The sequence below is a fragment of the Mus caroli genome, unplaced genomic scaffold, assembly GCF_978045245.1.
Source record: "Mus caroli unplaced genomic scaffold, Mus_caroli_1 scaffold_14, whole genome shotgun sequence".
In the NCBI taxonomy this organism is placed as follows: domain Eukaryota; kingdom Metazoa; phylum Chordata; class Mammalia; order Rodentia; family Muridae; genus Mus; species Mus caroli.
The window spans coordinates 42,279,335-42,423,513 of NW_028227269.1; positions in this window are offsets into that span (position 1 = coordinate 42,279,335).

Here is a 144,179-nt window from a genome sequence, read left to right on the forward strand (position 1 = left end):
GAAACAAGAATAATGAGAATTTAGTCCTTAGGGTATATCAGGAGTTGCCACGTGAGAAGTCTCAGCAGCAGGCATTAGCACAAATGGACTCTTGAAGTACTCTACTCTGATCTATAAAGAGGAGATTATATTTTCAATGTAAGAAATTCCTTGATGAATTTTGACAAACATTCTTAACTCTGTTCCTCATACTACAAATATAGATCATTGCCTCCCCCAGAGCTCTTTAAGTCAGACTAGATCAACCATACTCCAACTCTATTCTAATTTATATCACCATGAATTCCTTTTACCCGAATTTCATACTAGTAGAATTAAGCAGTGCAAATTCATGTCTGGATACTAGTCTAAGGTTTTCAGATTTGCATATCCAAGCAACAAGTTGTCTCATACAGCTAATGCATGGTATTTTACAGGTCTGGGTCGAGAAATAGGGAATGTATTTTGTGATGAACCTGAAATAATAGACCAGGCCAAAATTATAGCATGTGGCTTCACAGGGACCTTAGTCATACCTATGCTAATGGCAATAAATAGCAAATAAAGATTTCCAGTGGAGGAAGCATGCCATTAGGCATAGATACCCAGGTTATCTCTAGCTGGTAATTACTTAGAGTTCATCCTTAGTTCTGTGTCTTTAAAAGTATCCTCTAGAATATCCTATTAGTCTCCTTTGCAGAACAGCCTGACTCATTGTAAGTCCTGTGCTCTGGCTGCCATCTGGAAAGAATGACAAACACTGATTGCCTTAAACATTGTCTTTGTTTATAAAAATGTTCCATTATCTTTATGGAAAACATAAATGCCATGAGTGGAGTCACAGCTAAAAGGGGTTATCCCACAGACCAGATGCATGTTCATGGCAGGAAAGATAGAAGCGTTTAAACCTTTCCAGCTCACTGTGGCAGGAGCTGCAGGTGCCCATCAGATCCCCAGTCGTAGTGATTCTGAGGACTGCTTAACAGACGATCTGAGTCTTTTCATGGAACTTGATCCTATGATGCAGTTGCACATTATAGCCTGGACTCTATTTCCTCATAGCTCCAAAATAAGAAACAAAAAACTAGCAGCTACTGGTTTATAAAGCTTTTAAAAAAGTTCAAAATCACTCACTTGCTTTATTCTCCTTTATTCAAAACTAACATTTTTCTCTCAAATACAAATAGTTCAGAAAAAAAATCAAAGTTTTGTGAACATGATTATTTTATTTCAGAAAAAAAGTCCCACTTCGTTAGAGGCACTGTATGCTTCATAAAATGCTTCGTGAGTTGAGCTTTATGTCAGGGAATTTTGGAATGTAGGTTGATAAGAGATGCCAGACATCATGGGGAGGAAAGAAAAATAGTTGCGCCATTGTAATTGAGAGAAAAATCACCATTCCCTGGTCCAAAATGAAAGGTAATTTTTTTTTCTGCCAGTCGTGGGAATCCGGGAGTTCAAGGAACAAAGAACACAATGAGCATGGGAGAAGCTGAGGGTTCCCAGAGGAGAATCTGACCAGATTCTCTGGCAGCAGCAAAAAGCTGGAACCATGAATGCTCGAAGCCTGGAAGCAAGCCACATGGCCCAGGCTTCTCTGGTCAGACGGGACAGGGCAGAAAGACTCACCAGCCAAGCTACCAGTGATCACAGGACAGATGGACATTCAGAAGACAGAATGTTTGGCTAAGTTCTCATTGGCTGGTTCTCAGTCTCCAGGTAAGGTATATGTGACTGATATATGTGGAACACAACCCTGTAAGGCTGTAATTTATGGCTCACTGTACAACGTCTTTGTCTTCATTACTATTGAAACACAGAACAGGATTCACATCGTTTAGTACAGCACTTTGTTGCCATCCTAATAGTCACCATAAGCCCAACGCTTTGAACAAAATAAATTTGAAAGGCAAAAGATCTTCCCAAAATGTTCCCTCAGACTGAAACGAGTATTGGGATCTATGCTCAAATTTTTTAGAAAATGGATTGTGACTAACCTGCATCTCCAGGATTGATTAGAGCCCTGTCTTCCAAGGACAGCCATAAAAAAAAAAAAAAATTTAAAACTTGATCCAAAGAGAAAAGCAGATGTGGGAATGGCCTTTAATGATTTCACTTTCTTTACATTTAAATTTATTCAAAATCTGTAAGCCAATAATGAAGAACACAAACAGCATTCACAGATGCCCACTACCATCCTGGGCTCTGTGGCAGCTAAGGAGGCACAACGGGTTTTGAGTCTAAGAAGGTCTTTTATGGTGGTGGACAGGAAGCACGGGTTGATAACCACTGATCATGCTTTTGTCTCACCAGCTTTCAGAACTTTAAAATCAGTGTAATCCTTTGATCACTAACAAATTGTGGGAGTCATCTCACCTTTTCTCTGCAGCATGCGTCACTTGTTTCCTGTATTTCTCCAAAAACGTGATACCATGTAACCCTACAGCTTGCTATTTGTTTTTTTACAGTCCTCTCCCTACTCCCCATTCAGTCTTTAATGGGTTCTTTTAATATAGAGAAACTACCAGCTTTCAATTCCCACAGAGATTTAGTTTTCACAATAGAAACCATAAAGCTCTTTTATAAGCTTTCTCACCCAAAAGAATAGCAGATCCACTATTTTCTTGAATGGAGGTAAAAAAGGAATTTTCCTCATCATAAAACTCTTATAAGATAAAGGCCTCTTGTCAGGTTATCCAGGAATAGAAAGTGTGTGGTTTACAGCATTGAAACGTGAATGCTTCCGGACTAAGCCAGAATGGTCTACGTTCTTTTTTCTTCCACTGTAAAGACAGTGCCTTAAAGAATTCTTCTGCATCTCACATGTCTGTTGTAGTAAAAAAAAAACCCTGGCCTCATGCCGAGAGTGTCTGACCACAGAAACAACTGTTCTTTATTAAAGTCTAGTGCTTTAGCCTATCTATCCATCTAACTGCCATTGATGGCACTTTGTATGGGAAACAATTGCACTGAGAAAAGTGGCATGATTTTAGTGTGTTTTAGTATAGGAGTATCTAAATAGTTTCATTAACTCTCTGCAACAGAGTGACATTTGTTAGTAATATCCATATGCTAATCCTACTAAAACAAGTAAGGGTTTATAACTTTACTTTGGCTCTAAGATAGTCTGTCTCCCTATCTGTTGCACATGCAATTTCCAAGCCAGAACCCCTCCTTCAAAAAGAAAGAGAGAGAGAGAGAGAGAGAGAGAGAGAGAGAGAGAGAGAGAGAGAGAGAGAGAGAGAGAGAGAAAAGAAAAAGAAAATCCAGCCTGAGAAACCTGAGACTTAGCACATGAAAGTAACTTAGTAGTATATGATCTGTTAGATTAGGTCACCCTTAAGGTTCTGTGGGAAATTTGTGGACACTCACAATACATCCAGAAGAGCCTGGAAACATCCTGGTGAATAAATCAGAGTGCCTCTAATACACTCCACTTGGTGAATAAATTATTTCATAAATGTGGCAAGTGTACCACAAGGAAATTAATATACTCTAAGAAGCAAGGTGAATCAGACAAGAGACTGGAAAAATATTATTCTTTAATGAATTTAACTTCTGGTAATTAGGATTGGCAGTAGAAATTACCATAAACACACCATCCAAATGATAATGTAACTAGAACATTGTTATAAATTCTTAATGCCTCTTTTAAGAATAGAAAATGACAACTCATCAAAGAACAATTTATCGGGGTTCACTGAGCACTGACCCAGCTCTTCATTGCTCTGATCCACAGGACCCATTCCAATTTTACCAGACAAAATGCTTAGAGGACTAAAAGAGAATTTTCATATAATATTATTCAAAATTGGTAGGGTTTAAATTTCCTTAGCTAAAGAAAATATCTTCTTTTTTTTTTCCAAAAAGAATTAGTAGGCAGAAATATACTGTAATACTAGTACTAATTGCAATAACGGCAGCGAGTGTTTTTGCACACTTGGAACTTTTTTATTTAAAAAGTATCTGTATTTATAAGTTTATTCAAAAGTCACAATATAACCTGACAATAGGTGATACTAGTACCTCTAGATTATATCTCATGAAGAAAGTGATACTGAGATCAAGACAACTATATGGATCAACAAGTGTGTGATGGAAAGACACAAATGGCAGGAGGCAGATCTCAGAATCCCAGTCACACTCTCCACCAATGGAAACTGGTAAAGTGGATACAACAGAGTTGGTTTGGTGGAAAGAAATGAAAGCGATAGACAACTCCCAAATGTTGTCTTCTGTGTGAATTTTCCTTTAGAACTTGTCATAAATAAACATCTAGAAAAGCACCTTTGCTCCGATTAACTGGATGGAGTTCTCTTCTTTCATCAATTAATATTTTTAAGTTCATATAACCTTCGTATGTTTAACTTTCTCAGGTTGTATCTAAAATGCATATGTGTCTAAATGAGACAATAAAAATCAATTTCTTGACATTTCTATTGTCAAGCAGAGGTAGAGTATCAAACAGAAATAGTCCTATGACAACAACAGATGTTCAAACAACCACATATAGCTGCAATAGATGTGCCATGATGGTGGCAGAATGTGATCACATGACATCCTCTACATAATCAAGAGATGCCTGACAATCACAGTGATCAGAAGCATGCACTCAAGAGGCAACAGCCATTGTTTTGGATTTCATGAGGTAGTTACTATAACTTAAGTTTCTTTCTAGGACAACTTTTGTTTTTTTTTTTTAGCCACAGTAAAGTCCTTTACACATGCACAGCCTTTTTCTCCTTCTGGGCACTTTTCTTTTCGTATTACTATGAAAAAAAAAGTATATTGTGCTCCCTATCCCAGTCTTCTGTCTTCAAGCAATGAAGTCAGCAAACATAGAAGAGCAAGGGAACGTAATCTAATCATCACCAAATTCAACTGCCCTGGAAGACGCTTAAATTTATGACACTAGCCGGGCGTGGTGGCGCACGCCTTTAATCCCAGCACTCGGAAGGCAGAGGCAGGAGGATTTCTGAGTTGGAGGCCAGCCTGGTCTACAAAGTGAGTTCCAGGACAGCCAGGGCTATACAGAGAAACCCTGTCTCAAAAAACAAAACAAACAAACAAAAACAAAAACAAAATTATGACACTAGCCCATGCTAAGATATTTTGTTATAAAAACATAGCATAATTTTTCATAAACAGAATTACAGAACTCATAATAGTACAAAGAAACTCCAACATATATTTTAAAATCCCTTTTATAATTTAACTGTCTATTCATTTCCTCTGTTACCAACACATATGGGAACAAGGTGACAAACTGCCCAGTGAGCCTGAGGTTGCAAGTGCATAATAGCATCCTCTCAGTAGAGTAATCATTTTGATCCTTATTGTTCATTTTGAAACTCTCATGCTCTCCTGTGTCCTGACAGAGGTGAAAATTATCATTCTTACATACGCGTCACACCACAAGGAGCTACTTTCATGACTCCCTCACTGTAGGGAGGACCTACCAGTCATTTCTTCCCCACAGAAGCAGCCCCAGAGTGGGAACATGATTCTAGGATAGGCCTAGATTAGTATTTAATCCAACAGAAACTTTACTAGCAGTTGTGAAAGAGTTACAAAATACTAACTATAACAATCGCCATTTGATTATGTAGAGAGAGGTTTTAATAGGGAAAAAATGGCTACCCCAGAAGAAAATCCTCTATTGCAGAAATGGTGTAGAAATAAAATAAATTAAATAGGATGAAGGCATTGAAGGGAGATTTCTATTCATGTTAAATCTGCAAGCACCTATGTCCTGTCAGTTAAATAGACAGAAAGATAAAAATATTTGAGCAGAAAATGAGGTTTCAAATACTAAAGATCAGTCTTTTATAAGAAGTTCAACTTATTAACAATCTTTGGGGGGAAAAAAACATAAATGAGGAACATGCATCAGTTCATAATGGCACTGTTTGGTTTGAAATTTTTAAAGCTTATTATTTAAATCTGCAGCTAGATAACTATTATCCCTGCTGTGATCAGAGATTATAAAATATGCAAGGATGAGATTGCCGTGCTTGGCTGATTGCTTTTTCTTACGTTTAATCTTACTTTTCTTCTGGAAAAACAGATGCATGTTCAGCCCCTTGATCAAATGTAACTAACATAATGTAAGGAGTTCATAGGAGAAAGTTTATAATTGATGACAATGACCTAGTAGCACTTTATCTAAAAGTTGATGAAATTGCTGCACAACTAGAAGGCGCAGAAGTTGTGAGGGTTTGCAGTCATTTGCAGAGGAACATAAAAGTAAAGCACCTATTTTCCCCAAGAGAAATGGAAATGTAATTTCCTAAGTAAAATCTATTCATGGTGGAATTTTTATTAGCTTTCTGTAATGGAAAGGCTATTAAATATATATATATTGTTTTGTTCTTCTCAATAGTTTCCATATCTTCATAAGTGAAGACAGGATCGGCAGTGCATTATGAAAAGCACCATTCATAAGTTGAAGGCCAGCTCCCAATGCAGTGGTTGGATAAGGCAAAATAATGTCCAAAATCTAAATGGAAAAAATGTGTTCCAATGAATGATAGCTCCATTACTTACTCCATAGATGCCATGGAGAAGAGCACAGAAAACTTGGGTTTCATGTTAGCTTTTAAGCCAATGTTCTTTAAAGCCATTTGTTTGAAAATTCAGTGACATCTTGTGGCTGATACAACTCATGACCACTGGGCTCTCTTGCTCATGGAGAGACCACCATTTTAACACACTCCAAGATCACATAAGTCTGGCATTTTTGGTGGACCTGAAAAATGAAAAATTCTTTATGCTATTAAGAAAACATACTTGTATATATTTACTGATTCAGGGCTGACAAAATGAGGACACAGTGACTATCTGCGCATAGGTGAGCACTGTCCTCTAATCTTTGTGATTATCAGTTGCCCTTTCCCATGAACCTAGGCAGAAAGTCTTCGGAATCTCTGCATTTCAGTCAGGATGAGAAAATACGTCAAACTTTGTATTTATTCTATGCTCTACAAAGTGGTACATAAAAATTTAGTCTTGATCCAATCCCATCCCAGGTGAAATAAAAAGCTGTAGCTACAGTATTTTCTTCTCTCTCTTTCTTTAAGAAGCAAATATAGCAACAATCTGAGACATTTCATGAGATTTAATTTACAGTAATGTTTAGGGTATTTTCTAGGAAGCTACTAAGAAACCTATAAACATATATGCATAATTTATATAAGCTGTCTAGTCCAACTTTAACATTCAACGAGTCATCTACAGAGTATGTCACCATTCATACTATGTTGTCTATGGGGGATGCTTTAAGAAATGTGAGGTTTCATTTAAAATGATGATTGCATAGTTTTGTACTTGGAATCGGGATTTTTTTGTTTTGTGTAGTTTTGCTCTGATTGTGATTATGTGTGTATGTGGTGTGTGTGTGTGTGTGTGTGTGTGTGTGTGTGTGTGTGTGTGTGTGTGTGAGTGTGTGTGCACTCACCCATGTAGGTTTGTTCAAAAGAGGTCATGTGGCTCTGCAGCTGGTGGCTTTAAGACACTATGTGGATGCTGGGTACTGATTTCAGAACTTCTTAAACATCAGCATTCTTGACCACTAATTATCTAGCCCCTTACTCTTGACTCTTAATTCTTAGTCAACAAAGTTGGTTTATGATACTAAATTTCAAGCACACTACTAAACACATAAGAATAAAAACTCCAAATATGACAGAATTTATAATCTTGTTCTTAGTCTGATGAATAATGAGATCAGGAATTAGAACTGTTCTTGGGCAAGGGATATGTAAGTTTTATGAAAGAGGGACAAAGGATGAGATAGAAAAGGAGAAAAATATTATCAGCAAAGAAAGCCTTCCCAAAACAGATGTCATTGGCACTGACTTAGAGTTGGTGGGTTCAGCAGCCAAAGATGGAGGACTGTAGGACGCTGGGGATAGAAGAGCCTCAGGAAAGGGCACAGAAGGTAGGTAAGGACAAGTGTGAAAAAAATCACAGTACATTATGGGGAAAGCAAGTCTTTCAATATAAATTTCACACTGTAGACATACTTAGATACTTTTTGAAAGATTTATAGAGGAAAATATAATATCAAATGGGAATTTTTAGGAATATTGCCTTCTTTAAAGGATAAGGCAGAGACTCCCTGAAACCTGCAAAAATCACAGAAAAGCTTCTAGAAAACAGAATTCCCTGCATTCTGTGAAGATGAAGTAAAACCTACCCAGTTTTATTCTATGTTGGGAAAGAAGAGCCATGTCCTTCTTGAGTATCTCACAAGGAAATTGATCTTTTTTTTTTTTTTTTTTTTTTTTTAGCATCATAGTGTTTTTGTGTTCTTCTGAGGAAACAAGCATTTTAAAAGAAAGGAAGAGAAATATAAAGCTAACAATGTTAAGAATTCTGTAAGTTTCCCAGTCATCCAACTGTCCTTGGCAAACTAATCTACTGAGGTAGGGTCTCCCCTAGAACTACAACCTCCAGGAGTTAAGTAGAGAAGCAAAGTTCACAGTAAGACAGCTATACACAGCATGGGGAGAACTTTTAAGCCCTACAGCAATCCTGCTAAGGCATGTGACAATGGCTTTTATTCTTTTAAGACATAGAAAAGAAGAAAAAAAAACCCTTATATTCCCGCTGTGTTCTACTCAGAATCATGCTGACTGATCTTGCTGAGAGAGTCTGAAGATGTGACCATACCTCCAAACAGAGCAATCTCAGAAGAATGAGCACAAGGCTGATTGAACCACTGAAAGGCTGTCAGAAAGACGATGTTGCTTTTATTTATTACCAGCTATGTACACCTAGCAGGAAGGCAGGAGGGAATAGCCTTATACAATTAAGTGTGTAGGGAAATGATGATAACCAAATCAGTTGCAATATCCAAGACAATGAGAAATTCTGTGGTCCTAAAGAATGGAATAGGAAAATTTAACTCAACTTTATAAACATCTAAGACAATATGTTGAATAAGGCTTACTGACCCATGGGTAATAGAATGCAGAGACCTGGGAAATTGTCAAATGCATCCCACACTTCTAGCAAAGAATGAAGCTAAGTAATGATACCATCACCAACTTTGGAAGTTGGAGGAACAAAGCAGCGAATGGAAAGTAAAAGAAAGGGGATTATGTTCAAAATAGACTGAATATTCTATAGGGTATCGAAAAACTGCCTATGGGCTGGACCCTCTAGGTATAAAAACAAGAGCTGAGCTGGAGACCTGAGATAGCTTTTAAAAGCCAAACAAATCTCAGAGGAGATTGAACAAAACAGAAGAAATGCCCAATGATCCTAAATTTTTAGATTCTACCTCTTCCTTTAAGAAGAGGAAAATATGTAATAAAAATATTAAAAATCAAAAAAAAAAGAAGCAGGGGATAAAAATGCAAATTGATCCATTCTTATCTCCTTGTACAAAGCTCAAGTTCAAATGTATCAAGGACCTCAACATTAAACCAGATACACTGAATCTAATAGGGAAAAAAAGTGGGGAAGAGCTTCGAATACTTGGGCACAGGAGAACACTTCCTAAACAGAACACCCATGGCTTGTGTTTTAAGAGCAACAATTGACAAATGGGACCTCATAAAATTGAAAAGCTTCTTTAAAGCAAAGGACACTCAATAGAACAAAACGGCAACCCACAGATTGAGAAAAGATATCTAACAACCCAGTATCCAATAGAGGGATAACATCCAAAATATTCAAAGAACTCAAGAAGGTAGACTCCAGAGAACCAAATAACCCTATTAAAATGTGGAGTACAGAGCTAAATAGAGAATTCTCTACCAAGGAATCTCAAATGTCTGAGAATTACCTAAAGAAATGTTCAACATCCTTAGTCATCAGGAAAATGCAAATCAAAACAACCTCACACCAGTCAGCATGGCTAAGATTAAAAACTCAGATGACAGCAGATGCTGGTGAGGATGTGGAGAAAGAGGAATATTCTTCCATTGCTGGCAGGACTACAAGCTGGTCAAACCACTTTGGAAAACAATCGAGAGGTTCCTGAAAAATTGGACCCAGCTATACCACTCCTGGGCATATACCCAAAAGACTCTCCAACATATAACAAGGACACATGCACCACTATGTTCATAGCAGCCTTATTTATAATAGCCAGAAGCTGAAAAGAACCCAGATGTCCCTCAAGAGAGGAATGGATACAGAAAATGTAGTACGTTTACACAATGGAAAACTACTCAGCTATTAAAAAAATAATGACTTCATGAAATTCACAGGCAAATGGATGGAACTAGAAAATTCTGAGTGATGTAAATCAGACACAAAATAGCACACATGATATGTACTCACTAATCAGTGGATATTAGCCCAAAAGCTCACAATGCGCATGATACAACTCACAGACCATACAGAGAGTAGACGGGAGGAAGACCAGGGTGTGGATGCTTCAGTCCTGCATTGAGGGGGAAACAGGACAATTCAGGGGGCAGGGGAGAAGACTGGAGAGGGAAAAAGGAGGGAGAGGAAATAAGGGTGGCAAGGGTGGCAGTATCATGGCAGTATCAGGAACTGAAGGAGATGTCAGAGAGGAACAGAGGGTCAGAAAATCAAACAAAAATATGTAGCGGGGGGGGGGTGAGTATAGCTACTGGAGGGTCCCAGACACTAGAGAAGCGTGAAGCTCCCAGGATCCAACAGGGATGACTTTAGCCAAAATGCTCAGAGAAGGGAGAGATAGAATCTGTTGAGATCACCTCCAGTAGATAGGAATGGCCCCTGGTGGAGGGATAGGTCCACCCACCGATATCATGGTTTTTTTTTTATTATTACGTATTTTCCACAATTACATTTCCAATGCTATCCCCCATACCCTCACCCCCCCCACTCCTTTAACCATCCATTCCAACTTTTTGGCCCTGGTGTTCCCCTGTACTGGGGCATATATAGTTTGCATGTCCAATGGGCCTCTCTTTCCAGTGATGGCCTACTAGGCCAAACCCAGAAATGTTTCGGTCCAGCAGAAGAACAAGGACAAAAAGTGGAACAGAAACTGAAGGAATGGCCAACCAGGGACTTCCCCACCTGGAGATCCATCATGTCTTCAGATATCAAACCTAACATTGTTGCCAACTATTGCAATGGTCAAAAAGCGCTTGCTGACAGGAATCTAGTATGGTGGTTTCTTGGGAAGTCCAGCCAGCAACCAACCAATGCAGATGTGGATGCTTGGAGCCAACCACCAGACTGAGCACAGGGAACTTGGTGAAAGGACTGGAGGAACAGAGGGAAGATCACAACCCGCATTGGAAGAACAACTTAGGCTGGCCTGACCACCCAGTTCTCCCACCAACCACAGAGAGTACCTGGAGGGATCCATGGCTCCAGCTCCATATTTAGCAAAGAATGGACTTGTCTGACAGCAATGGGGGGGGGTCCCTTGGTTCTGGAGAGGTTTGATGCCCCAGGATAAGGGGATGTTGGAGCGGTAGAGTGGGAGAGTGTGGGTAGGTAGGGGAGCTCTCTTATACATACAAAGAGGTGGGGGCAGGGCAGATGTAGGATTGGGGGTTGGTGGAGAGGTAACTGGATACTGGGATATTATTTGAGTTGTAAATGAATGGAATGGTTATTAATAAAATAAAATCAATAAAAATACAAATACACACATGTTAAAAAAGTAAATAAAATTCTACATACAAATCCCCCCCCCAAAAAAAGAAGCAGGGAATAGGCAATAAACCACCATATGCCATAGTTCCCCTTATATTTTTCTTTCTAATTTCCTTTTCTTGCCTTAAGAAATTCCTCTTTTAAAAAAAAAATAATGTTTTTTTAAAATACCCCTACCACAGTTCCCCTCCCTTCTCTTTTCCCAATCCATATCCTCCCCGCCACCTACATTCACTCCTCCTCTGTATTTCTCTTTAGAAAAGGTCAGGCCTCTCATGAACAACATGGCATAGCAAGTTGCAGTAAAACTAGGCACCTTCCCTCATATTAAGACTGGATCCAGTAGGAGGAAAGGTTCCCAAAATCAGAAAACAGAGTCAGAGACATCCCCTCCTCCCATTGTTGGGAGTCCTGCATGAAGACCAAGCTACACAATTATAATATATGTACATAGGTCCTAGGTCAGTCTTATGCATGTTCCCTGGTTGTCACTTCAGTTACTATGAGCCCCTATAAAGCCAGGTTAATTGACTTTTGTCGGTTTCTTTGTAGTGTTCTTGACCCCTATGGCTCCTACAATTCCTCCTTCCACTCTTCAAGTGGGATTCTCCAAGCTGCACCTATTTGGCTTTGGATCTCTGCATCTGTCTCCATCAGTTCCTGTGCGAATCCTGACAGCTGGACTGGGCATCAATCTACTAGGATAGGACAATGTCACAGGAATCATTTCATTAATTTTTTTGCCAGTCATGTTTGGTTCTATCCTGTGTCTCTGGGCTATCTAGTCTCTGGGCCTTGGCTCTGCAGGCAGTGTCAGAGGTTGTATCCCTCTCATGGCATAGGTCTCAAGCTGGACCAGTCAATGTAGGCCACTTTCACAATTTCTGTACCACCTTTACCACAGCACATTGTATAGCCAGAACAAATTGTACGTCAAAGATTCTGTGGCTGGGTTGGTATTCCAATGTCTCCACTGGAAGTCTCTCCTAGTTATAGAAAATGGCCTGTTTACCTCCATATCCACCATTGCTAGAAATCTTAGCTAGGGTCACCCCAATAGATTTCTGGGAGTTTCCATTGCACTAGGTTTCTAGCTCATCCAAGAGATGTCCCCCACCCCCATTTCCAGTTCTCTTTCCTTCCATGAGATCCCTACCTGATCCCTCCTGTCCCCTTTCCTACCACAATCATCCAGACCCCTCCTGGATATCCACCTGCAATATCTATTGTATTTCCTGCTCACAGTAAGACTCATGCATGTCCCTTGGTCCACCCTTGATACTTATTTTCTTTGGGTCTGTGGATTCTAGCATGGTTATCCTTTACTTTATGGCTAATATCCATGAATCTTTGTCTTCTGAATGCGGAGTTTATCATGCTGCTATACACATGACCAGTCATATATGCAGTTCTTTTCAGAACCTATTTGGAGTTTTTAGCAGAAGAATCCAGCTATTGGTAGGTATACACTTAACCAAGAAGGCAGCTTTGCCAAGGACATACAGGAGCAGGAAGGAAGGAAAGAGATACCCACCAGGTCAGCCAAATCGACTTTGATGACCAATGGGGCAAAAACATGGTGTCGCCTGATTGCCCCCAACACCCCCCAATTTCTCCTTTGAATGACCATTGGAGGTTTTTTGTTTTTTGTTTTTTGTTTTGTTTTGTTTTGTTTTTGTTTTGCTTTGTTCTGCTTCATAAAAAAATCTTGAGAAGCAGAAACAGTGACAGTCAGATTTATGCTTCCACTTCCACATCCTGTCTTTCATAGTAAAAAGCATCAAGCCCTCTCCCAATATTTGAATTACTAGGAAGTACTTGGATGGTAGATAATTACACTACATCCACAGGGTCCTTATCCTAAATCAGTCTTGCCTCTTCTTTTTTTTTTTTGATTTTTAATATTTTTATTACATATTTTCCTCAATTACATTTCCAATGCTATCCCAAAAGTCCCCCATAGCGCCCCCCACTTCCCTACCCACCCATTCCCATTCTTTTGGCCCTGGCATTCCCCTATATTGGGGCATATAAAGTTTGCAAGTCCAATGGGCCTCTCTTTCCATTGATGGCCGACTAGGCCATCTTTCGATACATATGCAGCTAGAGACAAGAGCTCCGGGGTTCTGGTTAGTACATCATGTTGTTCCAACAATAGGGTTGCAGATCCCTTTAGCTCCTTGGGTACTTTCTCTAGCTTCTCCATTGGGAGCCCTGTGATACATCCAATAGCTGACTGTGAACATCCACTCCTGTGTTTGCTAGGCTCCAACTTCAACATCCACACCAGCTTCTCCCTCTCAGCATATATATGGTTCATTGTTTTATGAGCACAGCCTCTCTCTGTGTCTCTCTGTCCCTCTGTCTCTGTCTTACTCGCCCTCTTTTGCTTCCTCCCTCCCTCTCCCCTTCCTACTTCTTAGACCCCTCGAACTATACAGCACCTGAAAGTAAATATATCTATAAACTTACATGTACCGATATAGTTTACAAATTTGTAAGGGTATGAGAAATGAAAGTCACAACTGGCTAAGTTCCCACAAGATATACCCTCAAAGGAACCCCACCAAAGGATGGGAGTGTAGAAGAGGAGAGTGGTTAAAAAAGAACAAGAGCTAGGGATGTGACTTCTAAAACAGCCCAAGGCCAAGAAATGCAGATGATATTTGGATGCTTTGTCCTAGGTCTGGCTGGGGATAGAGTTCAGTGGAAATCAACATGGTTACCTGCACAGCAATGGGCAGAGAATAGCACTAGCCAATAGACACCATGATGATTAATATCAGCTCCTAAAGACCTCTGAAAGTAAATCCTGAAGAAGATTGAAAAACAATGGGCCCAAAGAGGCAGAGGAGAGTGGTAGAAGCTATATACTACTTTGCAATGGTAAATACCACCCAGGACTCCAGAAGTTTGGCAACTAAGAACCCTGTAGATGTGGCAAAGTGAGGCTATTGGGAACCTTCAAGCCATGGAGCTTCAGCAGTAAAGGATGTGTGAATCCTGGGAAGGTTGAAGGAGCTAGAAGGAGTGAACATAGATGTAGCTTTCTAATTTGGCTACAAAGAGTCTCAGTATGGGCCTGGAAATCAAATCAAATCAAATAAATAAATAAATAAATAAATGCTGCAGCTTTTATACATTGACAAGCTGATAAAGGGCCGCTGAAGAGGAAATTTCTGAGAAACTCAAAGAGATAGTGAAGTGGGTCAGGGTGGAGCCTGTAATGACGACTAACAGGGCTTCAGTACTGCTTATGGGCTTTCCTTTTGTTTCTTTCAGTCTCTCAATATCTTCTGAATAGCTTCAGTTCACTTGTGCTACGAGACTATGCTAAATTCTTTTAAACACAATAGTTGGCTCTTCCCAGGCTGTCATTTTGTATAGCCTCTTCAGACACACAACCCACTATTTTTGCAATGTCAGGTAACCCAGGTTCCCAAATCAAAGGGTTTGGCAGACAGAAGGTACCTAGTTCCAGAGCATAGCACCTGCCTGCAGCCCTCCCTCCTGCTCTTCTTGCCAGATCTTTTATTTAAAGCTGTTTCACTTGCTATATATCTTATAAAGTGCTTTCAGAATAAAGCACTCTCTTGTTAATTCCCTCTTCACACAGTTCAGGATTTATCCCACCCACTCCCAATAAACAGGCATGATTTATGGCACACAGTCTACTTTTTCCCATTATAGGCATCAAATGCTGGCTCTGAAGGCTTTCCAAACCTTGTTAAAGCCAAACCCCTCTTCTGTTCCCAATTATTTCACAAAATACCTTAGAAAGAAGTAACCAAATTTTCTCTCTAAGAGTTCCAGTGTTCCCCTTTAAAATACACTAGTCACAAAACAGACTACAGCCAAGAAGTGGTGGCACATGCCTTTAATCCCAGCACTTGGGAGGCAGAGGCAGGTGAATTTCCGAGTTCAAGGCCAGCCTGGTCTACAGAGTGAGTTTCGGGACAGCCAGGGCTACACAGAGAAACCCTGACTCAGAAAATAAAACAGGGAATAAACTGTTTCCTTTGTTTGCTTGCTTGTGCCAGAATTTCGTGTAGTTCAGGTTGGCCTCCAGCCTGCTATAAAGCCTGAGAATACTCTTGATCTTCTGATTCTCCTCCCTTTTCTCCAGAGAGTTGGAGTGACAGACATGTGCTCTCACAATTAGTTTTGTGCTACATTTGGAACTGAACTCAGAGCTTTGTACATGCTAAGAAAGTACTTTACCAAATAAACTCTAACCACTGCCTTTCTTTTACCTTAATTTTTAATATGTATTCAAGTTCACATTGAGGGAGTTGAATTCAAGGTCATCACGCTTGACAGTAAGTTGTTTTACCTGTGGAACCATCTAACAAGTTCTAACTAATTTTGGATGACATCTTTTTACATGAGAGCTTGCTATCAGGACAGAACATAACTTGACAAAGAATTTCAGGAGTAAAAATCTAGATGTGGGCTCCAACACTGCATCCAATTCTATAAAACATGGTTTCTTAATCTAGGATAAAAAAATACACAGTCTCCAAATTTTTAGAGACTTACTTTTCTTGTCACAAGAGATTTTTAACTTTTTCATAAATATCATAACTATTTAATAACACTTCCTTGGTGAAAGAACTTCATTATTAAAAAGAATGAATTTATGAAATTCCTAGCCAAATGGATGGACCTGGAGGGCATCATCTTGAGTGAAGTAACACAATCACAAAAGAACTCACACAATATGTATTCACTGATAAGTGGATATTAGCCCAAAACTTAGGATACCCAAGATATAAGATACAATTTGCTAAACGCATGAAACTCAAGAAGAATGAAGACCAAAGTGTGGACACTGTGCCCCTTCTTAGAATTGGGAACAAAACACCCAGGGAAGGAGTTACAGAGACAAAGTTCGTAGCTGTGATGAAAGGATGGACCATTTAGAGACTGCCGTATCCAGGGATCCATCCCATAATCAGCTTCTAAACGCTGACACCATTGCATACACTAGCAAGATTTTGCTGAAAGGACCCAAATTTAGCTGTCTCTTGTGAGACGATGCCGGGGCCTAGCAAACACAGGAGTGGATGTTCACAGTCAGCTATTGGATGTATCACAGGGCTCCCAATGGAGAAGCTAGAGAAAGTACCCAAGGAGCTAAAGGGATCTGCAACCCTATTGTTGGAACAACAGGATGTACTAACCAGAACCCCGGAGCTCTTGTCTCTAGCTGCATATGTATCGAAAGATGGCCTAGTCGGCCATCAATGGAAAGAGAGGCCCATTGGACTTGCAAACTTTATATGCCCCAATATAGGGGAATGCCAGGGCCAAAAGAATGGGAATGGGTGGGTAGGGAAGTGGGGGCGCTATGGGGGACTTTTGGGATAGCATTGGAAATGTAATTGAGGAAAATATGTAATAAAAATATTAAAAATTAAAAAAAAAAGAAAACTAATTCTCAGGAAAAAAAAACTAAAACAACAGGCATAAGTGCACTACTAACTTCTTCTATTTTAAAGTTATCTTTAATTGCAGCCACAGCCATATTGTTTAATAGAAGGGGTGAATGGTGACAGTTCTGCTGTTTGGACAACTGAATGTGTTCTGATGTCTTAATTTGCATAAGAATTATACACTGCTTCTTGCATCTGTCCCACTGCAGTATCTTTCTTGGAGCACATAGGTGGGATGACATTAAGAGCCACAAAATGCACAGAAAGACAAATATCTTCTCAGTCTATTCCAGGCATACAGTGTTTCTTCCCATGGTGAACATCTTCTGAAGAGTCATTAAAACACTATTTTCACTGCATAACTAATAGCAGCATGGGGTTAAATCCAATGAATAAATGACTACATGGAGATCATTTTCTCAGTGAAATTGTTTTCTCATGTTTATCTACAGCTTGTGAATTGTCTGGCATTTGTCTGACCCACCATCATTTTTTTTTTAATTATGAAGAAGACAGCACATACACACACTTGTGCTAATTTGCACATCACACACAAGAAAGGGGGACATAAGATAGAAAGAGAAAGACGTGAAGCTCAAACCTGGACTTCTTGGAGGTAAAATAGATAATTGTCCTCATGCTTGTCAGATCCCATCCTCACTGGGACATTAACATTCATTCATTCACTCATTCATTCATTCAAGTAGCTAGACTATTACTTGCCTGACAAAATGCTAAGAACACTTAAGGCCAGCCCCTGTGGTCAAGGGCTTCCTGACATATAAAAAAGTAGCTATGATCAGCATTGCTGGGGAGTGTTATAAGGAAGATGTGTTCTGGGGTCGGGCAGAAGGAAGCATCTGGGGTGAATGTCCTTCAGTTGTCCTTCAGAAGCCTCTTTCTCAATCTCCCTGGAGTGCCTAGTGTCCCCAAGAAGCAGACATTGTGCAGCTTTAACCACTGTAAATTCTATTTCCATATTGGGCACAAACATGGGAAGGATTTACCCCCAGTTCCTCCTTAAGAAGAAATTGCAGGTCATAGAGAAGACCATGTCTCTTGTAGGGGAAATCACAGACACTACTCTTTACCCAGCAAAAATGGTACTCAACTGCTGCTCATGCTAGAATCCTAATCTATATGCCCTTAATTGATACACATTTTTATAAATAAGCTCAATACTAAACTCTACTCAAATTTCTAACTGTGCTGTTTCCCACTGACTCTTTCCTTTTCAAAAGATTGATGTCTGTTATTTTAAACCATGTGTATGCATGTGTTCTTGTATATGTGTTTGGGTATGTAAATTCAGATGCTTGTGCATGCCAGTTTGAGTTATGAATGGCTTTTAACCATCCAATCTAGGAGCTAGAAATCAGACTCTGGTCCTGTGTAAGAGCAGAACAGGCTCTTAATGGCTAAGCCATCTTTCTATCCCCTTCTCTGAATTCCAGAACCATTACCTAATTTAGAGGAGGTTGGGAAATATAGTGAGGAATAACAGTGTGGAAAAGTCTTTGTGGTGGGGGGAATTTTGTCTATAAAAACATAGAGGATGCAGAGGGTCAGATGTGCCTGGGGCATCAGGAGACACAGGAAAGCAATGGAACAAATAGCCAAAGGAGAGGGTAGAAATGCTAGTCAAGGAGATCTAGTCTTCATATGAGCATGACATATATTCCCTGAAGCATTTCCTCAGCAGTGAAATATGGAACTCAGAGAAGAAAGAAATGAAATTGGAGGTAAGGAGAGTATTTACCAGTTTATTATAGTTTTCTCAATGCTGCTAAACTAATAAACATCAGGACTAAGTCAGCTGTAAATGGATGATACTGGAAACATGTTATAGAGAGGAGTATATTTAATAGCTCTGTAACCAACTAAGTGTGGAATAAACGATATGTCAGACAATGTTAGTTGGGGAGGGGAATATGTGAACTGCCTTGCTTTTTGATTCAAGGTAAATCCTTATATACTTAGCATTTTATTGCTGTGATAAAATACTACAACCAAATGCAACTTGGAAACTAATGGATTCATTTCAGCTCTTATGTCCCAATCACAGATTATCAAGAAGGAGAATCAGGATAGTAACTCAGAAACCTGAGGCAGAAATTAAAACAGAGACCAGAAAGGAAAGTGGTTGACTGACTGGCTCCCCATGGCTTTCTCGGTTTGCTTTCTTATACCACCCAGGACTACCAGCCCAAGGGTGGCACAACACACAGTGAGCTAGATGCTTAACAACAATCATCAATTAAGAAAATGGTGTACAGTTTTACCTAGAGCTAACATGATGAGGGATTTTTCTCAACTAAGGTTCCCTCTTCTTGAATGACACCAGCTTGTGTCAAGTTGTCGAAAAAACTAACTAGCACATGCCTGAAGATATTTTATCCTTCTTTCCCAAACACAGCAGTCAAAGTACAAAGAATAACATGTGTGTCACCAGGTAATAAAGTAGGATAGACAAGATTATAGAAGGAGCTTTTATAAAGAAATTATAAACTCAGATTGGAATGTCTTATTCTTGGTAGGAAGATATTCAAATGATCAAGTATGATACGAGGTTAGATATACTAGCCTGTTGGCAATATAGGAGGAAAGTAGAGATAAAACACTATCAACATATTCTTCATAACTGAATATTTGAAAGAGTCTGCATCTCTGGGGAAATTATGCAAGAGTTTGAGGTAATAGACCAAGGCAGTACCCACATTTGAAAACTAGGAAAAGAGAGATATGAACAATAGAGACCACAAGCCCATCATGTCCTCAATCTCCTACCTTCACTGATTATCTGGAGCCATTTTGTATCTTACTGCTTCATTGGTCTCAATGATTTGATTCTAAGAGTCGATAATGTCACTTGTCTGTATCATTTGGTGGGACTCTGCACCTTTAGTGGATAGGTATCCTTGCTATTATCTGTCTTTGCTCGCCTGCCACTCTGTACCAATATATCTCCAAACATATAAAGACTACCTAAATAAGGAAAGGGGGGATAACATTTGAAATGTAAATAAAGAAAATATCTAATAAAAAATAAAAAATATTCTTCTTTTACATCTCATGGTTTCTAGAGTAGTGCTGTGGCCATGGTAGCTATTTTGTAAACGGTGTGCATTCCCTGGTTTTGTGTTCACGGGACTACATGCTACATATGTTTGTGAGTGCATTCTCTATGCTTCTGGAGACTGAAAACAGTCCCATCCTTTAGTATTAGTACCTTCATTTCTTTCACATGACCAGTGTCATCATGTCTAGTAGGAACACCTTCTCTTTGAGAAAGTGTTATGCCTTCTGTATCTTTTCTGGTCTATTCGTAATCATAAAACTTCTGGCCACAATCCCACCCTTGGAAGGTCATCGTTTTTGTAAACTGATGCCAGGTTTCATCTAGAAGCAATGTACTAATCCTGCAAGGGGCAGATACTTTAGAACCCATTTCAAAACAAATAGGATATGTTGTTTAAATGCTTCCATATCCTAACTATCTCTAGGCTCTTGAACTAAAATGTATCAAAATGTTAATATGTTAGGGGAAGTCATTTCCATCTTAAAACTCAACACAATAATTTTCCACATTTCTTTACCTGACTTTGGAGGTAAATTAGGAATAAAGTGCAGTTCACTTAAAGTGTACACTAATAAAACATTGTACTTGAACTAGGGCCATCTCATATGTTTGGCATAAATGAACCAGCCACTTGCACCAACTTTAAACACTATGAGGCTAATGTGTTTAAGTTCAGAATTAATGTTGGCTTTCACATAATGTTGTGTGTGTCTTTATAATACATCGCTGTGTGTGAGTTGTTAAAATGGTATGTGTAAGTGATATTAATAAAATAGTGATTTGTGCTCTAAGTGGTGTCCCACTGATAGACAAATGTTATTTCTTAACATCTTGACATTATTTGCTTATTGCAAAAATTGTTTGATAAAATAATAATATAAAATCATCCTTTTCATATTAATCTAAGAAAATAATTATATCTGTATAAATAGATAGAAATGTCTAGAACTAATATACTTTGCATTAAATGTCACTTTTACTAATTAGGTATCCAACTGAGAAACTAAACTTCCTCTTAACTAATTTTTACCTTTTAGGGAATAAATGTAACACTTAAGTAATGCATATGACTCTGTCTACTTGAAATTGCTACATGGGTGTGGAATTTTCAAAAGCTCTAGGTGGTAGAAAGTAGGTTTGAATTTTATCTTTATTACTTTACCAGCTTTAGCTATTAAATCATGATTTTTCTCACCTGTAAACTGGGGACCTTAATAACATATAAATTACAACCCTATGGTGATTCAATTAGCTATCAAGTGTAAAACTAAAGTGTTCCTAACTGGAAAAACCCTATATAAATGTAATTTACCAGCGTCATTCCAGGCCTATAAAGAGCTCAATAATTCAATGAGGGAGAATAGAGGGAAGTAAGTTTGGAAGCCCAACACTACTTCCCAGCTATGAAAGCCTGACTCAATTACCTCTCATGTAACTTCCCAAAAGGCTCAGATGTTGAAGTGACTTTCACCAAGGATGCAGAAAGATACAAATGGCATCACTTCAAGCCATCATTCCTGTACAAAGAGAAGAAAATGAAACAAGAACATTGACAAAATCATAACATTTTATGAGTTGGGCAGAAAATCAAACTCACTGGGCCAACAAATGAAATGAAACCCAGACAGTGACAGTCCCCAAAGGGAGCAGGACACAGAAGCTGGTTCACCTTTGGAAGAGCTGGAGTACCCTAGCAGCACATTAAAAACCAAAGTGACCATTAGGAATAAGTGAGATGCGTTCACAGTTTAGAGCACTCAAATGTCAGAAAGGAGAGGAAGGGAGAGGGCACCTCCAGAGGACAGAGGTCTGTGTGAGAGAGCCAGTAATTCCTAGAGACAAGGCTGAAATCCTAACAGCTTCCCTAATCCCCTTTCCTCAAACCAAGAAATGTCCTTCCTGTGCCTGGGAAAGGAGGTACAGCAAGCCATAGGAAACCTGTATCTACAACTGGAGAAGCCACAATTTCCTTCAGTCCCAAAGCCTGAGGCAATCAAGGAGGACTTCCTAACACTGCAGAAAAGGCTACAGACACACACAGAGAGATGGTCTTTTATACCTTGTGGGTTCTTCTTTCTTCTACCCTTCTTCACCCATTTTCCTCCACTCTTTTAACACCCTAATGTTATATGTAGCAGAGGATGGCCTTGTAGGGCTTCAATGGGAGGAGATGCCCCAGTGTAGAGGAATGTCAGGGTGTGGAGGTGGGTGGATGTTCACCCTCATAAAAGCAAAGGGAGGAAGGATGGGATGGGGATTTCCAGAGGGGAAAGTGGGGGAGGGAATAACATTTGAAATGTAAATAAATAAAATATCCCATAAAAAATCCCATTTAAAAAAACACCCTAATACTAGATGAAAGACAAAGAAGATTAAATGCTAGAATAGAGAGGAAAGGAAACAGATCCATGAATAAAGTTGGGAGTCTGAAAACGGCAATGTTATCAATAGACAGATTAAGGGCATTGAGTTCCTCTGAGCCAGTTTGATCTTCACAGTCAGGATTCTAATTGCTTCTTCTTGTTATTTCTTCTTTGCACACTACTTAACAAACAAAAAGAAACAGCGACCAGCAGCAACCAACAACCAAACATTTATCCCCAAATGCCTACTGGAGTCTTAGAATTTGCATACCCTCTGAAAAGTCCCCAGAATTCCAAACATCACACAATTACAGAAACTATTTGCATCTGGCAAAATCATGCCTCCACCAAAGCATGATGCAAATCATAGTCAGCTGCTGTGGACAACCTGGAGCAGCCCCACACCTAGAGTAAAATAAAGACATATTCTTATAATTTTTCTGTGTTTTTAAAGAAACCAACCAGAATTGTCAACACACACACATACACTCTTCTGGATGTCTGAAGTATGAAAGAGTACATAAAAGGCTATGTGTTTAGCTTAGGTTGTAAAAGGTAATTACATGGAAATTCTAAAGTGTCATAAGGTTGTTTACATTGCTTTCCTAAAAGACTGAAATTTAAACAGATTGAATATACAATAAGGAAACTGACTGAGTATGCAGTTTTAAATGGTCTCAAAGCACATTAACTTGGTTCCAAGGTCTGGTCAAAGCTCAGCTTTTGAAGGCATGAGAGGTTTTCAGAAAAGGCTATTTTCACCGCACAAAAAAAGGGAGGAGACATTTTCATTATTGACACAAATTTATTTCAGATCTGGACCCATAATTACATATATAATTCTTGCTACTACTTCCTTAAACTAACTCATGGTCACTGGAAATTTACCAAGCACCAAACGATTGTTACAAGTAGTGACAATTTCTTGAGGTCCTGATATATACCAGGAACTGCAAAGTAGGTGTTTGATATTCTTACAAAGAATATTATTGCTTCATAATCAAATATCTGATAAAGTATAGATTAACAGTCTGATTTTACAGAAAGAACTTGGGGTTGGAGATAATGAGGGTATAGTTGCCAGTTACCTGTATCTTCAACTTAATTTTTTTTTTTACTTTATTACATTGGTGGGTTAATGTATCTGAAGTTCTTAACTCACTTTAATAACGTTTAATGACATAGTGAAGGATAATTTAAAGAGTTCACAGTATCCAAGCCTAATAGTCATTGGAACTACACAGCCTTCTAAAGTGTGTCTTTGTATTCTTCCTCCCTAGTCTCCTCTGCCCAAGTGGACTACTGTTTACATTTTGAGTTCTCCATATCCCATGGGTCCCTCACGTCTCTGTGTAGGAAACTCCATCTTGATAAGAGGCACATTCCTTCACAAGTTTAAGTCCCCATGCATATGGCCCTGAACTACACAGTGTTTCTAATTCGTCATACCTTGACCTGCTAACTCAGTGCTCTTTCAGTCACTATGTGCTGCTGACACCTTTGGCAATGACCTCCTGTTTCCTTGACTAGGTGCAGCTGCTAGCCTAGAGCCTTCAACCTCAAACTATATTTTTTCCAGAAAGATTGTTACAGCTCTACAACAGCCAGATTTTACACACAGCCTTATCTGCTTCCAGAACTAACTAACTTAGCTAAGTCCAGATCCTACCTGGGGCCAGATTTTCCCTAGTGTAACTGATCATGTCCCTCATAAAAGCCAAATCCCTCCCAATTGGTTCCCAGGCTATAGAGAAGAAGGCAGTGTTACCTAGAAGGCCTTCATAGCAGTACATTAACTATTTAATAGAGGAAAAGAGTATGTAGTTGAGGATTTTACAAAAGGAACAAAACAAGTTGCATTTGCATTTTATTTTACTTGTTAGAACTTAGATTACTAGCTGAAACCTTTGGCAGTCTGCTTCGCCACAGTACCAAACATTCTACCACATATAGTTTGTCAGAAATGCTGCCTTTTGCTTTATCCAATTTTATTCTACAAAACTCGTATGGAAACATACAATTAAAACTGGTGTGCTCTTCAAGAGAAGTTAATCACTTTGAAAACACAATTTTTACTAATTTTTTTTCTATGACAGCATAAAAGCAATGTTGTGTGTGATGTAGCACTTTTGGTAGAAATCATGAAGAACTGAATCAATACCAAAGGGAGCCCAATCTGCTTCTGTATTCAGATAGTCATTATCTAAACAGATTGAGCAATTTCAACTAAGAATACCAATATTCATTTACTAACTAGCCTGTGGTCTTTCAAAATATGGCTTAGATTATTTAGTTAACTTTCTTATGTCATCCATAATTAATATTACATGACAAAAGAAATGGCCTTTCATTTGATGAACATTGACAAACAGCCTAATTGGTTTTATTTTAAAAAACAAAAACAAAAACAAACAAAAAAAACCTGTATTGATAAAAGGTCTAATGTCTCATGAAGAAAGGGATCAGAAGAACTTGAAACTAAGTCTTTGAAGAATGCTGTCGCCTTGGCTTTTCAAATATCCATGTCATACCACTTATTTCACTTCAAATATGAGGTTCATGTGGGTTAAATGTTAGAAGTCTGTAAAGTTGTAAGATAAAGGTCTTGCATCTATAAATGCATTAAGCAGCCACACAAAAAAGAAATATTTTTATTAATGTTAGGAAAAAATTGGAAACATTTGAAAAGAAAGTAATATCCACCATTGCTCTTGTGCTAACATGGAAATAATAGCTGAAGCCTGAATATTTTTTCTAGTCAACACTTATAACTAGAACGGATCTGACTGGAAAGAATGCATTCCTTCGCATGTGCATAATTCACGTTCCAAAAAGAACCTTTAAATTCAAAAATGAAAATATGGGATGACTCCTTATGGGATGTTCATGCTGTCCTTGGTGCAATCCTAAAGCAAACAGAGAAATGGTTTCTGCCCAAGGGACTTACTAAGAAATACAAAAAGCCATTTGCACGCAGTCAGAAAACCAGTGTTTCAGCTGAATGTCAGGGAAACACAGAATGTCAAGTAGCTTTTGTCTTTTTTTTCCTTTTTCTTTTTTTTTTTTTTTTGTCATTTCTTTCCCCTATACTTTTATTTTTCTCTGTCCTTCCTTTAGTTTTTTTTTTCTTTTTCACAAAAGATTGTCATACAAATACAAAGAATATTAGGACACATAAGGAAAGAAAGGGGGCCAGTTCCACAACTAAGGGGCTTCCGAAAGAACTCAAGAATACAAAGGTGTATAGGAAAGGATCCTTCTTGGACATGAGACACTGGAAGGGTAAAGAAGGCTGAGAGGTGGAACCAACTTTTTTGTTTATTCTCTAATCCAGGAACAGACATAGATATTCAGTCGTGTCTGGTTTTGTTTGGGGCACTGGGATGGCTGAAGGGGAGGCCATTGTAGAAAATAAGTTCGATTCTATGCTCTTCAGATTCTGTTCCACTGGGGCTTTGTCAAGCAACTCTATAGATTAAACTAGACAGGTAAAGAAAGAATGCTCAGAGTCTACTATACACCCCTAGCATGGCTATAAAACATAGTGTTAAAGATCCAGGAAAGCAGTACTTGTTTCAAAGCAATAATCTCCATGAGAGCACACTGTGGCTTTATCTCAGGTTACTTTTTGGTCCCATCAGTTTCATGATGGAAATAGTTTGAATTAAGTGACTTAAGCAACTGCTGATTGTGCTTTAATGATAGGGAGGACAGGGAGAGAGCTAAACCCATTGGGAAATATTTATATCTCCATACATCATCCTAATAACTCCTCAGGAGATGGTTTTGGGTAGGAACTATATTGTTAGGCCATTCTACAAAAGAGAAAGTTAGGCTTCCAATGGTTAGTTAACATGTTCCAGATGGATTGCATTAGTGACAGGTCAAGATGTAAATCTATCCATCTGGCTCTAAAGTGGTACCACCACTCTCTACACTCTGTTATGGCAGATGCAGGTGTTCGTCCTAAGATAAGCTGAGCTCCAGGTGGATTAGGAATGGAAGTCACCAAAATCTTACCCAAAGTGTGGTATATACATCTAGGTTTTTTTTGTTTTTTTTTTTTTTGTTTTGTTTTGGTTTTTCGAGACAGGGTTTCTCTGTATAGCCCTGGCTGTCCTGGAACTCACTCTGTAGACCAGGCTGGCCTCGAACTCAGAAATCCACCTGCCTCTGCCTCCCAAGTGCTGGGATTAAAGGCATGCGCCACCACGCCCGGCCCATCCTAGGTTTTGAGATTAATTTGGGGATAGATACATATGTATTATAATATACATTATATATGTACATATATAATGTATATCATATGTATTACAATGTTAAAGTATATCTTAAATATATATTTTAAGATATACATATATATCTTAAAATCTGTAATATATTGACATGAGTAAAAAATTAACATGACTAATTATTGAACTCATTATTCTGTGGATTTGTTTTTATAAAATGGACTATTTTTTTAACTCAGCCATTCAAAATCTACCCATAGGCAAAAATAATCCCTGAATAGTCAGTATAAATGGGAAGTGAAGGAGGAAAATGTACAGAGTTTATGAATCTGGAACATCCTTCAGAAGCTCATGTGTGTAATCCTTGGTCCCAAAAGCAATGTCCAGGGTGGAACAACTGATTTGGTAATTGGAACAATGAGGACTCTAATTCTACAAATAGATTAGTCCATCAATGAAGTATGTCATGGGAAACTTGTCTCCAAGCTTCCACTTCCTCAGAACCATAGGAAACCAGGAAACCTACCACATGTTATTTTCAATTCATTTACTATGCTACATCATTTAGTCTTAAACATCAGGATACTTGGATCCTCTTGTCAGTGTCACTAAGGCAGACAAACACATATGACTATGCCAATTCCTATAACCCTGCACAGTGTCTTCAAGTGCATAGAATGGAAGAGGCAGTTTAAAGCAAACAAGGTAAGGTCATTTTAGAGAAAACAGCTAGAGATTGCTTGGAAACACAGTATATAGCATCCTGTATGTTAATAACATATGCAGATGGATCATCCACTAAAACTACTTTTAGTGATCATAAATTTTCAAAATTTAACAATCTTACAGAAGTCAATTAGTGCAACCTTAACTTGACCTCTGTGTTAAAGCTCAGCATACCAATGGATAGAGAATTCCTTATTATCTTTATTATCTTGAAGTGGACATCTATTTATTTCTATTTTTTTTAATTTTTAATATTTTTATTACATATTTTCCTCAATTACATTTCCAATGCTATCCCAAAAGTCCCCCATAGCGCCCCCCACTTCCCTACCCACCCATTCCCATTCTTTTGGCCCTGGCATTCCCCTATATTGGGGCATATAAAGTTTGCAAGTCCAATGGGCCTCTCTTTCCAGTGATGGCCGACTAGACCATCTTTCGATACATATGCAGCTAGAGACAAGAGCTCCAGGGTACTGGTTAGTTCATCATGTTGTTCATTCTGTGCATTTTTTCCATGACTTTGTCTCTCAACTAGATCCTTAACAGCCTAAAAAAAGTCTGTATTATAATGTATCAAAGAAGAAAGGGAGAAAAAAAAGAGATAAGGAAATAAAGTGTGGGAAAAGATGGAGGGAGGGGGAGGAAAAAGAAAAGAGAGGCAAAAAATGGTTCAGAGACACCTCCTACACCTGTGCATCACCTATCTCATTACAAGGTTCACACTTCCCATACTAACTTCCTTTAGGCTGAGCACCAAGGAAAGAATTTGCTATCCTTCAAAACTCTTATAGAGCTCAGGACCAAGTGCTTGTTATCATTAACACCTGCTCAACAAAAGGCTTGACCCCCAGACCTGTGATCAATCAAGGCAAGAAGTGAAAGAACCTGGGCCAAGACCAGTGAAATGCAACACTCCCTGATCATGTTAGTCCCTGCAGGTTTCAGTGCTGCTCCTGGAGTCCAGATGACACTCAGACTGAGTGGATCTCTGTATACTACTCTAAAATACAATGGGCATTGTTATTCATGTTGGTTGATTTGTTGATTGGTTGATTGGTTGATTGGTTGGTTGGTTGGCTGGCTAGCTGGCTGGCTGGTTGGTTTTTTTCAGTTGTGTGATTAAGTATCACACCCAGAGGCTCACAAAGATGACCCAAGCCCTCTCCAACAAGTAACATCCTCTAAATCAAGAGACTATACTTCTGATATTGTGTGTCCCTTTATTGTCCCTTCAAGAGACTGCCCCAGGAAACTTACTATGTGTATTACCTAACTATTCGTTCAATGATACCATACCAACCATACCACTGTTCCAACATTTTTATAGAAAACTACCTTAAAAGATGTGATCAAAACTTACTATGTATTTTTATCATTATTCCTTCCTTAATTTACCTCAGAAAGGCCTCACCACCTCCATCTCTCTGAATGAGTCCCAATATGCTCAACAATAAGCCCCATAGCCACATCCTATCTTTTTTTCATAAGACCACCAAGAGTTTTGACTTTGCATATCCCTTCCTCCTTCTAGAAGAGTTATGTCACTTGGCCTTTAAAATATTACTCCCTTTTGTGGTTTTTTTTGTAACTCAGTTATCTTACACCTTCTTGCTCTTCAATGCTGACCTCTCCAACCTGTGATTTGCCAAACACTCCAGAATTCAGGTCTCTGAGCGTCCTACCTGAGTAGGATGTTACTTGCCTTGTTATGTGTTGTATCCTAGGACCTAGGACAACACCAACTATACTATAAGTGTTCATTTCATATTTTTTGAATGAGTAAATCAATATATACTTGGAAATGAATAAATAAAGCCATTTTCTTCTATTTCAATCCATTTATTGAAAATCACCATTGTTTAATATTCTAGTGAGAATCTTCTATTAGTCATGCAAGAGATTGCTCTAAGGTGACTGATTAAATATCTCATTTCAAAAACGAAATTCTCATCCTTGGGTCACTATTTTCAAACAAACTTACAGGTCTCTTGAAAGAATCCAGCACAGATTATTATTTATTCTTTTCATTACTTCATGACATTCTCAATGACCAAGTGAAAAACACATGTCAAAGCAATCTCTCCCTGTTTCTTCTGATTAAAATCAATATTCTTCTTGCTCTTAACAGCAGTAAAAGTCATCACAATCGTTTCTGTTAACTCAATGGAATGTCAAGTGATATCTCTGTATATTGTTACCAGCAGGGATGTCAACACAATACTACCAAAAGCCTATAATCACTGCTGCTTTTATTATCTACAAAATGTCATGTGTGCATATGGCATTTCACAAAACAACACAATGAAAACAAGAACCCTATCTCAAATAGCTTAGAGATTATTTAGACAAAGATCCAAAGAATAGAGAAGTGAAACTTAAGAGGGGGGCCTGCTGTTACTGAGAAAAGAAAAGGATCGATCTGAGGAGTTAGGACTGAGAAGTAAGTTGCATTCATAAATCGCAGATGTAACTCTAATGGAACTTTCAAAACATGCTCCCTGTTGACAATAAAGAAGATAACTTGAAATATACCCACGGTGGGAAAGCCCAAACAATAAAATAATAAAAAAACAACACATCTCACCATTAATTGCTTAACCACACGACATTTTAATTGTTATAAAAAAATCTGCCCTTTCCTAAGATAATTTCATAAAAACCATATTGAGCATGAGCATGAATTTAATCTAACTTGAATTTTTGTTTATACATCTGCAACACCTAACTTAGTCTAGTATTTATGGGGTCCACTAATATATTGATAATGCAAGGAAAGTCACAAAATTTGAAATGGAGTGTTTGTGCATGGGTAAAGTAGTGCATTGTGCCATAGAGGTCCCATCTAAGGGGACAGATGTTCCTCAAAAAGGGTGATTACACCGGGGAAGATGTACTCTATGATGCTCGTGTCATAACCGCCCAAAGGAAGCCAAAACTCAGAAACCTTTGTTTGTACCAAATTATGTCATCAAAACTCAACAGAATTGTATGCAAAATTTAGCCATTATAAAAATTGACTTAAAATGGAGTCTCAAATGACTGTACATCTTCAGATATTTTATATAAACTTAGTAAAGATACATGAGGTTGTTTTCCTACCTTAGCCAAATGACTCTGTGTCGTTCATGACTATTTGGAGTACATAGAGTAAATACTCAGACTTCTCTCTCTTTACCCATTACCAGGACGTCTTGGGCTATTCAGAGGATAAACTGCAAAGAACAAAATGGGGCAGGATTCTTAGAGGGCAAATCAGAAAGATCAAGATATTCTCAGTTCATCCCTTCTTATGAGTTTATAGACATTAACAAACAATGGCAGCAAGGCATATCTATAGTAAAGTCTACGAAGGAGTGACGATCTGAGGAAACTCCACTTCACACCAAATATGGGAAAGCACTCCACCTGGTAACATCTTCACAGGGACAAGGTAGACTTGGAGTGCTTACATGGCAAATAATGTGCTTCATTTCATGATAATACTAAATATTTTGGTTAGTTTCAAAATAAATTTGCTTTAAAAAGCAGCATTGCTTGAGCATATCCTATTGGAATAATTAAATACTGTTGCAGCATAGCAGTATTTTCCACTTTGGAAAATTGACCAGCTTTTGGTGTCAATTAGAGATTAGTGTCCAGCTGTATGTTTTTCCAGCCAGGCTTCTTTGTACCTTTTTAATTATTCTTAACCCTTTATTTAACTCAGTGAAATGTTTCTCAGGATTTGATAAATTCTTCCCTCCCATTGTCTCTGTCTATTTTCAAATGCTCACCAATTAGTGTGTTACAGCTCATTGTTCTCTCTCTATGCACTAATTATCTTGCTTTGTTTTTAGCACATTCTCTTGATCTCAGTAATGCCATTTCCTTCCACATGAGCTTTCCCATAACGGTTTTACTCTTCAATATATCCATGTATATTTTATTGAGTGAGACTTTCACTTCCTACAAGACATTCTATTTCTGTAGCCACCACTTTGGTTTTATAAGGATGTAACACTCAGGTAAGTTTGAAATTATTATTAAAATACATATTTATTGTACTTCACAGCCCCAAATTAACTCTGTCTCCCTCTATGTCTCTCAGTCATTTTTACCATCTTGATTTTTCTCTTTAAACAATTGGTGATTCAATAAACAAGTAACTAGGGATGAAAGGGCATGTTTGTGGGCATGCATTTAGGTTGTTTTGTGAAGTGTCTCCAGAGCACTCTTGAAGTATGTTATTGATTGACTGCTCCCTTTCCATGGCCTACCTTCCTCTTTAATACTTTGCAAATAGATGATTTCGGTGTTCTTCTTCTACTCCTTCATCTCTTTGTCTTTCTGATTTTACCCTCTCAAGTACTCTACCTTGAATAGGAGCTTTGGCCATAAGCCCTGTGTTACCTGGGTCATAGCCTGAACATCCCTGGCATATAGACCAAGCCAAGCTGACAGTCACACAAAAGGTTCATGGTGATCTGTATGCAAACTGAACTTCACTTCAGGAAGGGACTATCCTGGGGGTTTTGCTCTTGCTGTTTCTGTTGGAGCTTTTAATTTGACTTTGGTGCACTACATGAGCTTCCTTGAGACAAAGTTCTTAGCCTCTGACATCACAAACTTAAGGCTTCTTTCTTAAGCTACTCGAATCCTAAAGTCTCCAGAAATGTCCTTTTTTATTATTTTTTATTACGTATTTCCTCAATTACATTTCCAATGCTATCCCAAAAGTCCCCCATACCCTACCCCCCCACACTCCCCTACCCACCCATTCCCACTTTTTGGCCCTGGCGGTCCCCTGTACTGGGGCATATAAAGTTTGCAAGTCCAATGGGCCTCTCTTTCCAGTGATGGCCTACTAGGCCATCTTTTGATACATATGCAGCTAGAGTCAAGAGCTCCGGGATACTCGTTAGTTCATAATGTTGTTGCACCTACAGGGTTGAAGATCTCTTTAGCTCCTTGGATACTCTCTCTAGCTCCTCCATTGGGGGTCCTGTAATCCATCCAATAGCTGACTGTGAGCATCCACTTAGGTGTTTGCTAGGCCCCAACCCAGTCTCACAAGAGACAGCAATATCAGGGTCCTTTCAGCAAATGCTTGCTAGTGTATGCAATGGTGTCATCATTTGGAGGCTAATTATGGGATGGATCCCTGGATATGGCAGTCTCTAGATAGTCCATCCTTTTGTCTCAGCTCCAAACTTTGTCTCTGTAACTCCTTCCATGGGTGATTGTTTCCAATTCTAAGAAGGGGCAAAGTGTCCACACTTTGGTCTTTGTTCTTCTTCAGTTTCATGTGTTTTGCAAATTGTATCTTGTATCTCGGGTATGCTAAGTTTCTGGGCTAATATCCACTTATCAGTGAGTATATATCATTTGAGTTCTTTTGTGATTGTGTTACCTCACTCAGGATGATGCCCTCCAGGTCCAACCATTTGCCTAGGAATTTCATAAATTCATTCCCTTTAATAGCTTTAATACACTCCATTGTGTAAATGTCTTTTTAGAAGATATATTTGATATAGATTCCCATATTTTTCTTTCTTAACATTGATAGTTTAACTTCTTTCCTGAAGTGTCTTCTAGTTAATTTTACCAGATGCATGAGCAAATTAGCTTTGTGCTAAGGCCATCACCCTAACCCAGAAATCACTGAGAAGCTAAGACACTTTCCTTCTGTCACCAGATACATGCTATACATGTCACAGTCAAACTGAATGTACCTACAGAAAGTACCTATATCTTGCCCTCACTTCCATAAACCTGGTGCAGAAAACCAAAGGTTTCACACAAAGGGGAAATAATAACACTCATAATAAGCAAACTATGTCCATCCTTCTCCATTACAATAGCAGATAACACACAGTGGGCCTTTGTGAAGACAAATATTACTACCTAAGATTTCTGTAAAGGATGATGTCTTATTTCATATCAAAAAGCAGAATAGCCTAAAATGTGCAACTCAGAATTATAATGAAATATGTGGCCATCTCAGCCTTTAAAAAACTGTTTAAAACTGTTTTAACATTTACTTCAATCATTAAGGAAGAAACTATTGTATGAATATATAAGGGTATTCAAAGAAGGGACTAATAAGCATAAGAATACAAAACACCTAAACAGCCTACCTGGTTATGCTATATATGTACAGTCCCATATTTGAATACATAACATGTAACATACATATGGAACACATATATGTTCCTATATACAATACATATGTATTTAAACATACACATGTGTGTGAATATCTATAGATAACAGAAAGATGGCATGTGTATGACAGACAGGAGACAATGAAGATGAAGGGCAGAGACATTCAAATAAAAAGAGAAGCCCTCATTAGACTGAATAGAGAGATAATATTTGAAAAATAGAGAATGCTCAACCAAGACAGAACCAGTCCAATCCAAATAAACAGAATAATATAAATGCATTGACTCTCTCTCTCTCTCTCTCTCTCTCTCTCTCTCTCTCACACACACACACACACACACACACACACACACACACACACATCTGTAAGATAACAGAGTCTTGAAGGAGATAAACTATGTGGTTAGTAGTGGTGAAGTCTTGGTAGAGGCTGGAGGTCACTTTTACTGTACCTGTCTTATTAACTGATTCGACTTTTTCAAAATCAAATTCACAGCTTGACTAATCAGCAATGGTAAAACACAAAGCTTGTTTCCAAAAAAGGGGACATTAGAGCTCAAACACTGAAGTAGACTTGCTACATACGTGAAAATAAGTAAAACCCGCAGATTCTTACATATAAAATCTTCAGTCATCCCTTAACATCCTAGAAGTTTTAGAATCTAGTTACTTAATAATATATATATATATAGGCATAATTATATATATATATATATATATATATATATCTTGGCATAGTTAATAAGAAAAACCTCATAAGCCTGTCTTATAAGTGTCTTTAATTTATTCTATAAGACTCAGTGTAGGCCAACAAGGCAGGATATTTCTGATTCAGAATATCATTTCCATATGAAAACAGAGTGTACATATTTGCATTTCATCTCTGCCTTAAATCTCTGAACTTCAAAGCTTTGAAGCAATTTCAATACATCTATGCAAGAACAAAGGTAACCATCACCATGTCACCCAAAATCAGGAACAGGAGGATATTTTTTAGGGAGAAACAGAATTCTTGATCAGAATTAGGTAGTTCTTACAGGTAGCTCCTGAGACAGAGTCAAAAGTAAGCAGAAGTCTGAAACTTGGCTCCCAAGCTTTTGCAAAGATCATAAAATACGTACACAGCATAAAATAAGTTACTCTATGGTTCAAGAGTAGCTACCATACTGAGAGAAATTCATTGGTCTAAAGAGCAAAGCTAAAGATAATTATTTGGTATAAAAAGCACTATGAAAGTTATATTTATAAGTTTAAAAGTCAATAGCTATTAATTCATAGAAACTGGAAATCAATATTATAGAAAAATGAATGGTTTTCTGTAACTTTAATTTTTTTCAAACCTTATTTTCAATGATGGTTCTTAAATGCTTTAACCTCTCTTGTAGCTCCTCACCCACCAGAGGTAGTGGAAAAGAAAGGATCAGGGGGCAAGGAATGGGGCAGAGGGGACCTGTTTAGAAAGGTTCTTTGGAGCAACTCCAGTCTATGTTGCAGGAAAATCAACAGCTCAGTTCACAGGTTAGCAGCAGCAGCTCCATCCACCAGCAGTCCAAGTGACTCTCCAAGGAATGCTTAAGTTTTCACTTCAGTTTTCTACTTAAATAAAGATCTTATTGTAGATAAATATAGCTGTGTGGGTTAAACAATAATGAATGTTTCTCAACCATGAACAAAACTAATGTTTAGAGGATGACAGATGTGATTTTTGTTTCTACCAAAAGTTTAGTACGTTTATTTAAAATCACAATATACTAAGTGCATTTATTCCAATTACACAAATAGAATAATTGCTTGTCACCAGAAGTTAATTAGTTATTTATAAATAAAAGAATACTTTCTTAACACTTGTTATCAGTACTTTTTCAAATAAAACACATTCCTTGACTTTCCAAACAAATTGTCCTTGTTTCCTTAACATTTCAAATGAGACTCATTCTGTGTCATTTTTTGATGTGTGTTATTCACATGTCTGTTTACTTCCATGTATAGTAATATGTGGTGTCAAAATGAAGTAGGTTTATAAGATTAAAATACCATGTAATGGGAAGAGGAAAAGGACAGATCTTGTCCTCATGATCTGATTTGGTACACTGTACGCATGACCTGGGCATACAAAATTTCCAAAGCATCCCAGAAGGCCATGAGCAGCATGCTCATCAAAGGATTTTAGAAGTTCTGCTAGTTTATTGTCATGGTGACACAACCCACATGTGTTCCTATTACATCTTTTTGTAAACCATTTTTCCTCAAATATAAACCATTGTATCCATATGTTGCTTGGATGTATTTTTTTTTTCAGGTCTGACCAGGTCTTGAAGTTTTCTAAGTGCTTCATAGAAAGTTGTGTGCTTGCTTTTACCTCATGCTTTACAATAATCTTTCTACTGTCTCTGCCTAGTCACTTGCACTCCACTTACTCAATATGTTAAACACCCTGACTCATGATTTCTGAATGATCCTCTAAACTTCTGTATTCTCCTGAGAACTCCACAGAGCAGAGCATTGTCTCACATTCCTCTATTCATATCTCTCCTGTTCCCACAGTCCAGACTTCCCTTCACCATCCTCTCTCTCATTATCTACACCAATGGCCTCCTTGTTAACACTTGGCAGTTCTGGAACACTCAGTTCTACCACCAATGCTCTACTTAATCCTTGATGTCTTTGCATTACATTCTATACCTCTTCAAGCTTAAAGGAAAACACTAGTCTTCTCTTAGGGTGGGGAGTTTCTTAAGATTCTTCTGAATGGAAGCTGCTCATATACTCGTAACCTGTGCACATGAGGAACAGGAGATGATGTGCATTTTCTTGGCTTCCAGGGGAAATGTTCAAATCATTTCACTCTTCCTGTGTGTGAAAACACTCCTCCTCTGATTCCCATACTATGAGATTCTACTGATTCCCACCCTCTTCTGATGTCATTTCAAAAATGACTATGCACTCAACTGAAGTTACTAACATCTTGGTCACCCAAATTACTTTCAACTTTTGCCAGTACACCAATATTAATAGTCTCAATATTTCATGGTCTCTTGATCCATCTGATCACCTTCCACTTAATTCCTCTTAATATTCTACTTTCAAAACCATATTATGAATCTTATCAGCCAGAAGTCTCAAACTTCTAAATAAAGAACTCCATACAAATTCCTAGCCACAACAGCACAAGCAGAGTAGTTTCAAGACTCATTTCTACCATGCATTGTCTACTGGCTTGGTATATCTCAGTCATGTCCATTAGTTTGACTTCCTTATATCCTGATAATTAGTATTGTGATGTTTTGAATGAGGATCACATTAATAGGGTCATATATTTGAATGCTTGGTCCCAGCTGGTGAAATTGTTTGGGATGAATTAGGGTCTGTGACATGTTGGAACAATTACATCACTGAGAATGGAGTTTGGGGTTTCAAAATCTTATGCCATTCTCATTTAGCGCTCTCTCTCTCTCTCTCTCTCTCTCTCTCTCTCTCTCTCTCTCTCTCTTACTTGTACACATAGGATGTAAGTTCTCAGCTACTGCTCCAGGGGCAACCCTTCCTCCTTGCTGCCGTGCTTTCTGACTTGATGGTTACAGACTCTCCCCCGAAACTCTAAGACCCCAATTAACTCCTCTATAAGTTGGCTAGGTCATGATGTTTTGACATGCAATAGGAAGTCATGATAAGAATAAAAACTAAGATAAGAATCTATGACATTCCTTTGTACTAACTGTGTGTATAAAGTGCACTGTTGCAAAACTCAAAATTAAGTTTTCTTACACTATGATCTCATAACCAAAGCCCAAATCTAAACCTTTTTTTTTTTCAATTTTCAAATGCACTCCACTTTTTTAAGACTGCAAGTTTCTTGTAATGCTCTATTAACCACCAACTAATCTAGCAACTGAAAATTATCCTAGACTCCCTTCCAGTCTGACCCTCACCCTGGAGTATAGCCACCAAATTCTGAGAATTTCATCAACTAAATACCCTCTAATATCTCCTCTTTTTATTGTCTTTCACCTAGTAATGCAAGGACCAGGAATGTTAAGCTGGATTGGGCCACACAAGGTCATGACGTAAAAACAAAACAATAACATTAGTTTTTAGGTCCTAGAGATGTTTTAATATTGGTAAAAGTTATAAAAGAATCTATATCAGTTTGTTACACTGCCTCCTGAGGGGGGAAAGGAGGAGGGAACAAAGATAAGGAAGAGAGTAAAGACAGTAAGGATGACTAGTAAAGAGGAAAAAAGAGAAGAGGAAGAGAAAGAGAAATTGGAACCTTCTGGAAAGAACAAAGGACATCAAAGGCTTGTAATTACAAATAATCTTTGGCTGGTTTATATACTCACTCACTTTACAAGTTAGTTTATACTCACAACTTTTCCAAGGAGGACACTACATAGAGTACAATGGCTGTTAGGTTGCGAACCTTATCCTGGTGCCTCAGTCATCTCAAATCCATAAGCCAGAGACCATCTTTGTTCACTACAATGCTTACAACGATTGTGATGCTACTTACTAAATGTGTGCATGTGTGTGTGTGTGTGTGTGTGTGTGTGAATGCACATGCATAAAGGCACACATTGTGGATAAGGAAGTGACAAAAGTAAACAAATTATTTTCATCCTTTTTTTATTTGAAAACATTACAAGAAAACAAAAAAAAAATCAAGCCATATGTTTTTATATACATGAAAGATGAGTGGATATGTGCACTGAAAACTTCAAAACACTCTTTTAATGAAATCAAGGCTAAGTATTTGGTTTCTGTCTTTGATTCTTGATGTGTTAGCTTAGACAACATATGGCCAGAGGAATCTGAGCAAAAGGATCTAGAGGCAAATCTCTCAGAACATCTTACAAAAATCACTGATTGTAGCAAGAGATTGCAAGGCAAGCATAGGTTTCATAGCACAGAAGAAAGTATGTGTTGTGTATTTGTGGAATGATGACCACTGCAGTATCTCTAGAACTTTGCTGAAAGCAACAGCCCTGCAGAACGTCTACTCTCTAATATTATTTATTGTCTAGAATTATCTATTCACACACATGTGCACAAGCATTTAAGCCTTTAATATTTTTGAAGAACACAGAGTTATACTTTCTTCATTCTTCAAAGTGTTCCACACAGTAATATGCTTTCTTACAGACAACCCCTCTCATTAAAAAAAATGGGGAACAAGCAAAACTACTTATGGTTTCAAGTCAAATAGACGATGAAGCTGTCTTAGCATTCCTTTCCTCCTCTCACTCTCTAAGTCTTTCTCTTCACTGAAAAAGTAAAATGAGCTTGCAGAAGATGCTGCAAAGCTCATGGCAGGAGGGCCACACTGAAAGGACAAAGAGCAGGAGGAAAGATGCAAGGATTGTTCAAAACAAAAAGAACTACAAGGTTTTTCTATTGGTATAACAAATATTTGAGAAGCATAAATTTGACAAAGTTTTATTTGGGCTCACAATTTTACCTGTTTCAGAGAAGAGCCAACTGTCTCATAGCTTTTGGTCTCAGGAAGAGGGAGCAAAAGCAAAGGGCAAAAGAAGCTGTGTACTTTATCCCAGCCTGAAAGTAAAGAAAGAGTATGGGTTAAGGTTTCAATATCCCTTTCAAAGGCACCCTCAGTGGCCTCCATCTCCCAATAAGCTCCACCTCTTTGACTACATCACCTGCCAATGGGATCACAGTCACCTCTTTAGCACATTAGCCTTTCATGGACACAGATCCTAATTCCCAGTCATGGAAACCTTCCTGAAGAAATGAGTTTTAAGAATTGAAAAGCAAGGAATCCAGCTTTGGATTCATGGGGAGAGGAATGTAGATAACATTTGGGTCCTACTTTCTTTCTCAAATATAATTGTCAGAAAGCAAATCTGGCCTGTGGATAAGTTTCAGTTCTACATTCAAAGAGTCTTCCGAGGAAGCTCCACTCCCTGCACCCCTCTGTAGGGAATTTCTGTTGTTTTCTTTCACAAAGTCAATTTTCACCTTATTCTAGGAACATTCCCCAAGATTGCCTTTTAGGCAACCATCTCTCACAGCTTAGACATATCTGAGAAAATGAAATCAGTGCTGGGATGATGGCTAAATGGAGGACAGATATGAAGTGCCTTAAGACATGGTATGAGCTCTTCCGGTCAGAAAAGCACCGGGGCAGCTGGGGCGCAGGGTCAGCTGACACTCGCCAGCTACCCACAACACCCGCCACAGGATCTTAAGACTTCTGGTGAGTGGAGCACAGCTTCTGCTCCAATCCAATTGCACGCGGGACCTGAGACTGCATTAGTTAGGGAAGCAGAAACCGGCCTGAGTAGGGCCACACGGCCAGATCAGCGCCGGGGTAGCTGGAGCTCAGAGTTGCCTGACACCCGCCAGCTACCCACGACCCCCGCCGCAGGATTTTGGGACTGCTGGTGAGTGGAACACAGCTTCTGCTCCAGTCCAATCACGCGGGTCCTGAGACTGCTCTGGTTGGGGAGAGAGAAATCCGGCCTACATAGGTCCACAAGCCTCTTCCGGTCAGAAAAGCACCAGGGCAGCAGGGGCGCAGGGTCGGCTGACACTCACCAGCTACCCACAACACCCGCCACAGGATCTTAAGACTTCTGGTGAGTGGAGCACAGCTTCTGCTCCAAACCAATTGCACTCGGGACCTGAGACTGCATTAGTTAGGGAAGCAGAAACCGGCCTGAGTAGGACCACAGGCCTCATCCACCAGATCAGCGCCGGGGTACTGCCAGCTACCCACGACCCCCCGCCACAGGATTTTGAGACTGCTGGTGAGTGGAACACAGCTTCTGCTCCAATCTTTAAACAGTGACAACTACAACAACTAACCCCAGAGATTACCAGATGGCGAAAGGTAAACATAATAATCTTACTAACAGAAACCAAGACCACTCACCATCATCAGAATCCAGCACTCCCACGTCGCCCAGTCCAGGGCACACCAACACACCGGAAAAGCTAGACACGGATCTAAAAGCATATCTCCTGATGATGGTAGAGGACTTCAAGAAGGACTTTAATAACACACTTAAAGAAATACAAAGGAACACTGGTAAACAGGTAGAAGACAATAAAGAGGAAAAACAAAAATCCCATAAAGAATTGCAGGAGAACACTGCTAAAGAGTTACAAATCCTTAAAGAAAAACAGGATAACATAATCAAACAGGTAGAAGTCCTTACAGAAAAACAGGAAAACACATCCAAACAGATGATGGAAATGAACAAAACCATACTAGACCTAAAAAGGGAAGTAGACACAATAAAGAAAACCCAAAATGAGGCAACACTGGAGATAGAAACCCTAGGAAAGAAATCTGGAACCATAGATACGAGCATCAGCAACAGAATACAAGAGATGGAAGAGAGAATCTCAGGTGCAGAAGATTCCATAGAGAACATCAGCAAAACAATCAAGGAAAATGTAAAATGCAAAAAGATCCTAACTCAAAACATCGAAGAAATACAGGACACAATGAGAAGACCAAACCTAAGGATAATAGGAGTAGATGAGAATGAAGATTTTCAACTCAAAGGACCAGCAAACATCTTCAACAAAATTATAGAAGAAAACTTCCCAAATCTAAAGAAAGAGATGCCCATGAACATACAAGAAGCCTACAGAACTCCAAATAGACTGGACCAGAAAAGAAATACCTCCCGACACATAATAATCAGAACAAAAAATGCTCTAAATAAAGATAGAATACTAAAAGCAGTAAGAGAAAAAGGCCAAGTAACATATAAAGGCAAGCCTATCAGAATTACACCAGATTTTTCACCAGAGACTATGAAAGCCAGAAGATCCTGGACAGATGTTATACAGACACTAAAAGAACACAAATTCCAGCCCAGGCTACTATACCCAGCCAAACTCTCAATTAACATAGATGGAGAAACCAAAGTATTCCACGACAAAACCAAATTCACACATTATCTCTCCACGAATCCAGCCCTTCAAAGGATAATAACAGAAAAAAACCAATACAAGGACAGGAACCACGCCCTAGAAACAACAAGAAGGTAATCCCTCAACAAACCTAAAAGAAGACAGCCACAAGAACAAAATGCCAACTTTAACAACAAAAATAATAGGAAACAACAATTACTTTTCCTTAATATCTCTTAATATCAATGGACTCAACTCCCCGATAAAAAGACATAGACTAACAAACTGGCTACACAAACAAGACCCAACATTTTGCTGCTTACAGGAAACTCATCTCAGAGAAAAGGATAGACACTACCTCAGAATGAAAGGCTGGAAAACAATTTTCCAAGCAAATGGCATGAAGAAACAAGTGGGAGTAGCCATTCTAATATCTGATAAGATTGACTTCCAACCCAAAGTCATTAAAAAAGTCAGGGAGGGACACTTCATACTCATCAAAGGTAAAATTCTCCAAGAGGAACTATCAATCCTGAATATCTATGCTCCAAATACAAAGGCAGCCACATTCATTAAAGAAACTTTAGTAAATCTCAAAGCACACATTGCACCTCCTACAATAATAGTGGGAGACTTCAACACACCACTTTCACCAATGGACAGATCATGGAAACAGAAACTAAACAGGGACACAGAGAAACTAAGAGAAATTATGAATCAAATGGATCTGGCAGATATCTACAGAACATTCTATCCTAAAACAAAAGGATATACCTTCTACTCAGCACCTCATGGTACCTTCTCCAAAATTGACCACATAATTGGTCACAAAAAAGGCCTCAACAGATACAAAAATATTGAAATTGTCCCATGCATCCTATCAGATCACCATGGACTAAGGCTGATCTTCAATAACAAAATAGATAATAGAAAGCCAACCTTCACGTGGAAACTGAACAACACTCTTCTCAATGATACCTTGGTCAAGGAAGGAATAAAGAAAGAAATTAAGGACTTTTTAGAGTTCAATGAAAATGAAGCCACAACATACCCAAACTTATGGGACGCAATGAAAGCATTTCTAAGAGGAAAACTCATAGCTCTGAGTGCCTCCAAAAGGAAACTAGAGAGAGCACACATTAGCAGCTTGACAACACACCTAAAAGCACTAGAACAAAAGGAAGCAAATTCACCCAAGAGGAGTAGACGGCAGGAAATAATCAAACTCAGGGGTGAAATCAACCAAGTGGAAACAAGAAAAACTATTCAAAGAATCAACCAATCAAGGAGCTGGTTCTTTGAGAAAATCAACAAGATAGATAAACCCTTAGCCAGACTCACTAGAGGGCACAGGAAAAGCATCCTAATTAACAAAATCAGAAATAAAAAAGGAGACATAACAACAGATCCTGAAGACATCCAAAACACCATCAGATCCTTCTACCAAAGGCTATACTCAACAAAACTGGAGAACCTGGATGAAATGGAGAAGTTCCTAGACAGATACCAGGTACCAAAGTTGAATCAAGATCAGGTTAATGATCTAAACAGCCCTATATCCCCCAAAGAAATAGAAGCAGTCATTAATAGTCTCCCAACTAAAAAAAGCCCAGGACCAGATGGGTTTAGTGCAGAGTTCTATCAGACCTTTAAAGAAGATCTAATCCCAGTTCTTCAAAAACTATTCCACAAAATAGAAACAGAAGGTACTCTACCCAACTCATTCTATGAAGCCACAATTACTCTGATACCTAAACCACAAAAAGACCCAACAAAAATAGAAAACTTCAGACCAATATCCCTTATGAATATTGATGCAAAAATCCTCAATAAAGTTCTTGCTAACCGAATCCAAGAACACATCAAAACAATCATCCATCCTGACCAAGTAGGTTTCATCCCAGGGATGCAGGGATGGTTCAATATACGGAAATCCATCAACGTAATCCATTATATAAACAAACTCAAAGACAAAAACCACATGGTCATCTCGTTAGATGCGAAAAAAGCATTTGACAAGATCCAACACCCATTCATGATAAAAGTCTTGGAAAGATCAGGAATTCAAGGCCCATACCTAAACATGATAAAAGCAATCTACAGCAAACCAGTAGCCAACATCAAAGTAAATGGTCAGAAGCTTGAAGCAATCCCTCTAAAATCAGGGACTAGACAAGGCTGTCCACTTTCTCCATACCTATTCAACATTGTACTTGAAGTCCTAGCCAGAGCAATTCGACAACAAAAGGAGATCAAAGGGATACAAATTGGAAAAGATGAAGTCAAAATATCACTTTTTGCAGATGATATGATAGTATATATAAGTGACCCTAAAAATTCCACCAGAGAACTCCTAAGCCTGATAAACAGCTTCGGTGAAGTAGCTAGATATAAAATTAACTCAAACAAATCAATGGCCTTTCTCTACACAAAGAATAAACAGGCTGAGAAAGAAATTAGGGAAACAACACCCTTCTCAATAGTCACAAATAATATAAAATATCTTGGCGTGACTCTAACTAAGGAAGTGAAAGATCTGTATAATAAAAACTTCAAGTCTCTGAAGAAAGAAATTATAGAAGATCTCAGAAGATGGAAAGATCTCCCATGCTCATGGATTGGCAGGATCAACATTGTAAAAATGGCTATCTTGCCAAAAGCAATCTACAGATTCAATGCAATCCCCATCAAAATTACAAATCAATTCTTCAACGAATTAGAAAGTGCAATCTGCAAATTCATCTGGAATAACAAAAAACCTAGGATAGCAAAAACTCTTCTCAAGGATAAAAGAACCTCTGGTGGAATCACCATGCCGGACCTAAAGCTCTACTACAGAGCAATTGTGATGAAAACTGCATGGTACTGGTATAGTGACAGCCAAATAGACCAATGGAATAGAATTGAAGACCCAGAAATGAACCCACACACCTATGGTCACTTTGTTTCTTCCTTGAGATGAAATTTATTTTTGAGCCCTGCCAAATTAATTTTAAAGGACTGTTTTATTAATAACAGCTAACACAACTCTGGGGGATAAAAGCAAGATTAACGTTCTGTAATGAAAAAGGAAAAATAATGTGGGATATTACCTCAAGCTCATACCATGTCTTTTTTTTTATTTTTAATATTTTTATTACATATTTTCCTCAATTACATTTCCAATGCTATCCCAAAAGTCCCCCATAGCGCCCCCCACTTCCCTACCCACCCATTCCCATTCTTTTGGCCCTGGCATTCCCCTATATTGGGGCATATAAAGTTTGCAAGTCCAATGGGCCTCTCTTTCCAGTGATGGCCGACTAGGCCATCTTTCGATACATATGCAGCTAGAGACAAGAGCTCCGGGGTTCTGGTTAGTACATCATGTTGTTCCAACAATAGGGTTGCAGATCCCTTTAGCTCCTTGGATACTTTCTCTAGCTTCTCCATTGGGAGCCCTGTGATACATCCAATAGCTGACTGTGAACATCCACTCCTGTGTTTGCTAGGCCCCGGCATCGTCTCACAAGAGACAGCTATATTTGAGTCCTTTCAGCAAAATCTTGCTAGTGTATGCAATGGTGTCAGCGTTTAGAAGCTGATTATGGGACGGATCCCTGGATACAGCAGTCTCTAAATGGCCATCCTTTCATCACAGCTACGAACTTTGTCTCTGTAACTCCTTCCCTGGGTGTTTTGTTCCCAATTCTAAGAAGGTGCACAGTGTCCACACTTTGGTCTTCATTCTTCTTGAGTTTCATGCGTTTATCAAATTGTGTCTTATATCTTGGGTATCCTAAGTTTTGGGCTAATATCCACTTATCAATGAGTACATATTGTGTGAGTTCTTTTGTGATTGTGTTACTTCACTCAAGATGATGCCCTCCAGGTCCATCCATTTGGCTAGGAATTTCATAAATTCATTCTTTTTAATAGCTGAGTAGTACTCCATTGTGTAAATGTACCATAATTTCTGTATCCATTCCTCTGTTGAGGGACATCTGGGTTCTTTCCAGCTTCTGGCTATTATAAATAGGGCTGCTATGAACATAGTGGAGCATGTGTCCTTTTTACCGGTTGGGACATCTTCTGGATATATGCCCAGGAGAGGTATTGCTGGATCCTCCGGTAGTACTATGTCCAATTTTCTGAGGAACCACCAGACTGATTTCCAGAGTGGTTGTACAAGCTTGCAATCCCACCAACAATGGAGGAGTGTTCCTCTTTCTCCACATCCTCGCCAGCATCTGCTGTCACCTGAATTTTTGATCTTAGCCATTCTGACTGGTGTGAGGTGGAATCTCAGGGTTGTTTTGATTTGCATTTCCCTGATGATTAAGGATGTTGAACATTTTTTCAGGTGCTTCTCTGCCATTTGGTATTCCTCAGGTGAGAATTCTTTGTTCAGTTTTGAGCCCCATTTTTTAATGGGGTTATTTGACTTTCTGGAGTCCACCTTCTTGAGTTCTTTATATAGATTGGATATTAGTCCCTTATCTGATTTAGGATAGGTGAAAATCCTTTCCCAATCTGTTGGTGGTTTTTTTGTCTTATTGATGGTGTCTTTAGCCTTGCAGAAGCTTTGTAGTTTCATGAGGTCCCACTTGTCAATTCTCGATCTTACAGCACAAGCCATTACTGTTCTATTCAGGAATTTTTCCCCTGTGCCCATATCTTCAAGGCTTTTCCCCACTTTCTCCTCTATAAGTTTCAGTGTCTCTGGTTTTATGTGAAGTTCCTTGATCCACTTAGACTTGACCTTAGTACAAGGAGATAGGAATGGATCGATTCGCATTCTTCTACATGTTAACAACCAGTTGTGCCAGCACCATTTGTTGAAAATGCTGTCTTTCTTCCACTGGATGGTTTTAGCTCCCTTGTCGAAGATCAAGTGACCATAGGTGTGTGGGTTCATTTCTGGGTCTTCAATTCTATTACATTGGTCTATTTGTCTGTCACTATACCAGTACTATGCAGTTTTTATCACAATTGCTCTGTAGTAGAGCTTTAGGTCCGGCATGGTGATTCCACCAGAGGTTCTTTTATCCTTGAGAAGAGTTTTTGCTATCCTAGGTTTTTTGTTATTCCAGATGAATTTGCAGATTGCACTTTCTAATTCGTTGAAGAATTGATTTGTAATTTTGATGGGGATTGCATTGAATCTGTAGATTGCTTTTGGCAAGATAGCCATTTTTACAATGTTGATCCTGCCAATCCATGAGCATGGGAGATCTTTCCATCTTCTGAGATCTTCTATAATTTCTTTCTTCAGAGACTTGAAGTTTTTATTATACAGATCTTTCACTTCCTTAGTTAGAGTCACGTCAAGGTATTTTATATTATTTGTGACTATTGAGAAGGGTGTTGTTTCCCTAATTTCTTTCTCAGCCTGTTTATTCTTTGTGTAGAGAAAGGCCATTGATTTGTTTTAGTTAATTTTATATCCAGCTACTTCACCGAAGCTGTTTATCAGGCTTAGGAGTTCTCTGGTGGAACTTTTAGGGTCACTTATATATACTATCATATCATCTGCAAAAAGTGATATTTTGACTTCATCTTTTCCAATTTGTATCCCTTTGATCTCCTTTTGTTGTCGAATTGCTCTGGCTAGGACTTCAAGTACAATGTTGAATAGGTATGGAGAAAGTGGACAGCCTTGTCTAGTCCCTGATTTTAGAGGGATTGCTTCAAGCTTCTGACCATTTACTTTGATGTTGGCTACTGGTTTGCTGTAGATTGCTTTTATCATGTTTAGGTATGGGCCTTGAATTCCTGATCTTTCCAAGACTTTTATCATGAATGGGTGTTGGATTTTGTCAAATGCTTTTTCCGCATCTAACGAGATGACCATGTGGTTTTTGTCTTTGAGTTTGTTTATATAGTGGATTACGTTGATGGATTTCCGTATATTGAACCATCCTTGCATCCCTGGGATGAAACCTACTTGGTCAGGATGGATGATTGTTTTGATGTGTTCTTGGATTCGGTTAGCAAGAACTTTATTGAGGATTTTTGCATCAATATTCATAAGGGATATTGGTCTGAAGTTTTCTATCTTTGTTGGGTCTTTTTGTGGTTTAGGTATCAGAGTAATTGTGGCTTCATAGAATGAGTTGGGTAGAGTACCTTCTGTTTCTATTTTGTGGAATAGTTTGTGAATAACTGGGATTAGATCTTCTTTGAAGGTCTGATAGAACTCTGCACTAAACCCATCTAGTCCTGGGCTTTTTTTAGTTGGGAGACTATTAATGACTGCTTCTATTTCTTTGGGGGATATAGGGCTGTTTAGATCATTAACCTGATCTTGATTCAACTTTGGTACCTGGTATATGTCTAGGAACTTCTCCATATCATCCAAGTTCTCCAGTTTTATTGAGTATAGCCTTTGGTAGAAGGATCTGATGGTGTTTTGGATGTCTTCAGGATCTGTTGTTATGTCTCCTTTTTCATTTCTGATTTTGTTAATTAGGATGCTTTCCCTGTGCCCTCTAGTGAGTCTGGCTAAGGGTTTATCTATCTTGTTGATTTTCTCAAAGAACCAGCTCCTTGATTGGTTGATTCTTTGAATAGTTTTTCTTGTTTCCACTTGGTTGATTTCACCCCTGAGTTTGATTATTTCCTGCCATCTACTCCTCTTGGGTGAATTTGCTTCCTTTTGTTCTAGTGCTTTTAGGTGTGTTGTCAAGCTGCTCATGTGTGCTCTCTCTAGTTTCCTTTTGGAGGCACTCAGAGCTATGAGTTTTCCTCTTAGAAATGCTTTCATTGCGTCCCATAAGTTTGGGTATGTTGTGGCTTCATTTTCATTGAACTCTAAAAAGTCCTTAATTTCTTTCTTTATTCCTTCCTTGACCAATGTATCATTGAGAAGAGTGTTGTTCAGTTTCCATGTGAAGGTTGGCTTTCTATTATTTATTTTGTTATTGAAGATCAGCCTTAGTCCATGGTGATCTGATAGGATGCATGGGACAATTTCAATATTTTTATATCTGTTGAGGCCTGCTTTGTGACCAATTATGTGGTCAATTTTGGAGAAGGTACCATGAGGTGCTGAGAAGAAGGTATATCCTTTTGTTTTAGGATAGAATGTTCTGTAGATATCTGCCAGATCCATTTGATTCATAATTTCTGTTAGTTTCACTGTGTCCCTGTTTAGTTTCTGTTTACATGATCTGTCCATTGGTGAAAGTGGTGTGTTGAAGTCTCCCACTATTATTGTATGAGGTGCAATGTGTGCTTTGAGCTTTACTAAAGTTTCTTTAATGAATGTGGCTGCCTTTGTATTTGCAGCATAGATATTCAGGATTGATAGTTCCTCTTGGAGGATTTTACCTTTGATGAGTATGAAGTGTCCCTCCCTGTCTTTTTTAATGACTTTGGGTTGGAAGTCAATCTTATCAGATATTAGAATGGCTACTCCAGCTTGTTTCTTCATGCCATTTGCTTGGAAAATTGTTTTCCAGCCTTTCATTCTGAGGTAGTGTTTATCCTTTTCTCTGAGATGAGTTTCCTGTAAGCAGCAAAATGTTGGGTCTTGTTTGTGTAGCCAGTTTGTTAGTCTATGTCTTTTTATCGGGGAGTTGAGTCCATTGATATTAAGAGATATTAAGGAAAAGTAATTGTTGTTTCCTGTTATTTTTGTTGTTAAAGTTGGCATTTTGTTCTTGTGGCTGTCTTCTTTTAGGTTTGTTGAGGGATTACCTTCTTGTTGTTTCTAGGGCGTGGTTCCTGTCCTTGTATTGGTTTTTTTCTGTTATTATCCTTTGAAGGGCTGGATTCGTGGAGAGATAATATGTGAATTTGGTTTTGTCGTGGAATACTTTTGTTTCTCCATCTATGTTAATTGAGAGTTTGGCTGGGTATAGTAGCCTGGGCTGGAATTTGTGTTCTTTTAGTGTCTGTATAACATCCGTCCAGGATCTTCTGGCTTTCATAGTCTCTGGTGAAAAATCTGGTGTAATTCTGATAGGCTTGCCTTTATATGTTACTTGGCCTTTTTCTCTTACTGCTTTTAGTATTCTATCTTTATTTAGAGCATTTGTTGCTCTGATTATTATGTGTCGGGAGGTATTTCTTTTCTGGTCCAGTCTATTTGGAGTTCTGTAGGCTTCTTGTATGTTCATGGGCATCTCTTTCTTTAGATTTGGGAAGTTTTCTTCTATAATTTTGTTGAAGATGTTTGCTGGTCCTTTGAGTTGAAAATCTTCATTCTCATCCACTCCTATTATCCGTAGGTTTGGTCTTCTCATTGTGTCCTGTATTTCTTGGATGTTTTGAGTTAGGATCTTTTTGCATTTTACATTTTCCTTGATTGTTGTGCCGATGTTCTCTATGGAATCTTCTGCACCTGAGATTCTCTCTTCCATCTCTTGTATTCTGTTGCTGATGCTCGTATCTATGGTTCCAGATTTCTTTCCTAGGGTTTCTATCTCCAGTGTTGCCTCATTTTGGGTTTTCTTTATTGTGTCTACTTCCCTTTTTAGGTCTAGTATGGTTTTGTTCATTTCCATCGTCTGTTTGGATGTGTTTTCCTGTTTTTCTGTAAGGACTTCTACCTGTTTGATTATGTTATCGTGTTTTTCTTTAAGGATTTGTAACTCTTTAGCAGTGTTCTCCTGCAATTCTTTAAGGGATTTTTGTGCTTCCTCTTTATTGTCTTCTGCCTGTTTAGCAGTGTTCTCCTGCATTTCTTTAAGTGTGTTATTAAAGTCCTTCTTGAAGTCCTCTATCATCATCAGGAGATATGCTTTTAAATCCGTGTCTAGCTTTTCCGGTGTGTTGGGGTGCCCTGGACTGGGCGAAGTGGGGGTGCTGGGTTCTGATGATGGTGAGTGGTCTTGGTTTCTGTTAGTAAGATTATTACGTTTACCTTTCGCCATCTGGTAATCTCTGGGGTTAGTTGTTATCGTTGTCACTGTTTAAAGATTGGAGCAGAAGCTGTGTTCCACTCACCAGCAGCCGCCACAGGATTTTGAGACTTCTGGTGAGTGGAACACAGCTTCTGCTCCAGTCCAATCACGCGGGACCTGAGACTGCTTTGGTTGGGGAGGCAGAAATCCGGCCTGAGTAGGGCCACAAGCCTCTTCGGGTCTGACCAGCACCTGGGTAACTAGGGCGCAGGGTCGGCTGACACTCGCCAGCTACCCACAACACCCGCCACAGGATCTTAAGACTTCTGGTGAGTGGAACACAGAGTATCAGAATACAAGAGATGGAAGAGAGAATCTCAGGTGCAGAAGACTCCATAGAGAACATCCCCACGACAATCAAAGAAAATACAAAATCCAAAAAGATCCTAACTCAAAATATCCAGGAAATCCAGGACAAAATGAGAAGACCAAACCTACGGATAATAGGAGTAGATGAGAATGAAGATTCTCAACTCAAAGGACCAGCAAATATATTCAACAAAATTATAGAAGAAAACTTCCCAAACCTAAAGAAAGAGATGCCCATGAACATACAAGAAGCTTACAGAACTCCAAATAGACTAGACCAGAAAAGAAATTCCTTCCGACATATAATAATCAGAACAACAAATGCAAAAATAAAGATAGAATACTAAAAGCAGTAAGGGAAAAAGGTCAAGTAACATATAAAGGCAAGCCTATCAGAATTGCACCAGATTTTTCACCAGAGACTATGAAAGCCAGAAGGGCCTGGACAGATGTTATACAGAAACTAAGAGAACACAATTTCCAGCCCAGGCTACTATACCCAGCCAAACTCTCAATTAACATAGATGGAGAAACCAAAGTATTCCACGATAAAACCAAATTCACACATTATCTTTCCACGAATCCAGCACTTCAAAGGATAATAACAGAAAAAAAAAACAATACAAGGACGGAAACCAAGTCCTAGAAAAAGCAAGAAGGTAATCCCTGAACAAACCTAAAAGAAGACAGCCACAAAAACAGAACACCAACTCTAGCAACAAAAATAAAAGGAAGCAAAAATTACTTCTCCCTAATATCTCTTAATATCAATGGACTCAACTCCCCAATAAAAAGACATAGACTAACAGGCTGGCTACAGAAACAGGACCCAACATTTTGCTGCTTACAGGAAACTCATCTCAGAGAAAAAGATAAACACTACCTCAGAATGAAAGGCTGGAAAACAATTTTCCAAGCAAATGGTAGGAAGAAACAAGCTGGAGTAGCCATTATAATATCTGATAAGATTGACTTCCAACCCAAAGTCATCAAAAAAGACAAGGAAGGGCACTTCATACTCATCAAAGGTAAAATCCTCCAAGAGGAACTATCAATTCTGAATATCTATGCGCCAAATACAAGGGCAGCCTCATTCATTAAAGATACTTTAGTAAAGCTCAAAGCACACATTGCACCTCACACAATAATAGTGGGAGACTTCAACACACAACTTTCACCAATGGACAGATCATGGAAACAGAAACTAAACAGGGACTCAGTAAAACTAACAGAGGTTATGAAACAAATGGATCTGACAGATATCTACAGAACATTTTATCCTAAAACGAAAGGATATACCTTCTTCTCAGGACCTCACGGTACCTTCTCCAAAATTGACCACATAATTGGTCACAAAACAAGCCTCAATATATACAAAAATATTGAAATTGTCCCATGCATCCTATCAGATCACCATGGACTAAGACTGATCTTCAATAACAAAATAAATAATAGAAAGCCAACACACACGTGGAAACTAAACAACACTCTTCTCAATGATAACTTGTTCAAGGAAGGAAAAAAGAAAGAAATTAAGGACTTTCTGGAGTTTAATGAAATGAAGCCACAACATACCCAAACTTATGGGACACACTGAAAGCAATTCTAAGAGGAAAACTCATAGCTCTGAGTGCCTCCAAAAAGAAACTAGAGAAAGCACACATTAGCAGCTTGACAACACACCTAAGAGCTCTAGAATGAAAGGAAGCAATTTCACCCAAGAGGAGTAGACAGCAAGAAATAATCAAATTCAGGGGTGAAATCAACCAAGTGGAAAAAAGAAGAAAAATTCAAAGAATCAAACAATCGAGGAGCTGGTTCTTTGAGAAAATCAACAGGATAGATAAACCCTTAGCCAGAATCACTAGAGGGCATAGGGAAAGTACTCTAATTAACAAAATCAGAAATGAAAAGGGAGACATAACAACAGACCCTGAAGAAATCCAAAACACCATCAGATCATTCTACAAAAGGCTATACTCAACAAAACTGGAGAACCTGGATGAAATGGAGAAGTTTCAAGACAGATACCAGGTACCAAAGTTAAATCAAGATCAGGTTAATGATCTAAACAGTCCGATATCCCCTAAAGAAATAGAAGCAGTCATCAATAGTCTCCCAACCAAAAAAAGCCTAGGACCAGATGGGTTTAGTGCAGAGTTCTATCAAACCTTCAAAGAAGAACTAATCCCAGTTCTTCACAAACTATTCCACAAAATACAATCAGAAGGTAATCTACCCAACTCATTCTATGAAGCCACAATTACTCTGATACCTAAACCACAGAAAGATACAACAAAAATAGAGAACTTCAGACCAATTTCCCTTATGAATATTGATGTAAAAATCCTCAATAAAGTTCTCGCTAACCGAATTCAAGAACACATCAAAACAATCATCCATCCTGACCAAGTAGGATTCATCCCAGGGATGCAAGGATGGTTCAATATATGAAAATCCATCAATGTATTCCATTATATAAACAAACCCAAACACAAAAACCACATGATCATCTCGTTATATGCGGTAAAAGCATTTGACAAGATCCAAAACCCATTCATGATAAAAGTCTTGGAAATATCATGAATTCAAGGCCCATACCTAAACATGATAAAAGCAATCTACAGCAAACCAGTAGCCAACATCAAAGTAAATGGTGAGAAGCTGGAAGCAATCCCACTAAAATCAGGGACTAGACAAGGCTGCCCACTCTCTCCCTACCTATTCAACATTGTACTTAAAGTCCTAGCCAAAGCAATTAGACAACAAAAAGAGATCAAGGGGATACAAATCAGAAAAGAAGAAGTCAAAATATCGCTCTTTGCAGATGATATGATAGTATACATAAGTGACCCTAAAAATTCCACCAGAGAACTCCTAAGCCTGATAAATAGCTTCGGTGAAGTAGCTGGATATAAAATAACTCAAGCAAGTGAATGGCCTTTCTGTACACAAAGGATAAACAAGCAGAGAAGGAAATTAGGGAAACAATACCCTTCTCAATAGTCACAAACAATATAAAATAACTTGGCATGACTCTAACTAAGGAAGTGAAAGATCTGTATGACAAGAACTTCAAGTCGCTGAAGAAAGAAATTAAAGAAGATCTCAGAAGATGGAAAAACCTCCCATGCTCATGGATTGGTAGGATCAACATTGTAAAAATAGCTATCTTGCCAAAAGCAATCTACAGATTCAATGCAATCCCCATCAAAATTCCAACTCAATTCTTCAACGAATTGGAAAGGGCAATCTGCAAATTCATCTGGAACAACAAAAAACCTAGGATAGCAAAAACTCTTCTCAAGGATAAAAGAACCTCTGGAGGAATCACCATGCCTGACCTAAAGCTGTACTACAGAGCAATTGTGATAAAAACTGCATGGTACTGGTATAACAACAGACAAGTAGACCAATGGAACAGAATTGAAGACCCTGAGATCAACCCACATACCTATGGTCACTTGATCTTTGACAAGGGAGCAAAAACCATCCAGTGGAAAAAAGACAGCATTTTCAACAAATGGTGCTGGCACAACTGGCAGTTATCATGTAGAAGAATGCGAATTGATCCATTCTTATCTCCTTTTACCAAGGTCAAATCTAAGTGGATTAAGGAACTCCACATAAAACCAGAGACACTGAAACTTATAGAGGATAAAGTAGGGAAAAACCTCGAAAATATGGGTACAGGGGAAAAATTCCTGAATAAAACAGCAAAGGCTTGTGCTGTAAGATCGATAAATGGGACCTCATAAAGTTGCAAAGCTTCTGCAAGGCAAAAGACACTGTCAATAAGACAAAAAGACCACCAACAGATTGGGAAAGGATCTTTACCTATCCTAAATCAGATAGGGGACTGATATCCAATATATATAAGGAACTCAAGAAGGTGGACTCCAGAAAATCAAATAACCCCGTTAAAAAATGGGGCTCAGAACTGAACAAAGAATTCTCACCTGAGGAATACCGAATGGCTGAGATGCACCTGAAAAAATGTTCAACATCCTTAATCATCAGAGAAATGCAAATCAAAACAACCCTGATATTCCACCTCGCACCAGTCAGAATGGCTAAGATCAAAAATTCAGGTGACAGCAGATGCTGGCGAAGATGTGGAGAAAGAGGAACACTCCTTCATTGTTGGTGGGATTGCAAGCTGGTACAACCACTCTGGAAATCAGTTTGGCGGTTCCTCAGAAAAGTGGACATAATAAAATCAGAGGATCCAGCAATACCTCTCCTGGGCATATATCCAGAAGATGTTCCAACTGGTAAGAAGGACACATGCTCCACTATGTTCATAGCACCTTATATATAATAGCCAGAAGCTAGAAAGAACCCAGATGCCCCTCAACAGAGGAATGGATACAGAAAATTTGGTACATTTACACAATGGAGTACTACTCAACTATTAAAAAGAATGAATTTATGAAATTCCTAGGCAAATGGATGGATCTGGAGGGCATCATTCTGAGTGAGATAACATATTCACAAAGGAACTCACACAATATGTACTCACTGATAAGTGGATATTAGCCCAAAAACTTAGGATACCCAAGATATAAGATACAATTTGTTAAACGCATGAAACTAAAGAAGAACGAAGACCAAAGTGTGGACACTGTGCCCCCTCTTGGAATTGGGAACAAAACACCCATGGAAAGAGTTACAGAGATAAAGTTTGGAGCTGGGAAGAAAGGATGGACCATCTAAAGACTGCCATATCCAAGGATCCATCCCATAATCAGCTTCCAAATGCTGACACCATTGCATACACTAGCAAGATTTTGCTGAAAGGACCCTAATATAGCTGTCTCTTGTGAGACAATGCCCTGGCCTAGCAAACACAGAAGTGGATGCACACAGTCAGCTATTGGATGGATCACAGGGCCCCCAATGGAGGAGCTAGAGAAAGTACCCAAGGAGCTAAAGGGAACTGCAACCCCATAGGTGGATCATTATTATGAACTAACCAGTACCCCAGAGCTCTTGTCTCTAGCTGCATTTGTATCAAAAGATGGCCTAGTAGGCCATCACTGGAAATAGAGGCCCATTGGACTTGACAACTTTATATGCCCCAGTACAGGGGAATGTCAGGGCCAAGGGGTAGGGGTGGGTGGGTGGGGGACTGGGGAGGGGAGTGTATTGGGGACTTTTTGGATAGCATTGGAAATGTAATTGAGGAAATTACCTAATTAGAAAAAAATAAAAGAAAAAAAAGAAAAAAAAAAGAAATACAGGAGAACACTGCTAAACAAGTAGAAGACATTAAAGTGGAAACCCAAAAATCCCTTAAAGAATTGCAGGAAAACATAACCAAACAGGTAGAAGACATTAAAGAGGAAACACAAAAATCCCTTAAAGAATTGCAGGAAAACATAACCAAACAGGTGGTGGAATTGAATAAAACCATCCAACACCTAAAAAGGGAAGTAGACACAATAAAGAAAACCCAAAGTGAGGCAACACTGGAGATAGAAACCCTAGGAAAGAAATCTGGAACCATAGATGCGAGCATCAGAAACAGAATACTAGAGATGGAAGAGAGAATCTCAGGTGCAGAAGATTCCATAGAGAACATCGGCACAACAATCAAAGAAAATGGAAAATGCAAAAAGATCCTAACTCAAAACATCCAGGAAATCCAGGACACAATGAGAAGACCAAACCTACAGATAATAGGAGTGGATGAGAATGAAGATTTTCAACTCAAAGAACCAGAAAACATCTTCAACAAAATTATTGAAGAAAACTTCCGAAATCTAAAGAAAGAGATGCCCATGAACATACAAGAAGCTTACAGAACTCCAAATAGACTGGACAAGAAAAGAAATTGCTCCTGACACATAATCAGAACAACAAATGCACTAAATAAAGATAGAATACTAAAAGCAGTAAGGGAAAAAGGTCAAGAAACATATAAAGGCAAGCCTATCAGAATTACACCAGATTTTTCACCAGAGACTATGAAAGCCAGAAGAGCCTGGACAGATGTTATACAGACACTAAGAGAACACAAATTCCAGCCCAGGCTACTATACCCAGCCAAACTCTCAATTAACATAGATGGAGAAACCAAAGTATTCCATGACAAAAACAAATTCACCCATTATCTCTCCACGAATCCAGCCCTTCAAAGGATAATAACAGAAAAAAAACAATACAAGGACAGGAACCACGCCCTAGAAAAAACAAGAAGGTAATCCCTCAACAAACCTAAAAGAAGACAGCCACAAGAACAAAATGCCAATTTTAACAACAAAAATAACAGGAAGCAACAATTACTTTTCCTTAATATCTCTTAATATCAACGGACTCAACTCCCCAATAAAAAGACATAGACTAACAAACTGGCTACACAAACAAGACCCAACATTTTGCTGCTTACAGGAAACTCATCTCAGAAAAAAAGATAGACACTACCTCAAAATGAAAGGCTGGAAAACAATTTTCCAAGCAAATGGTATGAAGAAAGAAGCTGGAGTAGCCATTTTAATATCTAACAAAATCGACTTCCAACCCAAAATAATCAAAAAAGACAAGGAGGGGCACTTCATACTCATCAAAAGTAAAATCCTCCAAGAGGAACTCTCAATAATGAATATATATGCTCCAAATACAAGGGCAGCCACATTCATTAAAGAAACTTTAGTAAAGCTCAAAGCACACATTGCACCTCACACAATAATAGTGGGAGACTTCAACACACAACTTTCACCAATGGACAGATCATGGAAACAGAAACTAAACAGGGACACAGTGAAACTAACAGATGTGATGAAACAAATGGACTTACCAGATATCTACAGAACATTTTATCCTAAAACAAAAGGATATACATTCTTCTCAGCACCCCATGGTACCTTCTCCAAAATTGACCACATTGTTGGTCACAAAACAAGCTTCAACATATACAAAAATATTGAAATTGTCCCATGCATCCTATCAGATCACCATGGACTAAGACTGATCTTCAATAACAAAATAAATAATAGAAAGCCAACATTCACGTGGAAACTGAACAACACTCTTCTCAATGATAACTTGTTCAAGGAAGGAATAAAGAAAGAAATTAAGGACTTTTTGGAGTTTAATGAAAATGAAGCCACAACATACCCAAACTTATGGGACACAATAAAAGCATTCCTAAGAGGAAAACTCATAGCTCTGAGTGCCTCCAAAAAGAAACTAGAGAGAGCACACATTAGCAGCTTGACAACACACCTAAAAGCTCTAGAACAAAAGAAAGCAAATTCACCCAAGAGGGTTAGAAGGCAGGAAATAATCAAATTCAGGGGTGAAATCAACCAAGTGGAAACAAGAAGAACTATTCAAAGAATCAACCAATCAAGGAGCTGGTTCTTTGAGAAAATCAACAAGATAGATAAACCCTTAGCCAGACTCACTAGAGGGCACAGGGAAAGCATCCTAATAACAAAATCAGAAAGGAAAAGGGAAACATAACAACAGATCCTGAAGAAATCCAAAACACCATCAGATCCTTCTACAAAAGGCTATACTCAACAAAACTGTAAAACCTGGATGAAATGGACAAGTTTCTAGACAGATACCAGGTACCAAAGCTAAATCAAGATCAGGTTAATGATCTAAACAGTCCTATATCCCCTAAAGAAATAGAAGCAGTCATTAATAGTCTCCCAACTAAAAAAAGCCCAGGACCAGATGGGTTTAGTGCAGAGTTCTATCAGACCTTCAAAGAAGACCTAATTCCAGTTCTTCACAAACTATTCTACAAAATAGAAACAGAAGGTACTCTACCCAACTCATTCTATGAAGCCACAATTACTCTGATACCTAAACCACAGAAAGATCCAACAAAGATAGAGAACTTCAGACCAATTTCCCTTATGAATATTGATGCAAAAATCCTCAATAAAGTTCTTGCTAACCGAATCCAAGAACACGTCAAAACAATCATCCATCCTGACCAAGTAGGTTTCATCCCAGGGATGCAAGGATGGTTCAATATATGGAAATCCATCAACGTAATCCAGTATATAAACAAACTCAAAGACAAAAACCACATGATTATCTCGTTAGATGCTGAGAAAGCATTTGACAAAATCCAACACCCATTCATGATAAAAGTCTTGGAACAATCAGGAATTCAAGGCCCATACCTAAACATGATAAAAGCAATCGACAGCAAACCAGTAGCTAACATCAAAGTAAATGGTGAGAAACTTGAAGCAATCCCTCTAAAATCAGGGACTAGACAAGGCTGTCCACTCTCGCCCTACCTATTCAACATTGTACTTGAAGTCCTAGCCAGAGCAATTAGACAACAAAAGGAGATCAAGGATATACAAATTGGAAAGGAAGAAGTCAAAATATCACTTTTTGCAGATGATATGATAGTATATATAAGTGACCCTAAAAATTCCACCAGAGAACTCCTAAGGTTGATAAACAGCTTCAATGAAGTAGCTGGATATAAAATTAACTCAAACAAGTCAATGGCCTTTCTCTACACAAAGGATAAACAGGCTGAGAAAGAAATTAGGGAAACAACACCCTTCTCAATAGTCACAAATAATATAAAATACATTGGTGTGACTCTAACTAAGGAAGTGAAAGATCTGTATGACAAGAACTTCAAGTCCCTGAAGAAAGAAATTAAAGAAGATCTCAGAAGATGGAAAGATCTCCCATGCTCATGGATTGGCAGGATCAACATTGTAAAAATGGCTATCTTGCCAAAAGCAATCTACAGATTCAATGCAATCCCTATCAAAATTCCAACTCATTTCTTCAATGAATTAGAAAGGGCAATCAGCAGATTCATCTGGTATAACAAAAAACCTAGGATAGCAAAAACTCTTCTCAAGGATAAAAGAACCTCTGGTGGAATCACCATGCCGGACCTAAAGCTGTACTACAGAGCAATTGTGATAAAAACTGGATGATATTCGTATAGTGACAGACAAGTAGACCAATGGAACAAAATTGAAGACCCAGAGATGAACCCACACACCTATGTTCACTTGATCTTTGACAAGGGAGCTAAAACCATCCAGTGGAAAAAAGACAGCATTTTCAACAAATGGTGCTGGCACAACTGGCAGTTATCATGTAGAAAAATGTGAATTGATCCATTTCTATCTCCTTGTACTAAGGTCAAATCTAAGTGGATTAAGGAACTCCACATAAAACCAGAGACACTGAAACTTATAGAGGAGAAAGTAGGGAAAAGCCTCGAAGATATGTGTACAGGGGAAAAATTCCTGAATAGAACAGCAATGGCTTGTGCTGTAAGATCGAGAATCGATAAATGGGTCCTCATAAAATTGCAAAGCTTCTGCAAGGCAAAAGACACCATCAATAAGACAAAAAGGCCACCAACAGATTGGGAAAGGATCTTTACCTATCCTAAATCGGATAGGGGACTAAAATTCAATATATATAAAGAACTCAAGAAGGTAGACTCCAGAAAATCAAATAACCCTGTTAAAAAATGGGGCTCAGAGCTGAACAAAGAATTCTCACCTGAGGAATACCGAATGGCTGAGAAGCACCTGAAAAAAATGTTCAACATCCTTAATCATCAGGGAAAAACCCTGAGATTCCATTTCACTCCAGTCAGAATGGCTAAGATCAAAAATTCAGGTGACAGCAGATGCTGGTGAGGATTTGGAGAAAGAGGAACACTCCTCCATTGTTGGTGGGATTGCAAGCTTTACAACCACTCTGGAAATCAGTCTGGCGGTTCCTTAGAAAATTGGACATAGAACTACCGGAGGATCCCGCAATACCTCTCCTGGGCATATATCCAGAAGATGTCCCAACCAGTAAGAAAGACACATGCTCCCCTATGTTCATAGCAGCCTTATTTATTTCCAGCCAGAAGCTGGAAAGAACCCAGATGTCCCTCAACAGAGGAATGGATACAGAAAATGTGGTATATTTACACAATGGAGTACTACTCAGCTATTAAAAAAAATGAATTTATGAAATTCCTAGCCAAATGGATGGACCTGGAGGGCATCATCCTGAGTGAGGTAACCCAATCACAAAGGAACTCGCACAATATGTACTCACTGATAAGAGGATATTAGCCCAGAAACTTAGGATACCCAAGATATAAGATACAATTTGCTAAACGCATGAAATTCAAGAAGAACAAAGACCAAAGTGTGGACATTTTGCCCCTTCCTAGAAATGGGAACAAAACACCCATGGAAGGAGTTACAGAGACAAAATTTGGAGCTGTGAGGAAAGGATGGACCATCTAGTGAGTGCCATATCCAGGGATCCATCGCATAATCAGCTTCCAAATGCTGACACCATTGCATACACTAGCAAGATTTTGCTGAAAGGACCCAGATATAGCTGTCTCTTGTGAGACTATGCCGGGGCCTAGCAAACACAGAAGTGGATGATCACAGTCAGCTATTGGATGGATCACAGGGCCCCCAATGGAGGAGCTAGAGAAATTACCCAAGGAGCTAAAGGGAACTGCAACCCTATAGGTGGAACAACAAGAGGGACCAGGCACACAACAGTATAATATAAAATAGAGTTTATTCAGGGCATGGGGAGGGGAGTTAAGGTAGTAGAGGCAGACAAAGGCACAGAGAGAGAAGGGGGGGAGGGTAGAGGCCAGCCATGAGCTCATAGAGAAAGAGGGAGGAAGGGAATGGGGAGAGAGCAGGAGCAGGAAGGCAGGGGTAGTAACAAGTGAATAAGAGAGAGAGAGAGAGAGAGAGAGAGAAGCAGCTCCTTATATAGTGCATCAGGCTGTTGCGAGATAAGTGTGAGGCAGAGCTTATACTAAATGCTAATATTCCCCTGTTTTGGTTTCATTAAGAGAAAAAAAATTAGAAAGAGGCGATGATTGACTAGAAATAGGGTCGTTGTGACCTTTATCTACTTCCTGCTGTCTTTGGAGCAATATGTCTCTTACAAACCAAGGCAAGTAGGTATGGAGATGTTGATCAGTCTTAGGAGAGTTGGTTGTTTCCTTGTTGTCCAGGATCTATGGAACCATCTGTGGATGGATCAGAAGGTACAAGTCCAGTAGAAGAGTCTGTGTCTGTGAGCGGAGTTTGGAGCATCTTGAGGTTGCTTCTCTGGAACTGTTCTAGATGTAGTATGCACCTGGACTTGATAAGATGCTGAAACACCATACATATATCATAGGTAGTGAATAAGATTAAGTACATTTGGGAGAAAGACACTTCTTTTCTTAGATGTATATTTGAAACCCAGAGGAATCCCACCCTCTGGAATAGGTAGTAAGTAGAAACTTTAGACTATTGATCAGTACTTATCTGGATGGAGTCTATTTGGTCCATGAGAGGGAGATCTGAGTGAGTTTCCTATAGCTTATAAGTTTATAAAAGAGATAACAACATTAGTTAACCACATGAACAGTCTTTAAGATGAGTGAGCCTTTTGTGGAGCAGGAGGAACAAGAATTTGTGATTATAGAATTGGGTCATATAATAAGATGGTTTATGAGAGTTAAGCAAATTTGTAAGAAAGTTAGGACAATGGCATAGCAAGAAGAGGAAATACGAAGCATTTAATCAATGGTAAGGTAAGGTAGTAACAGATTATATCTGTGAAAGCTTACATCTGACCAAGTTGCTTAGAAACTAAGTTTAGAGGTCTGTTTTCTAGCTATTAAGCTATATTTACCTTAGCTGTCAATATAGTCAGAAATCTAAGGAAGAATAAACTATAATTTAGTAGTCATATATCAATTAAAAAATGACAAGAGTTCATCTATAGTCCACTAGCTAACAATTCCCTGTGGTCTCCATGGCAACTTGAGCAGAGTCAGTCTGGCATTCAAGCCTTTTTCTCAGTGGAATGGATATGTGTGACATGAGAAGTGACTTATCTTGATTTAGACAGTATAAGTCATTTGACTCTCAGGGTATCCAGTTTTGTCCACTGTGTTTCTCAGTGGTTATCAAACCACAATCCAGGCAGTCTCTTATAGCTGTGTCTAAATCTTCTGAGAACCTTGTCGGGGTAAACTGACTTTGAGAGATTCTATCTGTCATAAACTTAAATATATTAATAATTAGCAGACTTCTGACAAGATGGAGGGCTATGTCGATTGGTTATATCTGAATAGAGCACACGATAATTTAATGGCAGTGGCAAAAATCATTATTTGTCAGGACAGGTTGTGTAGTATCAAAAAACACACTTTTTATTAGTAGAGAAACATTTGGCTTTGCATTATTAGAGAAACACTTGGCTTAGAGTTGGTATGGAGGACCAGAATATAAAGAAATAAGAAAACTGGCAGTGGTGGCATAAGATCGTGATGACAGAAAGTGAGTTTGTCCAGGCAGGTTCAGGCAGGAAAGCTGTGGGAATGGGTGGTCTGTGAAGTTAGAGATAGGCACAGTGCAAGCCAAGCACATGTGCAGTTGAAGCATCAGGCACACACTCCCCAGCTGGCGGCTTGGGATATGCATGCAGCCTGAAGAGCACAGATCTCAAGGAGCCACGATTACAATGTGTGTACCCCAAGTAGCACAAAGTCACAGCATCACCAAATGGTGGCAGTGATGGCGTCAAGGGGTGGTGCCTTGGTTCACACAAGGCTCAGATGTGAGCAGGTGGGGCGCGGCTTCCTCCTGGCAGGGACCCGAGCATCTGTTGCCATGCCAATCGCCATACATTCCCAGAGTCCACCTGGTTCACCTTCCACCTATACCTGAGAGTAGCTATGTCACAACCCAAATAAAAGGCAGACCTTCCTGACCCTCTCTCTTTCCCCCTTCATATCCATCTGCCCCTTTGCCCTTTTGCTCCTTTGCCCCTTTCCCTCACAATAAACCTCTCCCATGGAACACTACTGGTCTGGTGTGATCTGTCTAGATGAGCCTCGATTCTGACACAACACAGGCAGTATAGCTAAAACCTCACTGCCATAGTTAGCTCTAACTTAATATTCTTATACCTCTCTCTCACACACAATACATTACTAACTTTGATATCTTTAAGAGGGGACAACATCTTTCCTGACACTCTGCCTACTTCATACTATGTTGCTTGAACTAGCTGGTCTTATTCTTCAGAAAGAATTCAAAAAAATCATAATATCAAGCTTTACACACTTATTTATAAAGGGCCAGTAATCTCATATTTCTTCTGTACTGACAAAGCCACCCTGAAGACACAGCTCAGTTCTCTCTTCTTTTTGAATATTACTTAATATGTTCAGTTATAATCTGACTCCCAATCAACCTTTAGTAGTCCCTCATGTGATTTTCATTATGACTCCTAAAACAAGTTTTTGTTTCTCTGTTTCTTTCATGTTTTCAGTCACAGCTAATTTGCACACTGGCTTTAAAAGCCGTATGAAGCTAAGAGCATAAGATCTTGAGTTGGTCAGGAAGAGAGATTTCAAAGTATTTTAATGGAGATGATTATCCAAAAGACAAAGGGACATGAAAGATGGTTGAAAATATGCTTATGTGTTTATTGAATTTTGTGTGCTTGAAAAATTCAGATAAATAATTCAATATGCTGTGAAACTTTGTGGTTACATCTGGTTCCCTATACTAGGTTTTCTGATGGTGACACATGAGTACGTTTCCTACAGTTACATTTTGTAGAAATTGACAGGATATGTTTAGGTGATATATTCTCCTGTACACTAGAATAAAAGTTATTATATAGATCTGACACAAAAGGACACATTCACCTACAAAAATTAAACTGAAGAAATTTCAGCTGTAAAGCAGAATTCAATCACACCGATGTATAGAGTAACAACACTTCAAGGATTATCATGATGATAACCCCAAAGCCAGAGTTGTGCATGATGGAAAAAGTGCATTGTTCAGGCAGAATTCTGTGCCAAGCATTATGCCACACACCTGTAGCCCAATATTTAGGAGAAAAGAGAAGGACTGGAAATTTGTGACCAGCCTGGAATACATAGTAAGATCCAGTCTCAAAAGAAAGAAATAAAATGAACAGAAAATTATCTCAGTAGTGAAGTGGCTACTAGCACACATAAAAAGAGCAGGGTTTGAATTCCCCAAAATCTACACTAAAAAGCCAGGAATGTGGACCCTTGATTATAATATCAGCACTACAGAACATAGAAAAGTGGTTCCATGACACTCGTTAGCCTACCAGTCTATTGAAATCAATGAGCTTCACATTTAATGAGAGGAGTAGAGAATGATCAAGGAAAGCCTCTGACATCAACCCTGGGTCTTCACTTGCATGAGCACAATCCCACAGTAACAAGAATACACCACATATGCACACACAAAGATTAAAATATAATGAAATAGAAAGAACATCATTTTGTCAGCCAGAGAACAAACTTTCCAAGCCTAATAAAATGAGGATATCTATACAACAATGTGAGAGAATATTAAACTGGAAACTGAGTCTCCCTCCTAGCACAGTTATACACCTAGGTTTTCAAGATGTAAAGTCAAACCCTAAGAGGAGGTAGACATTATACTGCCTTGATGGCCGTAAGGCATTGCCCAGTTCTACAGGCAATGACTGGATCCCAAGGTACATCATAGTGGTAACTGCCCTTACATTAGACAGATGCAACACTGAGATGGATAATGATACTCAGAAACTTGAGAAAACCACACTTTTCCAAGGTCTGGGAAAAGATCAATTCCTGATCAGAATATGACATAGATAAAGAATAGGAGGGATGGGAGGCAAAAAGAAAAGTGTTTCCTCTGGTTATAGCACTGCCTTCTGTGCACATGTATTTTCTGAAGCAGTTTCCCCTTGAATCCAAAGTTACAATAGTAGTAAGTGAAAAGGCAATTTTTCACCATCACAGAATCAAAGTAAGTCAGACTGGATGGAACTAGAAAATACCATCCTGAGTAAGATAACCCAGTCACAAAAGAGCACACATGGTGTGCACTCACTGATAAGTGGATAGTAGCCCAAAAGCTCGGACTACACAAAATACAGACATGAAGCTCAAAACAAAAGGAAAACCAAAGTGTGGATGCTTCAGTCTTTCTTTGAAGGAGGAAGAAAATACTCATGGGAGGAAATACAGAGACAAAATGTGGAGCAAAGACTGAAGGAAAGGCCACTGAGAGACTACCCCACTTAGGAATCTATTCCATATATAGTAACCAAAACCAGACACTACTGTGGATACCAAGAAGTGCTTGCTGACAGGAGCCTGATATGGCTGTCTCCTGAGAAACTCTGCCAGATTCTGACAAATACAGAGGTGGATGCTCTCAGCCAACCATGGGTTCCCAATGGAGGAGTTAGAGAAAGGACTGAAGGAGCTGAAGGGATTTGCAGCCCCATAGGAGGAACAACAATATGAACCAACCAGTACCCCCAGAGCTCCCAGGAACTAAACCACCAACCAAAGAGTATACATGAGTATACATGAACGAACCCATGGCTCCAGATGCATATGTAGCAGAGGATGGCCTTGTCTGGCATCAGTGGGAGGAGAGGCCCTTGGTCCTGTGAAAGCTCTATGCCCCAGGGTAGGGGAATGCCAGAGCAGGGAGGCAAGAGTGCTTGACTGTGAGAGCACCCTCATAGAAACGGGGCGGGGGGGGGGATAGGATAGGGGTTTTCCAGGGGGAAAACCAGGAAAGGGGATAACATTTGAAATGTAAATAAAGAAAATATCTAATAAAAATTTGTTCTTATGAAAAAAAGAAATATTAGAATCAAGTATTTTATCTTCTAGAGAACCACATATGTTCCCTCTGTGTTGTTTATCTATGCATAGAAGATTTTCTGTGCTTACAAAGGAGCTGAGAACCTAAAACTATTTCCATATTCCACCCTTCATCTTAATCATGCAAACTGCTTAAAGATGTGCTCAATAGTCTCCAAACTGGAAGGCAAACTTATCCTCATCTTTCCTGTCGTTCTAGGTCATGAGCGTGATTCCTTTGGAATGAAAATGAGCAGAGACCTCAGAGATTGCCCTTGCTCTTTTCCACTGTGGAATGATACCACAAGAAGACAACAGTTTGAAACCCTGAAAACTGGCCTCACCAAAGCCTGACTTCATTGGCACCCTGAAACCCCTAGGATTCTGAGAAACAAATTCCTTGTGCTTAATCCTCTCGGTCTGTAATGATTTGTAATAGCAGTGCAAAGTGATTAAGACAGGTTGTGCAAAGTCATATTGTTAGCATTTGAGAAGCCTTGGATCTGCTTCTTTGTAGCTATATGATTTTGTCTTAGAAAAATATGGTCATCTAAAATAAGAATGTAAGACAGCTACAGGATCTCTATAATGTATAGAACTGTGGCTACTGATGCAGATAAAGTACCAGATACATCATACACTCTGACCAAGTATTAGGATTCTCTTTTTCCTTCTAAGCTGACACCTCTACTCACAAACAAATAATATTTGTGAAGAACTATTAAGTTGGAGTATATAATTTTCATCCATTGAGGTAAATTCAGCTAAAAGTTAGACTATCAGAAGACGTAGACACACAGTCCTTAATTATCTGCCATAGCTCCACAGCCTAATGAAATAAAAGCCTTCCTTTAGCCTGATACTTATATAGTGGATGTATCAACACCAAGAAAAGGCAGGAGCCAGGACAGCAAAGGATCACGATGTTATGAGATTTTACTTAAGAGACAAAGTTATTTTGTCAGTAATAGAAGTAGAGATTAGAAACGAAGTAACAACTCCCCTTTCAAACATTACACCTAATTTACAACACAGTGGCAGCAAGGAGAGCCGTCCTATAGATAAAAAGTAATTTGATAAAATAATGGCTGCCATTTTTCTACCGCAATTGCTCTGCAACATAATTTATAGAAACCATATTTCTCTCTCTCTCTCTCTCTCTCTCTCTCTCTCTCTCTCTCTCTCTCTCTCTCTCTCTCTCTCTCAACTAATGGGAAAACATTCAGCAGAAACCCCTGATAGAAAGCTCAGACCATTTGGATCAGTAAAACTGAGCTGTTTTTAACTGTTTCCTCAATTTTTTGGCAAGTATTAGCCCCATTTTATCAAGAAGGATAGTCGTTGATGATTTTTTTAAAGTCTTTCCTAAAATTGAGGTTTTTAGATTAAAAATGGCAATAAAATGTGTTATGACCCGATATTGCAAAGCTGCTGATTCATCTGCATGGTTGAGATGTCCATAAATCAGTCTATAGTTCATCACTGTGAGCATTAAAATACACATTTCAAAATTATATACATAGCTCCACTGAGACTGTACTCATGGTTTTTTATTAATTGACATTTTGCCTTATTTTTTCAAATAAATCTTATAGTAATTTAAATAGTACTACAGAATGCAAAATATGACACCTACGGAAAAAAGTAAGACAGGCCATCTACAAGACCCAGATCAAATACCACTTTTAACAGCACCCTGATTTGTAAATTTAACAGCACCCTGATTTGTAAATTTAACAGCACCCTGATTTGTAAATTTAGCTGTGGAATTGTTATAATAAAGAGTAAAACAGAAATACAGTACCTTTCATTTTTAGCCACTCTTCTTACACTTTCAATTTTTCTATGGATGCTTATTTCTTTTTTTTATTTCAATAATTTTTATATCTTGGTTTGGAGATTTCACATGGTAACAGTAACGTTGCACTTCACCTTGGTTGTCAGCTTGATGGGATTGAAAGTCACTAGGAAAACAAACTTCTGGGTATGTTGGTGATTAAGTGTCTAGATTAGATTACAAGGTACATAAGGACCCAGGTGGATGGTACTATTTTGGGGTTGGGGAGGGGGATCTGAATAAAATGGGGAAAGTAAGTTAAATGCTTTCAGGCTGCTTTGAATGTAACATGACCAGCCTGCTCCCATGCTTCCCACATTTCCTTCCCTGCATGGTAGGCTGGAACTCCTCACTTCTCCTTCAGGTGGCTCCTTGTCAGGTATTTATTCATAGCACTGGGAAAAAATAAACATGTTGCTTGTTTACAGTCTCTGCTGTTGCTGGTGCCTTTCCATCTCTGCATGTGCTTCACCTGTTTACAGCTATTCTGTACCTGTGTCTGTGTGTCTGTCATTTCTTCATTCCCTCATCACCCTAGTCAGTTTAATAGCTAAGCCATATAGAGTTTTGCCAAGTTATAGTTGTTGCAGTTTTCAATTATTCTAGGTAGCTCCCATTAACTGAGAGGACTATTTTATTTATTTAACAGCTTCAAGGTGCAACAACTGATTGGTAGTAAACTTTTTTAGCCCTCTAAAGTAATCTGGCTACCTACTACCAAAATCTTTAAGATACTTACAGTTTATGGCTTTCTCTGTTCCAGATCTTTTCTTTTCTTTTTTTTTTTTTTAGATATTTTCTTTATTTACATTTCAAATGTTATCCTCTTTCCTAGTTTCCCCTCCGAAAAACCCCTATCCCCTCCCCATTCCCCTGCTCCTCAACCCACCCACTCACATTCCCAGTCCTGGTCTTCCCCTATACTAGGGCATAGAACCTTCACAGGACCTAGGGCCTCTCCTCCCATTGATGACTGACTAGGCTGTCCTCAGCTACATATACAGCCAGAGCCACATGTCTCACCATGTGGTTTTTTTATTGGGGGGGGGGGGGATTCGAGACAGGGTTTCTCTATGTAGCCTGGCTGTCCTGGAACTTACTCTGTAGACCAGGCTAGCCTCAAATTCAGAAATCCACCTGCCTCTGCCTCCCAAGTGCTGGGATTAAAGGCATGTGCCACCAAGCCTGGCTCATGTGTTTTCTTTGATTGGTGGTTTAATTCCAAGGAGTTCTGGGGGTACTGGTTATATGTTCCTCCTATGGGGCTTCAAACCCCTTCAGCTCCTTGGGTTCTTTCTCTAGCTCCTTCATTGGGAATCATGTGCTCCATCAAATGGATGATTGGGAGCATCCACTTCTGTATTTGCCAGGCACTGGCAAAGCCCCTTGGTCCCCAGAGGAGGTACCACTTCCAGGCTCTGAAACACGCCCAGATCTTTTCTTATGCTGTCTACTGGACCCTCTCCTCATGGCTGAATCCCCACTTCCTCCCCCCCTCCCCTTTTCCTCCCCTGGCTGAGAGTAAGTCTATCCCTATTTTTTCCCCTGCTCAGTCATTGGCTGATCAGCTCTTTATTGACCAATCAGAGAATAATTGGGGAGCATTGAGACAGGAGATTCTCAGAACAAGAATTGCAACCAGACATGGGGGCACAGAAATTCGCATTTTAAATAATACAAGGATAATCTTGACACAGTTCACAATAATATTATGCCTACAATATAGAGTGCAGCAAGGTATCATAAAACTTGAGGTAACTTTGGCTACTGTTTTCCAAGGTATCTATGTAGAAGGAGAAAGCATTGAAGCAACAACCTGGATGTAACTATATCAAGCAGACAAATCAGTTCATTCCATTGTGGAAGAAGGGGCAGAAATAGTGTAAAAGAGTTTTAAAGATGTTGAAGAAACCTGATGCCCTGAAGTGCCTTCTACACACCAGAAGGACATCACACACATGAATTTTGACAAGCTTTAGCTATCTGTACATGACCTGCACAAGATCAAACCAGTCATCATTTCAGCATGGTAAGGGTATAGCATATGAATCCCACTAGGGATGTGGCCCCTGGTTGTCCATGTTCCAGGATGGCCCCATACCTATGTACATATGGGTAGCATTAATTGAACTCAGTGTTTTATATATGAAATTTTTAAAAAGAAAGAAGACATGAAGGTGGAACGGTACATGCCAGGCTATAGACAATCAAAGTACATTGAGCATACCTATGAAACTCTCAAATAAATAAGGAAAAAGGAGCATTCTTCCTATTTTCTGAGTTACTAACTAAAACAGAGTTCTATACAGTCTTATAATGTCTTTATTTTGGTTTTAGCAATAATGTTTTAAAACTGACTGAAAAAAAAAACCGATAGTCTAAGATTGAATTCTTGAGAACAATTAGGCCAATATACAATCCATAAATATTCAAGAAGGGAATTTTTATAGGTAAATTAATCATTATATAGCCTCTAATTATTCTTTGACACTTTCCTAATTAATATGAAATTAATTTGTGTAATGGTCAATAATAAGAACATGTGTTCTTAAATCCAGGTTTTCATTTAAAATACAATGTGATAAATGATGATGCAACACTTCTAAGCTAACAGAATTTAATGAAGGGATCTTTACTGTGAGCTAAGCATAAAATTAAGCTTATTTCAAGTTTAGAGTATGTTGACAATCAAAGAACATTGCACAGGCAGAAAAAAATGATGTGACCATGCACTCTTCCCTTGAAATTTTGATCAATGTGACCAGCAGCAAGTATTGCAGGTGCTGATGGGTGACCACATGGAAAGTGCATGCCTGTCTTTTCCCCCTCCGCTAGACTCTCAAGGTGTTCTAGAGAACTTTTCAGCAACTACAAAGGCATTCTTTGGCCGTAGCTGGCTACTTCAAAAGAGGAAATCCAGACGGTCCCATATATTAGCCACCAAAAAATTGCTTTGCTCTGAAAATGTACAAGTGATATTTTCTATCAAACTAATACAGTTCTCTTAATCACACTTATCCCTTTCTCATTCAATCCCATTTTTATTTTTGTTTGTTTGATTGTTTGTTTGTTGTGAGGGAAGCACATATGCCACAATGTATTCACAGATTCAGAGGACAACATGGAGAAATCAATCAATCGTCTTCTTATACCATGAGCACTCAGAATCAAGCTCAGGTTCTTCGGTTTGATGACAAACAGATTTACCTACTGAATCTTCTCACTGGTCCATTCACTAATATTTGGATGAGAATTTTCATTCAAAATAACTGGCAGCCTACATAAATACCCTACATAATGTCTGCAAGGTACTCTTTTACTCCTCTAGATATCTAAGCACTGTTCTTATATTTGATTGGTCCTTGTAAATCTGATTTAAAAAATCAGAGTCTTGCCCCCATTTATGAAGAAGAAGAAGAAGAAGAAGAAGAAGAAGAAGAAGAAGAAGAAGAAGAAGAAGAAGAAGAAGAAGAAGAAGAAGAAGAAGAAGAAGAAAAGCATACCCATAAACACCAAATTTTACAAAAGCATTAACTATATGAAGCATCCCATTGTGTTCCCGTAACCAAGTAAGAGCCCTTAATTGTTACAAAATTACATATTTTCCTAAGTCTGCCACAACCAGCTTCAGACCCATGACATGGTAAATACAAAAAAACTTACCCTTCAAGTCATTTATAGATGTTAGACCCTTCCCTTTCTGCTGTCAGATAAACTGTAGCAAGAATGATGTATTTCAGCCACCAAACCCAGACATTATTGTGGATGCCGGGAAGTACTTGCTGATGAAGCCTGATATGGCTGTCTCCTGAGAGGCTCTGCTAGAACATGACAAATACAGAGGCAGAAGCTCACGGCCAACCATTGGACTGAGCTCGGGGTCCCGATGGAGGAGTTGGAGAAGGAACTGGAGGAGCTGAGGGTGTTTGCAGCCCCATGGAGGGAGTAACAGTATCAACAAGTCAGACATCCTGGAGCTCTCGAGGACTGGACTACCAATCAAAGAATACACATGGAGTGACCCATGGCACTGGTCACATATGTGGCAAAGGATGGCTTTGTTGGACATCAGTGGGAAGAGAGGCCCTTGGGACTGAGGGTGTTCAATGTCCCAGTATAGGGGAATGCCAGTGTGGGAGAATCAGAGTGGGTGGGGGTGGGAGCGCCCTCAGAGAAGCAGGGGAAGGGGTGATGAGATAGGGGGGATTCCAAAGAGGAGACCTGGAAAGGGGAAAATATTTGAAATGTAAATAAAGAAAATATACAATCAAAAAATAAAAAATAAATAAAAAAGAATGGTGTGTTGGTATTTGTATTTATTGTGACTCTATCTTGAAATTAGATTAAAAAAAAAAAAGAGCAAGCAGCCAACTAGCGAATGCAATGTTTTTTTAAATTGTTATATGAACTACATAAGTCTTTGACTGGTTTCTGTAAACTTGCATGTGACATTCTCAAGATAGTATTTTCTAATGGTTCTGGCTTCCCATAGTGCTTTGCAAACAACGGAGTCAATAAATCAGCTCTATTTCTATACTTGAATCTAAACATGGTATATCTATACTCTGTTAGACCCTCTTCTTTCACATCACAGGTGAAGGCTCCCCAAACCCCAAATATGTCTCCAGTGTGAAGTCAAGGTAATCACTGAACCCTGGCAGGCTTCTCTCCTTCAGTGTTTCCTTTCTAGTTTAGTAAATGTTCTAGTTAATGATGAGACAAAGATGGGATTCATCTTTGATGTACTTAATTATACCATCATATCTTTTTAAAGTGCAGCATCATGGCATTGCATGAATCTACACAGCAAACATGTTGCCTATATTGAGATCCTGAATAATTCTTTGAGAGAGAGAGAGAGGAGGGAAGGAGGGAGGGAGAGAGGGAGGGAGGAAGGGAGGGAGGGAAAAAGAAAGGAAGAAAGGAAGAATCAGAAGCACTCAGCCTTGTTTCTTAATTTGCTTTGGCCAAGTAAGAAAGTTAAGTGACTTCTAGTGAAATCTACATAAAATCCAACTTGTTTAACCCTGTGAATGCTAAACAGCCAATCATGTATATACTAAATGTTCATTGCCAAACTGACTTAGATGTTTATTTCCTTTTAAGTCATCCTGCACAGTACTTATATCTCATAATATCTGACTTTTTATAATGTAGTTGACATAACCATCATACAAAAAGTCCTCAGCAAGGTCACCTCCCTGGGCAGTGTCCCAGTGATAGTCTCCATAGCATTGTGACAACTTTTGTCCTCACTATCTTTCCAAGAATGATTGCGAGTCAAACAGTCCTGAAAAGATAAAAATAGAGTGTCCCTCTGGGGAAGCAGCGGGTTTATATAACAACCAAAATACTTTTACAATATGTCCTTTCATGACAAATTTTGACGAATTAGCTGGTAGCCTCTCTTATAAGCCTAGGGCTCCAGAAAACACAGTGGTGACAAGGGTCCACTGTGGGCACACTGTTCATATGTTCCATGGCACATAGCCCCATACAAGTCAAGAGAAGAAGAGGAAATGATGAGAGCAACAAGGTCAAGTTGGGTAGACTCTCATGTCTTCTGTCTGCATACTAAACTGTGGCAAACTTACTTGCTGTGTTAGGAGCAAGGCAAAGTCTCTGAACCTTTACAGTTCTTCCTACTAAGCTGGATAAGAAATACCAACAGCATAGGAACGAATACCTAAGGGCCTCTCCATCTGACTAAGATTGAGAAAGAGGCCAAATGAATCTCCATGCCTAGAATGTTGAAAAAAACGTATAAAAGCAAAGGTTGCTAGACATTGGACATGAGGTCAAATAAAACTGAACTCTGTAAGGGAAAGAAATGAATAAAGAATGCCCAGAAAGAGTATCTAGTCTGCAAAGAAGGAAACCCAGAAAGAGCAATGTGGGCTACCTATGGGAAGGCAGAAGACCTGAGAAGCCCAAGAGGCCAGGGCAATTAGCATTCAGGTGAAGAGGAAGAACAAGAAGCAATAGTTCATACTTTCAACAGCCGGTAAAGAAAACTCATGGCTGACAGAACACACCAGCTAAGCTCTTCATGGTTCATTAGTGGTTCCCCAGATAGTTTCCTGCCCCAATGTATTCCACCTATGTACACTGTCTCCAATATCTGTCTCCCACATAAGCCTTTCTTTTTTTTAATTTTTTATATATTTTATTAGATATTTTCTTCATTTACATTTCAAATGCTATCCCCTTTCCTAGTTTCTGCTCCAAAAGTTCCCTATACTTTCCCCGCCTTGCTCCCCAATCAACCCACTCCCACTGCCTAGCCCTGGCATTCCCCTGTACTGGGGCATGTAATCTTCGCAAGACCAAGGGCCTCTCCTCCCAATGATGGCCGACTAGGTCATCCTCTGCTACATATGCAACTAGAGACACAGCTCTGGGGGTACTGGTTAGTTATTATTGTTGTTCCTCCTATAGGGTTGCAGACCCCTTTAGTGCCTTGGGTACTTTCTCTAGGTCCTTCATTGGGGGCCCTCTGTTCCAACCAATAGATGACTGTGAGCATCACAAAATCCTTTCTATACCTAGAATCTCTTCAAATCTCTTCAAATGGTTCCCTCTGCTTGTTGTGCAACCCCTCCCTTCAAGAGTTCAAATTTTAGATCCTGCACCAAGGGAAAAAATGGGTACAAAGCCATCATCCCTCATTATTCTCACTTCCTTCCTGCCCTGGACCTGACCTGGTACTCCCTGATATTTAGGCAGGAGCCATCAGGAAAAAAATTTTCAGAACAGCAGCAAATAATGTGAGTCACTGTGTGATTCAAATCAGGATAAAAATGCTACAAAATATAATATCTTTAAGATAATCTATTCATGCTTTACATTTCTTCAATGTAGCCTTTGGTGTCTGCTTCAAATTACTAATGGATATTTTACTGTTATATTCACAGGAAGTTTTGGTGTGTTATATTTATTACAGAGTCTTAGCTCAGGTCATAGAGTGCCTCCTGAGTTCCCAAATTCCACTCCATACTGAACCCCCAGAAGCACGCCCATCTTAGGATGAAAACAGTGAACTATAAGAAGTGTGTGATTCTGAGATGGCCCAATAGGTCCTAATAGATTCTGCAGTGATGTAGAGAGGGTGAAATGACATTGGAGGACAAAAGAGAAATGTATCCTGATTTGTTGTGACCTCTGGACAGAGGCAGCCTTTAGAGGAATCATAAGCAACACCCATTTTATTTCTACAGGAAATATAGCCATGTGGTTGCAACTACATAACATTTCTATAACAGGAAAGAGTTCTATTGTGATAGATCCTTCAGAAGTTGGCCTATAAAAAAGCAGTGGCTCCCCTTTTCCTAGAAGATGGCACTATCATTCCTTTTTACATACATGGATCTTGGAAAGGAGAACCAGTTTAAGCTCTGAAAGTGTTGGTACCCTTGCAAGTCTACCTGATATAGGGCACCAACACTTTCAGAGCTTAAACTGGTTCTCCTTTCCAGGTTTGATTCTTTGTTTATAAAGTGCTTTCTGTGCTCAGTTTTAACTGTCACTCTTTCCAAGCTACTGGATTATCAGTGCTGACAGGAAATTTTTGCTGCCTACAGATAATGTCCCTGGCTCTGGCCACTTGAACAGTCCAGTTCCTTCCCTAAATAGAAGGATAATTAAAGAAAGGCAAGCAAGACAGAAGCGTGGCCAGAGGAAACACCTCACATCAAGAAGATCAGCTGGCGCTAAGAACATATTAGTCAACTTAGTGATTTAGAATCATATCATAAAGAAACAGTTTGCACAGGCAAACCCTGAACTTTTTTGCCATTGACTCCAAGCTGCATAAGGACAAGGTCCAGACAAGATGAAAACATAAGCAATCTTTATAAAGGGAGAACTTACTGGGGAAACCCTTATTCCATAAGCACATTCATAACATGGAAGCCTATATGCTCAGGACACTTTCATTAAAAAATAATCATAATAACATCACATGTAGACAAAAATCTTGGGGATGCTTGTCAAAAATTGAATAACTCACTCATTCTCCCATCCACATCTAGAGATGCAAAATGGTTGTTTTTTTTTTCCCCTGAGATTTGAATAGAAAACCAAACTCCTAATTCGGGTATCCAGAACACTAGTCCCCTTTGGGTCTCAAGAACCATCATTAAAGTTGACAGTGATTGCTGTTATTGGTGACAGTGCAGGCTGGCAGGGCAGGCTCCAGAGACTCAGTACCTTTAATCCCCAGGAGGACACGCAGCTAGCTCATTCCTGAAGTGGGGATTCAGAGAACCCTACAGTAAGCACGGCCTTGTCACTCATGTACTGTGAAGACAAAGGGAGAGACAGGACTTTTGATCCAGCACTTCCGAGCGCTCACTATTTACTGCCTTTGCTCCTGTGTACTTCGCTTCTCTTCCCAAGCTGAACGGATAGGTAGGCATTCGAAAGCAATGAAAGCCTGGCTCTGATCAGTGATCCATGTATGGCAGGTGCTGAGAGCCCCACAGCAGCACTCAGCTGCAGTTGGCATTATGACAGGCCCTCAAAACTGGGATGCTAATGAGGCCCCTGAAGCGGCATGCATCTTCCAGCACTCAAAGCACCACATACCTGAGAGCAAGGAATCTTCATGGGTTCATTGTTCTCTCGTGGTGCACATGGTAAAACTCATCCCACTGCTAATTCTGTTTTATTCACATCTCACTGCTGGCATCTGAAAGAGCACTTGGCCTCTTTCCATCATAGCTCCCATATCCCTCCAAACTGATGCAACTGCTTGAGCTGTAATAGGATATCTGAATCTTCATTTTATACCCCAAAACCACTGACTACTTGTGCTTTTATTATCCCTATTCAAAAAACAGCAAAACTTCTTCTGGATTGGATACTATCTAAGCACAATTTTATACCAATATAATGATTAAGGAAAAAAAAAAACAAGAAGAAAGAAATGCTTTAAAATAAGGAGATGCTTGAAATAAGAAGGAAACAATTTCAAAAGCAGGCATTGAGCAGCCACTGAGAAACAATGAGCCATCAACTCTCCATAGTGAATGCATACACTCAGGGAGGAGCCTTGAGAAGCGCAGGTGCCATGCATCAGTATGCGCTAGGGGCTTTGTTTTGCTCTTTTTTTTGTTGTTCTAAATTTATCCCCGGTGCATACAGCAGCAGAGTTCACATGCCATTCTGGGAGTCTTTTCATTCATCCCACTATCTCTATATAGACTGGCAGGTGAGAGCCTGGGGTGATAACATACTAATAACAATAGATTGTGCTGCATGTGGCTGGTCTACTATACACATTTTTAGAACTTAGAAGCAAAAATCATCACATTAGTAGAGAAGAAATAAATAAGTACCAGATGTTTGCCAAAAAAGAAAAGTAGCCAACTAATGATATTTAAAACAGGATTTTATTTCCCACTAATTGTGAAGTTTATTTAGAATTGTACTAAATCCAGAATGAAGAGACAGTTTTATTGAAGTATCCACTAGAAATCTATTATATTAGTGAAAGGGAAGTTAAATCAACACTGAAGTTAGCATCAAATAAAATAAGTACAACAGTTAGAAACAGATGGCAACCTCATGACAAAAATCCACACTGGAATTTTACATTAAAAGTAAGGATCCTTGTTTTTAAAACTGACTTGCTAGAGAGATGGCTCATGGGTTAAGAGCATTTGTTACTCTTGCAAAGGATGCAAATTCAATTCCTAGCACCCACATGGAGCCTCTGAATGATCCAGTTCCAGGGAATCTGGTCCCTATGACCTCTATGGCCAGTAGACATGCACATACTGCAAGGCACACATGCAGGCAAAACATGAATACATATAAAATAAAATACATCTTTAAAAAAGAGAGGTATCTGATAATTAACACAGATGACGAATGCCAATAATGTTTCAAATAACGTTGTCAGCACAGCTGAATTCAAACTTTCAAAGTACCCAGAATTTCAGAGGGCTACATACAGTGATAGCTGAAAAATAATGGTTAATTCAATAATCCAATATTCAAAAAACAAAGACAGTCAGCATTCTGTCATTTCCTTAGGCAAAAAAAAAGAGGAAGAAGCAATTTAAGAATACAGATTTAAATGCCCTCTTCAAAATGAGTATCCTCTGTCTCTTATTGCCTTACTGATCTTGATGATTAATAACAAAGGCACTGAGAGGGTAGGAAAAGCTCTACAAATGATCTGAAATGATTTCCCTTGAGGCAACTGTTGGCTTTCTTGGTTCAGATCAAATCTTAGTGATAAGAATTTGTCCTTTCCTTTTCACAATGTGAAAACTAGGCAGAGAATGGTAGGTAGACTTCCAAAGTTAGCTTTCCAGAAGTCCAGAAGAAGTCTCTCCATTTAAAGTCTTTGTTCTTTTTATTATTATTATTTTTATTAGGTATTTTCTTCATTTACATTTCCAATGGTATCCCAAAAGTCCCCCATACCACCACGATCCCACTCCCCTACCCACCCACTCCCACTTCTTGGCCCTGGAGTTTCCCTGTACTGAGGCAGATAAAGTTTACAAGACCAAGGGGCCACTCTTTCCAATGATGGCCAATTAGGCCATCTTCTGATACATATGCAGCTAGAGACACAAGCTCCAGGGATACTGGTTAGTTCATATTGTTGTTCCACCTCTAGGGTTGCAGACCCTTTTAGCTCCTTGGGTACTTTCTCTAGCTCCTCCATTGGGGGTCCTTTGATCCATCCAATAGCTGACTGTGAGCACCCACTTCTGTGTTTGCTAGGCCCCGGCCTTGTCTCACAAGAGACAGCTATATCTGGGTCCTTTCAGCAAAATCTTGCTAGTGTATGCAATGGTGTCAGTGTTTGGAGGCTGATTATGGGATAGATCCCCAGGTATAGCAGTCTCTAGATGGTGCATCCTTTCGTCTCAGCTCCAAACTGTGTCTCTGTAACTACTTCCATGGGTGTTTTGTTCCCAATTCAAAGAAGGGGCAAAGTGTCCACACTTTGGTCTTCGTTCTTCTTGAGTTTCATGTGTTTTGCAAATTGTATCTTATATGTTGGGTATGCTAAGTTTCTGAGCTAATATCCACTTATCAGTGAGTAAATATCCTGTGAGTTCTTTATCAGTTTTTATCACAATTGCTCTGTAGTAAACTCTTTGTTCTAATTGTATGCCAGGCCTCTGCAAACTCTATCTTTACAAATCGAGTAAGTTAACTAGCTTCCTGCCACTAGGACAAAATACCCGACAGAAATAAGCAAAAGAAGGAAAAATTACTTTGGTTCATGATTTCCAAGGTTTTTGGTTTTGGTGGAAATTCGTCTATATCCATTGGTTTGAGCCAAGGCAAGGCAGGGAGGGTATCAATGTAGAAGGAGCATTCAGAAGCTGCTTGTGTTACAGTGATCAGGAAGCAGAGTAGCAGAAGGGGCAAAGAACAAGACACACTATATGAAAACTCCAATAAATCCCTGCTATTTGTCCAACACCTTTCAATTATGCCATTGGGTTATAGGTCTGCAGTCATTTAAAACATCAAGTTAGAACTTTTGTGATCCAATCACCTCTCAGTGATAGGGTCCACCAAGTGGAGATTAACCCTTCAACCCATGAGCTTTCTGATGAAGGTGGGGTGGGGGGTGAACGTTCTATCTAGCCTACAGCAGGTCATGTGCTTGCCTTCAAGAGGAGTATAATTTTTACAAAAGATGGACATTGAAAAAAATAGTGATGTGTAGATCAGAGAGGGAAGAATTTTCCCCATAGATTCCAAAAAGAAACCATGCTGGAAATTTACATGTATTTTTTTTAAAAAAAACTGACTTGCTAGAGAGACGGCTTAGCAATTAAGAGCACTTTTTGCAAAGGATACAAGTTCAGCTCCCAGCAGCTACATGTGGCTTACAACCATCTATAACTCCAGTTCTAGGACAACAGATGTCCTCCTCTGACCTCTTTGGGTTCCAAACCAGAAAGCTCATAGCCTCACTGATCCAGATTTGATGACCTCCTCCATGTCATGGACAGAGCTAGGCCCTAGGAGGGAAGCTGCTACTGTTCTTTAGCTAAACTGTCTTATAACTATATTTATTCTCCTAAGATAGTGCTATTGTCAACCTTGGTCATTAAAGCTTCCTTTGCAGTGAGTATCAGTCAAGGCTACTGCTGAGAGTAAGTCAGTACTCAGCTTAAAATGGAGCATCAGTATCACCTTCCCGTCAAGGCTCAGGGATATCATAGAAGAGCAGGAAGAATTTATGAACCAGAAGATTTGATTGGTTGTCAAAAAATGCTGTCTTCGGAGTATGATATGGCCATTTGCTTATGAACTCAAAGCAGCTATGATGCCTTCTTGTTTTTCTGTTTCTGTAACAAAATAGCCTGACTAAAACAATTTAAGGGAGAAAGCATTCATTTTTGCCTACAGTTCCAGAGGAGAACTCTGGCATCTCCAACACTGTGGAGCTTACCTTCACAGCTTCCTGGAATGGCCTCCCAAAGCCTCCTCATGAGTACTCTAACCCTACCACACATTGTCTGACCATAGTGGCTCTGTAAAACAGAAGATGAAGAACTCATTATGCCTTCAATCTTGCATCTTTTATGCTGCTAAAACCAGTATCACATTGATGAAACTGACAATCATGACAGTCATGTCACAGGTTGGAGGCTTAGGTGGGTGAGGCCTTGGCTCTCAGGACATCTTTCCTCTTATTCCAATCAGAACAGGAGAGTTCTCTTGAATGGTGTTGATTTCTTGCTACAGTCTCTTTTGCATCACTTGCCTCAGACACAATCTTAAGCATCCCAGCATGCTTTTCCTCTCTTTTCTTTCTGTTTCATTTGTTGCTCTTTTTCATAGTAGACCTGAATTAGCAGTAACTACAAAGAGAGAGAGAGAGAGAGAGAGAGAGAGAGAGAGAGAGAGAGAGAGAACAGCACTTCACAGAAGTAAGGAGAAATAACTGAGAAAAACTGTCCTATACCAATGCAGGCCCAATAGAAGCACAAATACAGGAATCTGATTGAAATCTGAAGGTCAGACATCTCTATTGAAAACATGAATATTCAGCTGAGTAACTTCTGGGGCCAAATGCCCTGCTAGGCACTAAGAATACAAAGTAATAGATGTATCTTCTGTTTCAGCTTCTTACTTCCAAATAGAAAGGGAACTGACTTGTCATTTGCCATAGTGTTTCTGGAAAAGCCAGTTAATTTGACAGGTTAACCATAAAAATCTATGGCTTTTCCACTTCCATTCTCAAGATGGAATAAGTACTGAGTGAAAACTGGTTTAGGCATGCATAGGTAACACCTGGGGCCCTTAGCAACATCTTCACATATAGACCACACCCAGTAGGATGGTCTCTTCATGTCTAAGCAAACACCGAATGAAATTTAAGGTCTCAAAGTTGATTGTCTACTTATTACCTAAGGAAACCCATATTTCTATGGAGATCTCTCAGAGCATCAACTGTCAAGTTTAGTTCTTGTTGGATGCAACTTATAAGTCATCATGGAGTGCACATGGTTGCTAATTTGGGCTAGGAACTACAAAGAATATACTTATCAGAGATGGTGGGGAGGGGCATAGGCTAGGCATAAATTCTTAGTACTATGCTTTTAATAAATGCTGCCACTGGAAACAAATGTGCTTCAATACTGCAGTAAATAGCCCACAACATATTCAGTGTTGAAAAGTAAGGTTGTGAATGGTAAGGTATTATTTACCCTATGTCTCCTCAGAGAAACTCTAAAGACTAAGAAGTCCATGTTCAGGTGCAGTCCCATAATCACAGTTCTTAAAAGTCTGCCTTTATTCTAGTCTCTCTCATGATAGCAGAGACAGATCTCTAAAGAAAAAAAATCTGAGAAGAAAAGTCTCAGGAAGAAGAAGACGAAGAAGAAGACGAAGATGGAGGAGGAGGCGGGAAGGGGGAGGAGGAGGAGGAGGAGGAGGAGGAGGAGGAGGAGGAGGAGAAGGAGAAGGAGAAGGAGAAGGAGAAGGAGAAGGAGAAGGAGAAGAAGAAGAAGAAGAAGAAGAAGAAGAAGAAGAAGAAGAAGAAGAAGAAGAAGAAGAAGAAGAAGAAGAAGAAGAAGAAGAAGAAGAAGAAGAACAAGAACAAGAACAAGAACAAGAAGAACAAGAAGAACAAGAAGAAGAACAAGAACAAGAAGAACAAGAACAAGAAGAACAAGAAGAACAAGAACAAGAAGAACAAGAAGAACAAGAACAAGAAGAAGAACAAGAAGAACAAGAAGAAGAACAAGAACAAGAACAAGAAGAACAAGAACAAGAACAAGAAGAACAAGAACAAGAACAAGAACAAGAAGAAGAAGAACAACAACAACAACAAGAACAAGAACAAGAAGAACAAGAACAAGAACAAGAAGAACAAGAAGAACAAGAAGAACAAGAACAAGAACAAGAAGAACAAGAAGAACAAGAAGAACAAGAACAAGAACAAGAACAAGAACAAGAACAAGAACAAGAACAAGAACAAGAACAAGAACAAGAACAAGAACAAGAACAAGAACAAGAACTGATATAATGTAAGAGACAGAGTCCCTTATACAAAAGGGAAGCTGTGTCTGTAAACACAAGTGGAAACAGCTTTGGGTAACTTAAGCCAGAATGATATAATCATACAGAGTGAAATTCGGCAAACAAACTTAAAGCAGCTGGATGATAGACACCCCTCTCTTCCCAGGTAGCCTTAGGTTGCAAGAAGGAAAATTTTGTACTGCTACCAGAATCCCCATAACCATGCCTGTGAGGAGACAGAGTAGTGAGTTGTAGAAAGACAAATCCGTTAAGTTTCTTCTGACCCAGAGCTGACTTTAATGGAAGTGTGTTCTGTGGGGTCTCAGATGAAGAGTTCTCAGTACTTTGGAGTGCCTTTTGATTTGATGATAAAAGGAGACCGAGGAAGAATGGGACACTATGGGAAAATAAAACAGAATCTTATGTGATTTTTATATCAGACTTTCCTTTCCTTGAATATAGAAGTATATTCTCAAGAACCCTGTTAAAATATGAATATAGTAGAGGTTATAAAAGTAAAAGTATTGTGGCTCTACAGATACAGCAAGAGTGGTCTTCCAATAGAGAGTCTTCAATGAGAAAACCAGCGTAGAGGAAAACCTGAGAGACTAGCAGAAAGATCCCTTCCCATAGAGAGTAGGCAGATAGAAACTATGGTCCTGGGCAGAGAAAAACCATATATAAAGGTCCTGAGATCAAACAAAGCAGGATGTTTACAAATTTGGAATATCTCAGTGACATATATGAGAGAGAGAAGAGATTCGGCTCATCATATGGACAAGATCCTACCAACCAAATCTAGAGACCTTGATTTCATCCTCAGTACAGTGGGAAACTGTGAAAACATTTCAAGCTTTATCATATTGCCCTAACTAAAGAATGTGAAAAGGCTTAGGATGAGTTTACATGAATCAGGAAGATGCATCAAAAGCTTTGTTGTGGAACTTTAAGTACAAGATGATGACTTGGATACCTGGATGATGTAGTGATGGGTACACAAAGAAGGATTTAACTACGTGCCTGATATCACCTGAATAAGCATGCATATCACAATACCTTCTGAAACAAAACAAATCTAAAGTTCTGCTAGATACCGTGAATTTATCCAAGCTTTGCAAAGGCATAATGAATCCCTCGATAGTAGACGTCAGAGACATGAGAAACACACAGATTGTTCCTTTGTCTGTATTTATCCCCATTGCCACCCATCACCACAGCCAATCCTTTCTCAATTATTTAAGAATCCCATACCTGCTGAATCAATACTGGGTTGTCCTTGGTTCAGACTAGAAACAGGCTTTGAGAAAAAAAATTGTATCTAAGGGTTTAACTGGGACACATCACTGCAGTCTCTCTAATGGAACAGGAGGGCACCATGGGAGTGGGGAAAGTGAAACAGCAAAGTGGCCGCAAAAGAGATCTGAGCTGATCCCACAGGAAGCTCAGGTTCTTCTGATTTGTCTCACTAAGACAAGAGCTCTGGCACACCGACTCTGTCAGTTGCTGAGAGTGGTCAGTTCAGAGCTATCACCTTGGATAAGGCACATTCATTGACAAAGAGCCATCTTAGAAATAGGCTATGCTGTCCTAAGACAGAACCTAATGGCTCAGCATAGAATCCACACCACAGTCTTTCTGTCTCCTCCCTGTAGTTATGAACATTGTTCCAAGCCATTACCCAAGCTATTACCTCCACTCACCTTAACAATGAATCTCCTCAACTAGTTTCCTTTGCCTGCCTTCTGTTGCTCTTACAATCCATTCCCTAGTAAACAACCGAAATGATCTTCATGATCAGGGATGCTGACTATGTCATTCTTCAGTTTTCAATGACGTCCCTGCTGTGGTGAGCATCAAATACAACTCCTAATCCTGCTTCTGGCCCTGGCATTCCCCTATATTGGGGCATATAAAGTTTGCAAGTCCAATGGACCTCTCTTTCCAATGATGGCCGACTAGGCCATCTTTCGATACATATGCAGCTAGAGACAAGAGCTCCGGGGTTCTGGTTAGTACATCATGTTGTTCCGACAATAGGGTTGCAGATCCCTTTAGCTCCTTGGGTACTTTCTCTAGCTTCTGCATAGGGAGCCCTGTGATACATCCAATAGCTGACTGTGAACATCCACTCCTGTGTTTGCTAGGCCCCGGCATCGTCTCACAAGAGACAGCTATATTTGGGTCCTTTCAGCAAAATCTTGCTAGTGTATGCAATGGTGTCAGCGTTTAGAAGCTGCTTATGGAAAAGAATGGGAATGGGTGGGTAGGAAAGTGGGGGGCGCTATGGGGGTCTTTTGGGATAGCATTGGAAATGTAACTGAGGAAAATATGTAATAAAAATATTAAAAATTTTAAAAAAAGAAATAATTTTACCTAAACACTCAAGTAATCTTCTTTTAAGATTCTAACATTTCCTCCTTTCCTCTGCCATCTTCATTACTGATGCATTTGTCCCTATTTCTATACTAAAATGCAAAAAGATAAAGATTATAAGGGAAATTTCATAAAAGTCTTCTTGGTTTGAAATTATTCTATATGTACTATTTTATAGTTCAGACTCCTCTTTTGTAAGATATAAACTCAGAGATGAAAGGATTTTTTGATTACCAACCTCATTTGACAAAATAAAAAAAATTGAGACTTCTATATTATTCTTCAGATTACATTTTGAAATTTTACTTGTTAATAAAATACAAAAGTCTTTATTAAAAAAAAAAATCCTGCTTCTGTCTCTTAGCTCCCAGTATGCCTTTAAACAGAAAGTCAACATCTATCTCGCTGGGTTCCTCCATTCACTTTGCGTTCTCAGCATCAGCAAACATTTTGATCCCAACAGCCTTTTCCAGTGTTGAAGCAGTTCTTGTGAACTTCTCATATACAAATCAAACACAAATACAAGTCAAATCTCCTCTCGGAAGAAAGCCATGAGATTCGTTCAGACCATGTACAGAATTTGGAAGACAGAAGTTGCATATAGAAAAGGGAATAAAAAAGAGAGAAGTAGCCATAAAAAGGAGGAGATAACCTTTGCCCTGTGGACAGTAAAAATGAAGGTGTGTCTGTGCCTTATGAGTGCTGACCTCATTGAGAACCACCAATGGCCTCACGAATGTTATCTATGACTGCCCACAGATGCAAGACTGTATTCAAAGAGAAGCACACAAAATCAGTATTTGAATTCCAGTAATGTTCATGCTTCATGTTTTTATGATCCCAAATGTTTACATTTAATTCACATCACAAACCTATAGCAGACTGTTTATGCAACAGACATCTGTGTTTAGGCCAATTTGCAGCTAACCTTGCTGTTTTGAATGCAATGTTGTGGATAATCTCAAAGTGATAACTTAAATTCCTTTAAAAATGTAGCTCTTACAATCCTGTAAAATTATAGCTGTGCATTTGCCTTTCCTACATCTATCTTCTATAAGTTTTCTGTGATTCAGTACTATTTACAAGGGTCATCATGGCTAGACACTCTCTCACATCACAAGAGAAGTCCAGAGCCGGACTGAATGGTAGTCAAAATCTGAGACTCGCTGGAAGCATCCTGAACAAGTACCTCGTGGAATTCAGAGCATTCAATGGGAATACTCCATGTAGAACTAAAGCCACATACTCTGAAGGTTTTCATTTCAGTGACTGTTTAAAGAATTTCAAAACTTCTGACCATTTAACATTATAAACAAGATGATGTCAGTCGCTATTTGGAAAGCATTTACAAGTATTTTCAGGTTACGAGGAGCATACTCCACATATAGAACAAAAGATTGAGATGCACAGCTTAAAAAGCTGCTGTTTGTTTATTACTGTGAATTCAACCTCAGTCTTTCTCCAGGCTGTTATGGAAGTCTGATTTGAGGATCCACGCAGCTGAGCCACATGGCAATCTGGCGTAAGTAGAGTTTGGCCAGTGGGCACCACCAAAGTAAAGAGGAGGTTGGGGAGGAGAGAGGAGTGAGTCTGTTCTGCTCATGCTTTCAGCTGTACTGCTTCCAGGTCATGTTCCATTGCAACTAGACCAAATAGGAATTCTGTCCTTTCTTCAAAACTCTAGTCTCATAAGGCTTTAGTTACACTGTTTTCCATTCAGGAACAATAGAGCTTCCTTTTTGGTAGTTTTTAGGACTCTCTACATTCATGGTGATTTCTTTAACATTCATCCCCTGGGTAAGGGCCCTCTAAAAAACTGATTTTCCCACCAATTTTTTATCCTGTTTCTGGAAATTGTTTGACATATGGTACTTAGAGTGAATTATTTATGCTAAAATGACTCATTTAAGTTTTCAATTCTGAAGCTTCAAACACATATAAATAACTATAATTATATAACTATAATTATTTGGATCTTTATTTTTTATTTAATTAGGTATTTTCCTCATTTACATTTCCAATGCTATCCCAAAAGTCCCCCATACCCTGCCCATCCCCCACTCCCCTACCCACCCACTCCCACTTTTTGGCCCTGGCATTCCCCTGTACTGGGGCATATAAAATTTGCAAGTCCAATGGGCCTCTCTTTCCAGTGATGGCCGACTAGGCCATCTTTTGATACATATGCAGCTAGAGTCAAGAGCTCCGGGGTACTAGTTAGTTCATAATGTTGTTCCATGGATCTTTATTTTTAAAATGCCTAATAAAAGTGGCTTTTATGTTTGTTTAGAAGCTGAGTATACTGCATATGTCTCAGAAGACTTAGATAAGAGGAACAAAAGTTAGAAGAGGCCAGGTTGGGCTACATAGTGAATTCAAGGTCAGTTGGGTAGTGAGAATCCACCTCAAAAAAAAGTTTAGCCAGGAGATATTGCCTGTAACTCTCATCATAAAAAAATTAAAAGATGCTGGTAGTAAAACTATGGATCCCAAGTCATGAGAGGGCATGTAAACAGAGAAAGACAAATTCAGTCGTTTGAGAAGGTGTCACCTCTCTCTCTAAGCTGGGACTTATGAACCAGCTGAAGTTCTCAGAAGCACCAATCAAATAACAGTAGCAATAATTAGATATAAAACATTGATATTATCAGAAAATGCCAGAACTGTGTCTGAAAAATTGCTACATTTACCTGCAAGTGACCTGACAGCTCAATTTGATGCTATAGTGTTTCTACCAAAACAATGGCTTAATCACTCCATTACTGTCCAAATTGCTGCACTAACGGATAAGGCTTGCAGCCTGCCATCGCTTATCCTCGTCTGCTGATAGGTCATCCCATAAGAGGGTGACTCCATAGGATATACATCATAAATCCATGATTGGAAAAACTTCTGACTTCAGCAGTCACTGCCTTCCCCAGGGGCTATGCTCACCTGTAGATTAGGAGACACAATAGTTATATTTTATTTAAAGGTCTTGGTGAATTTATAAGCCAGTGTTGCTACCCTGCAGAATCTTCCCAAAAGCACAAATTGTGATAATGCCTCTGGAACATTTCTAGAGAATACCAACAGACTGTCATATTAAATCAAAAATATCTAAGCCTTGCTCAGACTTCAGCTCCCACACAACTCTCTGAGAAGTTCTGGCTTAGATGCTATTCTGCATCCATTTACTTATTGATTCATTTGTGTATGTTGTTATTAGAATTATATAAATGACAGTCAGAATGATTGTGCTGGGCCAACCATATTCTACCAAGCACAACCTGCAAAAAGGAAGGTCTTTTGTCTCCAAAGACAGAAAGCCTTCACTTCTACCACAATTATTTGCATTTGTTTAGACTATTAAAGAACAATATCTCTTGTGATCCAATGATGATAATTATACTCAACTGGATTTCTAAGATATGTCCCATATGACATTCATCCCCTATTTCATTTCTATTACTCTCTTTCAAATACTCAACCTCCAGGACTTCCCCCAAATACTCCCTGGTCCCCTCTGCTACCCTTGCCAAAGATTATTCACACATTCCACAACCCATGCAACCTCAAGAGATTGTTTTAAGCACAAATTAGGCTATGTACTACCATGACATGGAAGTCCAATAATTTTGAACAAAATCTGGACTCCTGAGATAGCCTTCATACCCCATGTAACACCTGTTTTCATTCCAAATGCCAATCATCATTATTGATCATCAAATTAATAGTCTTTGAGTAAGCATCTTCATGTCACAGTTCCTTTTTATTTACTTATTTCACTGTCTAGAATATCTTTCCCCCTTCTTCACAGCTTTCTCTTGTTTATCATTTGAATGTCCAGTACAGAGTCATCTCTTTCCTTACCCCTTATATAAAAGAAAGCCCTCCTTCTAAGCCAACAGTCTCTATCCCATTAATGTAGATATGATATATAGACATACATTATAGATGAATATATAATATATGTATATGACACATATATAACATGTGTGTATGTGTGCCATCATATGTATGTATACGCTATACATACATATATTATAAACACATATATAACATAAATATATATATAATTGAAACTTACCCTTTTATATTTTGATTATGTTTTAGGTACATTGGATTATTTCCTGCAAAAAAAGTCACTCTTGTTCACACTCCTCCCTGTCTTGTTGATCTGACTTGTCTTGCTTTGGCCACTGAGAACTGGCTGTAAAGGACAATGAGTCTCACAGACAATGAAGGGCCTCCCTACCCTTCTTCTGTGGAAGGAAGGCTCATCTAGGATAAACACTATATTTTTAAAAATAGTGTTAGTATGGCAAACATTTAGTACAGACTAGAAACCGTTCACACCAGTCAATTCCAAACCTAACAGGAAGGATTAAATATTGTTCTTTAAGCTATGGCGAACCTTCTGTTCTTTGTTGCCACAGCAAAGCTCACACATCTCTTCAGTAGATTACCTATGTTCTCTACATAGTTGTTTAATGCCTGTCTCTTCAACTAGAATATAAGCTACAACAGTGAAAAGATTGTCATATTCAGTCTCAGATGGATAGCATCTGCCTTACAACTGGTATGTGATAATTAGGCCAAAAATCATTATAAATATCTGAATATTATCAGAAATTGTGAGAAATTTAAAAGTCAACATATATGAGATGTTAAAGGACAAAATGCTTTAATATTTAAATGAAGGAAATTTCCAAAATTTAACTTACTGGTTGATAACAAAAGGTTTTTTTATATTCTTTAAAATGAAACCAATTGAGGGGATTTATAGCTAGCTCTGTTTGTAAATGTCTGCTGTGCAAACATGAGGACCTATGTTCAGATCTCTAATACTGACATAAAAATCTGTGCATAATGGCATATGCATGTAACCCTCATGCCAGGAGAATGGATACCTACAGGCCCCTGGAGTCACTGTCCATCCAGCCAAGCAGAATCAATGAGCTCCAGGTCCAATGAGAAATCCTGTCTCAAAAAGATAAGGTGGAGAGAAATACAGGAAGACTTTATGATATCAACCTCTGGCCTCCATGTGTACTCACACCTTTATGCAAGGTACAGAGTACACACTCCCACACATGCTCACACACAAACAATTAACCATTAACAAAGAAAGGAACTAAAGTGTAAGTATGTTAAGTAGTAAAGGGGAGCACATTGGACTTCTTTTCTAAGAGGAGCAAAGGAGTTGCTGTGAGCTGAGAGTGCTTCTTGTTCAAAAGTTAAAGCAACAGTGACTTTGGATGCCTCTTGGGCCAGACTTACACTTGCTCTCCAAACTACACCCTGATCCTTGCTCTTCTTTCCTGCTTTTGAGTCTGGCTCACAGTCCTTCTTTGTTGTGTGCAGTGCCCTTGTCTGATTCTATGTTGTGAGATTATAGCAATTCATCAGATGCCACCCGTTTGTAATGTCCTTTCTGTCTTTGTCATATAGAATTAATCTTTCTCTCAGATTGTAGGGCTATTTGTATCTCCTATATAGCATTGATCATATCCTGCATTTCTTCCGGACCTCTAGTATACTATGTGATAATAGGAATTGTGTCTTATTTACTGCAACTGTCCTGAAAAAAAAAAAAAAAGATAGTTTTAACAAATATTTGTCACTGTAAAAGATGTATTAATGTTTCCAAACATCCCTTAGCACCATAGTATGCACTTAGACTAGAAAAAAAGTGGAAAACCCACATTGCTAAAAGAGATTTCTCAGTCTGGGACAGTTCCTAAAGTAGAAAGAAAGGTTAGACCTACCCTTGTTTCTTTGAGCTCAAATATTTAAGGACAGCCTGGGATCTGATGTTCATGGCTGACATTCATAGTTAAGAACCACTGAGTTGGTTTTGAAGGTTTTCTTATGTACTTCTGATTTTTTGCACTACATAATATTTATAAAGCTTATTATTTTCTTTTATGAAAGAAACCAGTCGAAGATTTAGACGTTCAATCCATGGTGGCTTGTAGGAAAAGGAATTATCATGTGCATTATTTTGTCTGATTAGAAAAACATGAGGATGCACAACCCACTCAGAGAAAGGCATCTTTCATGCTTCAGTCCTTTGAATGCATTTTCTCTTTTAAAATTGAGACACACTTGAGATAGTTCATGCAGTAAGTTAAGTAACAGGTATTCACACAGTAATTGAATGAATTTAATGAGATTTCTCCTCTTCTGAGATCCAGTAATAAATTGTGGACTGAAAAAAAGATATATGCAAAATCAGACAGAAATGAGGGGAAACTTTTTGACAAGCAAAACTTCTGTAGGAGCAATGGCTCACAGGACCCTTACTGAGCACAGCATAACAGGTTCGGGGTATTACAAAACTAGTTGGCAGCAAAGAAAGAAGGAAAGAATAAAAGAATGGAAAAACTAAAGAAGGGAAGGAACATGGGAGGGAAGGAGGGAGGGAGGGAAGGAGGGAGGCAGGGAGGGAGGGAGGCAGGGAGGGAGGCAGGGAGGGAGGTAGGGAGGGAGGCAGGAAGGGAGGCAGGGAGAGAGGCAGGGGGGGAGGCAGGGAGGGAGGGAGGCAAGGAGGGAGGGAGGGAGAGGCCAAGATGGAAGGGAAATAAAGGGAAGATACAGGGTGATTATTAAACAAAAACTTTCCTAAGAGTTCCTGGAAGAACATTGTTCAGTAGATGAGTTTATATGATGCTAGGCAAGTCCCAGAGGTTAGTTGCATTCTTTGTGCACCATAGGGAAAATTAACACTACTTCCTCCAAAATAAGTCAGACTCTGGGTTTAAAAGATAGAAAAAAATAATGAATGTAGATTAAAAAGACTTTGGGCCAGATGTTGAGATAGCCAGTTGAATCAAAAACACATACTTAGCATGAAGGTTTGACATCACCCAAAACTTCTTCAACTCAATTTCAATTAAGACAGTTGAAATTCTATGATGCTCCAGAAATGAAATTAGTAACAGAAATAAGTGAGGTAGAATTTCTGACTTTTTCAAAGACTTAGCACTCTAGAAAGATAGAGAGGCAGAGAATCTGAGTAAGCTGAGGAATGGTTAGCTGGGTTAGGCAAGAGGAAAGTAAGCCCATGCTGAAAAAGGATGTGAGTGAACTCTGGGGAAAGACACTATTGGTTCTGGCTACACTGTAGAACAACAAAACTCTGGGCTAAGTACATTGTTCAGACAGACTTCAGACAGCCAGACCTGACACATGATACTTTTGAGTCTCTTCTTAAGGGATAGAAGGCTTCAGAAAGTAAGTTAAGCAGGAAAATAAAATGTATAAATTTGTATTGATACGTTTCCTGAATAGACATGCACACACTAGGAAGCTAAAATTAAACTAGGGGGCTACAGTTAAAGTGAGATATGACAGAAGTATGAACTGTGGCATGAACAATAAAGATCAGAAAGAACCAGGTAAGATGCCAGTAATATGATGGCTCAGGAAAGGTTCTGAGTTCAATGATTTTTTTTAACCACATTATAAAGTGCACATAAATAAGTTATATACCTCTTCTTTTCAAACTATTTAAGCTGAAAGGAAAAGGAGCTTATGATATTTGCGAGATGGAAATTGATTAGTACAAATAAGTAGAATGATCTGGAATGAAAGTCATCCTATAAAGCCATGTGTGTCATGCTCTGAGCAACGACCCCACTGAGGGAGCAAATAAAACCCAATGACCTAAGCTCACCAAGAAAGATCTTTGAGTGCCCAAGAGAAGGCGGTTTCTTTCAGTACTGAACAAGAGTCCATCGAATAAGAGGGAGCTCTAGACTCTGCACATGTAACTCTAGGTTTTCTGACTTCAGCACAAGAATGGATGATGACATCATCAACAATGACTTCAGCATAAGGATGAATGATGATGTCATCACCCATGACTTCAGCAAAAAGGATGAATGAATGATGATGTCATCAACAGTGACCAGCACAAGGATGACTAATAACATCATCAATGGTATCTGCAATACAAGAAGTGAGATATGTTGTACTTCTTTGGCAGTGCAAGAAGAGAAGAACAAAAATTATAAAATACAGTGTCAGGTTATGTAAGATATCTAAGTGAAGATGTACAGAGAAACATATAGATATAATCCTCAAGGTTGGGAAAGTGGTTAAAGCTTGGTACAAACTGGATACAAAGTCAAATGGTTTATGTAGAAAAGACTATGCACAGAATTAAGCATCCCTTAACATAGCAAATATGGGCCCAAGGAAATGAACCTTAGGTTTGTTCTTCTGGCCAGTTAATATTCCCCAATGACTCACATTAATGGCATTTTATTGACCTTAAGTTTTTCTTGAAAACTTAAACCTCTTTTCCTACAGTGTTCTATCCCCTATAACATCAGCAAGACCACTTCTCATCAACATTAAAGCTTTTAACTGTGTTCTTATCTCATCTTGAGAAACAACTGATTGCCTGTCATTGGCTTATACTTTCCAAGATGGATTCTATAAAAGGCATTTTATCTTACACATTGCCTTTGTCAACCAAGAATATATTGCCTCATGTTTCAAGATACATCCAATTCAAAACTGAAATGTAAGCTTTGTCTCTTGCACGGTATCCTTTTTGCCCCCATGGAAAATGGAATTTTAGATAATACTTTTGGCGACATTCTTGCCATTCACATGCCCTAAATATTTTTAAAGCAACATTGTCATGTCAGAGCTTATTAAGTAAAGAGAAGAAGTTGGAAATAAAATTCTGAAATACTCCAAAGTATTTACACTAGGACTGTCCACAAAGATGATAGTGAGTGGTTCAGAGCCAAATGCAACTAGACTGCCCAATTAACACAGCTTTGACTGTTGTCACTTACACTTCCCTGTGAAGAGAGTAAAGGCAGACTTTTTCTTAGGCTTGACAATCCAAAGGAGAATAGTGCATTATACTTGTACTTTAGATGTCGAACTCAGATGCTCTAATCAATTAGAAGTTTCTTTAGTTTTAATTACACAAGTAAATATGAAGAGACCCTCATCACATTTAAAACTTATTTTACTAGAAAATGTTACTTCATGATCCAATTTATTTTATTGTTGTATCTTTTCTTCCCTAAGTTTTCAGTTTCAATTTTCTAAAATAAAGCAGGCTAATAAAATTTGTTATTTATGATACTTTAATATATTTATCACCATTCAAGGTAAATGCCATATGAAAAAGAAATAAATTATATGTCCAGGAAGGCTGCAGTTCATAATTTCTGATCTCTTGAGTGTCAGTAAGCTCTGGGCAGATTTCTCAGGGACAAACCAGCAGTTAGAATACATTATGTGGATTCAACCTTGACTATCATTTTATGACCCAGGAGCTCCTAGACCTCCAAACCTAAATTACAAATCAATTTAGTAGCAATTATCTTTGTTTTAACAATCTGATTATACCCTAAAAACTACATAAAAGGTCTATAGTAGCATATCACATCATTTGCTTATTTTAGAAATAAAAGAACAAGTATTTGTCTGTTCAGACAATAGGCAAAATAATGGAATACACACTGAAAAGTCTGCTTATTAGTTACAAATGCCATCTATGCTGCCAAATAATGCAGTCCTGACTTCTAAGAAGCATCGTATATCTCTATCAGATTTCTTTGTAAAACTCTGGGAACTCTAAAAAGGTTTTTTTTTTTTAGCTTCTGAAAAGATTTCTGGGTAGAGTTGATAGGACTACAAGTCAGAGCTATGTGCCAGGATGGATTTATCTTCAATTGGGTTTACTTTAGTAGAGTCAGTGAACATGGCTTAACAGAGCCAAAAGTTACAAAGGTGAGCACTATCTAGAGTTCAATTAGAATTGAGATTGGTGTATATCTTAAAGGTTTCACAATGTGATTAAAGAACTCAGAATCCACAGTCAGTTTTTCTGACAAATGTAAAACCCAAGAGCACTAGAAGGTTGAGTAGAATTTCAGGGTAGATGGAGTAGCTTCCAGACAAAACTGAAACATTTTCAATTGTTCCATTTCTTTCTCTTTCATTTTCCTGCCGTGGTCCTTCAGCTTTCCTATAGGCAGAAAGAGGGGCCTCCATTCCTAATTCTCTTCTCCCTTCGCAAAGCATGGCTGCCCTTGAGTTTGTTTTCTTTATCTCAGAGAATATTTTTCTTACTTCGTTAAAATTCTCTTTCTCCATCACTTCCCCTCTGTCCCATCCTTTCTTCTACACTCTTGTCTGATACACATACACTTGGAACTAAATTTCTTATCTCTATCTAGTATTCAGAAGAAGCTGAATTAAAGATATGATAATTGTAGTAAAAAATGATAAAGCAAAGAAAAAATTGATGACACAGATAAATGGGTAAAACATGAAACAGGCTCACAGCCTACCCAAGTTCAAACAAACTTTGCCCTGTTCATGGCAGATGGTCCAATCCATTAAATCTGCCTATCAGCTAGCTTCCCTTTGGTAGCTATCATCTATGATGAGTTGATTTATAAACTTTGTTTGTTGTTTGCTGCATCTAGATTTGGCACTACTGTCTAGAACAAAGCATTAAACTGTGTCTATTGACTCTTACCTATTGAACTAAAAAAAAAAAAAAAAAAGCAATGGCACTCTCCAAACAAAACATATGATTAATATCAAGACAAAATACTTTTTAAATACTTTGTTTAACAAGAAAGGATGGCACTATTTTACTTTTAAAGTATTGGTAGCAAGGCATGGTGACATATCCCTTTAATTTCAATACTCAGGGACAAAGACTAGCATGTCTCTGTGAGTATGAAACAATCCTTGTCTACATAATGACATCTAGACCAGCCAGGAATACATAGTGAGAGCTGAGAGCTGGTGAAAACCAAATACTGGTATATTCCAAAGTTCCATAGTAATTATAGTAAAGAAAGGTGTGCGTATGTGTGTGTATAAATATATATCCTGTGATTTTAGAAATGGATACATACAAAGAAATTTAATCATCTCATCTCTTTTTTTTTAAACATCCACAGACCCTCATAAAGCCAGTCATTATAATTAAATGTAATCCTGACTCTGCGACCAAAGGTAACAGGAGGAAAGGGGCTTAGTGAAGACAGTCATGTTGTTGTGTGCTAATTGTATTGGAATGAAGTCATCAATCAGGCTCTGTTGGCCACTGTGATATATTTTAAAGGGGTTCAGAGAGATCATCTTCCACCTTATGAGAAAATCAATTGAAGTAAAAAAAAAAAAAAAAAGTTGGTAAGTCAGTTTACATAAAAGTGAAAGAATAAACAAATACAAACTATGGCAGACATGGAGGCCCTGAGGGGGAGAAGCAAAGAAAGTGACTGTCTTCAATTTTGATGATTTTTCTTTAACAGTGGATCACACTGCATCTCTTGTCTTTAGGCTCCATAAATCACATCTTCCTTTTGGCTTAGCGTATTTTAACAGGATCTTTTTCTTATGGTCAAATCATCTTTTATAAAATCATTGGTTCTTTTAAGTACCGAAGAAAAATCAAGGTGACAAGATTTATCAGAAACCTGATTCTGCCTTGTCTTAAAAATTAGTATCTACATGGCACATGTGGTTACCAGATAGCACATGTGGTTAGTGTCACACCAGCTCCAAAGAGCTGTGTGATCTTCAAGAAGGCCTACTCCCTCTGAGCCTCTTTCTTTACCTTTGAAATAAGGTACACAAACTCCACATTTGATGTCATGACAGAACAGACACCCTGAACAATCCTTTTGATTAAAATGAGATGTCATATCATTTTTGAGGCTCTGTGCTCTTTGTTTTTGCATTGCTGGGGATGAAATCCCTGGCCCACCAGGCAAGAGCTCAACCACTGAGATATATAGACTCCAGCTGAGGAAATTTGCAACTCATCATTAAGATATTACAAAAGGGCCTTAGTAGGAAGTAAGCAGGAAGTTGTAGATAAAGGAAAATTACTTTAAAAGGAAGTAACCAGGATATTGCAGATAAAGGAGTCCCTAGGCTGACTTTTGACATGAAGATGGCTACAGAAGATGTGGGTCTTGAACTTCCATTTTGGCATCTGTTTATATGGACAAGAATGTGAGAATCATCGCTGAACTCTTCAAGGCAGGTAATCTACAAAGTGACCCCTGCTACACCCACCATGCAAGAGTGAGTGAAATATATATATATAAATATATATATATATATATATATATATATATATATATATATATATATATAGCTTGGAAAAGAACCGAAAACGAAAAGAAACATACCTGATCCATCTAAACTGCCCTGATAAACAATATTGGAAAACAATATTCTGCCTTGATAAATCATAACCATAACTGTTGGTGTGATTTTGAAAAATAAATTAGAGAAAAAAAACATTAGCCTTTGATTCAAAATTCGTGGCAGTGTGGTGGACAGGGTAGATGTCAATCTCCCATGAAGTTTGGGGGGATTCTTTAACCACCTAACTAAACATATATAAATATAATCTATATCCATTCTTTTGTTGAGGGACATCTGGGTTCTTTCCAGCTTCTGGCTATTAACATGTCCCTCAACAGAGGATTGGTTACAGAAAATGTGGTACATTTACACAATGGAGTACTGCTCAGCTATTAAAAACAATGAATTTATGAAATTCTTGGACAAATGGATGTATCTGGAGGATATCATACATAGTGAGGTAACCCAATCACAAAAGAAGTCATTAGATATGCACTCACTGATAAGTGGATATTAGCCCAGAAACATAGAACACTCAAGATACAATTTACAAAACATAAGAAAATCAAGAAGAAGGAAGACCAATGGGTGGATACTTTGTTCCTCATTAGAATAGGGAGTAAAATACCCATGAAAGGAGTTACAGAGACAAAGTTTGGAGCTAAGACAAAAGGATGAACCATCCAGAGACTACCCCACCCAGGAATCCATCCCATAATCAGCCACTAAACCTGACCCTATTGCATATGCCAACAAGATTTTGATGAAGGGACCCTGGTATAGCTGTCTCCTATGAAGCTATGCCAGTGCCTGGCAAATACAGAAGTGGATGCTCACAGTCATCTATAAGATGGAACACAGGGGCCCCAATGGAGAAGCTAGAGAAAGCACCTAAGGAGCTGAAGGGGTCTGCAACCCTATAGGTGGAACAATAATATGAACTAATGAGTACCCCATAGCTCATGTCTCTAGCTGCATATGTAGCAGAAAATGGCCTAGTCGGCTGTCAATGGGAAGAGAGGCCCCTAGGTATTGCAAATTTTCTATGCCCCAGTACAGGGGAATGCCAGGGCCAAGAAGCGGGAGTGAGTGGGTAGGGGAGCAGGGCAGGGGAAGGGTATAGGGAACTTTCAGGATAGCATTTGAAATTTGAAATGTATACAAGGAAAATATCTAATAAAAAATATATATCTAGGTAGTAAATTAGATCTAATTCTATTTCTAACTATACAACTGAACATGTCACCCCAGTGTTTAAAATATTCTTTTGCCTTTCAAACATCAAATTCAGTTACTCCCCACCACAAATACACAAAATAACCTGGCACAAATATTTTGTTTCACAGCCCCACAAACCTTAGTTGTTCAAGAGTTTTTGCCACTCAAGAGAGAAAATTCTCACATAACAAAAGAGTTTCTCCCATGGGCCACCTAACAATAAACCAGTGTAAATGGAAGCTACAACTCTTGCTTGGCTACTCAGGCATTCTCAGACCACTGGGAGAACAGGAAAAATAAACAAAAACCAGGTAACTCCCTGGAACACCATCTTTTACCACCCTGCTCTGTGGTAAGAACTAATAAAACCAGAGTTCTAAATGAGGTAAAAGTATATCCCTAAAAAATCCTCCCTCTCCACTGAGCTAAGGGAATGAAAAGAGTCAGCACAGAGGAAATCATAAAGGTAAGAAGTGAAAACTCTCTTGCTTATAATCTTTGTTGATGTTTTGTTTTTTGTTTTTTCATTTAGTGTCTTTCCAGTTCTTTCTCAGCAACTTCCACCCATGTTTAGTGTTGGCCATGACCCTTGCCATGAAGCTATAGTGGGAATAATGTCTGGATGGAACTGATCACAAGGCATGAGAAATAGGATCACCCTTTTGTGATGCCCCCTTTTGGTTGCTTGCCTGACACATTGTCCAATCAGCTGGGAATGAGTCTTCATGGGGAATTGTGGTGACGAGGTGGAGTTTTATACACGCAAGCGAGATATTTATTTACTTGGTTTGATTGACAAAGGAAAAAGCACCCTGAACATGGTCAGCACAAATTCATGGGTTGAGCTCTGGACTAAGTGGAGAGAGGAAATGAGCACTATCACATATAATTATTAATCATTGCTATCTGGTTTAGCCAATGCACATAACACAAGTGGCTGTGTGAAGTCCCTGTGACTTCACCTTCCTGGCAGTGATCAGTTATAACCTAGAATCATGAGCATAATATAGCCTTTGTTTTAAGTTGTTTTTTTTTTTTTTCAGCAATGGGGAAAATAAATTTAAGCCACCCCAGAACAGAGCACCACGGATGGAACAAGGGATACAAAGTGATTCCAAGTTTGTGCTAGCTCCCTTTGGGAAATGGTGAGAGGAATGTTTTTGAAATTCTGTGTCAGTTTTTCTGAACCTTTTATTTTTCTCCTTCAAGAAGAGAAATTAAACTCCAGTTCTCCCTAATGAGAATTGTGCTGTGGCAGACTATTTTAGAGGAACATCACCTATTAGAATACTGCATTTCTTTCCTCTTCCCGATCTAATAAACTACAACTCCTTAGCCACTCAAAGCACCTATTTTTATTCACAGTTTTAGGGTTTATAAGTCCAAAATAATCTCCACTGGGCTAAAATTAAGATTATTAATTTTTGAGACAAAGTCTCACTGTTTAATCCTGGCTGGCCTCAAATTCATCAGGATTCTCATTGCAAAAATCAAGATATTCATGTCCACTCAACATACTCTATCTTTGTTTGAGTTGGCCACAGGATTTATATGTATGCCCTCAAAAACAAACAAACAAAAAAGCCCTCGTTTTTATAGTTTGGATTTGAAGTATCAGCTTTCCCAAATGTGTGTTAAATTCTTGTTCCAGCTGGTGGGATTACTAAGAAATGGATTTTAGGATGCTCACTAAAAAAATGGATTTTAGGATGCTCACTCAGTGAATTAACAGACTAAGTTAAGAGTAGGTGAGACCTCAGTGGAGAAAATACATCACTGGAGGTATGGCTTTGAAGGAGATATCTTTTCTTTAGGCCACTTCCCCCAACATATCTCTCTCTACTTGCTAAAGGCATAAAAACAATGAAGCCAGTTGACCATAAAGTAAACCTTGGTGACTGAGAGACAAAATTAACCTTTCTTCCCTCAAACTATTAACCTCATGAGTTTTTCACAGCAACAAAAAGCTAAAAGAGACATTCTGAATATTGTAATTTATGCCATTCATGTAATGCTTTAGATGGACTGGGGATGACTTCATTGATAAAGTGCTTGCTTTACAAGCAAGAACACCTGAGTCCAAATCCCAAAACCCAAATACAAAGCCCTGTATAGTAGTGGGTATACACTTGTAATCCTAGCACTGAGAAGAGGAGAGAGGAGGATCCAATTAGTATCTAGGCTAGATGAGCCTAATTATTAAATTCCAAACCAATAAGGCATCCTTTCTCAAAGGAGATAGGCAGTGTTCCTGAGAATGATACCCAAGGCTATCCTACACACACATCTGCACACATATTTACATAAACCCACATATGCACACACATACACACACATGTATGTATGCATATTTGTATGTTGTGATACACACATATTTATATGTGTATATATACACATATACTCATCTATATATTATATATGTATATAATCCCAGTGTGGGAATGTAAGGGGCTGCTTCACAGCAGCGGATTATGAATTGTCTTGTGCTCTAGTAGAGGAATAGTTTGCCAGCTGCAGATGGCTTCTGCAATTGTGTGATGTTTGGAATTCTGGGAACTTTTCAGAGGGTATAAAAATGTTAGAGTCCCAATAGGTGACATGGGTGTTGGTTGCAGTTTGTTAGTCGTGCTCAAAGAAGAAACAAGAAAAAAAAATTAGATTCAGTAGTTTATATATGTATGTATAGGTGTGTATGTATGCCACACACAGAAAATAATTATATAAATAATAGTTTGAGGTCTAGGATCTCAGAATGAAATAAATAATATCTAAAGTCATTTTTGCTTTCATTTTTGAACCAAAATAAAAAAAAATTGGGCAACGAATAAGTAGAGTAGCACCATCCAGCACAATTTGCTGTAATGACTGAAATACCCTCTACCTCTGCTGGCTAAGCAACAGCAGAACTCAGGAACCAGATTTATAGTTTTATTAAACACTTACTAATCTTTTTCTTGTTATTGTTGGTTGTTTGAGACAGGGTTTCTCTGTATAGCTCTGGCTGTCCTGGAACTCACTTTGTAGACCAGGATGGCCTTGAACTCAGAAATCCACCTGCCTCTGCCTCCCGAGTACTGGGATTAAAGGCATGTGCCACCACACCCAGCAAACACTTACTAATCTTAACTTAAATGCCTATATGCCTGGTTCTTATTTTAGAACAGAGAAGAGCTTGAGTGCTTGTACTTCTATGAGTAACAGTGCTTCTGTGTGATTAGCAAATATTTCTACAGGTCATATGTTGACGTCTTGGTTGCCAGCTGGACGAGGCATCTTGGGAAGTTGGATCTATTTGGGGAATGCATTCTCTGAACCTACACTTTTGAGAGTTGGAGCCAATTTCTGGTCCCTCCACTCTTAGTGTTTTGTGTATACTATGAAGTTGTTGGGCAGCTCCTATGCCACATTCTACCACTACTATAATGTTCTGCCAAAGGATAGGAAGTCAAGCAATGATGATTTAAATCTTCAGAAACCATGAGCCAAAATAAACATTTCCTCTTTTTAAGATGTGTACAGTAGACACTTTATTGGTGAGGATAGTAACCTTACTTATGAGAAAGCAGCTTACATAAGTTATTAGTAAATTAATTCCTATAATTTTCACAAATACTCATGAATTTCATAACAGCGATCTAAAGGCAGTGTCTTGTTGTCCTGGTTTCCCTATGGAATCAGGTCTATCTTTCTCTTTACAACCCTCAGCTACTTAAGCTTACATGTACAGGTTATATAAAAGGACTCCATCACTCCCTATTTGGGGATTGGTTGCTGGAAATAGTCTATAGAAAGAAGGGATAAAGAAGAGTAAAGCTGAGCTATTTATCTCCATATTTCCTTCCAGCAAATTTGTACAAACAAGCAATTTCCCTCAACCACTGGCCATAGCTCCTTTCAGCTTACTACCTCCAGATGTCCTCTCTGTCTCCGAGTTCTAAAATCTCTTCCCCACTTTCCTACTTTCAGCCTAAGAAAGTGATGGCACTGTGATATTTTTAGTTCCCAGGGACATACTGTGTCATGTCTCAGTTCTAGTACCTTCTTATTTATTATTATTCTGTTACCTCAGTGCGAGTATCCTGCCTGTTTTACTTACTGATAAATTGGTCAACAATTTTTTATGCTTCAGAATAAGGTTTAAAATTATAAACTAACAAATAAATAGGTTCTACCATAGGCCTTAAGTACCATAATCGGGGCTAGAGACATGGCTCACCACTTAAAAACATTGACTGTTCTTTCAGAGGTCCCACAACCACACAGACACAACCATCTGTAATGGGATCTAATGCCCTCTTTTGGTGTGTCTGAAGAGAGCAACAGTGTACGTACATACATACATACATACATACAGACAGACAGACAGACAGACAGACGTACATACATAAATATTTTTTAAGAAGAGTACCATAATCAAATGTGCTATGAGTTATTGCTGTAGATATTAGTCATCACATAGGAATACATTTCTACTTAGACTCAAAAGATTAATAACAATATTTCAATCATTAAGAGCAGGTGGAAGATTCTTCTGCAAAACTAATTATAAAAATGTTGACACTGTTCTTATATAGTAATTTAGTCAGCCTCCTGGGAACTTGAGTGTTTTCAAATACCAGTCCCTTAGAAAAGAAGATAAAGAATCATCAAATTCCCATAAGTCCAGTCTCATTAGGTTAGTGTAAATCAAAAAGTAAAGTGAAAACAGAATTCAGTGTTATTTGTCAAGTACACACAGTAAGAAATAAGAGATGAGAAACTTGTTGCATTTTTCTAAGATAATGATATTGTGTTTCGCTCAAAAGCAAGTCGAGAGCTCATGGAATGCAGACTGTGGTGTGAGGGGTCTTTCCGTGTTAGGTATCTTCTGCAGAGCCTTTCTTGATATTACAGGATGACTCCACCCACCTTTGTTTTTAAAAATGCAAACTGAAGTTAACTTGTTTCCTATTCAAAGCCATCCTTCCACTTACCATTGACTAATTTTGTCCTCTGTAAAGTAAATAAGAAATTCTTGGGCTATCAAACATCTTGCACATCAATCCAGGTTGCTCTAGGACTTTCACATTGTTATTATTATTGTCTAAACATGGCAATTAAAATATCATTTATTATTTTTATAGACATAGACATATGACATATATGCAAAGATTTTATAGATACTATATATCCACCATGCATATACTTTTTTATACATGTTTAAGGATCTTTCATTTACTAGTATAAAGTCGAATATTTATACAGTTACTGACAGATAAGAAAAAGGTGCTTGGTTCTATAACAAACAGACCCCTAAATGAGTATCAAGTTCAATAGGACTTTATTTCCATCTGGAAAGGTGGTCATATAAGGACTGTCTTCCTCATAGGCATTACATCATTTCTTGTCACAGTCTCAGAGGTGTACTGATTCGTAAGCAAGAGTAGGAAATGAATTTATCTGTGACTAGGGAAGGAAAAGTGACTAGATAAGAGATTTGGGAACAAATGGTAGTCTCTACCATAGTGGTATTCAGTGTTCTTGCTTTCAAGAGCCCCAAGTATATCTAGGAAATGGGAATCAAAGTATTTCCTCCTTTTGAATATGAATGTTGATGCAATCAAAGGAAAAATAGAGTGGACTCCTCTAACCACTCAGGCCTAAGGCTACTGTTGAGAGTTCTAAGCTAGAACAAGGCAAAATCAGCTCAAGACCAGGCCTACCCTATAAAGAAGATCCGAGAGGAATCAGTAATTGACTTAGCTCTGACATTGCTCCACAAACTTGGCTTTATCCCTCACTTTGCCTCCAAGCACACCATGGTCTAAGAAATGTGCAGACCACAAGGGCCACGTATCCTATGACATGGAGCAGAAGGGCCCAGGCACAGCTGACACTTTCTCTCAGGCAGTGGTCAGGGCTAAGTCCTCTACCAAGAGTTCCAAAGAACTCCATTGATCATTTAAATCATGCTTGATTCTCTAAAAACAAGAAATCCTGCAGCCCTAGTAACTTAACACGTAACAAACTTGTTTCTTGTGCATACAAATAAAAAATGTATGTTTCTGGTGATCTGCCAGCTCTCCTCTCCAATCGAATCTTCACTCAGAGTCCTGCTTACTAGTTTTAACACATGCTTTCCAAAGTCAACCCAGGAATGTTCATCTACCCTAAACGTGGGAAAGGAAGAAGTAAAGACGGTATGTTTTCCTTTGTAACATTTTCCTCCTGCGAGGGTCACATGCTATCTTTGCTGACAGCCCATTGGCAAGGGAACCTACCACTGCCACACAGAGATGTAAGAGAACTCGAGCACTACATTGTAACAGAAAAAACTGATTTTGTTTTTGTTTTTGTTTTTTTCGAGACAGGGTTTCTCTGTGTAGCCTTGGCTGTCCTGGAACTCACTTTGTAGACCAGGATGGCCTAGAACTCAGAGATCTGCCTGCCTCTGCCTCCCAAGTGCTAGGATTAGGATTAAAGGCGTGCGCCACCATGCTTGTCAAGAAACTGAATTTTGACAACAACCATTTTCTCTGCTACAAACCACTAGAAGCAATCCTCAGATTGTACTTCTTGTTGACTATGTCAGTTCTTCTTTCATAAATAATCACTTACAGTTGAGCTCCTCTAACCTGGCATTGCTGAACTTCAGAGGAGGATGAATGCTTTGAAGTGCATGCATATTTGCCCAGGTAGGCCTACACTGCATCTTTAAAGACTACAAAGTTTCTATATGAGATTTCTGAGAAAGCTTCAAGATACTTCAAATGCATTTTCAAATCATTCGCAAGGGTCAGATTTGTCTTGAACTAGTTCTCTTCTTCTAGTTTTCATAACATAACTCCTTGCCTTTGAACTAAGTTATAAAACCCACTGACATTGCTTTACATATATGAATTCTAAAACTTTTTTCAGCATATTCATTGACAACTAAAATTTGCAGACAACTTATTAGGCAGCCTGAGAATATGAATATACACTCAAGTTATAAATATATATTTATATCACATATATGTGTTTATATATATGAGATAGATAATTGATGAGCAGATGATAGATGATAGGTACATGATAGACAGACAGACAGATAGACAGACAGATAATCTTTTAGATCTCCACAGAGCCATTGACCTATCTCCTCGAGTTCATCTCAACAAGTACACTTCCAATTAAAATGAGCTAAAGACACCTAACTAATGCTGCCACTGTACCTGGATTTCCTATAGTCTATGCCCAGCTCCCTCATTGTTTCTGTCAGTCTTTAATCCACTGATCAGACCCATCTTCCATTGCATACCTCATGCTCATCACTTTGTGTTTCATGTAAAGCTTATGAGAACCCACATCCTGATGAGAAAAACAGGCTAGTGACAGCCTGGACATGGATTCATACTGCACAGTCTGATCCCAACCTATCTGTCTGTTTCAGGAACCTGTTTTAGCCCTACCTCCTCTTCAGAACATTACAGACATTTTGTGGTTCTATTATCCTCTTTACTCTCAGCCATTGTTGTTCCCTCTATGATATTTCTTTAGGTTCTTATCTTTCCACAATTTAAAATTTTTATTCTAAGTAGCCTATGTGTTAAAAGAGAGAGAGAGAGAGAGAGAGAGAGAGAGAGAGAGAGAGAGAGAGAGAGAGAGAGAGAGAGAAATGAAGCACTCTGGAAGTCTCCCAGTGGTAACAATGCATATATTATTTGTCATCAATATTTTAAGTGAGGAGCAGCAAAAAAAAAGACATGAAGCATTCTGGGTCTTATTGGGATACCAGGTAAAGCTGCTCTAGCAGAAAGAGGAAAATGTTGGCCGCTACAACTCTACAGTGCTCCTTAGAGCTTTGATCACAACATGCACAGCTGAGTAAAGCTGTTAATGACAAACACTCTAAAAAATAATTAACTGTTATATCTGACTTCATGTCTCAAGGAACCCAAGGCACCATCTCAGAAATTTGTGTTGAGACTGTAAATTATTTTGCAGCAGATGGCACATGACTATATAGCCTTAATTCATTATGCATAATTGCCCCATGCTATGTCTCTCCAAGTCCCTATCTCTGCTGACATGGTGTGCCTTACCTCCACTGACATCTAAAAGCAAGTTGAGGATCGTTGATACACCTTAAGAAAGCAGTTACAACTTCTGAAACAACAGAAAGTTCCTGATCATCAGAACTTCCTGTCTTTAATTTTCCCGTTGAGTAAGCCACTTGCATCAGAATTGGGAGAGGTGGGTGTGTTTGGTAAATTGTTTTGCTCAGGAAAATGTTAGAATTTTTTCTCTAATTAGTATCCCCTCTCCTGGGGTAAATTGGAAAGCCAAGCAGAAGAAATATGCATAAACATCAGTCAGGGACATGAAATGTTGAATTTCTCTAAAATGCTAAGCAGGAAAAATGGTTAAAAAGAAGCATAAAATTGCAATTTTGGCTTTGTGAAGTCTTTAGTTGTTTCTGCCATCTCTGACTATCATTACAGACAAGAAAAGGAAAAAGAAGGAAATGTCATTATCTGTAATAGAGATCTGCAAAGAAAGAACTTGGCAGAAGTATCCATGACATAATAAACAAATTAAAATTAACCAGATAGTAGACTTTATATGTAATGACTATTTCATAATGATGTCTTATAGTCAACACAGTTGACTGTAACAGATCAGGAGCTCATTACTGTAAATTCTCCTCCACATCATCTTTTTCTGACCCCAGAAATAATTTAGTCCTCTTGGATTTTACAGTCTTTCAGCTAATAAACTTCATTACATATCAATCTCTTCCTTGACCTAAGCCCTAAGATTGCCCTAAGCCCTCGTCTAGATGCCTCTGGAGAACATCCTAGTTCTCCATACACGGCATTCTTGATGCTCCCAGTTTCTTCTTATCTCTCAACTATGGAAATCTGTGTTTTATAATCTACTACATAACTGTCTCAATTATGCCAAAACTACTACTACCAGTTACATCCACAATGTGAAATCTATCAATTGTCTATCCTCAGCTTTTATTGGTCTACTCTGTCCCATCTGAAAATAGTGAAGACATACTCAAGAAGTGAAGATGTATGGTGCCAAGCTTGATGGTCTGAGATCAGTACCAAGGACCTAGACATACAAAGAGACACCTCTCAGACGTTGTCACATATACCGTGGCATACACATGTAAATACATACATAAGTACAAAAGTATATTGATAGATAGATAGATGATGATAATGATGACAGATAGATAGATAGATGATAGATAGATGGCAGATAGATCAGAGAAATAAATAAAATTGTATTTCCTCGTTATTATTATCTTCTAGCTTTACCTCTAATCAAACTACTCCAATTGTCACATACATTTTATCTCCTATGTTGATTCCTTAGATTACTTTTTAACTTCATTTTTTTCAAGTTTTTCCTTCTCTAAATGCAGAATTCTTATTTGAACTAAATATCTGAATTCGCACTTACATGCTAATGACAACCAAAGCTAGTTCTATAACCCTGCCCTCTGTTTTGAGCTCCAGAGTTAACAAACCCATGCTCTAAAGACATTTACTTGGATATCAATAGTTACTCCTTGTTCAGTGTAAGCAATCCCGAACATAATATCTCCCCTTCCCCATGTTATAGAAGTTCTCTGGTTCAATCTTCCTTTTCACTCAGTAGAAATTTTTGGTAACATTATATTTTGGGATAAGATTTTATCCATAATCATAAAAAGAATTTCTGACAGTTAATCCCTGCTAAGATGACAGGTGACCATTTCTTTTCCTCATCCTGTGATCAACCAAACCAGAATAAAGAAAGATACAGACATTTGGAGTACAATAAGTTCCCAGGAATGGTTGAATACAAGATCTTGTCACTAAAACTCAAGGATGACATAGAATTATAATCACCACACCAGTGAAACTTAGATGTCTCTGACTCCTATCATTGGAAAAGTCTACCTATGCTTGGCACAGCTGAAATAAGTCTCAGATTCTCACAAAGTACTCCTGATGAACAATATACACAGTACATGTAAATCAAACTGATCTCAACAAAAGAGAGTCTCAGTGAAGTTCCTACCCATGTCTGGCACCTAGCCTCTCATTGACAAAAATCATCAGAAATGACTGGAACTAAACCATGTCTTTCTAGATTCATCTAGCCAAGTGAATCCTAAGTAGCATATTGTCTTGATTCCAATTCCCTTCTCAGCAGCTATTTCAGATTTGAAATATCAAATGTCAATTATTAAAGAATGTGTTTAAGAAGTCATTTCCCTTGGTTTCCAAAATTTTGAGGCTGTGATTTTGCTGTTTTAATACTACTCTTTAGAAGTCTATTTATCATATTATTTTCAAAAATCATAAATGCCATTGCATGTGATATACAAATGTAGGACAAAATGCCCCTTTGGGTGCCATATCTTGGACTACATCAAAAAGCTAGTATGGCCATGGATTTAAGAAAAGGTATATTCTGAGTACTAGAACCAAATGGCAGGCTTTATTACAAAGAGAGTCCAAACACACTGGGTACTGCAAGAAAGATAATGAAACGTACACAAGTGTTACATTAAAAACATTTCACATAGATTCACTTCCCTCAAGGATAAAATGGAGTCTCTTTCTGAAATGAGCCTAGGCTTCCATTCTTCATCAAATAAAGAGCATAAATGACTATCTAAAGGTTAAAGCAAGTCAACCCAGTTAAAGGAGAAGAGTCAGCGTTCCTAGCCCTTTCATTTGAAAAGGATGTTTCTTTTTTTTAATTTTTATTAGATATTTTCTTCATTTACATTTCCAATGCTACCCCAAAAGTCATGGTTTTTATGTCAACTAGGTGGCTTATAGTAAAATTATCAACACAGTCAGCACCACCTTCCCAGACAGAACCTTACAAATAAAATACGTGATCTCCCCATCTAATATTCAGAAGACTAAATTGGTCATTGTATTCTTATTCCCATCTCAGAGAATGAGAAAGATTTTCAGTTCTATCATGAGAACTACAAATAGTTAAATTCCTAGTCTTCCCAACAACTGTGATTCACCATGGGTCATGACAGAGGGGTAAACAACGTGGAGATCATGAAGCTGGGCTGCCCTGATGCAGTCAGCTCCTCTGGTATTCCTTAAGATTTTGAAAGTTCCCTGCAGCTATAATTCCATATAAAAAAAAAAGGATGTTATAAAATGGAAAAATAGTTCAACAAATGTCCATTAAACTTTTCCTTTGATGCTCCTAAAGACATAAGATAACTAGGTTCTGAGTCATTCATCTGAGCTCAGCTGACAGTGCAGTGGAATTATTTTTACTAAAAGCTTACAGTCTTATTTTGTCCACTTATGAACTTCAGGATTGTTGTAATATATTAGTGTTCAATGTAGAGATATGAGAGATTGTCAACATAGCACTAAATCACCAGTAAAAATATTCTACAATACCATCTTCGGAATTAAATGTTTCATGTTCGATCTTGGCTCCTGGGCTCCGCTGAACTTAGTCTGCACAGGTGAGAGTGAGGACCACAGAGGCAGACAGCTTCTGGGACAGGCAGGAGCCACAGAGCCGCTGAGGCAGCACCCTTTTGGGGCCGCAGACATCCTGCACCCTCCCAGCCGGAGGACAGTAGTCCACCCCACAGGGAGCGCCATCTTGGCTCCGGGGCTCCACCGAACTTAGTCTGCACAGGTGAGAGTGAGGACCACAGAGGCAGACAGCTTCTGGGACAGGCGGGAGCCACAGAGCCGCTGAGGCAGCACCCTTTTGGGGCCTCAGACATCCGGCACCCTACCAGCTGGAAGACAGCGGTCTGCCCTGCACAGGAGCCCTCTGCCTCAGGAGCAGGGAGCACATCTTGGATCCAGGACTCCACTGAACTTAGGAACTTAGTCTGCACAGCTGAGAGTGTGCACCACAGAACCTGACAGCTTCTGAGACCTGCCAAAGCAACACAGCATCTGGGAAAGGTCTTGTTTTTGGCCTTATTCTTCGGCCAGGAGGAGGTCCAAACGCCAGATATCTGTACACCTTCCCTTTAAGAGGAAAGCTTGTCAGCAGGGAGTACTCTAACCACTGAAACTCAGAGGAGAGAGCCTGCCTCCCAGGTCTGCTGACAGACGATACTCAGAATCACCAGAAGAACAACCTCTGAACACAGACAACTATAACAACTCCAGAGATTACCATATGGCGAGAGGTAAACATAATAATCTTACTAACAGAAACCAAGACCACTCACCATCATCAGTATCCAGCACTCCCACTTCGCCCAGTCCAGGGCACCCCAACACACCAGAAAAGCTAGACACGGACCTAAAAGCATATCTCATGATGATGGTAGAGGACATCAAGAAGGAGTTTAAAGAACTACAGAAGAACATGGCTAATGAGTTACAAATCCTTAAAGAAAAACAGGAAAACACAACCAAACTGGTAGAAGTCCTTAAAGAGAAACAGGAAAACACATCCAATCAGATGATGGAAATGAACAAAACCATACTAGACCTAAAAAGGGAAGTAGACACAATAAAGAAAACCCAAAATGAGGCAACACTGGAGATAGAAACCCTAGGAAAGAAATTTGGAACCATAGATGAGAGCATCAGCAACAGAATACAAGAGATGGAAGAGAGAATCTCAGGTGCAGAAGATTCCATAGAGAACATCGGCACAACAATCAAGGAAAATGTAAAATGCAAAAAGATCCTAACTCAAAACATCCAGGAAATACAGGACACAATGAGAAGACCAAACCTACGGATAATAGGAGTGGATGAGAATGAAGATTTTCAACTCAAAGGACCAGAAAACATCTTCAACAAAATTATAGAAGAAAACTTCCCAAATCTAAAGAAAGAGATGCCCATGAACATACAAGAAGCCTACAGAACTCCAAATAGGCTGGACCAGAAAAGAAATACCTCCCGACACATAATAATCAGAACAACAAATGCACTAAATAAAGATAGAATACTAAAAGCAGTAAGAGAAAAAGGCCAAGTAACATATAAAGGCAAGCCTATCAGAATTACACCAGATTTTTCACCAGAGACTATGAAAGCCAGAAGATCCTGGACAGATGTTATACAGACACTAAAAGAACACAAATTCAAGCCCAGGTTACTATACCCAGCCAAACTCTCAATTAACATAGATGGAGAAACCAAAGTATTCCACGACAAAACCAAATTCACACATTATCTCTCCAGGAATCCAGCCCTTCAAAGGATAATAACAGAAAAAAACCAATACAAGGACAGGAACCATGCCCTAGAAACAACAAGAAGGTAATCCCTCAACAAACCTAAAAGAAGACAGCCACAAGAACAGAATGCCAACTTTAACAACAAAAATAACAGGAAACAACAATTACTCTTCCTTAATATCTCTTAATATCAATGGACTCAACTCCCCGATAAAAAGACATAGACTAACAAACTGGCTACACAAACAAGACCCAACATTTTGCTGCCTACAGGAAACTCATCTCAGAGAAAAAGATAGACTCTACCTCAGAATGAAAGGCTGGAAAACAATTTTCCAAGCAAATGGTATGAAGAAACAAGCTGGAGTAGCCATTCTAATATCTGATAAGATTGACTTCCAACCCAAAGTCATCAAAAAAGACAGGGAGGGGCACTTCATACTCATCAAAGGTAAAATCCTCCAAGAGGAACTATCAATCCTGAATATCTATGCTCCAAATACAAAGGCAGCCTCATTCATTAAAGAAACTTTAGTAAATCTCAAAGCACACATTGCACCTCATACAATAATAGTGGGAGACGTCAACGCACCACTTTCACCAATGGACAGATCATGGAAACAGAAACTAAACAGGGACACAGTGAAACTAACAGAAGTTATGGATCAAATGGATCTGGCAGATATCTACAGAACATTTTACCCTAAAACAAAAGGATATACCTTCTTCTCAGCACCTCATGGTATCTTCTCCAAAATTGACCACATAATAGGACACAAAACAGGCCTCAACAGATACAAAAATATTGAAATTGTCCCATGCATCCTATCAGATCACCATGGACTAAGGCTGATCTTCAATAACAAAATAAATAATAGAAAGCCAACCTACACGTGGAAACTGAACAACACTCTTCTCAATGATACCTTGGTCAAGGAAGGAATAAAGAAAGAAATTAAGGACTTTTTAGAGTTCAATGAAAATGAAGCCACAACATACCCAAACTTATGGGATGCAATGAAAGCATTTCTAAGAGGAAAACTCATAGCTCTGAGTGCCTCCAAAAAGAAACTAGAAAGAGTACACATTAGCAGCTTGACAACACACCTAAAAGCACTAGAACAAAAGGAAGCAAATTCACCCAAGAGGAGTAGACAGCAGGAAATAATCAAACTCAGGGGCGAAATCAATCAAGTGGAAACAAGAAGAACTATTCAAAGAATCAACCAATCAAGGAGCTGGTTCTTTGAGAAAATCAACAAGATAGATAAACCCTTAGCCAGGCTCACTAGAGGGCACAGGGAAAGCATTCTAATTAACAAAATCAGAAATGAAAAAGGAGACAAAACAACAGATCCTGAAGACATCCAAAACACCATCAGATCCTTCTACCAAAGGCTATACTCAACAAAACTGGAGAACCTGGATGAAATGGAGAAGTTCCTAGACAGATACCAGGTACCAAAGTTGAACCAAGATCAGGTTAATGATCTAAACAGCCCTATATCCCCCAAAGAAATAGAAGCAGTCATTAATAGTCTCCCAACCAAAAAAAGCCCAGGACCAGATGGGTTTAGTGCAGAGTTCTATCAGTCCTTCAAAGAAGATCTAATCCCAGTTCTTCACAAACTATTCCACAAAATAGAAACAGAAGGTACTCTACCCAACTCATTCTATGAAGCCACAATTACTCTGATACCTAAACCACAAAAAGACCCAAGAAAGATAGAAAACTTCAGACCAATATCCCTTATGAATATTGATGCAAAAATCCTCAATAAAGTTCTTGCTAACCGAATCCAAGAACACATCAAAACAATCATCCATCCTGACCAAGTAGGTTTCATCCCAGGGATGCAGGGATGGTTCAATATACGGAAATCCATCAACGTAATCCAGTATATAAACAAACTCAAAGACAAAAACCACATGGTCATCTCGTTAGATGCGGAAAAAGCATTTGACAAGATCCAACACCCATTCATGATAAAAGTCTTGGAAAGATCAGGAATTCAAGGACCATACCTAAACATGATAAAAGCAATCTACAGCAAACCAGTAGCCAACATCAAAGTACATGGTGAGAAGCTTGAAGCAATCCCTCTAAAATCAGGGACTAGACAAGGCTGTCCACTCTCTCCATACCTATTCAACATAGTACTTGAAGTCCTAGCCAGAGCAATTCGACAACAAAAGGAGATCAAAGGGATAAAAATTGGAAAAGATGAAGTCAAAATATCACTTTTTGCAGATGATATGATAGTATATATAAGTGACCCTAAAAATTCCACCAGAGAACTCCTAAACCTGATAAACAGCTTCGGTGAAGTAGCTGGATATAAAATTAACTCAAACAAATCAATGGCCTTTCTCTACACAAAGAATAAACAGGCTGAGAAAGAAATTAGGAAAACAACACCCTTCTCAATAGTCACAAATAATATAAAATGTCTTGGCGTGACTCTAACTAAGGAAGTGAAAGATCTGTATAATAAAAACTTCAAGTCTCTGAAGAAAGAAATTATAGAAGATCTCAGAAGATGGAAAGATCTCCCATGCTCATGGATTGGCAGGATCAACATTGTAAAAATGGCTATCTTGCCAAAAGCAATCTACAGATTCAATGCAATCCCCATCAAAATTCCAACTCAATTCTTCAACGAATTAGAAAGAGCAATCTGCAAATTCATCTAGAATAACAAAAAACCTAGGATAGCAAAAACTCTTCTCAAGGATAAAAGAACCTCTGGTGGAATCACCATGCCAGACCTAAAGCTTTACTACAGAGCAATTGTGATAAAAACTGCATGGTACTGGTATAGTGACAGACAAATAGACCAATGGAATAGAATTGAAGACCCAGAAATGAACCCACACACCTATGGTCACTTGATCTTCGACAAGGGAGCTAAAACCATCCAGTGGAAGAAAGACAGCATTTTCAACAAATGGTGCTGGCACAACTGGTTGTTAACATGTAGAAGAATGCGAATTGATCCATTCCTATCTCCTTGTACTAAGGTCAAGTCTAAGTGGATCAAGGAACTTCACATAAAACCAGAGACACTGAAACTTATAGAGGAGAAAGTGGGGAAAGGCCTTGAAGATATGGGCACAGGGGGAAAATTCCTGAATAGAACAGTAATGGCTTGTGCTGTAAGATCGAGAATTGACAAGTGGGACCTCATGAAACTACAAAGCTTCTGCAAGGCTAAAGACACCATCAATAAGACAAAAAAACCACCAACAGATTGGGAAAGGATCTTCACCTATCCTAAATCAGATAAGGGACTAATATCCAATATATATAAAGAACTCAAGAAGGTGGACTCCAGAAAGTCAAATAACCCCATTAAAAAATGGGGCTCAGAACTGAACAAAGAATTCTCACCTGAGGAATACCGAATGGCAGAGAAGCACCTGAAAAAAATGTTCAACATCCTTAATCATCAGGGAAATGCAAATCAAAACAACCCTGAGATTCCACCTCACACCAGTCAGAATGGCTAAGATCAAAAATTCAGGTGACAGCAGATGCTGGCGAGGATGTGGAGAAAGAGGAACACTCCTCCATTGTTGGTGGGATTGCAAGCTTGTACAACCACTCTGGAAATCAGTCTGGCGGTTCCTCAGAAAATTGGACATAGTACTACCGGAGGATCCAGCAATACCCCTCCTGGGCATATATCCAGAAGATGTCCCAACCGGTAAAAAGGACACATGCTCCACTATGTTCATAGCAGCCCTATTTATAATAGCCAGAAGCTGGAAAGAACCCAGATGTCCCTCAACAGAGGAATGGATACAGAAATTATGGTACATTTACACAATGGAGTACTACTCAGCTATTAAAAAGAATGAATTTATGAAATTCCTAGCCAAATGGATGGACCTGGAGGGCATCATCTTGAGTGAAGTAACACAATCACAAAAGAACTCACACAATATGTATTCATTGATAAGTGGATATTAGCCCAAAACTTAGGATACCCAAGATATAAGATACAATTTGATAAACGCATGAAACTCAAGAAGAATGAAGACCAAAGTGTGGACACTGTGCACCTTCTTAGAATTGGGAACAAAACACCCAGGGAAGGAGTTACAGAGACAAAGTTCGAAGCTGTGATGAAAGGATGGACCATTTAGAGACTGCTGTATCCAGGGATCCATCCCATAATCAGCTTCTAAACGCTGACACCATTGCATACACTAGCAAGATTTTGCTGAAAGGACCCAAATATAGCTGTCTCTTGTGAGACGATGCCGGGGCCTAGCAAACACAGGAGTGGATGTTCACAGTCAGCTATTGGATGTATCACAGGGCTCCCAATGGAGAAGCTAGAGAAAGTACCCAAGGAGCTAAAGGGATCTGCAACCCTATTGTTGGAACAACATGATGTACTAACCAGAACCCTGGAGCTCTTGTCTCTAGCTGCATATGTATCGAAAGATGGTTTAGTCGGCCATCAATGGAAAGAGAGGCCCATTGGACTTGCAAACTTTATATGCCCCAATATAGGGGAATGCCAGGGCCAAAAGAATGGGAATGGGTGGGTAGGGAAGTGGGGGCCGCTATGGGGGACTTTTGGGATAGTATTGGAAATGTAATTGAGGAAAATATGTAATAAAAATATATAAAAAAAAAAAAAAAACAAATGGTGCTGGCACAACTGGTTGTTATCATGTAGAAGGATGCGAATAGATCCATTCCTATCTCCTTGTACTAAGGTCAAGTCTAAGTGGATCAAGGAACTTCACATAAAACCAGAGACACTGAAACTTATAGAGGAGAAAGTGGGGAAAAGCCTTGAAGATATGGGCACAGGGGAAAAATTCTTGAATAGAACAGCAATGGCTTGTGCTGTAAGATCGAGAATTGACAAGTGGGACCTCATGAAACTGCAAAGCTTCTGCAAGTCAAAAGACACCATCAATAAGACAAAAAAAAACACCAACAGAATGGAAAAGGATCTTTACCTATCCTAAATCAGATAAGGGTCTAATATCCAATATATATAAGGAACTCAAGAAGGTGGACTCCAGAAAGTCAAATAACCCCATTAAAAAATGGGGCTCAGAACTGAACAAAGAATTCTCACCTGAAGAATACCGAATGGCAGAGAAGCACCTGAAAAAATGTTCAACATCCTTAATCATCAGGGAAATGCAAATCAAAACAACCCTGAGATTCCACCTCACACCAGTCAGAATGGCTAAGATCAAAAATTCAGGTGACAGCAGATGCTGGCGAGGATGTGGAGAAAGAGGAACACTCCTCCATTGTTGGTGGGATTGCAAGCTTGTACAACCACTCTGGAAATCAGTCTGGCGGTTCCTCAGAAAATTGGACATAGTACTACTGGAGGATCCAGCAATACCTCTCCTGGGCATATATCCAGAAGATATCCCAACCGGTAAGAAGGACACATGCTCCACTATGTTCATAGCAGCCCTATTTATAATAGCCAGAAGCTGGAAAGAACCCAGATGTCCCTCAACAGAGGAATGGATACAGAAATTATGGTACATTTACACAATGGAGTACTACTCAGCTATTAAAAAGAATGAATTTATGAAATTCCTAGCCAAATGGATGGACCTGGAGGGCATCATCTTGAGTGAGGTAACACAATCACAAAGGAACTCGCACAATATGTATTCACTGATAAGTGGATATTAGCCCAAAACTTAGGATACCCAAGATATAAGATACAATTTGCTAAACGCATGAAACTCAAGAAGAATGAAGACCAAAATGTGGACACTGTGCCCCTTCTTAGAATTGGGAACAAAACACCCAGGGAAGGAGTTACAGAGACAAAGTTTGGAGCTGTGATGAAAGGATGGACCATCTAGAGACTGCCGTATCCATTGATCCATTCCATAATCAGCTTATAAACGCGGACACCATTGCATACACTAGCAAGATTTTGCTGAATGGACCCAAAGATAGCTGTCTCTTATGAGACTATGCAGGGGCCTAGCAAACACAGGAGTGGATGCTCACAGTCAGCCTTTGGACGTATCACAGGGCTCCCAATGGAGAAGCTAGAGAAAGTACCCAAGGAGCTAAAGGGATCTGCAACCCTATAGTTGGAACAACATGATGAACTAACCAGTACCCCGGAGCTCTTGTCTCTAGCTGCATATGTATCGAAAGATGGCCTAGTCGGCCATCACTGGAAAGAGAGGCCCATTGGACTTGCAAACTTTATATGCCCCAATATAGGGGAATGCTAGGGCCAAAAGAATGGGAATGGGTGGGTAGGGAAGTGGGGGGCGCTATGGGGGACTTTTGGGATAGCATTGCAAATGTAATTGAGGAAAATATGTAATAAAAAATATTAAAAATAAAAAAAAGTTTCATGTTCATATTCCACACAAATTTTAATAAGAACATAAGTTTCTGATTGAAGAAAATGAACAAAACTGAATCATAAAAGCTGGCTGTCAAAGAATATGGGATAATTAAATTAAATTTCCCACTATTGTTGAATATGCTGCTTTGAAATTTCGGAAAGATTCAAATTACCGGTGTTCTTGAATTTACAATGGGATTATATTCCAGTAAAGCCATCCCAAGTTGAACACACTACTACTGACAATGTGTCATACTGTCAGTCCGTATGCCCTCAAAACACCACAACACATTGCAGAGGGTAAGAAGTTTCCCTCTTGATCCATAGCTGACTGGGAACAGTGGCTCCTTTATGCTCCCTAGCATCCTAAGAGGGTGTACCTCACAATAACACTCACCTAGAGAAAAATAAAAATTCACATTTTAATATAGTTTCCATTGACTGCAAATTGCTTTTCCGTGCTTGTAAAATGTGTGTGTGTGTGTGTGCACATGCACACACAATATGTGTGTGTACATGTGTTTGTAATCACAGTATGTTAAGAATTGCCTGTATGTGATGTAAGTTTGTTTATACACACACACTGATATATACACAGACACATGATGGTATGTATTCTCTTATAAACCTTGTGCTACAAATGACAGACTGTTAAATTATAAAGTGTATGATTTATATTCTAACAATGTTGTATATTTAAGCAATCTGGAAGAAGGATGGTGCATTGTAAGTAAAGAGTATTGTTTATTATTTATAAAGGTATTTCTGTATATCAGAAGAAAAATTTAAAAACTATACATAAAATTTATTTTTCTGATCTGTCTCCATGTCCATTTTTTTAATTGAGAAAGACACAAACTGTGAAGACATTTGGAAATTATTTGAGTGCCAAACAAGCATGAAAAGGAGAGAACATGGGTGGAGTTAGATGAATTAAAATGGAAGACCTTGTCTCATAAAACAAGATGGGGAGTACTTGATGTCAACCTCTGACCTCCACACACATACAAATGTGCTCTCTCGTTCTCACTCTTGCGCTCTCTCTCTCTCTCTCTCTCTCTCTCTCTCTCTCTCTCTCTCTCTCACACACACACACACACACACACACACACACACACACTCAACACCACTACCACCACCACTACTCCTACCACCACCACCACCAGCAGCACCACCACCAAAATACCAAAAGGAAGAAAAAGGAAAGAAGGAAGGAAAAGAACAAGTATAAGAATCAAAAACTGTCATTGAATAAGAGATGAGCTGAGATGAAAATAACTATCAATAAAATCTCAACCTGAGCTTGCAAAAATGGCACTGCTGTGGTTTGAGGTTGAAATGTATCCTACAGGCTCATGTGTTTGAACTTGGTCCACAGCTAGTGGGGCTATTATGGGAGATGTTGGAAGTGATTGACTTTGCTCTTCCATGCTCTCCCTACCTCAATAATCTGCCTCAGCATGAACCCACCAACAGCAAAGATGTTCATCATGGACTGAGGTTCTCAAACTGTGAACCCGGACAAATCTTCCCTGGTTTTAAATTGTTTCTGTCAAGCATTCTAATACAGCACTGAAAAGTATATAAAAAAATCTGATGAAACACAGACACTTAGTGGTCTTCCTATAATTCAGACCCTGACCTCCACAGCACACAGGGAGAATATCAATTGTCAGATGGCTAATATAAATCTGCGTCAATAGCTGACCGCACAATATTCTGCATTCAGGATGCAAAAGCATACCATTACAACTACATATATAACAGCCTTGTATATTAAGTATTATATTGACATTGTGACAAAGCTATATGGGAAGTCAAATAACAATCAAAAGGCCGAACCAGCAAGCAGAACATGAACAACTGTGATTTCAATGACAGTAGCAGCAAATATGGAGGGATGGATATTAAATCCAAAGACCAGATAGAGATGCTCAAGTAGTGTGAAAAATGACTTTTCCCCAGGATGCACTTTCACCTACTCCTCCATCTTTGCTTTCTGCCACTGACTGCTTCCACTGGTGCATTCTTCCCTGGGCTGTATCAAATGCCATTAATTACTTTACAGGTAAACTTTGATTTATTCTTCCAGATTTAGCCTTGGGAAATATAATGTCTCAAAACATTGTATATTGATTTTATTTTTCTAATTTTTAGAGATCTGGGGGAAAAAACTTAATTTTGCTACCTAATAAAGAGAATTGGAAATAAGAAGGCAGAGAGCTGAAGCAATAGGCATACTCAGGATTAATAAGAAGACAATTTATATGGACCTGATAAGGATAAGAATTGTGATCTATTACATATTCACCTTTTTAGCCTCCCTCTTCCTTTATCAAATCTCTGAACACAAATCAAGCACTATTAATTTGCATTTATTTGTATAGTATGCTAGGGTCTGGGAATTTGGGAATAATCTACCATGAAAATCAAGTTCAAGGCAACAAAAGTTTCTTTATTCAAAAGCTGATATAACAGGAAGATGGCCAGGGTTGAGATCCAAAATGCTAAACTGCTATAATTATAGTGTGGGTGGGGGGAGCGGGGAGAGTGCAGAACAAACCAGCCTTTTAAAGCAAAAATAAATAAATAAATAAAAATAAAAAATAAAAAAAAACCCACCCATTAGGTGGGGTATAGGGATGGGTAGAGGCAGCCAATTGGGTACATCCATACATTGGATGTGTAAACTGTTTTCACACCTGGCATCTTAAGTGAGTTATTACCTGTCAAGTACCTCAGATGGCTTTTCCTGATAACTTGGCCTATATCAAAATCAATCAATCAGAGCCATTTTAGCAGCTGCTTGGTTTCAGTCCCAATTGGGTGCTAATCAACAAAATATAGAGTGAGATATTATGATCTAAGTTCATATGGGACACCTGGGGCTAGAAGTTGTGATTTCAGGTGTTTCTTAGAACTTATCTTAGTACAAAATGGAAACTATATGCAAGATGAAATTCCTCTAGCTAAGAAGGCCCCCAACAAGTCTGTACATATATACCCTTCATATATATGTACACTTATATAGCATATGTCTGCAAGAGCTTATTTACTTGCCTTTGTTTACTCATAATGTACTCTAATGGAGTACATTAGACAAGGGTGGAATCTGTCTTCTCTCCCAGTGACTTATCTCTTAGAAGCTCTTCTCATTGTACGTCCATCCTAAAGCTCTGGACTACTCCTGAAGCCACAGTATTGATGCTACCTCATGAGATTAATCACTCTTCCAATTCAAACAGATATCACTTCAAGAAGATGAAATCAATACTTTGATTTTGAACATTTGAAATAGGAACAAAATGTCATGGTAACCTGCCGAGACAACTTCTTTGATGATTGCTCTTGAGTTACAAAAGAGAAGAGACTGTGATTCCTAATTGTCCAATTTAAAATTTGAGTCAGTGGAATTGAAGTCTTGGTTTATACTAAAACATGAAAACGTATTAAGATAGCATACACATTTATGTTTATGTAAAACTTGTTGGCTCATAAGTAGCACTGAGATTTTAAAAATCACTTTGTATCTAAGCATAGCTACATCAGTAAACATTTCTAAGAGGCTGGTATGGTCCAACTAAACCTTGGTTCAGAGAAGTTGTGTTTGTAAATCCAGGTTCCAAATTCCATATCCTCCACTTAGCTGCTGGATGGGTTACAAGTGTGCTTGAAGGTTTCATGGGCCATGAGCTCACTGATAGACTCTCCTCTGGGCTACTCTGTTATCTCTGATGTTCATACAGCAGTTATCACGGACCCTGATCACTATGCTTTCTATATACTCTACTGAGGGCCTCTGATAGCTCAGTACCTTTCTAATGACCCAAAGCCTAGCACTTTAAGTCCATGAAGCATGTCATAAACAAATGGCAACATCCTTCTAGTGTCTTCTCAAACCAGCTATATGTTGTATTAAACCTTGAAACACATGGCCTTTTCCATTTTCAACAATTGCTACCTCTGGTCTTCAGACTACATTCTGGTCCTGCATTTAGTAGTGTGGGTTTGTTCCTAGCAAGTTATCAGCATTTCCCTTCCTCATAAATGTATAAATAAAAGAAACACTGATGGTGTCAGACAATTTTCAGCATTCCTCAATGCTTTTTAAATAATTCTAGTGTATATGATTTCTTATTTTTAGTTTATATATTCTTATTTTACTTGTTTATTTATGAAAAATCATATTATATAATTCAAGATCCACCACCCCTAGGTGATTAAATATATTTATTATAATGCTTTCATGTTACATGTAGTAGCACATATCTATTATACAGACCCTTAGAGGGACAGTATCAGAAGGGTTTCGGGTTCAAGGCTAGCCTGGGCTACACATAGAGAGACCTTTAAAAAGTCATTATTACTTCAGAGAAAGTAGATAACTATATTTCTATCAAATATTTAAGAAGTTCTGAACATGACTGGATTATTTTCTGCATGATAAAAATAATCTTGGGACCTCTTTCTTTAGAAGCCCACACATTTGTGTTAAATGAATGCTGTCTTTTCCTTAGACTCACTGATATATATCTCCCCCACATCTTCTTCCTCTCCCTCCTTCCTTCCTTTAATTCTCTTGCTTAAAGCTATATGAAAGCTTTTAATAAATTGCAACAAAACTTTGTCGCCTCAGTTGTCATTCTCAAATCTTGTTTTTCATTTGAATAAATAAAATCACTGCTAGATAATTAAGTTGCTAGTTGATATTCTATTCTACTTTAATTTTTGCTTTTGATATAGACATACCTGAAGAATTTAGTTAAATATCTCATAAGCAGGTAACTAAGGTTATAAGGAGAAAGGGGTAGTAAGAATAAACTTGCTCTAAAAGAAAAAACATCACAGAATATTTACACTTCTTAGTTAACGTCTTGCCTACCCAACATTGTTTATAGACTTTCCTAAATTTTAAGTGAGGATAAAAAGAACAGAAATAAGTTTCTGCTTCTGAAACACTAAAGCTCTAGGCCTGCGGTTCTTGCTCATTTTAAAGACACCTCATTGTTTAGCTCTCTTCTCACTGAGGAAATTGGTGAAGTTAAAAACCTGCTGGGATTTTGATTTGAAGTAAGATGAAACAACTATTATTCAAAAGGCAAGACTTAATGTGTGAGGCTCCACTCAGCAGCACTTGCAAGGAGTCCATTGTTCTGTCCATGCCTACATCTGCAAAACAGAGATAATCACACCTAGCTTGGCTGCTGAGAAGTACAAATGAAAAGGCCTGGTGCCACGATGGCCATGTGTGGAGCTGTTACTTCTGGGTGATACTTTGGGGTGTGAAAATTGAGGAAAACACAATCTTGAACAAATAATTGCTTTGCCTAGAAAAGAATCCAGCTAGAATCCACACTCTTTATACATGGCAGAGTTGAGAAAAACCCATAAATATTCCATGTGAACATAGAAAGTTGCTTCTGTGTGTATTCTCTTATGGTATGGCATAAATGAGGAAGGCAAACATATTCCTTTAAGTAAAATGTTTCTTTGAGTCTTCAGGTGTATCCATTACTTACTGTTCAGTAAAATGGTCACCTGTGGAACATCGTGTTCAAGCACATGTAGAGTTTTCTTTAAGGCACCAACTCTTAGTATCAGCAATTTGGCTGGTCGGAGTTTCCTCCTCCAGCAATTGTTTACAGTTTCTATGAAGCTAGAGAGGGGTATTCCAGAAACTTCCAAGGACCCAGATGTGCGACCTTTTGTTTACACTTCTAGAGCCTCAAGAGCCTTCTTCTCCCTCCAAGAGAGAATGTTTCAGTTCCAAGGAAACTGCTACACAGCAAATGTTCTTTGTAACAATATTTATAATAGCCAAGGTAAGGAAACACCTAAGTCTTTCCATAAGTAAGAAAGAAATCACTATGTGTGTATGTAAATAAATATATCTATTTATCTATATGCATATTCCTGCATATAGTGGAATACGATACAACTTTTACAACCAGGGCTGTGGTGATGATAACTCAATGGGTGAAGAAATTGCTGCACAAGCATGGAGGTCTGAACTCAGATTCCTAGGTCCCATGTAAAGGGATGGGTAGGGCATTGTATACCTCAAACCTTGGTGCTGCAACAAGGGGAGAGACTGTTAGATCCCTAGGGCTTGAGGGGTGGACAAAATAGTGTGGTTAGTTAGACCCAGTCTCAAAAAATAAGGTAGAAGAGTGATTGTAGAAGATACCTGATGTTGAACTCTGGCCTCCACAAGTGCCCACATGGATGCATACAGCAGCCTTCTCAGAGAGGAAGATGCAGAGTATCTCTTTAAAAAAATGGGGGTGGGAGTTGGATCTGGCTTAGGCAGGCGCCAAACAGTCAAGTCCTTATAAGATGCTTTCTTTTTTTTTTTAAGATTTTTTTTTTTTTTATATGTAAGTACACTGTAGCTGTCTTCAGACACTCCAGAAGAGGTCGCCAGATCTCGTTGCCGATGGTTGTGAGCCACCATGTGGTTGCTGGGATTTTAACTCTGGACCTTCGGAAGAGCAGTCGGGTGTTCTTACCCACTGAGCCATCTCACCAGCCCCAAGATGCTTTCTTTAAACATGCCTATATTGAACACATCAGAGACATATTCTGCTACTATAAGGAAAGCAAAGGGAATCTGTAATACAACTCTCAATATTCTATACAATTCCCACTGGCACTCTACACTGTGGGCTTGATCTCATAAGCCATAATTCCAATATCCAACTTTACTCCATACCTCAGTTATGGTTTTCTGCCTAATCTCACTGATTGACAGCTCAATTGTGAATCATACTATTTCTTTGACACCCACACTTTCTTCAAAATTAAACTGTCACCATTTACAAGAACCTAGACTAAAGAATAAGAGGAGCTGAGTGTAGAATCCTATTTCAGGTTCTGAAAGAAACATGAGTCAGACCCACTCCTCTCCTGGAGTTCCCATATCTGGGAGTGACAGGACTGTCCTCAGAGACAAGAGACATTAACCATGGAGCAGAGTACCTAAATAGCAGTACTGGCCCCGATTTCTGAAGGGAGAAAACCATTCTCAATATGATGGAGGCCCTGCAGGGGCTAGGATGTAAAGTATTTTTCAAAGCATGATGGTGTTTGAATTTTGTGCTAAGAGCAATGAAAAGCAATTAGAAGGCTTTGTATAGGAGTAGGACCACAGGCCTCTTCCGGCCAGACCAGTACCGGGGCAGCTAGAGCGCAGGGTCGGCTGACACCCGCCAGCTACCCAGGACCCCTGCCACAGGATTTTGAGACTTCTGGTGAGTGGAACACAGCTTCTGCTCCAGTCCAATCACGAGGGACCTGAGACTGCTTTGGTTGGGGAGGCAGAAATCCGGCCTCAGTAGGGCCACAAGCCTCTCTGGTCAGAAAAGCGCCGGGGTAGCTAGGGCACGGGGTCAGCTGACACTCGCCAGCTACCCACAACACCCACCACAGGATCTTAAGACTTCTGGTGAGTGGAACACAGCTTCTGCTCCAATCCAATTGCGCGCAGGACCTGAGACTGCATTAGTTAGGGAAGCAGAAAACCGGCCTGAATAGGACCACAGGCCTCTTCCGGCCGTACCAGCACCGGGGTAGCTAGAGCACGGGGTCGGCTGACACCCGCCAGCTACCCAGGACCCCCGCCACAGGATTTTGAGACTGCTGGTGAGTGGAACACTGCTTCTGCTCCAATCCAATTGCGCGCGGGACCTGAGACTGCATTAGTTAGGGAAGCAGAAAACCAGCCTGAGTAGGACCACAGGCCTCTTCCGGCCGGACCAGCACCAGGGTAGCTAGAGCACAGGGTCGGCTGACAACTGCCAGCTACCCACGACCCCCGCCACAGGATTTTGAGACTGCTGGTGAGTGGAACACAGCTTCTGCTCCAATCTTTAAACAGTGACAACGACAACAACTAACCCCAGAGATTACCAGATGGCGAAAGGTAAACGTAATAATCTTACTAACAGAAACCAAGACCACTCACCATCATCAGAACCCAGCACTCCCCCTTCGCCCAGTCCAGGGCACGCCAACACACCAGAAAAGCTAGACACGGATCTAAAAGCATATCTCATGATGATGGTAGAGGACTTCAAGAAGGACTTTAATAACACACTTAAAAAAATACAAAGGAACACTGGTAAACAGGTCGAAGAAAGTAAAGAGGAAGCACAAAAATCCCTTAAAGAATTGCAGGAGAACACTGCTAAAGAGTTACAAATCCTTAAAGAAAAACAGGATAACATAATGAAAAGAGTAGAAGAGAAGTCCTTACAGAAAAACAGGAAAACACATCCAAACAGATGATGGAATTGAACAAAACCATACTAGACCTAAAAAGGGAAGTAGACACAATAAAGAAAACCCAAAATGAGGCAACACTGGAGATAGAAACCCTAGGAAAGAAATCTGGAACCATAGATGCGAGCATCAGCAACAGAATACAAGAGATGGAAGAGAGAATCTCAGGTGCAGAAGATTCCATAGAGAACATCAGCACAACAATCAAGGAAAATGTAAAATGCAAAAAGATCCTAACTCAAAACATCCAAGAAATACAGGACACAATGAGAAGACCAAACCTACGGATAATAGGAGTGGATGAGAATGAAGATTTTCAACTCAAAGGACCAGCAAACATCTTCAACAAAATTATAGAAGAAAACTTCCCAAATCTAAAGAAAGAGATGCCCATGAACATACAAGAAGCCTACAGAACTCCAAATAGACTGGACCAGAAAAGAAATACCTCCCGACACATAATAATCAGAAAAACAAATGCTCTAAATAAAGATAGAATACTAAAAGCAGTAAGAGAAAAAGGCCAAGTAACATATAAAGGCAAGCCTATCAGAATTACACCACATTTCTCACCAGAGACTATGAAAGCCAGAAGATCCTGGACGGATGTTATACAGACACTAAAAGAACACAAACTCCAGCCCAGGCTACTATACCCAGCCAAACTGTCAATTAACATAGATGGAGAAACCAAAGTATTCCACGACAAAACCAAATTCACACATTATCTCTCCAGGAATCCAGCCCTTCAAAGGATAATAACAGAAAAAAACCAATAAAAGGACAGGAACCACGCCCTAAAAACTACAAGAAGGTAATCCCTCAACAAACCTAAAAGAAGACAGCCACAAGAACAAAATGCCAACTTTAACAACAAAAATAACAGGAAACAACAATTACTTTTCCTTAATATCTCTTAATATCAATGGACTCAACTCCCCGATAAAAAGACATAGACTAACAAACTGGCTACACAAACAAGACCCAACATTTTGCTGCTTACAGGAAACTCATCTCAGAGAAAAAGATAGACACTACCTCAGAATGAAAGGCTGGAAAACAATTTTCCAAGCAAATGGTATGAAGAAACAAGCTGGAGTAGCCATTCTAATATCTGATAAGATTGACTTCCAACCCAAAGTCATTAAAAAAGACAGGGAGGGACACTTCATACTCATCAAAGGTAAAATCCTCCAAGAGGAACTATCAATCCTGAATATCTATGCTCCAAATACAAAGGCAGCCTCATTCATTAAAGAAACTTTAGTAAATCTCAAAGCACACATTGCACCTCATACAATAATAGTGGGAGACTTCAACACACCACTTTCACCAATGGACAGATCATGGAAACAGAAACTAAACAGGGACACAGTGAAACTAACAGAAATTATGAATCAAATGGATCTGGCAGATATCTACAGAACATTCTATCCTAAAACAAAAGGATATACCTTCTTTTGAGCACCTCATGGTACCTTCTCCAAAATTGACCACATAATTGGTCACAAAACAGGCCTCAACAGATACAAAAATATTGAAATTGTCCCATGCATCCTATCAGATCACCATGGACTAAGGCTGATCTTCAATAACAAAATAAATAATAGAAAGCCAACCTACACGTGGAAACTGAACAACACTCTCTCAATGATACCTTGGTCAAGGAAGGAATAAAGAAAGAAATTAAGGACTTTTTAGAGTTCAATGAAAATGAAGCCACAACATACCCAAACTTATGGGACGCAATGAAAGCATTTCTAAGAGGAAAACTCATAGCTCTGAGTGCCTCCAAAAGGAAACTAGAGAGAGCACACATTAGCAGCTTGACAACATACCTAAAAGCACTAGAACAAAAGGAAGCAAATTCACCCAAGAGGAGTACATGGCAGGAAATAATCAAACTCAGGGGCGAAATCAACCAAGTGGAAACAAGAAGAACTATTCAAAGAATCAACCAATCAAGGAGCTGGTTCTTTGAGAAAATCAACAAGATAGATAAACCCTTAGCCAGGCTCACTAGAGGGCACAGGGAAAGCATTCTAATTAACAAAATCAGAAATGAAAAAGGAGACAAAACAACAGATCCTGAAGACATCCAAAACACCATCAGATCCTTCTACCAAAGGCTATACTCAACAAAACTGGAGAACCTGGATGAAATGGAGAAGTTCCTAGACAGATACCAGGTACCAAAGTTGAACCAAGATCAGGTTAATGATCTAAACAGCCCTATATCCCCCAAAGAAATAGAAGCAGTCATTAATAGTCTCCCAACCAAAAAAAGCCCAGGACCAGATGGGTTTAGTGCAGAGTTCTATCAGTCCTTCAAAGAAGATCTAATCCCAGTTCTTCACAAACTATTCCACAAAATAGAAACAGAAGGTACTCTACCCAACTCATTCTATGAAGCCACAATTACTCTGATACCTAAACCACAAAAAGACCCAAGAAAGATAGAAAACTTCAGACCAATATCTCTTATGAATATTGATGCAAAAATCCTCAATAAAGTTCTTGCTAACCGAATCCAAGAACACATCAAAACAATCATCCATCCTGACCAAGTAGGTTTCATCCCAGGGATGCAGGGATGGTTCAATATACGGAAATCCATCAACGTAATCCAGTATATAAACAAACTCAAAGACAAAAACCACATGGTCATCTCGTTAGATGCGGAAAAAGCATTTGACAAGATCCAACACCCATTCATGATAAAAGTCTTGGAAAGATCAGGAATTCAAGGCCCATACCTAAACATGATAAAAGCAATCTACAGCAAACCAGTAGCCAACATCAAAGTAAATGGTCAGAAGTTTGAAGCAATCCCTCTAAAATCAGGGACTAGACAAGGCTGTCCACTTTCTCCATACCTATTCAACATTGTACTTGAAGTCCTAGCCAGAGCAATTCGACAACAAAAGGAGATCAAAGGGATACAAATTGGAAAAGATGAAGTCAAAATATCACTTTTTGCAGATGATATGATAGTATATATAAGTGACCCTAAAAATACCACCAGAACACTAGCAAGATTTTGCTGAAAGGACCCAAATATAGCTGTCTCTTGTGAGACGATGCCGGGGCCTAGCAAACACAGGAGTGGATGTTCACAGTCAGCTATTGGATGTATCACAGGGCTCCCAATGGAGAAGCTAGAGAAAGTACCCAAGGAGCTAAAGCGATCTCAACCCTATTGTTGGAACAACATGATGTACTAACCAGAACCCCGGAGCTCTTGTCTCTAGCTGCATATGTATCGAAAGATGGCTTAGTTGGCCATCAATGGAAAGAGAGGCCCATTGGACTTGCAAACTTTATATGCCCCAATATAGGGGAATGCCAGGGCCAAAAGAATGGGAATGGGTGGGTAGGGAAGTGGGGGGCGCTATTTGGGACTTTTGGGATAGCATTGGAAATGTAATTGAGGAAAATATGTAATAAAAATATTAAAAATCAAAAAAAAATTCCACCAGAGAACTCCTAAGCCTGATAAACAGTTTTGGTGAAGTATCTGGATATAAAATTAACTCAAACAAATCAATGGCCTTTCTCTACACAAAGAATAAACAGGCTGAGAAAGAAATTAGGGAAACAACACCCTTCTCAATAGTCACAAATAATATAAAATATCTTGGCGTGACTCTAACTAAGGAAGTGAAAGATCTGTATAATAAAAACTTCAAGTCTCTGAAGAAAGAAATTATAGAAGATATCAGAAGATGGAAAGATCTCCCATGCTCATGGATTGGCAGGATCAACATTGTAAAAATGGCTATCTTGCCAAAAGCAATCTACAGATTCAATGCAATCCCCATCAAAATTCCAAATCAATTCTTCAACAAATTAGAAAGTGCAATCTGCAAATTCATCTAGAATAACAAAAAACCTAGAATAGAAAAAACTCTTCTCAAGGATAAAAGAACCTCTGGTGGAATCACCATGCCGGACCTAAAGCTCTACTACGGAGCAATTGTGATAAAAACTGCATGGTACTGGTATAGTGACAGACAAATAGACCAATGGAATAGAATTGAAGACCCAGAAATGAACCCACACACCTATGGTCAGAAATTATGGTACATTTACACAATAGAGTACTACTCAGCTATTAAAAAGAATGAATTTATGAAATTCCTAGCCAAATGAATGGACCTGGAGGGCATCATCTTGATTGAAGTAACACAATCACAAAAGAACTCACACAATATGTATTCACTGATAAGTGGATATTAGCCCAAAACTTAGGATACCCAAGATATAAGATACAATTTACTAAACGCATGAAACTCAAGAAGAATGAAGACCAAAGTGTGGACACTGTGCCCCTTCTTAGAATTGGGAACAAAACACCCAGGGAAGGAGTTACAGAGACAAAGTTCGTAGCTGTGATGAAAGGATGGACCATTTAGAGACTGCCGTATCCAGGGATCCTTCCCATAAGCAGCTTCTAAACGCTGACACCATTGCATACACTAGCAAGATTTTGCTGAAAGGACCCAAATATAGCTGTCTCTTGTGAGATGATGCCGGGGCCTAGCAAACACAGGAGTGGATGTTCACAGTCAGCTATTGGATGTATCACAGGGCTCCCAATGGAGAAGCTAGAGAAAGTACCCAAGGAGCTAAAGCGATCTGCAACCCTATAGGGGGAACAACATGATGTACTAACCAGAACCCCGGAGCTCTTGTCTCTAGCTGCATATGTATTGAAAGATGGCCTAGTCGGCCATCATTGGAAAGAGAGGCCCATTGGACTTGCAAACTTTATATGCCCCAATATAGGGGAATGCCAGGGCCAAAAGAATGGGAATGGGTGGGTAGGGAAGTGGGGGGCGCTATGAGGGACTTTTGGGATAGCATTGGAAATGTAACTGAGGAAAATATGTAATAAAAATATTAAAAATTAAAAAAAAAGGCTTTGTATAGGATAGTGCATGTTGTGGCTTAAATGTCAAGATCTCCCTGGATACAAAGTGAAGCATAGATTATAATAGGGGTTCAAAAGAAACAGATTCAGAAGTAAGGCATCTATCCTAGAGAGACATCAAGAACACTTAGGGTAGGGTGTGCAGTAACCAAAAAAGTGAGTCAAGTGACACAGTATATATTCTTAGTGGTACTCTGAGAGCCTTATAAAGACATTGAAGAACAAGCCCCTTTACTGGTATGAGAAATGGGGATGACATTGCAACCCCAGGGTAGGGTGTAAGTCCCTTCGACATTTTTCATATGGGCAAGGATCACTTTTGACAGAAGCTTGGGTTTCTCCAGGTAACCACCACTGAAAACTTCACAAGCAGATCAATAAACTTTTGTTTGGCTTTTACTTTGCTAATCTTTTTAATATGTTAATTTTATATAACCAGTATCATTGTGACATTTTCATGCATGTATCTAATATATTTTGATCACGTTCACACACACCCCAGAGCCTTCTCGTGCCCCGCCACTCACACTGATTTCCCTCCTCCTTCAACTAGTCCCTCATCTGAAAGTGTGCCCTTTTAATGACTCAGTGATTATCATTAGCGTTGCTTCCAAGATAAAAGGCACTAAAGAAAATGGCTCTCCTTCTCCCAGCAACCATTAACCACAGAATACATATTAATTTTCTTTTTTTTTAATTTTTAATATTTTTTATTATGTATTTTCCTCAATTACATTTCCAATGCTATCCCAAAAGTCCCCCATACCCCTCCCCACTTCCCTACCCACCCATTCCCATTCTTTTGGCCCTGGCATTCCCCTGTATTGGGGCATATAAAGTTTGCAAGCCCAATGGGCCTCTCTTTCCAGTGATGGCCGACTAGGCCATCTTTCGATACATATGCAGCTAGAGACAAGAGCTCTGGGGTACTGGTTAGTTCATCATGTTGTTCCCCCTATAGGGTTGCAGATCCCTTTAACTCCTTGGGTACTTTCTCTAGCTTCTCCATTGGGAGCCCTGTGATCCATCCAATAGCTGACTGTGCTCATCCACTTCTGTGTTTGCTAGGCCCTGGCATAGTCTCACAAGAGACAGCTCTATCTGGGTCCTTTCAGCAAAATCTTGCTAGTGTATGCAATGGTGTCAGCGTCTGGAAGCTGATTATGGGATGGATCCCTGGATATTCCTTTCCTTCCATGACAGGATATTGGCAGGCCCAGTCTTGGGCATATCTTGTTCAGACAATCACAGCTGCTATAAGTTCCAGAGTACAATCACCACACCATGCCCACAAGCTTGCATTCAACACCACTCCTGTCTCTGTCTTCTGGTTTGTGTTTTCTTTTTACCTTTTCTCCTGCAATGTTCACTTAGTTTTGAACAGGGTGATATGGGTGTGTCATTTATGGCTGAGAATTGAGGGCTCACTTATTCTAATTACTTAGACTAGTCATGAGTCCTGTAGCTATTATTGCCCACAGAATACAGGAGTTTCTCCAAGCAGAGCAGACAAAAACACTAATATATGGGCATAACTTAAGTAGAAGACAATTTGACAGATACAGCATGCCCATTTAGAAGAACAGGCTCCCCATTAGGACCTATGACTTCTCCACTTTTGTCCTCTAACTCGGTTTAACATGCCAGACTTGAGTCCTGTGGAACAGGATTCTAACTCAATCAGGAAGTCTTTGGTCCATTACCCCATCAATACACATGTCACTAAAGCACCCATTGGTACATCTTGCCTGGTTACCTGCTATTAATGTCCACAGACTACACAGCTGGGTAAGACTGAATAACATTTTTCTTCCAGAACCCTACAGGCTCCCTTCTGACATTATGAGAGCTGGCCAGCAGGGGGGACATTTCCAAACCAATTTCAGCTTGATTCCCTTATGTCTAATGACCAAGGCATGTGTAGTCTTTGGCAGTACAGTTTTGGCATCTAGTACTGATGAGCAACCAATATAGGCACTGCCTATATTATTTGGGGGGCAGTTCAGGGGCATCCCTGACCAACAGTTTGTAAGATGGTAACCCATCCCTGGCATTGATGTTTTCATTTAACGACCTATGGCTTTTGAGAATCAGCTTTACCATCTATTTCATATACTTCTGTTCAAACAATATTTTTTAAATTAACTTACTAAGTATTACCATATTATCATATTGCCTTAAGGCTTTTGCACACATTTTTTAGTTTTGATTGATCCTCACATTCCTCCTCTTCCTCATATTACTTCTCCCCCTCCCCACTTAAAACTTTTTACTCTAGTAGCTTCCCTTCCACTTTATGTCACATGCTAGATTAGTAATTCATGCTGCAGAACAGGAATCCCTACCCCTAGAGTTGCTCTAAAACTCTTACTCCTTACAACACTAAAAATATTGCATCCTATGACACTAGGAATGAAAGATATTAGATTTCATTAGGAATGATAGGTATAGCTCCCTTTAAGTATCACTGAAGAATGGCAAAAATAGAGAGGGGGGAATGGGGCAATCACGGTGGCTCAGTCATGGAATCACTTACCAAGCATCTATAGTGTCAGTGCCATCTGCTATAAGGTGATAGAGAAAGAAAGAAGAAAGTAGAGGAAGGGAAGAAAAAGAGAAAGAGATGGGAACTGAATGAAGAGGATAAATCTATCAGTGGTTAGATCTATCAGTGTAAACAACCATGGTGGTTATTTACAACATCCACTCAATAGTGTGCTTTTGTGCTTTTAAATGCTGAGAAGGGTTGTGAGGGATTATGTTCCCAGATATGTGCTTCATGCCATCACTAATCCTCACAGCAATGCTGAAAATAGGGTGTTATTATCTTATTTGTACAGATGCAAAATTAGAGAATCAAAGAGGTTCGTGGCCACAGAGCCACCAACCAGCCAAGATTTCAAGCAATCCAAGTCTACTTGGTTTCAAAGCCCATGGGTGCTTTGGGCAGCAACATAGCAATGATAGTCTGCCAACATGGCTTCAGAGAAACAGAAAGTGGTTCCAGAGAAGAGCATTGGAAAACCCCAAGACTGCCCAGGAAAAAGGCAAAGGGGGCAAAGGAACTAGGACATTCACTTTGTGAGAGATTGCAAGAGTGGTTTTCTGGTGTTGCAGTTTTAAGAGTGACTCTGGTGCTTGCCTCTTCAGCCTAAAAGCACTCTACTGCTACATACCACATAATTCCTCAGCTAATTAACTTCTGTGTAGTATCCCACTCAGCTCCCAAGATGTTGCCACTACAAAGAAGAAGAAAAAGAAATAAAGTCTAATATCCATGTATACAATTAACTCTTAGAGAAAGCAGTGTTAGTCCTACTGAGAGACATCAATGTTCCCTTCATTTTATGAAAGAATCATGAAAGTGTTCCTTGCTGAGTCAGGTCCTGAAATCTTTGAAGAAAACTTAGGTCTCTATGGACTTGCATATCTCCCTTGAAGTCTCAAAACTGCAAGGAACGGTAAGACTGTAAATTATAAAGACGGCAAGGAACGATAAGATATTCTGTTCAAATATCTACTACTTTACGCACATAGAAGAGTGAGACTAACACTCATTATTACTGGCTTATAGTATGAATATTCTTAATATTTTGAAGTGGGTGTTTTACTGATGGAAGGTATTCTTTTTATTGGATATTTTATGTATTTACATTTCAAATGTTATTTCCTTTCCCAGTTTCCCTTCAGAAACCTCCTCTCACATCTCCCCTCCCCCTATTTCTATGAGGGTGCTCCCCCCACTCACCCACCCACTCCCACCTCACTGCCCTGGTATTCCCCTACATTGAGGCATCAAGCATTCACAGGAACAAAGGCCTCTCCTCTCATTGATGCCAGACAATGTCATCCTCTGCTACATATGCAGCTGGAGCTATGGGACCCTCCATGTGTACTCTTTGGTTGGAGGTTTAGTCCCTGGGAGCTCTGGGAGGGGTGGGGGAGGGTCTGGTTGGTTGATATTGTTGTTCTTCCTATACAGTTGCAAACCCCTTTAGCTCCTTCAGTCCTTTCTCTTAACTCCTCCATTGGGGACCCCATGCTAAGTCCAATTGTTGACTGTGAGCACCCACCTCTGTATTTGTCAGGCTCTGGCAGAGCCTCTCAGGAGACAGCTATATCTAGCAGAAGGTAGTCTTATAATTTAGACATTTCACATTTTCCTACTTGTTAACTTACTCTAACTGGGAAATTCATTATCTGACTTCAGACCATTCTCCTCTCCACAAAACTCAATGAGGCACAAGATTGTTGTCACCTCTGATACCCCCCATGACCACAATTAATAATCTTCAAAAACATGAGATAAGAGCTTCCAGACCTGTCTCAGAAAAAGTCGATTAAAAACTGGACTGTAATTCTAAATGTTTCGGCTGAAACTCTACCACTTCTAAGACAAAATTATGGTGAAGCTGGGCAAGTTGTTTAAAACAACACCAAAAATGAGGCAAGAAGAGAAAACTGATTATTGGATTTAATCAAAATCTAAGTATTGTGCATGAAAACACACTATCAATAAGGTGAGAAAACAAACCATGGGCTAGGGAAATACATATGCAGGTTATATATTTGATTATACCCTTGCACTGAGAGCATGTATACAAAGAATTGTTTAAACCCCACAATTAAACAGAAATGAAGGGGAAAAAACTAGAGTAAGTCCTTTACAAATAAGATATGACAATGGTTGATAATCTAAATTGACCATGAGCCTATACGAAAACTTAATACAATGTAAGGAACATAGCAATACAATGACTCCTACTGGCATTATGCTATACCTGTGTATTAGCACCTCACTCAACCACATTGCAGACGCTTCTCACAGGATGTGGAATTAACATAGACACCAAAAACTGGACAAAGTGCACGGTGGAAGATTTTGCAGCAGGAAGTCCTGAATAAAATGTCTTCATCAAGCTTCTCCTCTCGCAGTCGGAGGACAGTGACCTGCCCTGCAGGGAGCGCCATCTTGGCTCCGGGACTCCGCCGAACTTAGTCTACAGGTTAGAGTGGGGACCACAGAGGCAGACAGCTTCTGGGACAGGCGGGAGCCACAGAGCCGCTGAGGCAGCACCCTTTTGGGGCCGCAGACATCCGGCACCCTCCCAGTCGGAGGACAGTGACCTGCCCTGCAGGGAGCGCCATCTTGGCTCAGAGACTCCGCCGAGCTTAGTCTCTACAGGTCAGAGTGGGGACCACGGGGGCAGACGGCTTCTGGGACAGGCAGGAGCCACAGAGCCGCTGAGGCAGCACCCTTTTGGGGCCGCAGACATCCGGCACCCTCCCAGTCGGAGGACAGTGACCTGCCCTGCAGGGAACGCCATCTTGGCTCCGGGACTCCGCCGAGCTTAGTCTCTACAGGTCAGAGTGGGGACCACAGAGGCAGACAGCTTCTGGGACAGGCGGGAGCCACAGAGCCGCTGAGGCAGCACCCTTATGGGGCCGCAGACATCCGGCACCCTCCCAGTCGGAGGACAGTGACCTGCCCTGCAGGGAACGCCATCTTGGCTCCGGGACTCCGCCGAGCTTAGTCTCTACAGGTCAGAGTGGGGACCACGGGGGCAGACGGCTTCTGGGACAGGCGGGAGCCACAGAGCTGCTGAGGCAGCACCCTTTAGGGGCCACAGACATCCGGCACCCTCCCAGTCGGAGGACAGTGACCTGCCCTGCAGGGAGCGCCATCTTGGCTCCGGGACTCCGCCGAACTTAGTCTGTACAGGTCAGAGTGAGGACCACAGAGGCAGACAGCTTCTGGGACAGGCGGGAGCCACAGAACCGCTGAGGCAGCACCCTTTTGGGGCCGCAGACATCCGACACCCTCCCAGCCAGAGAACAGTGACCTGCCCTGCAGGGAGCGCCATCTTGGCTCCGGGACTCCGCCGAACTTAGTCTGTACAGGTCTGCTGACAGAGGATACTCAGAATCCCCAGAAGAACAACCTCTGAACAGAGACAACTATAACAACTCCAGAGATTACCAGATGGCGAGAGGTAAAGGTAAGAATCTTACTAACAGAAACCAAGACCACTCACCATCATCAGGACCCAGCACTCCCACTTCGCCCAGTCCAGGGCACCCCAACACACCTGAAAAACTAGACCTGGATTTAAAAGCATATCTCATGATGATGGTAGAGGACATCAAGAAGGACTTTAAAGAACTACAGGAGAACATGGCTAAAGAGTTACAAGTCCTTAAAGAAAAACAGGAAAACACAACCAAACTGGTAGAAGTCCTTAAAGAGAAACAGGAAAACACATCCAATCAGATGATGGAAATGAACAAAACCATACTAGACCTAAAAAGGGAAGTAGACACAATAAAGAAAACCCAAAATGAGGCAACACTGGAGATAGAAACCCTAGGAAAGAAATCTGGAACCATAGATGCAAGCATCAGCAACAGAATACAAGAGATGGAAGAGAGAATCTCAGGTGCAGAAGATTCCATAGAGAACATGGGCACAACAATCAAGGAAAATGGAAAATGCAAAAAGATCCTAACTCAAAACATCCAGGAAATACAGGACACAATGAGAAGACCAAACCTACGGATAATAGGAGTGGATGAGAATGAAGATTTTCAACTCAAAGGACCAGCAAACATCTTCAACAAAATTATAGAAGAAAACTTCCCAAATCTAAAGAAAGAGATGCCCATGAACATACAAGAAGCCTACAGAACTCCAAATAGGCTGGACCAGAAAAGAAATACCTCCCGACACATAATAATCAGAACAACAAATGCACTAAATAAAGATAGAATACTAAAAGCAGTAAGAGAAAAAGGCCAAGTAACATATAAAGGCAAGCCTATCAGAATTACACCACATTTCTCACCAGAGACTATGAAAGCTAGAAGATCCTGGACAGATGTTATACAGACACTAAAAGAACACAAATTCCAGCCCAAGCTACTATACCCAGCCAAACTCTCAATTAACATAGATGGAGAAACCAAAGTATTCCACGACAAAGCCAAATTCACACATTATCTCTCCACGAATCCAGCCCTTCAAAGGATAATAACAGAAAAAAACCAATACAAGGACAGGAACCACACCCTAGAAACAACAAGAAGGTAATCCCTCAACAAACCTAAAAGAAGACAGCCACAAGAACAGAATGCCAACTTTAACAACAAAAATAACAGGAAACAACAATTACTTTTCCTTAATATCTCTTAATATCAATGGACTCAACTCCCCGATAAAAAGACATAGACTAACAAACTGGCTACACAAACAAGACCCAACATTTTGCTGCTTGCAAGAAACTCATCTCAGAGAAAAAGATAGACACTACCTCAGAATGAAAGGCTGGAAAACAATTTTCCAAGCAAATGGTCTGAAGAAACAAGCTGGAGTAGCCATTCTAATATCAGATAAGATTGACTTCCAACCCAAAGTCATCAAAAAAGACAGGGAGGGGCACTTCATACTCATCAAAGGTAAAATCCTCCAAGAGGAACTATCAATCCTGAATATCTATGCTCCAAATACAAAGGCAGCCTCATTCATTAAAGAAACTTTAGTAAATCTCAAAGCACACATTGCACCTCATACAATAATAGTGGGAGACTTCAACACACCACTTTCACCAATGGACAGATCATGGAAACAGAAACTAAACAGGGACACAGTGAAACTAACAGAAGTTATGGATCAAATGGATCTGGCAGATATCTACAGAACATTTTACCCTAAAACAAAAGGATACACCTTCTTCTCAGCACCTCATGGTACCTTCTCCAAAATTGACCACGTAATTGGGCACAAAACAGGACTCAACAGATACAAAAACATTGAAATTGTCCCATGCATCCTATCAGATCACCATGGACTAAGGCTGATCTTCAATAACAAAATAAATAATAGAAAGCCAACCTTCACGTGGAAACTGAACAACACTCTTCTCAATGATACCTTGGTCAAGGAAGGAATAAAGAAAGAAATTAAGGACTTTTTAGAGTTCAATGAAAATGAAGCCACAACATACCCAAACTTATGGGACGCAATGAAAGCATTTCTAAGAGGAAAACTCATAGCTCTGAGTGCCTCCAAAAGGAAACTAGAGTGAGCACACATTAGCAGCTTGACAACACACCTAAAAGCACTAGAACAAAAGGAAGCAAATTCACCCAAGAGGAGTAGACGGCAGGAAATAATCAAACTCAGGGGTGAAATCAACCAAGTGGAAACAAGAAAAACTATTCAAAGAATCAACCAATCAAGGAGCTGGTTCTTTGAGAAAATCAACAAGATAGATAAACCCTTAGCCAGACTCACTAGAGGGCACAGGGAAAGCATCCTAATTAACAAAATCAGAAATGAAAAAGGAGACATAACAACAGATCCTGAAGACATCCAAAACACCATCAGATCCTTCTACCAAAGGCTATACTCAACAAAACTGGAGAACCTGGATGAAATTGAGAAGTTCCTAGACAGATACCAGGTACCAAAGTTGAATCAAGATCAGGTTAATGATCTAAACAGCCCTATATCCCCCAAAGAAATAGAAGCAGTCATTAATAGTCTCCCAACCAAAAAAAGCCCAGGACCAGATGGGTTTAGTGCAGAGTTCTATCAGACCTTCAAAGAAGATCTAATCCCAGTTCTTCACAAACTATTCCACAAAATAGAAACAGAAGGTACTCTACCCAACTCATTCTATGAAGCCACAATTACTCTGATACCTAAACCACAAAAAGACCCAACAAAGATAGAAAACTTCAGACCAATATCCCTTATGAATATTGATGCAAAAATCCTCAATAAAATTCTTGCTAACCGAATCCAAGAACACATCAAAACAATCATCCATCCTGACCAAGTAGGTTTCATCCCAGGGATGCAGGGATGGTTCAATATACGGAAATCCATCAACGTAATCCAGTATATAAACAAACTCAAAGACAAAAACCACATGGTCATCTCGTTAGATGCGGAAAAAGCATTTGACAAGATCCAACACCCATTCATGATAAAAGTCTTGGAAAGATCAGGAATTCAAGGCCCATACCTAAACATGATAAAAGCAATCTACAGCAAACCAGTGGCCAACATCAAAGTAAATGGTCAGAAGCTTGAAGCAATCCCTCTAAAATCAGGGACTAGACAAGGCTGTCCACTTTCTCCATACCTATTCAACATTGTACTTGAAGTCCTAGCCAGAGCAATTCGACAACAAAAGGAGATCAAAGGGATACAAATTGGAAAAGATGAAGTCAAAATATCACTTTTTGCAGATGATATGATAGTATATATAAGTGACCCTAAAAATTCCACCAGAGAACTCCTAAGCCTGATAAACAGCTTCGGTGAAGTAGCTGGATATAAAATTAACTCAAACAAATCAATGGCCTTTCTCTACACAAAGAATAAACAGGCTGAGAAAGAAATTAGGGAAACAACACCCTTCTCAATAGTCACAAATAATATAAAATATCTTGGCGTGACTCTAACTAAGGAAGTGAAAGATCTGTATAATAAAAACTTCAAGTCTCTGAAGAAAGAAATTATAGAAGATCTCAGAAGATGGAAAGATCTCCCATGCTCATGGATTGGCAGGATCAACATTGTAAAAATGGCTATCTTGCCAAAAGCAATCTACAGATTCAATGCAATCCCCATCAAAATTCCAAATGAATTCTTCAACGAATTAGAAAGTGCAATCTGCAAATTCATCTGGAATAACAAAAAACCTAGGATAGCAAAAACTCTTCTCAAGGATAAAAGAACCTCTGGTGGAATCACCATGCCGGACCTAAAGCTCTACTACAGAGCAATTGTGATAAAAACTGCATGGTACTGGTATAGTGACAGACAAATAGACCAATGGAATAGAATTGAAGACCCAGAAATGAACCCACACACCTACGGTCACTTGATCTTCGACAAGGGAGCTAAAAACATCCAGTGGAAGAAAGACAGCATTTTCAACAAATGGTGCTGGCACAACTGGTTGTTAACATGTAGAAGAATGCGAATCGATCCATTCCTATCTCCTTGTACTAAGGTCAAGTCTAAGTGGATCAAGGAACTTCACATAAAACCAGAGACACTGAAACTTATAGAGGAGAAAGTGGGGAAAAGCCTTGAAGATATGGGCACAGGGGAAAAATTCCTGAATAGAACAGTAATGGCTTGTGCTGTAAGATCGAGAATTGACAAGTGGGACCTCATGAAACTACAAAGCTTCTGCAAGGCTAAAGACACCATCAATAAGACAAAAAAACCACCAACAGATTGGGAAAGGATCTTCACCTATCCTAAATCAGATAAGGGACTAATATCCAATATATATAAAGAACTCAAGAAGGTGGACTCCAGAAAGTCAAATAACCCCATTAAAAAATGGGGCTCAGAACTGAACAAAGAATTCTCACCTGAGGAATACCGAATGGCAGAGAAACACCTGAAAAAATGTTCAACATCCTTAATCATCAGGGAAATGCAAATCAAAACAACCCTGAGATTCCACCTCACACCAGTCAGAATGGCTAAGATCAAAAATTCAGGTGACAGCAGATGCTGGCGAGGATGTGGAGAAAGAGGAACACTCCTCCATTGTTGGTGGGATTGCAAGCTTGTACAACCACTCTGGAAATCAGTCTGGCGGTTCCTCAGAAAATTGGACATAGTACTACCGGAGGATCCAGCAATACCCCTCCTGGGCATATATCCAGAAGATGTCCCAACCGGTAAAAAGGACACATGCTCCACTATGTTCATAGCAGCCCTATTTATAATAGCCAGAAGCTGGAAAGAACCCAGATGTCCCTCAACAGAGGAATGGATACAGAAATTATGGTACATTTACACAATGGAGTACTACTCAGCTATTAAAAAGAATGAATTTATGAAATTCCTAGCCAAATGGATGGACCTGGAGGGCATCATCTTGAGTGAAGTAACACAATCACAAAAGAACTCACACAATATGTATTCATTGATAAGTGGATATTAGCCCAAAACTTAGGATACCCAAGATATAAGATACAATTTGCTAAGCGCATGAAACTCAAGAAGAATGAAGACCAAAGTGTGGACACTGTGCACCTTCTTAGAATTGGGAACAAAACACCCAGGGAAAGAGTTACAGAGACAAAGTTCGTAGCTGTGATGAAAGGATGGACTATTTAGAGACTGCTGTATCCAGGGATCCGTCCCATAATCAGCTTCTAAACGCTGACACCATTGCATACACTAGCAAGATTTTGCTGAAAGGACCCAAATATAGCTGTCTCTTGTGAGACGATGCAGGGGCCTAGCAAACACTGGAGTGGATGTTCACAGTCAGCTATTGGATGTATCACAGGGCTCCCAATGGAGAAGCTAGAGAAAGTACCCAAGGAGCTAAAGGGATCTGCAACCCTATTGTTGGAACAACATGATGTACTAACCAGAACCCCGGAGCTCTTGTCTCTAGCTGCATATGTATCGAAAGATGGCCTAGTCGGCCATCAATGGAAAGAGAGGCCCATTGGACTTGCAAACTTTATATGCCCCAATATAGGGGAATGCCAGGGCCAAAAGAATGGGAATGGGTGGGTAGGTAAGTGGGGGGCGCTATGGGGGACTTTTGGGATAGCATTGGAAATGTAATTGAGGAAAATATGTAATAAAAATATTAAAAATCAAAAAAAAAGAAATAAAAACATGTAGATTTAAAAAAAAAAGTTAACAGATAAACAGAGGAATTTAATGATAAAATTATTGATTAAAGGGATATCTACAGAATGTTCCATTCAAATAAGACAGAAGTCACCTTCTTCTCAACAGCCCATGGAACATTCTCTCAAATAGATTAAGATCCAAAGGAAATCTCAAAACAGGAAAAATTGAAATAAGTTCTTGGCTTCTATCTGTCCACAGTAGAATAAAGCTAGAAATCAACAGCGTAAGAAACCACAGAAGCTTCACAAATTCACAGAAACAAAAAAAAAAAAACCTTTTAATTGAGAAGAAAATAGAAAAATTGAATGAAGATGAAGATACAACATAATGAAATCTATTAGATGCAATGAAAGTAGTCCTAAACCAGTACAGGGGAATGCCAGGGCCAAGAAGTGTGAGTGGGTGGGTAGGGGACATTCGGGATAGCATTTGAAATGTAAATAAAGAAAATATCTAATAAAAAAATTGAAAACAAAAAGAAAGAAAGTAGTCCTAAGAGGGAAGTCTGTAGCTAAAACACATTAACAAATTCAAAAGGACTTGAATAAATAATTATGTTCCTTTAGGTTTGGAGAAAACAACCAAGTCAAGCCAAAAAAAAAAAAAAAAAAAGGTAAATAAGCAGAACAGAAATAACATAGAATCAAACATATCAAAAAAAAACAATAAAACAAAGCGTCAGTCCTTTGTAAAGAGAAACAAAGTCAACAAACCCTTAACTAAACCACAAGAGAGAGGAGAATCAAATTAATAACCTGAGAGATGGAAAGGTAGATTCAGTATGGCCTCTCAGACAAAGGGCCCTGCTCTCAAGCCTTGCAGCTGAGTTCAGTCCCCCACATGGTGAAAGCAGAGAATCAACTCCTGGAAGATTTCCTCTGACTTCTACAGGTCCCCTGTAACACGTGCTGGATGTGTATGTAAACACAGGTAAAGACATTCTGAGACTGATTGCTTGGAAAACAAAATCAATCTCTAGCAAATGAAATTAAACAGCTTTAATACCACAAAGGCAATTATCAATCCAAAGAACAGATAAAGCAAAGAAAATCTTCACCAGTTATACATCTGAAGATTACTATCTAGGATATACAAAGAATTCAAACAAATAAATATTGAGAAACAAACAATCTGATGAAAATGGACTATGGGGGTCAGTAGAGAATTTTCAAAAGAAGAAATACAAATAGCAAATATTTTTTTGCAAGTCTTCAACGTCAGGGAAATGCAAATTTAAACTATTTTGAAATTCTATCTCACCCTAACAAGAGTGACTACCATGAAGAAAACAAATGGCAAATACTGTCAAGGATGTGGGGAATGTGGAACCTTTATTCACAGTTAGTGGGATGTAAATTGGCACAGC